This window comes from Perognathus longimembris, chromosome 17 (genome assembly GCF_023159225.1).
Source record: "Perognathus longimembris pacificus isolate PPM17 chromosome 17, ASM2315922v1, whole genome shotgun sequence".
NCBI classification, from domain to species: domain Eukaryota; kingdom Metazoa; phylum Chordata; class Mammalia; order Rodentia; family Heteromyidae; genus Perognathus; species Perognathus longimembris.
This window is the reverse complement of record NC_063177.1, coordinates 41445181-41585559: the sequence shown is the minus strand read 5'-3', so window position 1 is coordinate 41585559 and position 140379 is coordinate 41445181. Positions and strand designations below refer to the sequence as shown.

The following is a 140379-nucleotide window of genomic DNA, read 5'->3' as shown; positions in this document are numbered from 1 at the left end:
AGTTAGATGCCATCAGAGATCTCTTTCTTTTCTCAATTTGTCAGTTTACACTCCTGTGTCATAATAACTTACTGCTTCCCCACCTCCGTGACCCCAGAAGTGTCAAAGGCTAGAGTTTGGTGGTGGCTCACCTTTCTATACCAAGCGCCTAGCACAGTGTCTAGGGGGAGTCGGTAAATACATGCGGGTGAACCAGTACAGGCAAAAGCAAGAGGCAAGAGTCCAAGCCTCAACCCTGGCATTTCCTATGGAATGGGCAAGGCATTCACCTTGACACCCTCATCTGTAAGGATGGTCACACTCGCCTTAGGAATGTCTTATGATTGTGAAACGAGACACGTGTGGCCTTTGTGGCCCAGAAGCTCATGCAGGAACATTGGTGAAGTCTTCACTCCTCAAGTCCAAGAACAGTCCCAGTGCTGGGGTGAAGCAGCCTCTGAGGTGGTGTGGTAGTGTGGGGGGGGAGGGCGTCTGTGTGGGAGTCCAGCCTCCTGGTCCTCCAGATGCCTGCCTCCAACGGTAGCCCGGCATGTGGAGGGAGCTTGCTGGTTTCCTTGAGGGAGATAACTCTGCTCTGCAGGGAGAACCCACTTCATCCTGCACTACACACCAACGCCACTAGGTGGCGGCCACCCAGGGTAGCATATGGCCAGGCCTACTTATTCCCCTTTTATAAGTGTTTTAGTTTGAAAGAATCTTTGGCTCACAAGTTTCATAAATGGTAGAGAGGCTCCATGTACCGCTCACTCAGCTTTCCCCATGATAACATCTTACGTAACTGCAGTGCATGCTCAAACCTGGAGACGAAATGGGCCTGTGGAGTGTGCCTGAGGTCACCTTTGCACACCCTCATTTTTGTTTGTCTTCGGGGTGGATCCATGACATTTCATCACAGGTACAGCTTCACATAAACATCACTAAAGTACAAACCCAGAATAGTTCCATCACCATAAAAGAAATTCTTGGAGTGGGGATTTAGCTTAATGGCAGAGGGTTTGTTTACTATGTGCAATATACGCAAGACTCTGGCTTCAATTTCCAAGGAAAGAAGGGTGAGAAAGAGAGAGACAGAGAGAGAGAGAGAGAGACAGAAAGAAAAAAGAAAAAGAAAGAAAGGAGGGAGGTAGGGAAGGAAGGAAGGAAAAGGAAAGGAAAGGAAAGAAAAGAGATTGCTGGGAATGTGGCTTAGTAGTAGAGTGGTTGCCTAGCATGCATGAAGCCCTGGGTTCGATTCCTCAGCACCACATATATAGAAAAGGCTGGAAGTGGCACTGTGGCTCAAGTGGTATAGAGCTAGCATTGAGCAAAAGAAGCTCAAGGACAGTGCCCAGGCCCTGAGTTCAAGCCCCAGGACTGAGAGAAAAGAGAGGGGGGAAGGGGGGAGAGAGAGAGAGAGAGAGCGAGAGAGAGAGAGAGGAGACAGAGGAAAAAAGAAGAGAGTCTGATGGGAGGGAGGAAAGAAGAGAGGGAGAAAGAAGAGGAAGGAGGGAGGGAGAAAGGGGAGAAACCCCCTGTAACCTGGTGTTTTCTCATCTCTAATTTTCCCTCTGAGAATGTCACACAGGTGAAATCATGTAGTATGTTCAAGGTCGGCCTTCTGCCCTTAGCATGATGCCCTTCAGGTACACTCGGGTCAATAGTTCACTTTGCTGGTGTTTGTTTGTCGTTTGGGTGGTACTGGAGTTTGAACTCTGGGCCTCTACCACTTGAACCACATGCCCAGCTCTTGCAGATAGGTTTTGTTTTGTTTTGTTTTTTAATAAAAAGATTTAAGTCCCAACTAGGAGTAAAAGATGGAGAAAGATCAATTAACAGAAGCTTCTGGTGTCTCAGTGATTGCCACAAGCCGGACCTCCATCCTGGCGTGGGCCCACCTGCCTCAGGGCAGCCTGGAACTGGCCTGTTGTTTTCAGGTGACACTGGTCAGTGGCTGCGCTTGAAGCATAGCTGCCAGCAGAGGGCGCCAGAGGCCCTTTGCCCAAGGAGTGATGCCTAAAGGCTCTCCAGAGGATGGGGGACCAATGGCTTGGGGGTGGGAGGCCTGCCCCACTCTGCACCCCGGCCCACAGATTTCAGTCTGGCTCTGCGCTCCAAGGGAAGGACTGAGGCGAAGGACCTCACAGCTAACCAGACAAGGGAGGGTCTGGTCTGGGAGGAGGGGTGCTGGGGCCAGGTAGAGGGAGGACCTCAGTTATGTGTGCTCCCCTCTATCTCCATCCCATGCCTGCCTGCAGGGCTCATCTTGAGATGTGGGTCTGGCCTTTGTGCAGGACACCCGCTAACCCTGAGGACCTGGAAGGGGGAGTGGGGGGGGGGGTTCTGCAGCCCCTGCCATCAACACCCCAGCTGCTGCAATGTTGTACCCTGGCTCCTGTCCCTTTGGTGGCAGGCGCTCTCCTCAAAGCCTGCTGGATCTGCCCCGCATGGCACCCCCACCTCATCCCCTAGCTTGCTCTCCCCATTGTGCCTGCCTGGGTGCCTGTGGGACCGGTGCCAGCACAACCCAGCGCCAGCACTCTTCCGCGTCCGCTTCCGTGCCAGCTCCTCCAGGAAGGCCCCGAGTGCCCCCGCGGTGGGCATCGTGTGACTCTTAGAATAACCACCTCGCTCACGCAGCTTTTCTCATTCATCTCAGCTCCTTGTGTTTTCTTCTCCTTTACAGGGCTGGAGATCAACGCCAAGGCCTTGCGCATGCTAAACAAGCATCCCCGGGCTCCATTCCCAGCCCCATCTCGGCGGACCTAGAGCCTGGCCCAGGAAAGGGATAGGTTTAGTGACATAATGAATGAATGGTGTCAGTGGTCACCTGCAGTGCATTTCTCAGGGCACTGTGCCCTTCTCCCTGGGCAGGCTTGCCCACCCAGACAGCTTTAACTGCTGCCCAGATAATGCCAGGCCCGCAGCCCACCCTGCAGCCCAGAGCCGTAGCCTCTACACAGCACTTTGTGCCTTTGGCGTGCTCAGTTTCTTTCCCACAAACATCCAGTGTGGTCAGAGCAGGGGGCGTGTCCACAGACATGACTGACCACTGCTACCTAGTATCCAGGGTGTTTGGCCAGTATTTATGGAATGAATAAATCCGTGAATGAGTGAAATGAGTGCAATGGCAACTTCTTCTGAGGGCCTGTGAGCACCTCAAATTCAACATGTCTCAGGTTGATTTCATCATCCCCTTCCTCCCCTCCATGTTCTCCTCTCTTCTCTGAGGCACCTCAGAAGTTTCCGCTCTCTCTTTCTTGTTCTTGTTCTTAGTGTTTTCCAGTCCTAGGGCTTGAACTCAGGGTTTGAGCTCTGTCCCTGAGCTTGTATGCTCAAGGCTAGAGCTCTACCACCTGAGCCACAGCTCCACTTCTGGCTTTTTTTTTTTTATGGCTAACTGGAGATAATTGTCTCATGGGTTTTCCTGCCCAGACTGACTTTGAACCACCATCCTCAAACCTCAGCCTGTGGAGTAGCTAGGATTATAGGCGCGAGCCACCTGCACCTGGACATCTCTTTCCTGAACCAATCTCCATTGGAGGATCTGAGTAGACTCACCCAGATTCTACCTCCTACTTTTTTCCCCTCCCTTCCTCGCCCAACCTGGCTGCTAAGCTCTCTCCTCCTGCAGTTTGCTCCGTTCGTTTGCCACCTGGGCCAATCTCACTGCCACCCACTCCTGAAAACACTGTGTATCTGTGTGCTACTCAGTTGAATCACCCAAAGTTCCCACCCAAAGCGGGCAGCACAGAGCCCAATCATAGGAGGTGTGTGTTGAAGGAAGGTTACTGTGAGCCTGGAGTGGCAGGATAAGAAGCTGCTTCTTCCCAGGAGCTGGTGGCTCACACTTGTAATCCTAGTGACTCAAGAGACTGAGTTCTGAGAATCGAGGTTCAAAACCAGCCTGGGCAGAAAAGTTTGTGAAAAGGTTATCTTCAATTAACCAGATAAGAAGACTGGAAGTAGAGGTGTGGCTCAAGTGGTAGAGCACCAGCCTGGATCAAAAAAGCTAAGCAGGGTATTATAAGACCCTAACATTTAGCCTAGTATTGGCACAGGTGCAGGTACACACACACACACACACACACACACACACACACACACACACACACACAGAGTTTCTTTTCTCTATCCAGATTTCTGATTACATCAAGGGGAAAGTTCCCAGGTGACTATTTAGTGTCTATTTTTCACTGGCTAATCTCTCCCTTTATCTGGACTGGGTGGACTTCCAGCGATAGGTCCCCACTAGCAGAATAGCTAGCTAGAATTTAAAGATAATGTGGGCTTAACTTACAGTTACCTACTACCGTGTTGTTGGGTCTCTAGTTATAAGCATAATGTTCCACAAAGTGAAGTTTTCTTTGCAAAAAGACATCGCAAATTATCCCTCAGAGGATTAACACAATACCCAGAATATATAATAAACAGGAAGAAAAACCCATAGACATTTTTTAATGACAGAAAATGGGTGAAAGACTGCACAACAGGCACTGGGTGGCTCATGCCTGTAATCCTAGCTACTCAGGAGGCTGAGATCTGAGGATCATGGTTCAAAGCCAGCCCTGGAAGGAAAGTCCATGAGACTCTTATCTCCAATTAACCACCAGAAAACTGGAAGTGGTGCCGTGGCTCAAGTGGTAGAGTGCTAGCCTTGAGCTGACGAGCTCAGCAACAGTGCTCAGGCCCATAGTTCAAGCCCCATGACTGACCAAAAACAAACGAAAAAAAGACCTCATGAAAATACTGTACAAGAGGATATATACCAGTAGCTAATAATTGCAAGTGCTCCATTTCATTAGTCATCAGAGAGATGCAAATTAAAACCACAACATGATATTACTAACGCCCACTGGGGCTAATAGGAAAGACCGAAGCTTCAGATGTGGGTGGGGAGGTGGAGAAGCTGGAATTCTCGTTTGCTGGTTGGAGGATGGAACCTCTTCAGGAAACTCACCTGGTCTACAGAAGCTGGGCTATCCAGGAAGTCAGCACTGAGGTCCAGTAGAGTCCATGGTGCTCACCGAAAGTCATGTACAAGAATGGTCATAGCAGCTTTGATTGTAACAGCCCCAAACTGAAATGAGCCTGCATGGTCCCTCAGCAGCAGGATGAAGAGCTACACTGCGAGACACACATAAAGGAAATGCTCCAGGAGTGAATAGGAATGAGTTAAAGTGTGCACACACTGTGCAGAAAGAAACCAGACCCCCAAAACAACCAAAGTCACGGTCTTTGTACTTCGTTCCTATAAAATCCAGAAGCAAGTAAAGCAATGCTATGTGATTAAAGCTCAGGTGCCTGAGGCTCACGCCTGTAATGTTTGTTACTCAGGAGGATGAGATCTGAGGACTGAGGTTTGGAGCCGGCCTATGCAGCGAAAGTAAAGTAGAGGTGTGGCTAAACCCGAACCCTGAGTCCTGCACACATACACACACACACACACACACACACACACACACACACACACACATGAAACAACACAGAGGAAGAGGTTGCCTTGTGGACCAAAGGAGACTGCTGAAGGGGTCATAGGTCTTGGCCTTGGACCTAGGTGAAAAATGGCTGCTTTTCACATGGGTGAGTGGACTCGATTTGCGTACTTCTTTCTATGCTTGTTGAACACCAAGAAAAACACCAAGGAAAATGGTTGTGGATGCAGCTCAGGGGTGGGGAGCATTTCCCTGAACCCCTTCACAAAAGTAGGAAGGAAAAAAATACAATTTTTTAAGTCCAAGGCTCTCACTGAAAGTGGAGCTGTGGTTCAAGTGGTAGAGGGCTAGCCTTGAGCAAATAGAAAAAACAAAACTCAGGGTCAGTTTCTAGGCCCAGAGTTCAGGCCCCAGGACTGGCACAAAAATAAAATAAAATAAATTCCAAGGCTCTGACAGATGTCTTCCAGGCACAGAGCCCAAGGCAGGGGACCCTAATTCCCTAGGATCAAGTCCAGATGCTGTGCCTGCCTCTGAAGGCCAGTCAGCTTGACGGTTAGGAACACAGCTGGGGATGCTGATGAATTTGAACTTGAGTGAGACCTCTGCCCCTGGCTGTGATACGTCACCTGATCATCATAGAGGATGGCGGACTCCATCAGGGATGAAGTGGCCAGCCCTGAACCTACAGGCGATGGTGATGGTGAAGCTAAGGGCCCTACTCACCTTTTTACATCCCCAGGTGTCTGTTCCCTGAAATGCCTTCTCACGTGATCATCACACTGGCCATTCTTTTTTTTTTTTTTTTTCCCCAGTCCTGGGGCTTGAACTTCAGTGCCTGGACACTATCCCTGAGTTTCTTTTGCTCAAGGCTAGCACCCTATCACTTGAGCCACAGCGCCACTTCTGGCTTTTTCTGTGTGTGTGGCACTGAGGAATCAAACCTGGGGCTTCATGCATGCTAGGCAAGCACTCTACCACTAAGCCACATTTCCAGCCCATTCCACTGGCCATTCTTCAGAGATACCCTGCCCAGGCACCTGCACTGCACACCCCAAGGGAAACGAACCTCACCCCACCTATGGACCCCACACACCTAGTATTATGCCAACTATAATCTACACTTTGTTTCATTTGCTTCTTGCTTTGATGGTTATCACTGTCCTTGTCTCACAGAAGCAGAATGGTGACACTTAGCTGCTATTTTTGGCTTGGAAGAACAAATGGTTCTTCAGATGATTCTAATCATTAGTTTCAGAGGTGGGGCCAGTTCCTTTTGTGTGCTCCAGAGAAGGGCAGCCCTTCATGAGGGACCTCCTCCTTTTTAACTGAGAACTGGCACCACGAGATACACTGTGGGTGAGTGGTTGTCACCATGACGTCAGCCTCAAAGGTTAGGGATGTCCCCAAATCATCCCAGTTCCCTTTACCACATAAACGGATAGGTCACCCAGACAGCACCTCCAACTTCTACTCAACATCTTCGTAGCTGCACATACGGCCCTTGCTGCCTCTGTGTGCAAAGGGACACGGGGTTTCAAGCTGACATTAGCAGGAAAGAGGGAGGGGAGCGCTTGCTCTGATGTGATTTCATATGTGACCAAGCCCATTGTTCCCTTGGTGATTTGGTAAATTGATCCCTGTTGTCTCAGCAAGAATGCCACAGCCGGCTGGGAACATGGCCTAGTGGCAAGAGTGCTTGCCTCGCATACATGAAGCCCTGGGTTCGATTCCTCAGCACCACATATATAGAAAGTGACCAGAAGTGGCACTGTGGCTCAAGTGGCAGAGTGCTAGCCATGAGCAAAAAGAAGCTAGGGACAGTGCTCAGGCCCTGAGTTCAAGGCCCAGGACTGGCAAAAAAGAAAGACAGGTGTTGGGGATTCATGCCTGTTATCCTAACTACTCAGGAAGCTGAAAGCTGAGGCTCACAGTTTGAAGCCAGCCTAGGCAGAAAAATCCATGAGGCTCTTATCTCCAATGAACCATCAAAAAGCCAGAAGTAGGGCTGCGGCTCAAGCGGTAGAGTGCCAGTCTTGAGTGAAAAAGCCAAGTGAGAATTCAAGCGTCAGTACTGGCACAAAAGAAAAAAGAAAAAGAAAATCATAGCCGGGGTCCAGTGGCTCATGCCTGTAATCCTAGCAACTCAGAAGGCTGCTATCTGGGTATCTCAGTTTGAAGCCAGCCTGAGCAGGAAAGTCTATGAGACTGTTATCTCCAACTAACCACCTTAAAGCTGGAAATGGAGCGGTGGTGAAAAAGCTTAGGGACAGTACCCTGGTCCTGAGTTCAAGCCCCAGGACCGGCGCACACACACACACACACACACACACACACACACACACACACACACACAGAGTCATAGAAGTCCTTTGAAAACTTCTACTGTCCAAGATCTAGTATGGCAATGAGTGCCAAACTTTGCACAACTACCCTGTACCCCATGAAGGCTCTCACTAAATATGCACACATGTACACAGCACTAGCCTTGTCTTTCTGCCACACCTTTTCCACCTATAAGAGTTCAAGCCACAAGGGCCAGGATCATCACGTGCTGTTCTGATGCAGTTTAGAATAAGATGGGAAGGACAGAAATCCCAGGCCCTGCCACACAGAGATGGCCACAAACTGAAGTTCACACTAACAGGTGCGGGGGGTGCCGGGGGAGGAGCCAGGAGCCTGTGGGAGACTGGGGAGATTTGGAGCTGAGTAAGGGGAGGCCTGGTGTTCTGTTGCTGACCAGCCTGTGCTCTGACCCTGTAGAAGGGATCTCACCCTTGTCCTCCATTCTCTCCCCAGTGCCTGAATGCCCGGGCCCTGGAGGAACAGAAGGAGGATCACTGGTGTGGCTAGAAAACAGAAGTGTTCCATGAGAAGCAAAGTGGGAAGTGGAAGAAAAAGCCAGCAGCCAGCTTCGAAAGGCTTACAGACATTCAGGTTCATTCTATAGTGAGATATGAATCCTCCCAAAGGTTTCATGGAGAGCTAGGTACAAGTCACACATGCCTGTAATCCCAGCTGCTCAGAGGTAAGAGGCAGGTAAGAGGCAGGCTGGGCAGAGGTAAGAGGATCACAGGCTAAAGATGAGCCAGGAAAAAGCACGAAATCCTATCAGAAAAACCAACTGTAGCAATAAGATCAGTGTGGCTCAAGTACTAATGCACCTGGCTAGTAAGTGCAAGGCCCTAAATTCAAACACAAGTGCCGGCCTTCCAAAAACCAAAACTGGTTTCATGGTTTCAATGCATTCTGTTGATGTTTTTTGTTTGCCTCCTCCTCCTCCTCCTCCTCCTCCTCCTCCTCCTCCTCCTCCTCCTCCTCCTCCTCCTCCTCCTCTCCTCTCCTCCTCCCCCTCCTCCTCCCCTCCTCCTCCTCCTCCTCCTCCTCCTCCTCCTCCTCCTCCTCCTCCTCCTCCTCCTCCTCCTCCTCCTCCTCCTCCTCCTCCTCCTCCTCCTTCTTTTTGCCATACTGGGTCTCTAGCATGCTAAGTAAGGTGATCTACCTCTGAGCAAACATCCTCAGGCTCCTCTGACTGATGCTTCACTGAGGTCACTTGGCTGAGAGTCAGCAGAGATGGAAAGACCAGAGGAATTGCCCTAAGATCTGTCCTGATCTATTCAAGAAGTAAGGCTGTTGGAACCAGTGGCTAACAGCCTTGGTTTCTCTTCCAAACCATCTTTCCTTATTGTTCCAGCTAGAGATTGTTACATCCTTCCCACATCCCTTCTTCCTGTCACTGAGTTCTTCCAATCCACCATGTTGGTGTCCCCATTGGAATGCCAGAAGAGCTTCTGGGCAGTGTACTTGAGGTGCACTCAAGGTCAAGGCCAAGGTCGATGGCACTCAGACCACAACCACCATCTTGCTTTACAGTGCAGAAAGGGAGACAATGGACAGCTGGCTTCAGCCAATGACATTCTGCCTGGAAATAACATTCCTGGGGAACAGGGAATGAGGGATGGAATTGTTGCAAGAGCCAGCCCCCCTCCTCCATACATACACATAATAACAATAAGGGAAGAAAGGCTGAGCAATGACCAGTGAGAGAGTGGGCTCTCAAGAGACCTGCCTTTGGAGGCTGTGACCTTGGACCACTGGATGAAGTGGAGAAGGTCAAGGTCCTAGCAGGTGACAGAGTCATCAAGAATGAGGCTGGGACAGATGCCAGGCATGAGCCAGGAGCCCTGGGGGAGTGGATGGAGAACAGTGGGTGAACCAGCAGGGGCAGGGGCAGCTGGGGTGTGTGCAGAGGCTGAAGGAGGAAGAGGAGAGACAGCTTGAAGGCCCAGAGAAGATGGAGGAGGATGCCATGCTCAGATCCTGGCCTGGAGGCCCTTCCTCTGGGAAGGGCTGCCGAGAAGCCTTCATTCACCCCCAGGACAAGAGGTAGGAGATATCTCCCCCACACACACCCCAGACGCCCAAGGCTCTCAGAGAAGGCTGCAACAAAGACCAGAGGGAAGCTCGGTGAGAGAGGGAGGCTGAGCTGAGGCTGCCCTTGGCTAAAGTTCCCACCTGGCTGAGGCAGAACAGACAGTTGGGGTGAAAGCAGACGGAGGTAGGAGAAGGGTGTGGAGGCTCTGGGTTGAGGATGGAAGGGAACACTGTGGACAGAAGAGGATCTCAAGGAGGGTGATTCTTCAGCTAGCTCTTAACTAGCTTTTCTAGAAGTGACTGAAACCCTCAGACCCTCCCCCCCCCACAACACTGGCCTCCTGGCCCACTCCCATCTCCTCTCACTCTGAGGGAGGGGTCCCCCTGCTATCCTGGGGCCCCAGGCTGGGTTAACCCAGGCAGGAGGAAGCAGACCCCATCCCTAATCCCTATTCCTTGAGGATTATCTCCCTGGGTACCAGGGAGACACTGGCTCAGAAACTCTTCTTTAACAAGGAGGACAGGGCCTGGGGTACAGACTTAGCTGCCAGGCCCCTGTGGTCTTTCTGCAGCACTTGCTGGGCCTCCCAGATAACCACTGCTACCTTCTCTACATGAGCCTGTGGGAGCCATCAAGTGGGGTCCTCTTCCCTGCCCCTCCCCCACAGGCTGGGCAGGGGATTTAGGGAACTGAGAAGTGACCGGCTGTGTGGTCCACCATGGCTGCAGGACTGTATGTTTGCCCTTTGTCGTGTGATGGAGGTGGTGGTGTTTTGGGACAGGTCTGGGGGAGGGAAGAGTTACCGGGGAACCTCAGGGGAAGCTTTGGCCAGCTCAGTCCTCATCTTACAAATTCGGCACCACGGAAGAGGAGCAGAGCCTGACCCCGAGAAACCCAGGGGAGGACATGCTATCCTATTTCAAATGAGCAAGTGACCCGTGATCCAGGGCTGGGGTGGGTACACATGGGGATGGGGTCGGGAGCTGCAGGGAGGAGTCACATCTGCCTGGAGGTTGCAGTGCTCCTAGGTTAGGAGTCCTCATGACTCTGGGCTAAGGGGCATCAGGAAGCCTGAATTTGTTGGAGGACACTCTGGGGCCCTAAAGTAACCAATAAAGGTAACAACCCCAGATATCCACCTTTGAGCATTGATGATTAATGATATACTGGAGGTGGAGTCATCCTCAAGCCACCCTTAACACCCCTAGCAGCTCCTCCATCCCAGAGGAACAGCCGTCTCCAGTCTATGGTTGATCTAGACACATTCTCCACCCATCAATCTATTTGTTCATTCCGCAACTATTTATTGAACACCTACTAATTGCAAGGCACCACTGGAAGTGCTCAAGATGGGATGTAGTCAGTCATAGTGCAGATAAACACCCTTGCTTTCCATGGAGTTCAAGCTCTGTGATGGGGCGGGGGGCACTGCGGTAAATAATAAAAGAACTAAAAGAAATGAAAATTAGGTCGGAAAGTTTTCTCGATTTTAAAGCCGGCAGCATAGAAAAAGTTTACGGCCTGGGTAAGAACTCACAGGAAAGAAGGATTCTGGCTTAAAATATGGGGGCCCAGCCCTCGGGCCAAGGCTTCTCATATTGTGTTGAGTGAAGGTTGGTCCCTGAGCCCAACCCATCTCCAGAGGTCCTGACAAGATGGAGTTTCTGGGCCCGAAAGCTGGCTGAGGATCGCTGAGATTCCACCACTTGGCACATCCTCACCCCGGAGCTCCCAGCATCACTGGCAGCTGGCTCAGCCACTTCTCTATGTAAACACAGCTCCCTTCACGGTCTGTGGTTGATGCTAACTGTTGGCTGGACCCTCACACACAGTTGGTGCTTCCTCACAACATGGCGGCCTTGCCCTGTTAACAAGGCAGCTCAAGGATCCAATGGTGAGCAGCCTTGAAGACGCTGAAAGGAATTGTCCTTCAGATCTAGCCTTCAAAGTCACATAGCATGGCTTCTGCCATACTCTGTTGGCACCATCTTTCCTAAGCTTGGCTCAGCTTCAGGGAGAGAAGACAGAGATACCACCTCTCAAGGGAGGAGAGCCAAAACCACTTTGTAGGCAGAAGATGAACCTTGAATGTCTCAGGGCAGAGCCTGCACCTTGAGTCCTACAACCTCACATGATGCCAGGCTAGCAGGAAAGAGAGAGGAGGCCTTCTCTGAGATAGAAGATGGAAGGCCAGAGGAGAGGTGGGGAGGGAATGACTCTAGGAGGGAAAGTGCTGCCTTATTCGCCATGGACCTCCAAGCTGGGCATACATGGGGTTAGGGACCACTGGCTGGATTGGTGGTTCTGGAGTTTGGGGGTACCCGTGATCAGCGAACACATCTCCCCTGGCTGGGGGGCCATGAGAAGAAAGCAGGGGGGACCCTAACCTCTGTGAGCCTTGCTAGACAGACTTTTGCCAAGGAGCTGGTGAGGGAGCATTAGGGCCCACCACAGCCCATGGGAAGTGAAACTCTTTCAGGGCCAACTTTCTTATTTGTTGCTTGAGGTTGGCTATCAGGAGCTCCCTGCCTCAGAGGAGCGAAACTTGCCCAGGGGATGTGGGAGAGAAGGGGCAGTGGTCTCCCAAGTAACCCTTGCTGGGGATTCCCAGTTTGGGGGATGGGCCATGAACTCAAGCCCTTCACCTTTAGCCCTATACTGGGGTGGGGGGTAGGATGGAAACTTGGCGGGGAGGCAGCTTGGGGGTTGGTGGCAGCACCATCAGGAAAGATCTGCAGAAGTCACTTCCCTCTCTAGGGCTGTCTTCATCTATCAAATGTCAGGTCAAATGGTCTCCAAGGCCCTTTTGTCCCCTGACACTACCAGAGATCTGTTCACCCCAAATTCCTTCTCAAATCCCCCACCCAGGGCCTGCTGGCTGGACAAACGCCCAGTTGTTCCTAAAGATAGGGGGTGCAGATTCAGCCCAGATCTGCACGATAGCAGACTGAGTCTCTCCTCAGCTCCATCAGTCCCCACTCTGAAATCAGGCCCAAAGTCCAAGAGTCCCAAAGTTAGGTCTGGCCACTCCCCACCCTCCTCTCTCCACCATATGCCAAATAAAAAGCCACAATGAACAGCAGAGAAAAGAAGATTATTACCTAGTAGCTATGGGAAGACAGCACTTGAGTATATCTTCAGGGGTACACACACTGGCTTTAGGTTGAATATGAAGAAGTAGGGGTGAAGGGTAAGAAAGACCTGCATCACAGGAAGAGTCTCAAATCACAGGCATGGCCTGGTTTACTGTTAGCTTAGTTATTTTACTAGAAGAGAACAGAAACAGGTGGGCTCCTGAGTTTGGGGCTGTTGGCTTTAAGACAGCAACAGAGAACAGCTCAGCTAGAAGGGGGCAGATACAAAGATCTCTTCACCAGACACCGCACTGTAGAAGCATCGTATTAAGTTGCTTCTTAAACTTCCCACTTGCTACCTTTACGGGGGAAATAGGGAGAATGTGGACAGCTGGGGGTGGGCCCACCTCCCCACTGCTGGGATGCTGGGGCCCATCACCCCCTTTCTCAGGGTCCTCACTGCTCACCAGGCCCTTCCTCTTAGTATCGCTGTCCGGGAACCCCCCAGGTTAGGGGCCGCTGAAGGCAGGACTGCCTGCTGGGACAGCAAAAGTGTGGCCACTCCCACCCACGGGCCCCTATCAAAAACTCATCGCAGCCAAGGCTGGTTGCCATGACTAATAATCATTGTGAATATTAACATTCATTTTCCTCATCAGACTGGCAGTTGCACGAGGCGGGGTCAGGTCTGGTTCACCGGTGCATCCCTGAGCCTGGGAATGATGACTTGCATGTACAAGGCGTCAATCATTCATGGTTGAGGAAATACATGAATACATGCTCTCCAGGCATTTTTTAATCTAGTGGGGAAGGCTACCTACATGCAAATACTACATCACGAAACATTATTATTATTATTCAGTGCTAGGCATTGAACCCAGGGCCTCATGAATGCTAAGCACATGTTCTACCACCAGGCTATATGCACAGCCCTGTGAGATTTCTTATTAATATGCCAGCCAATGGGTACTGGGAATTAACTTCATGCCAGGCTCAAGTTGCCAGACTTAATAAAAATAGAGGATGCTCAGTTGAATTTGAATTTCAAACAACGAATAAGTTTTTAGCACAAGTCCATCCCGTGCAAAAGAAAGTGTCTTGTACTGAATTGAGAGTCTCTATGACAGGCTGCGTTTTTTAGCTCACTCTGCCAGAGTTGTATCATCATCATCATCATCATCATCATCATCATCATCATCATCATCATCATCATTATTAAACAAATGAGAGTTCTAGGGAACACAGAAGGGCTAATAACTTATCCAAGGTCACTCAATGGAAAAATTAGCTAATGAAGTTTAGGGCCTGTCTTTTTTCTTCTTTCTTTTTTGGTGCTGATCCTGGGGCTTGAACTCAGGTCCTGGATGCTGTCCCTGATCTTTTGTGCTCAAGGCTAGCAACTTATCACCTGAGCCACAGCTCCACTTCTGCCTTTTTTTTTTTTTTGGTGTTTAATTAGAGATAAGAGTTTCACAGACTTTCCTGCCCAGTCTGGCTTTGAACTGTGATCTTCAGTTCGCAACTTCCTGAGTAGCTAGGATGACAGGCATGAGCCTCCAGCACCCAGCATAGGTCCTGGGTAGTTGAATTCCAAGTCTGATCACCATGATACCTTACCTCCCAACAAGGGCACATAAAGGTGGGCACCAGGCTGGACTTAGGGACCCAACAGGGAAATGTGATTTGGCTAAGAAGGACAATAGCTTTGACTGTGGTGGGCCAGTGAAGGTTCCCAGAGGAAGCACAGGAGAGGAGGTGGACTCAGAGTGGGTACAACCTTGCAGCGGGTGGCATTATGAGGAAGGAACCCAAAGCCCATTAGCAAATATAGCTTGACCTTTGTTTTTTTTTTGGCCAGTCCTGGGCCTTGGACTCAGGGCCTGAGCACTGTCCCTGGCTTCTTCCCGCTCAAGGCTAGCACTCCGCCACTTGAGCCACAGCGCCGCTTCTGGCCGTTTTCTGTATATGTGGTGCTGGGGAATCGAACCTAGGGCCTCATGTATCCGAGGCAGGCACTCTTGCCACTAGGCTATCTATATCCCCAGCCCCTAGCTTGACCTTTGTGACCTTGACTCTGCTTTGTAAACGGATCTGCCAAGTCCACAATCTCTAATTTATCATCCTCTGGCCAGATGTGTTTTGGACCTCAGAACTTCTCAGGGTTTATACGAGAAATTTCCTACATGCAGTGTGTGCCGTATAGCATGCTCTGGGATCTGGCTGTCCTCCGGGGTCAGACATATGCATATTTCCTCAGTAAACCAACAAACATGTACATGGCAAGAAATCAAAGAGAACTAAAGGTTCCATCCAAGTGGGCACCTGCAATCCTAGCTACTCAGGAGGCTGAGATCTGAGGATAGCAGTTCAAATCCAGGGAGGAAAGAAGCAAGGAAGGGAGGGAGGGAGGAAGGGAGGGAAGAAGGGAAGAAGGGAGGGAGGGAGGGAGGGAGATTTCAGCTTTGATAAACTCATTTAGAATCTTGCAATCATAAAACCTAAATCTGTACTCTCAATTTTGGCACACATATTCATTTACAATAATAGCTTTTGGGCGAGAAAAGAGGCGATATTGCCCAGAATAGGAATGAACTCATTACCTGACTTATGTAACGGTAATCCCTCTGTATGTCACCTTTATAAGAACAACTTAAAAACATTAAACTGGAAAATATAATAACATTTGAATTGGAATGGCTTCTGTCACTTTAAGTGAAAAATCTCCAACCCCATGTTCTCTTGTCTGTTTCTACGATTAATGTCCTACATTACATGAGTTTATAGGACAGAAGCTTCCCGAAGGCAGGCGCTTTGACCTTCTTGCCCTTTGTGCTCCCAGAGTAGCAAGGATGCTTTGCCAAATTGCCCTGCACCTTCTCCCTGGCCTGGCCTGGCTCTCACGTGTTACCGGGGTTCATAGTAGGTGTTTCCTCGATTGCAGGTGGCTTTCCTCCACGCAGTTTTGAGGATCTCCTGTCCCCTGATCGAACTGTCCCCATCTGCACCAGCTACTGGCAGGGGAAGGAGACCTCCATGAAAGCCACTTCGCAGAAGCCTGGCCCAGAAGCGCCACAGGTTACTTCTGCTCGCGTGCCATCAGTAAGAAATAACCTGTCATGGGGCCAAGGAAGCCTGGGAAATGTCCTGGCTGGGCAGCTGCTCCCCGGTGACAAGGGAACACTGGAAAGCTGTCCCCACCAGGGGAACTTGTCGAGTTTGCACCCCTGTGGTGGCCTTGCTTCATAAACTAAAGGGGTTGGTGTGGACACAAAGGGTTGTCTAACCCTTCGTTCCCAATGTGGGTTCCCGCTCTCTTCTCCATCTCCTCATTCAGCCATCCAAGGCTCCTCCTCCTCCTCCTTCTAGATGCTTCCACAGATCTAACCTCCTCCAAGATGCTCTTCACAACCAAGTCATTCTTTTCTTTTCTTTAATGAGATTCTGTTTGCCATAAGCAGAACACGGGAGCAATGTCCGGGAGATTGTGTTCCCCTTCTCTTGTCTGCACACTTGACCTGTGGGATCCCTTCAGCTGAGACCAAGCCTGTCCTCTCCACACGCCACCAAAGCTCTGGAGGCAGGGTGGCTGGGGCAGAGATGATGTTTCCCCTTGGGAGAGCAGATGGCCCTGCCCATCCGCTGGGGAGGGGAGCGGAAGAGAGGATACCTGCTTGGGGGTTCTGGTGTTTTCTGTACTGGGGCTTGAACTCAAGGCCTTGTACTCTTGCTTTTTAGCTATCCTTGCCCAAAGCTGGTACTCTACCTACCACTTGAGCCACACCTCCATTTCGAGCATTTTGCTGGTTAATCGGAGAGAAGAGTCTGTTGAATTTGCCCAGGCCATCTTTGAATCTTGAGCCTTAGATCTCAGCCTCCTAAATAGCTAGGATTATAGGTATGAGCCATTAACTCCTGGAAATAGAAATAATTCCCTTCCTTCCTCCTTTCCTTCCTTCCTTCCTTCCTTCCTTCCTTCCTTCCTTCCTTCCTTCCTTCCTTTGTTCCTCCCTGCCTCCCTCCCTCCTCTCTCTCTCTCTCTCTCTCTCTCTCTCTCTCTCTCTCTCTCTCTCTCTCTCTCTTCCTTTTTTTCCACTAGTCTTGGGGCTTGAACTCAGGGCCTGGGCACTGTCTCTGAGCTTCTTTTTGCTCAAGACTAGCACTCTACCACTTGAGCCACAGTGCCACTTCTGGCTGTTTCTGTTTATGTAGTATTGAGGACTCGAACCCAACTCTGCATGCATACTTCTCCTTTCTTCTTCTTTTTCTTTTGGTTGGTCATGGGGCCTGAACTCAGGGCCTGTGCACTGTCCCAGAGCTCTTTTGCTCAAGGCTAGTGCTCTACCACTTTGAGCCACAGCGCCATTTCCAGTTTTCTGGTGGTTAATTGAAGATAAGAGTCTCATGGACTTTGCTTCTCAGGCTGGCTTTGAACCTTACTCCTCAGGTCTCAGACTCCTGAGTAGCTAGGATTACAGGTGTGAGCCACCAGCGCCTGGTTGTTCTTTTGTGATAGTACTGGGACTTGAACTTGGGGCCTAGGCACTGTCCCTTAAATTATAAACTCAAGGTTAGTGCTTTACCACTTCAGCCACTGCTCCACTTCTGGCTTTTTGCTAGTTAGAGATAAGAGTCTCATGGACTTTTCTGCCCAGGCTGGCTTTGAACTACAACCCCCAGGTCTCAGCCTCCTGAATAGCTAATATTACAGACACCCAGAGAAACACACCTTTGTCAAATGAAGACGACGCTGAGATTTGGGGGTAACCACAGCATCCTGCAGCCTTTTCATATCACCACACCAAAACAGAAAGCCATCTGGGCCCCACCCACTCAGCTATTCACAGCACTTTGTCCCTGAGACACTTCGTTTTTTTTCTTTTTGCCAGTCCTGGGGACTGGACTTGGGGCCTGAGCACTGTCCCTGGCTTCTTTTTGCTCAAGGCTAGAACTCTACCACTTGAGCCACAGCACCACTTCTGGCCTTTTCTATATACGTGGTGCTGGGGAATTGAACCCAGGGCTTCATGTATACAAGACACTAGGCCACATTCCTAGCCCCTGAGACACTTTGTTTTGTAAAATTCATAGTGTTCTGGAGTAAAGATGGGCCTGAGGATTGTCCAAGCACACACTTCATGACAGAAAGAAGGAAATGGAGGGTCTTTGTCAGCCTCCCCAGTTTCTCTACTGCCCTGCATTAATCTTGTCCCCACTGCTAGCTCCCAATGCTGTTCCTCTTAGGCACAGCCCCGTCTCTGTCATCTCATTACACAAACACACACAGCTTCCAGAACACAAAGAGCAGGTGCTGGGGGCCCCTCCCCAGGGGCTGGTCAGTGTCTTGAAAGCTCTCAATGCCTCATGCGGTCTTTCCATGTATCCCTAGGAACCCAGAGCTCTCACAGATTGAGTAGCCAGTGATGATGAGGGGAGGAGGGGCAGGCCATTTGCTGGCGGGCTTATTTGTTACAGCATCTAACATGATCTCAAGCAGGGTAGATCACCTTTCTTTGAAGGGATTTTGGAAGCACGCGAAGGTTCAGAGCGCTGGAAATTCCCTTAGCACTTCCTCCCCGATAGGCCTTTTGCCTAACAACAGGAAATTTCTCTTCATCCCCACCCACCACCTTCCCAGTGAGACAGAGCCAGGACCAAGGAGGGGTAGGATGTGGGCTAGTCCACTTTTCTGCTTCTTCAAAAGACACCATTAAGAAAGCTATAGCAAGCCTTAGAGCGAGAGAAAACGTTTGCAAAGCATCTGAGGACTTGCACACAGACTACGTAATGAATTCCCACAGCTTGATAAAATAAAAAAGATGGAGAAGTCAATGTTAAAAATAGGCAAAATATTTGAATAGATACTTCGCAAAGGAAGTTATACAGATGGCCAAGAAGTATTTGAAAAAGTGCTCAACAACCTTAGTCACTAGGGGGAATAGAAAATAAAACTGCAATGAGATACACCCCCCCCCCCACCCCGCCGCCAGGAATAGCTAAAAATAAAGGCTGATCTGAGATTCTGGCAAGGATGTGGAGCAATTGGAATACTCACACATTGTTGGTAAAGATTTGGTAGTGTCTTATGTAACCAAACCTCTTACATAAGTAAACGAGTCTCAGCAATTCCACTTTAAGGTATTTACCTAAAAGCAAGGAAAGCATATGTCAAAGGCTTATGAAAGAATGTTCATAGCTGTGCTATTCATAATCACTAGAAACTAGAGACAGTTCCAATGACTATCAACACAAGAATGAAAAACTCTGATATAATCATATGATGGAATATTACTCAGCAATAAAAATGGATGAATTGGGGCTGGGGATATAGCCTAGTGGCAAGAGTGCCTGCCTTGGATACACGAGGCCCTAGGTTCGATTCCCCAGCACCACATATACAGAAAACGGCCAGAAGCGGCGCTGTGGCTCAAGTGGCAGAGTGCTAGCCTTGAGCGGGAAGAAGCCAGGGACGGTGCTTGGGCCCTGAGTCCAAGGCCCAGGACTGGCCAAAAAAAAAAAAAAAAATGGATGAATTGCCAATACATGCAGCAACACGAATGAATCTTCTAGGTGAGTAGAAGAAACTACACACAAGAAAGTACTTTTAAAACATGATTCAAGTTGTATGAAGTCCTCAAAAAGTCAAAATAAATCTGTGATGAAAAAGCATTAGAATGACTTGGAATCGCATGAGATAACTCTGGTGTGGCAATGGTGTTCTGTATCTAAATTCCATGTGCACAGGCATGTGTCAAAATTCACCTACAGGCTAGGCGCTGGTGGCTCACACTTGTAATCCTAAGTACTCAGGAGGCTGAGATCTGAGGATCAAGGTGTAAAGCCAGCCAGGGCAGGAATCTACGATTAACCAGCAAAAAGCCAGAAGCAGGGCTTGGCTCAAGTGGTAGAGCAACAGGACCTTGAGCAAAAAAGCTAAGAGACAAAAAGGCTAAAGTCATTTGAATTTTTGGAAACTTTAGCTATGCTGTCAACTTTGGAAAAAGTATGCCAGTTTACCATTGTAAACATTGTACAGAAACTAATAGCCATATTGGTCCAGTAAACTTATTTTTTCCCATTTGTACAAGGGTAAATGCACTGTATTAAGTATGTAAGGTCTTATCTACGTGGGTTTGATTACAGAAACTAGTAACGTATTCTCCAAATAATGAAAAAAGCCAGGCGCCTATGGCTCACACCTGTAATCCTAGCTACTCCTGAGGCTGAGATCTGAGGATTGTGGTTTGAAGCCAGTTGGGGCAGAAAAGTCCCCAGGAGCTTCTTAATTCAAGCCACTCAAAAACTGGAAGTGGTGCTGGGTTCAAGTGGTAGAGCATTAGCCTTGAGCACAAAGAAGCTAAGGGACAGCACCCAGGCCCTGAGTGCAAGCCCCACAACAGACACACACACAGGAAGGAAAGAAGGAAGGAAGGAAGGAAGGGAGGGAGGGAGGGAGGGAGGGAGGGAGGGAGGGAGGAGCTAAAGTCCAGGCCCTGAGTTCAAGCCCCAGTCAGTGTTGGCGCGCACACACCCACGGAGATAAATAGGGTAAAATGGGAAAGAACAATGGAAGGAGTGACATTGATCAAGATGCATTGTACTTATAACCTGTCATAATAGAACTATAGCCTCTTTGTTTAACTTCTTTTTTTTTTTTTTGGCCAGTCCTGGGCCTTGGACTCCGGGCCTGAGCACTGTCCCTGGCTTCTTCCCGCTCAAGGCTAGCACTCCGCCACTTGAGCCACAGCGCCGCTTCTGGCCGTTTTCTGTATATGTGGTGCTGGGGAATCGAACCTAGGGCCTCGTGTATCCGAGGCAGGCACTCTTGCCACTAGGCTATATCCCCAGCCCCCCTGTTTAACTTCTTAATTTAAAAAAAATAAACAGCTGGAGCTGGGGGTGTGGCTCAATGATAAAAGTGCTTTCCTGGTCTGAGCCCTGGATTTAATTTCTAGCACAAAAGGGAGGGAGGGGCACAAACCAGTATTTAACTCCAGTTAATTATCTGTATCCTAGGGGTAAAATATACTGATATCTGTGGCTTTCTTTGAACTGCTTAATAAAAAATAAATAAGTAAATAAATAAATAAATAGATAGATAAATAAATAAAAAATAAATAAAGGTGCCTATAATCCCAGCCAGGAGGCTGAGATCTGAAGATCACAGTTCAAAGCCAGACAGAGCAGGAGAATCCATGAGACTCTTTTCTCCAATTAATCACAGGAAAAAAACAGAAGTGGAGCTGTGGCTCAAGTGGTGAGCACTACCTTGAGCTGATAAATAAAGCTCACAGACAGCACCCAGGCCCTGAGTTCAAGCCCCAGCACTGGGGCCAATAAACAAACAAACAGATAAATAAATGGAAGAAGGAATGGATGGATGGATAGATAAGTAATAAATCAAATGAAGCAAAATGTTCATGTAGCACCTAGGTGGTAGGTATATAAATGCTCACTGTGTAATTCTTTCCAAGTTTTTATATATTTGGATTTTTTTAAATAATAGAATGTATTGGATAAAACGTAAAACACTAAACCTTTGACAGCATAGTCTGGACCTTTTTTTCTTTCTCCTTAAGAGAACATTAGACCATCAGACCCTTGCATCTTCATTCATAGGAAGAATTCACTGTTGATCCACTGTCACCCAAATACTGGTCCCATCCTGCAAGAAGGAGGAGGAGGAGGATGGGCAGAAGGAGGACTCGCCAATGACTCCAGAGAAGTACAGACCTGCCTATCTACCTTCAGGCCTCTATCTTATGTAAGTTTCTTCTATTTTGAAGTAAGTTTGATATTGTTTAAGCCACTGTTATTTGGATTTTTTCCTCCCTCTTTTCTCAACAAATGAATCGATGAATCCTAGATGGTAGCGTAAAAACAGCTTGGGAGGAATGATGACATTTATTTTCTTTGAGTTTGGCAGGACACAGGTTCTACATAAATGCTTTGTGGGGAGGAACAAGAGCCTGAGCGTTAGCCACAAGTGTCCACATAGCACAGCAAGGATGCAGCTGAGTGGCAGCGGGTACCTAGCAGCTGGGGTTCCTTTGTCACACTGGTCAATGTGGTCAGGGGTAGGACGGTGAGACAAGGGAGAATATAAGGGGGAAGTAAGAGGAGGCAAGGGGTGGTGGGTAATGATTCAAGTTCGCCTTAATTCTGTTTCATAGGATGATCAGTTTTCATGGGAGTTTCATTCTGGGCTGCTTCTTTTCTCTTCTGTTGTAACACCTCTATTAATATAACGTGCATACCATACAGTTGCCCCAGGTGAATGGGTTTTGAAGCTATTCAGAGAGCTGTGCAACTATCCCTATCCTCAATCGTGGAACATTTTTCTTGCCTCACAAAGACACCCTATGCCCTTGAGTAGTCCATGCCTCCATTCTAGCCCTGAGAAGTCATCAGTGTATTTTGGTTTTGTTTTTGAGGTAGGGTCTCACTACGTAGCCCAGGTTGGCCTCAAACTTGTGATCCCCAGTCTCCCGAATGCTGGGATTATAGGCATATACTGACTGCCACATCTGGCTGTGCTTTTCATCTCTATAGACTACTTTGTCTGGACACTACAGCACCCAGCTAAAGTGTCTATTCAAATCCTTTATTTTGCCAGGAGCTAGTGTCTCACCCCTGTAATCCTAGCTACTCAGGAGGCTGAGATCTGAAGATTGCCCAGTCAGGAAAGTCTGTGAGACTCTTATCTCCAATTAACCACCAGAAAACTGGAAGTGGTGCTGTGGCTCAAAGTGATAGAATGCTAGCCTTGAACAAAAGAGCTCAGGGACAGCACCCAGGCTGTGAGTTCAAGCCCCACAACAGACAAAAACAATTCCTTTATTCATTTTAAACAGCATTGTTTGCCTTTTTAATGAGTTATAAGGGTGCTTTATATTTTCTGGATACTCAGCCCCTGTCATATGATTTGCAAATATTTTTCGTTTTTCTTGATGTACCAAAGTTTTTAATTTTGATGAAGCTAAACTTCTCTTTTTGCTGCTGTTGTTATTGGTCGTGGGGCCTGGGCATTGTCCCTGAGGTTCTTTTGCTCAAGGCTAGCACCCTATCACTTAAGCCACAGCCCTGCTTTTGGCATTTTTGGCAACTGGAGATACAAACCTCATAGACTTTCCTACCCAGGCTGCCTCCAAACCACGACTCTCAGATCTTACCCTACTCAGTAGCTAGCACTACAGGCATGAGCCCACCTCCCCATCCTCCAGTCCTGGGGCTTGAACTCAGGGCCTAGATGCTGTCCCTGAGCTTTTATGCTCAAGACTAGCACTACCACTTGAGCCACAGCTGCACTTCTGGCTTTTTGTGGTTAATTGAAGATGATAGTCTCATGGAATTTTCTGCCTGGGCAGGCTTTGAACCCTGATCTTCAAGTCCCATCCTCCTGAGTAGTTAAGATTACAGGCATGAGTCACCAGTGCCCAGCAATTTGTCTATTTTTTTTCCTCTTTTATTGGTTGTCATATCTAAGAAACTCTTCCCTAATGCGAGGTCTCAAAGAGTTTTACCTTTATGAGTTTTTCTTAAAAGACAGTTTCATCTGGGACATTTAGGAGGTCTGTGTCCGTTTCTCATTGACTTTAGAATTTAACATGAGGTAGGGACCTAACTCATTCTTTTATGTGTGGCTATTGTTTCCCAACAGCAGTTATTGAAATTTTTTTCCCATTGAATTGGTTTGGCATCCATGGCACAAATCTATTGACAGTGTGAGATTATTTTTGGTCTTCCAGTTCTATGTATTTGACCAACATGTTGATCCTTATGCTAACCACAGAATTTAGATTACTGGAACTTTGCATTAAGTTTTAAAATTGGGAAGTGTGAATGAGTTCTCTAACTTTTTTTGTTTTCAAAATTATGTTTAGAAATTATTTGGGATATTATGAATCCCTTGAGTTTCAATGTCAAATCAGCTTATTATTGATTTCTGGAAATATGCCAGCTGAGATTTTGATGGAGAGTACATTAAATCTGTAGTCAAATTGGGAGAGTATTATTAACAATATTAAATATTCCAATCCAGAAATATGAAATGCCTTTCCATTTACTTAGATCTCTTCATTTCAGTAATGTTTTGTAGTTTTCAATTTTTTGGTTTACACTTTTTCTATTATATTGACCCCTGTGTATTTTATTTTCCTTTTTGATTTTGGCAATATTGGGAACTGAATTGAGGGCCTTGTACTTGCTAAGCAAGCACTCTTCTAATGGTAGGTTTTTGTTTTTGTGCATGACCTTTATCAAAATGAAGAAGTTCATTACTATTCTGGTTTGCTGAGTATTTATGTAATAAAGGGATATTGGATTTTGTCAAATGCTTTTTCAATATGTATTAAGATGATCATATGCTGTTTATGTCTTATTCTGTTGAAATGATGTAAAACATTCATTGATTTTTGGATGCTAAACCCATTTTGCATTGCTAGGATAAACTTCATTCAGTCATGATCTATAATCCTATTCATATGTTAGGTTTGGTTACTAGTATCTGTTGAAGATTGTATATCTTATGATACATCACAGTCTGTTGTTTCTTTTCCTGTGAAGTATTGCCCTGGTTTTGGTATCAGGCTAACATTAGCCTTATAGAATGAATTGGGAAGTATCTTTGTTTCTTTTTCACTGACCTTTCGATCATATTTACTTCTTAACCTCAGTACTGTGGGAAAAAGGCGGAACTCAGGAGGGAAGTACAATCTGGAGTTTTCAACTTGAACAGGCAGGACAATCAACTGAGTGCTGTTCAAAGTCGAATTTCAGTTTCTGGACTTCAGAGATTGACTCAGCAAATCTACCACAGGGTTCAGACTCTACTTCTAACAAGCACCTCTAAGAGATTCTTCCACGAATATCCTCAGCTCCCTTTAACAAACACTGATCGTCTTAGCCAAGCTGACCCAGCTGAGTGAACAAAGACACTGGCCTAGAAAAGCAATGCTGCATCACAGAAACTCAGAGCCTGTATGTGTTTATCTAAGTGGGAGCTAGAAGTCTCAGTGTTTCTCAAACTTATTTTTCCACAATTTAAAAAAAAGTTGATTTTTAAATTTTGGAGAAGCGTCTCAAAAGATTGCTGTTCCACAGCACACTCTTTGAGAAACACTATCCCATAATTTCTCAACTTTCCCTCCAGCCCCACGGAGCCTTTTCCGGCAGCGATCATCCTCTGGCCTGTAGCTGATAGCGCTGTCTCCCCATCCATCAGGGATCAGTCAGGGTCCTGCATTTGGCTTAAATAAGTTAGACATTCACTTTGCAAGGCAAATTTCAGGAGGCACCAGGAACCCAATAATCACCCAGACAAATCACCTTTTGGAGACTTGGTTGACCAGATGGCACAGCCAGCAGCCATATGGAAGAGTGCGTAATGACTGGGCCCGAAGGTAGGGTTTCCTGAGTGGGCGCCAAGCCTACTACTTGTCTCCAAAGGAGAGGCAGGTCTTTCTTCCTTCCCTCTGAGCTCCTAGTCCTTGGCAGAATGGACTATTCAACTCCCTGCAGAGATCAGCGATGGGATGGAGCGCACCTGCCTCCCGCCTCCTCCTGGAGCCTCTGACAGAGGACTGGCCACAAGGAGACAGCGTGGATACAAATCGTGTCATCTCGAGAGCTTCCCTGAGGTCTTTGAGCAATCTCTTTGGTGTCTTGGTTTGGACTTGTTCCCAGATCTGAATGGGAAGAAGGAAGAAGAGCTGTGTGCCAAAGAGTTTTCTGGAAAAAGTTATGTCCTTTCCAGAATATCCTTCCTGTCCCCATCCAGTTTGTGCTTGACCTTAAATGAACAAGTTCTAACATTCAAAAACGTTGGATTTGGACATGATGAGGCTGGGACGACATGTTTGTGATTTGTGAAATCATCATAGCCTGATTAGGCTCAGCAGCTGGGAGGCCTTTGGCTGCGACTTTGGGAAAAATACTTGAAAACCAAGAGTTGTGACTCAGGAACAGCTTCCTGGACCTGCAACTCAGGCGGTAACCCACCCTCGCTCATCCCTACATCTCATTAAGCCCACTTTATAGCCTCCTGTCTCTTTCCTGGGATTTCCATTTCTTCTCTATTCAAAGCACTATAAAACTTCATCAAATTATCGGTTAGTCACCCTCAAATCATTTGTGTTCTTGTTGCTGTTTGCCAGTCCTGGGGCTTGAGCTCTGGGCCTGAGCACTGTCCCTGAGCTTCTTTTTGCTCAAGGCTAGGGCTCTACACTTGAGCCACAGCGTCACTTCCAGCTTTTTCTGAGTAGTTAATTGGATATGAAAATCCGTGGACTTTTCTCCTCCAGCTGGCTTTGAACCACAATCCTCAGATCTCAGCCTCTTGATTAGCTAAAATTATAGGCATGAGCCACTGGCACCTAGCTTTCAAATAACTTGTTTTAAAAAGTTATTCCTCTGTGCTTCTTATCATGTAAAATAATATTTATTAAAATGAATCCCAGGAAATAGAAGCCAAAAGGGTAGGGCTGGAAATGTGGCTTAGTGCCCGGGGTTTGGTTCCTTAGCACCACATAAACAGAAAAAGCTAAAAGTGGTGCTGTGTCTCAAGTGGTAGAGTGCTAGCTTGCAGCAAAAGAATTTCAGGGACAGTGCCCAGGCACTGAGTTAAAGCTCCAGGACTGGCAAAAAAGAAAAAAGAAAGAAACTAAGAGGGCAAGAGGGAGTATAGAAATGGAGGGACAAAAATTGAACAAATGCATCAGTGGTATTCTATGTTGAAAATAAACTATATAACTTGTGAGTAGGGATGGGAGGGGAAAAACTGGGAGCAAACAAAGGAAGGAGTGACATTATCCAAAAAGAAATGTACTCATGCATTACCTGAGTTATGAAACAGTAACCCCTCTGTACATCACCTTGATAATAGCAACTTAAAAGATTTAAATTTGTTTAAAAAGTTACCGCAGTGGTTCCATGTGAACTGCTCAGGAAAGGAAATGATTTGACTCTCCTGGGCCACATTTATCTATAGATAAGCCTGGGGCAGATCACAGAAGAGTCTTTGCAGTGAAACACTGGGCCCCCATGGCCTTAGCTTGTCAACACCTCATGAATTTTCTTTGAGTTGCTTCATCACATCCTAAGTACAGTGCTATCTCCTGGGAATTAAGCTTGGTAATCAGGCAGTTATGCTAAACAAATGAACATCAGGAAACAGGGCAAGCTAGACCCTGGGGAAGCTACATGGATGTGTAGCCTGGAAATTGCTGGAAAGCTGGCTCTTAGGGATTGTGTTCCTAGCTCTCAAGAGAATGCTGTTTTGTGGAGAGAGATCAGAGACTTGCGGGGGCGGGGGGGGGGAGAATGCAGAGAGAGAGAGAGAGGATTGCTTTATCAGTCTTAATACATGACAAAGCTGATATATACGAGGACATGGGTTGCTACACTTCAGATTTTTGTTATTGTTGTTTGTTTTTGCCAGTCCTGGGGCTTGAACGCTGGGCCTGGGCACTGTCCCTGAGCTTCTTTTTGCTCAAGGCTAGGGCTCTACCACTTGAGCCACAGTGCCACTTCCAGCTTTTTCTGAGTAGTTTATTGGAGATAAGAGTCTCATGGATGTCCTTGGATGTCCCAGATTTTATTTCCCTTTCCCCTTCTACTCCTTGGACAAGCCCTCTGCTCCCAGCTTCATGGGCTAGGAAGGCAGGAGGGAATGAACCAGCTGCAGGTAGAAGAGAGATTTAGCCAGTCTCCCTCCTCACCTCACTTCGGTATTGTAAGTCACTTCCCTTCACCCTGTCATGTAAAGCGCTGTGTTATGTCACATAAGTTTCAGACAGGTGGGGAGAAACTGGAAAGAAATTCGGAAGGTCCTCAAGCCAAGCCTGGAGTAAGGAGCTTAATACCATCACCACCACCCTCCCCCCACTCCACTTCAGAAACACCTGGAGTCATTAAAAAGTCCCCATGCTCAGGCCAAACCCCACACCAATGGCATCAGAGTTTCTCCTGGTGACAACTAGACCTCAGGACTTCTCAAAGTATCCCAGTGATTCCAGTCAGGTTCTGGAACCTGTAGAATAAAACCATTCTGGATCAAAAGAAGCCAACGAAAGGATGGATGAGCTTTGGTTATGGTGATGAATGTCAGTGGTGGCCATTATGCAGACAAAAAGCGTGAGTTCAAGCAGGTTACTTAATCTTTTAGATGCTTTGTTTTCGCAACTGAAAAGTGAAGATAATTTAATAACCTTTACAGAGTGATCATAAGGGTTGAATGATACAATGCTTATAAGGTCTTGGCTCAGTGCCTGGCACCTAGAAAATACTTTCAGCTATCATTATCATTCTATTACTTTAGCACCAACAATGATATTTTCTATGCAACTTATCTTACACTATGAGTTTCCTTGGTTTAAGAGATGCACACTTTTGGGGCTGGGAATATGGCCTAGTGGCAAGAGTGCTTGCCTCCTATACAAGAAGCCCTGGGTTAAATTCCCCAGCACCACATATACAGAAAATGGCCAGAAGTGGCGCTGTGGCTCAAGTGGCAGAGTGCTAGCCTTGAGCAAGAAGAAGCCAGGGACAGTGCCCAGGCCCTGAGTCCAAGGCCCAGGACTGGCAAAAAAAAAAAAAAAAAGAGAGAGATGCACACTTTTTTGTTTTGTTTTGTTTTCTTGCCAGTCCTGGGGCTTGAACGCAGGGCCTAAGCACTGTCTCTGGCTTCTTTTTGCTCAAGGCTAGCACTTTACCACTTGAGCCACAGTGCCACTTCTGGCTTTTTCTATATATATGATGCTGAGGAATCGAACCCAGGGCTTCATGTATACAAGGTGAGCACTTTACCACTAGGCCATATATTCCCAGCCCCGGGAGATGCATACTTTTTGCATGTCACATCTTCAAAAGCAAGATGCATCTTATCACTGGTAAGATATCAGTGACATCACTGATAAGAATGTATGGCATGCCAAGACAGACACAAGGTTTGTTTGCTTATTATGCTGATACTGGGGCTTGAACTCAGGGCCTGGGTGCTGTCTCTTAGCCATTTCATTCAAGGCTGTTGCTCTACCACTTGAGCCACAGTCCCACTTCTGAATTTTTCTGTTTCATTGGAAATAAATGTCTTACAGATTTTCCTGCCTGTGCTAGCTTCAAACCACAATCTCTAGATCTCAGCCTCCTGAGTTGCTAGGATTACAGAGGTGAGCCACTGGCACTTGGTGCAAGACTTCATGTTTATTACCTCCCTTAAGTCTCATTACTATGAGACTCCCTATGGGAGCTGCATTTTATATCCATCTCCACTTAACAGATTGGTAAACTGAAGCCCAGAGTTTATAAGTCTAGGCCAAGTTGCCACAGTCAGTGGAAAATGGGGATTGGAACCTTTGAATCTAACTTTATAGAGTCTGTATCCCAAACTTCTTTAGGAAAACGCTGAGTCCAGTGAACTAAGCAGAGTCACCTGGCTAGGGCCTGAATCCACGGCGACCAAATCCCTCATCCTTGCAGTGTTTCTACTTGGAGGCAGATCCCCGGCTCCAGCATGGAGTTTGAGGCTGTCCTGGATATCACCCTGGCCAATAGGAGCTGGGCCTGGGCTGGGCAGCCTGGCTGGTACCCCTCTTCCTCGTTCTTCTCTCCCTCTTGCTCAGCTGACCTATGACCCCTCATCCCCTTGGCCAACCCCTGGGATATCTTCTCCCATCCATTTGACATGGCTTGGCTCAGTGTCAACGGTCCTCCCCTCCCACCAGGCATGTCTGGTCTCCTGGTGGGGGTCTGCTCTACTCACCCTGTGCCGGCCTGTTCAGTGGCTCCTAGGCTCCCACTCACCTGTCCATCACCAGAGATACTGGCCTGGAAGCAGCTGCATTTGTTGAAGGCAGCTTTGGCCAAGGGCCTTGTGCACACTGTGTCGTTTTCCCCGCGACTTCCCAGTGAGCCAGGCAGAATTGCTGTAGCTTTATGAAGATACTGACCTGGGACTCAGGTTGAGCCACTTACTAAGATAAAATAAGAACCCAGAGCTTGGTGTCGGTGGCTCATGCCTGTCATCCTAACTACCCAGGAGGCTGAGATCTGGGGATTGCAGTTTGAAGTCAGCCTGGGCAGGAAAGTCCCTGCAACTCCTATCTCCAATTAAGCACAAAAAGCCAGAAGTGGAGCTGTGGCTCAAGTGGTAGAGAAAGCACTAGCCTTGAGCACAAAACAGAGGCATGGTGCGCAGGCCCAGAGTTCAAGCCCCAGGACTGACCAAAAACAATACAAAACACATGAGCATGACCACTCAGCCCCCACTTCCAGGAAATATTATTTGAATCCATTTGCTGGGTGCTTCCCCGGGGCCAGGCTCTGGGCGTGGAGTGACACAGCTGCTCAGAATAAGCTCATGCCCAGTGCGCATAGGGGCGCTAGCTACACTTCGGTAGACCTGCCTCCCAATGCTGGCAGCTGCAAAGGAAGCAACAGAGGCTAGATTGGGAGTAACTGCAGGGCCTGCTGAGCCATTGTGGCAGGGAGAGAGGAAAGAAGACCAGGAGAAAGGCCAGGACAGGGGGCAGGGCTGGCCCAGCTACCGTTCTCCTCAGGAAAGCCATCAGATGTCCCTGAAGTTGCAGGCTGGGCAATGACAGGATGGGATTTGTGTCCTTAAAGTCATTCATCCCTCAAGAGACAATTCAGTGTCAGCACCTATTAGCTGAGCCTGTGGGAGGGACCCTCCCACCCCACTCCCCAGCTCCCTGGGAAAGGAGAGCAGGCCTGTTGGCTCAAGGAGACCATGTGGCTTTCCAGCTCCTGCTCAGTCTCTTAGGAAATGAGGAAATACTGAGACAGCAAAGCACCCTAGCTCAGCCTTAGGCGCCGGAAGGTTTTAATCAGAAACCTCACCAAAATTAAAACCTTAGCCCAAACAATTCCTGCCAGATGGAAATTGGTCTCAACTGCAAGTTCTTTCACAAGGCTGTCCATGTGCTGCCACGCAGTCATTGGCTTCGGTGCTTAAGCATCAAGACTCAAGCCAGGCTCTAGTGACTGGCTCCTGTAACCCTGGCCACTTGGGAGGCTGAGATCCGAGGATTGAAGTTCAAAGCCAGCCAGGGCAGACAAATCCATGAGCCTTATTTCCACTTAATTAACAGAAATTCAGAAGTGGAGGTATGGCTCAAGTGTTCGAGTGCCAGTCATGAGTGAAAAAGCCAACCAAGAGTGCAAGAAACTGAGTTTAAGTCCCAGTCCTGGCACATACAACACACACACACACACACACACACACACACACACACACACACACACATCCTATGAATATTACAGCCATCTGAGGGCAAAGTTGACAGATCTAAACTGTATCAGCTCTGTCACCTGCAGATGCATGGCCTTGAATAGGGTACCCAACTTTTCCAGAACAATGGGGTAAATAATGTCTTGTGTGCTGCACATGCCTCGTGGATTGCTGCAAGGTCTGATGGAGTCATGGATTTCAGAAGAGGTTTATGAATCAAACCAAGACCATTTGTTAGATTCGCGGTTGCCTTGGGCCTGACTCTACCGCAGGGATCCCACAGGGGCTGACAGGAAAGGAGGCCGAAGTCAAAATGATGGGAATGCTGAGAAAGTCCACAAACCCCAAAGTTAAGGCGCTCTGCAGCTGCTGGGGTTCCCGGGCTGTGAGATGAGGTCATGCACTGTGTAAAGTGGGGGGAGGGGGTTCAGATGTCTCTCAGTGGCATAGTGCTTGTCCAGCTTGTGTGAGGATCCAGAACATTGCAGAAAGAGAGGGGAAGGGGGGAGGGGAAGGGAAAGAAAGGGGAGGGAGTAGGGGAAGAAGAAGGAAGGGGCAAGGGAGGGGGGAGAAGGAAAGAAGAGGGGGAAAGGAAGGAGGAGGGAGAAGTGGTAGGAGAAGGGGGAGGGAGAGAGAGAGACAAGGGGGAGGGAGAAGGAAGGGAAAGGGGGAGGGAAGAGGAGGAGAAGGGAAGAGGGAAAGGGGAGAGGGAGAGACAGGGAGGGAGAGGGAGAGAGAAGAGGAGAAGGTGGAGGGGAAAGAGGAAGGGGGACGGAGGATGAAAAAGAGAAAGAAGAAAGGGAGGAAAGGAGGAAAGGCCAGCCTCTGTGCAGGGTCATCTCATGAGAACACCTGCTCCTCCATTTTGTGATGGAGGGAACTGAGGCTCCGTGTGGTTCTGTTTAAGCTGAGCATCCTTTTCTTGTGCCATCTGACCACTAGTCTCCGGCAGAAATAAGAGGGAGGGTTCTTTGGTTGATTGGTAGGGTTTTCATTTATGCTAGGTAAGCAGGCTATCTACCACCATTTGAACCATACCCCAAGCCTGTGTGTGTGTGTGTGTGTGTGTGTGTGTGTGTGTGTGTGTTGTATTTGAGATAAGGTTTTACTATCTAGGATTGACTTCAAACTCATTGATCTCCTGCCTCCACTTCCTGAGTGGCTGGGATTATAGGTATGTGCTGCTATGCCTATAGCTCCAAGAAAACGTTTTAATTTTATTTCAAAATCAGAAGAAAATCTGAATAAAATAATAATATGTGGTTGTGAGTCTGTCTTAGATTATATTGATCTTGATATCAACTTGTTTATATAATACATTGTGTGTGTGTGTGTGTGTGTGTGTGTGTGTGTGTGTGTGTGTGTTGGTACTGAGGCTTGAACTCAGGGCCTGGATGCTGTTCCTGAGCTTTTGTGAAGAAGGTTAGTGCTCTACTACTTGACCCACAGCTCCACTTTCAGATTTTTTAGTGATTCATTGGAGAGAAGAGTCTCACGGACTTTCCTGCCCAGGCTGGCTTCAAACCTTGATCCTCAGATCTCAGCTTGCTGAGTAGCTAGGATTACAGGTGTGAGCCAGCTATATAATACATTTTTTAAAGGGCTTTTGTTTGTTTTTAGATCCTAGCCTTTTTTTTTTGCTCAAGGCTAGCACTCTGCCACTTGAGCCACAGCGCCACTTCTGGCTGTTTTCTATATATGTGGTGCTGGGGAATTGAACCCAGGGCTTCATGTATACGAGGCGAGCACTCTTGCCACTAGGCCATATTCCCAGCCCTTGTTTGTTTTTAGTATGGAGAAGGAACCATGAAGGCAAAAAGCAGGTGTGTTGCTGGTGCCCAAGGCTCTGTCCCTGGGAGTAACTTCTCCTCACCCCTACCTCATGCCTCCTCTTGGTCCCAAAGTGGCTCAGCAAGCCAGGCTGGAACAAGTCCACTGGTGGAGCCAATCAACTCCACTAGGCCCAGGCCATGCTGGCTTAGCCTGTGGTGTCCCCACCCTGCTCTACACTCCCCCACGATGCCATCCTCCTTGCAGCCCAGAGCAGGGGAAGGGCGGTTCCAATTCCTGGCAGAGCCTGGCTTCCTGAATTTTCTCCAAATGGACAAGGTCAAGCTGTACTGGAAAGGAACATGGGGACCTGCCATGCAGAAGTTGGGGATAGAAGCCACACTGGGTAATACACAGAACCTCTCCCCTCCCCCGCCCCCAACACCCCTGCAGATCCCCACAAGGCCTCCATGTCCTCTCTCGCCTCCTGGGCTTCAATTTGCCCATCTTCGAGATGGAGATGGGGAGAGAGTAGTTCTATGGAGGGCTTCCCGCCTGCCAAGAGGCTCCAGGTCAGTCAAGGTGGGAGCAGAGAGGGGTCCACCCAGCATTCAGACCCGGTGGCTGCAGCAATAACAGCACATACCGATGGCAGCCCTGTCCCATGTCAAACCCACCCTCCAACACCTCACCAGTACACACTTGTTATTCCTGTTGTGCAATGTGCAAAGTGGAGCTACATGCATGGGGGCCGCAAATAGTCCATGATAGGCTATGCCCACACCACCACCACCTTCTTTTTCACCCAGTGGCTGTGGGGAATGCTAGTCTAGACCCTGGGGAGACCAGATGTCCCTCCGGCAGTGGGCGGGGTGTCCTGATTTGGAAATGGCTGAGGGAGTTAGTTGTATGTGCAGTATGGGAGACAGCCCTGGCTTACACCTAATGTATAGCATGAGGAGAGCTGTGGTGTGGGGAACGCTGCCTGTAAAATGCCTTTGGCTGTCTGTCCTCCTCCTCCTCCTCCTCCTCCTCCTCCTCCTCCTCCTCCTCCTCCTCCTCCTCCTCCTCCTCCTCCTCCTCCTCCTCCTCCTCCTTGTGTACTTCCTAGTACTCTACCACGTAATCCATACCTCCCCATGCACAGTCCTTTCTGCTTTACTTATTTTTTCAGATAGGGTCTCAAGCTTTTTCCTGGCTGGCTTCAGACCGCTCCCTTCCACATCACTGGCACTCTAGGCACGAGCTGTCATGCTTAGCCTGCCCTTTCCTTTTCACAGGGCTCACTCCCCAAAGCCTTGTGAGTTGATCTCCATCTCAGGATCTTCTTTCCAGGGTATTCAACCTGCAATCATTACGTTTACTCTCAAAAACATGCCTTTATTATTTATGAATGTGTGACTGTTAATAAATACACAGTCACACTGTCACACTGGCTCTCCCAAGTCACAGTGCTTGTCACTACTCATTGCCATCACTTATTTAATGACTCTAGACTGACTGACAGCTCTGGGAGGCAGGAAATGTGCGGTTTCATTCCCAACCCTGGAGAAGCTAGTCACAGCAGGTACTCGATAAATATTTATTGAGTAGATGAATAAATTACCTTATCATATTACTAGAGACCAGAGCAGCTCCAGGAATAGGAGGAAGAGAGGGAGAAAGAGAGGAAGGAGGAGAAGGACCAGGAGGAGGAAGCAAGGAAGGAGAATAAAGGAAGGTCTCTGAGCAGCTAAAATATAAAAAGTAGCCACTGAACAAGTACATGATGTGCACAATTGGCTGCTTTTCTTTTAGCTCCCTTGGGCATCTTGCCTCTTCCCAACAACACCCCACCCCTGGCTGTGTTCCTCACCTTTGTACTTCATTCATTCATTCATTTGAGTTCCGGTTACACTAACTGAGCCTCCCGTGCATAGGGCACTGCACACAGAAGTGAGCCCAGCAGCTCTGCCCTTCCTCCAGGAGCTCGTAGGTTACCAAGAGACAGATGTGTACACCCCTACAGTGACACAGTGTGAGTAGTCAGTAGTCCACCTTGGCTGCTCTTGTTCTTTATTTTTAGCAAAATTTCCCTTGCACTAATGTTGGGTGGAAGGAGAAACAGATTCCCTGAATTTGCAACCTCAAGGACAGGCCTGATCCCCAATTGCCTCTGTTCATCTAAGAATCCTTCTCCTGGGGTACACACACACACACACACACACACACACACACACACACACACACACCTGAAATCCGTTATCCTGTGGCCATAGCCAGGCTCACAGTGCCTTCCAAGGCATAACTGCTGAATCAGAAACACCAGGTTCTAAGATGGCCTCCCAGAGGGAACATTTTTACTTTGATTGCTCACTTCAGACCAGAGAAGCAGAGAATTGAATCCCCTTGTTAGATTGGCTTAGCCGGGCACAGCAGGCAGCCACCCAACCACATGGTAAGTAGAGCCTTCCTGGAGCCCCAGATCAGCTCCTGGAGGAAACCTGGAGCCAGACAGGGGATCTGATGGTGCCCAAGAGAGCCAGCTGTCCACCTACCCTCCTCACTTCCCATCCTCATCTCCTGTTTGTCAGGCGAGGGTCCTGGGCTGCCCCAGGAAGCTCAGCTGCAAAGCAGAATTCCAGGAACTCTCCTGGCCATGCCAACTCCAGGCTACAGTTCCTTTTTGCTTCTAAAGGTCTTGGTGTCAGGGTTCAGCCTCACAGATTTCCAGGCAGGAGCCTGGCTGCTGTTTCTACAGGCTGCCCTCCCCACAATCACACTTCTTACTTCTGAGACCTTCTGAGAATCCTAGAAGGTCACTGCTAGCATTATAGGCAGGTGTGAGCCAGTAGGCCCAGCTGGACAAGCATATCTTGAAGAAACACATTTAGGGGGTAAAAAGAGGAAATTAGTAAAATGACTGCTTTGAGCATGGAAATGCTTGTAAAAGAAAATTACTTCTCTTAAGAAAGGCCATCTGGCTGGGCACCCCGTGACTCAAATCTGTAATCCTAGCTACTCAGAAGGCTGAGATCTAAGGATCTCAGTTCAAAGCCAAGTCTGGGCAGAAAAGCTGTCAAAACTATATCTAGTTAACCAGCAAAACACCAGACTGGAAGCATGGATCAAATAATAGAGCACTAGCCTTGAGCACAAAAGCTCAGGGACAGCGCCTGGGTTCAAGCCCCAAGAATGGTACACATAGTAAAAGGACATCTGCCTTGAAAGGAGGAAACGCATCCTTTGTTTAAAGGGTTGCTCAAGGAGACTAGCTATCTGGCTGGAAATATGGCCTAGTGGCAAGAGTGCTTGCTTCATATACATGAAACCCTGGGTTCAATTCTCCAGCACCACATACATAGAAAAACAGCCAGAAGTGGCGCTGTGGCTCAAGTGGTAGAGTGCTAGCCTTGAGCAAAAAGTAGCCAGGGACAGTGCTCAGGCCCTGAGTCCAAGTCCCAGGACTGGCCAAAAAAGGAGACAACTAGACATCTAGTTATAATGATCCAAATTTTATAAAGTGATCATACTTTTTAATCTCTGGGCCCAATAATGACAAACATTGTTAGAAAAAAAAAAAAAGGATTGAATCCATCAGATGCTCAACACAAACAAGACACTCATCTAAAAGAATGTTTTTGCTAGATCTCAGACTCCACTTTCCCAGCCTACATAACTATAAATGTTAGAACACCCATGTCCAGGTATAAACTGTCCTTTCCTTTCCTTTGCCTTATGAACAAACTTTCCCAGTCTCTATTTCAGCATATCTGAATTTCTTTCCTCTGATAATGTCAATAAGCATTTCACTTCATCATTGTTCTGGAGTCAGTTTGCACCTACTTGGGCAAGTTGCACCTGTCTCTTCCCACTTTACATTCAGTAACATCAGGTTGGTATCTTGAATGTGGCCTTCAGTAGAAGTATTTGCTCCATGGAAAATGGCAAATCAAGACTTTCTACCAGAGAACCAATTGTGTAAACATTTACCCTCATAACACAAAACATAATCTAGATCAACAAAAGCTGTTTCGATCCTCAATGGTTTTATGGGCAAGCAAAAAGGTTAGTGAGAGAGACACAGGGTAAAAAAAAAAAAGACAAACAACTACAAAAGCAATACTTGCAGAACTGTTTGGTGTAAGTGAACTGAACACCTCAGGGGGGAAAAGGGAAAGGGAGAGGAGGAAGGGGAGTATGAGGGACAAGGTAACAAATAGTACAAGAAATGTATCCAATGCCTAACGTATGAAACTGTAACCTCTCTGTACATCAGTTTGATAATAAAAATTTGAAAAAAAAAAAAAGGTTAGTGAGCTAGTGAAGAACATTTAGGAATTAACTGTGAGCTGTTAACCACATGATTTCCAAGCTCAAGAAGGAATGGTCTTACTCTGTGTTGTTCCTTTGTTTTCTCAGCTTCCAGAAGCTCCTTCCAACTCCTTGGATCCCTGCTTACTCCTCATCCCACCATCCAACCCTGGCTTCCCTTTCAGAAAACGTCTTCTGCCCCTGGGCTTTGAGGGACCACCCTTCCTGGGTGCCCCCAGAGAAAGCCAACAACCACTGCTAGAGTCTCATTCATACCTACTTAGCACAGAGCTGACATTTGAGAAATGTCCCTATTTACATTTCCAACCAGAAGCTAATTGTTTGTGTCTTTAGCTAACAAGCTGTGGTGTGTGTGGGCATTGTAGAACCTCTGAGTGTTGCATCATGTTATATTTTGAGAGAATTATTGGACAAGCCTCAGCCAGATGATGCAAATCTGACTAAGGGTGCTGGAGAAAGGCCCTTGGCAGACACAACTGCAAGTATCTCCAGAGCAGGAATGCCAGAGAGCCTGGGGCAGCTGGGAGGAGTCAGTGAAGGAGACTTCCTGAAGAATGCAAATTTCTTTTTTTTTTTGGCCAGTCCTGGGCCTTGGACTCAGGGCCTGAGCACTGTCCCTGGCTTCTTCCCGCTCAAGGCTAGCACTCTGCCACTTGAGCCACAGCGCCGCTTCTGGCCTTTTTCTGTATATGTGGTGCTGGGGAATCGAACCTAGGGCCTCGTGTATCCGAGGCAGGCACTCTTGCCACTAGGCTATATCCCCAGCCCATGCGAATTTCTTAAACAGGACAAAAACACAAACTGCAAAAACCCTTTCATGACCAGGAGGCTCAGTGAAGCCAAGGTGCCGGTGGTTGGCATTGGGACTGGTACTAGGAAAAGCATACTGTTCTGAAATTTGTGCAAAGACACTTATCAAATATTCAAGAATGAGTGGGCTGGGAATATGGCCTCGTGGTAGAATGCTTGCCTCGTATACATGAAGCTCTGGGTTCAATTCCTCAGCACCACATATCTAGAAAATGCCAGAAGTGGCGCTGTGGCTCGAGTGGTAGAGAGCCAGCCTTGAGCAAAAAGAAGCCAAGGACAGTGCTCAGGCCCTAAGTTCAAGGCCCAGGACTGGCAAAAAAAAAAAAAAAAAAAAGGATGGGGCACATGGAAACAAATATTCAAGAATAAAACAGGAATTGAAAAGGGAACAAGTTCAACCTGAGTTCCAATGTGACTTGGAGCTGTGGCCTACCACATACCATCTAGGGCACTCTTGGGGGACCCTACACTCTCCTCTGGGGAGCCCAGGTTTGTGAGCTAGCCTTAATGCATAGCATAGGAGCCCGGAAGCCATCTTGTATCCACAGACTCAGCTATCAGCGCCAATCTCCAAATCTTAACAGCAGGGTTTTCCCTCCACCTAATTTGAGCATCCTTTATCTTACTTGAGTAAAACATATCTTGCTCCCGATCAGCCCATTCGCAAGGAGGAGTCACACACAATCTTTGACTGACACTCCTGGCATGTGTTCCCAGCCCATGAAGTCAGTCATCCTGTCCACAGCTTTCACAGGGGAGGCTCCTTTCTCAGAAAATAGGAGTGGCTGCAGACCTGGCTTTTCTTTCCTGTCTCCATGTTACCCAACCCTAAGAAGCATACACTCTAGACACTTTTACCTTAAAATGTCAGTGACAATTCATCTGAGGGTTACTTTTCATCCTTGGGAAATCTCACTATCAGCCAGGATTGCCCAGTTATGTCACTAGAAGCTGAGGTGAGGGTGGACATTCTCATGACAACTCTCTGTGACTACAGGAGACTCAAGGACCATAGAGCTTTCTGCTTTACCATCATAGATGAAGGTTTTCATTTTTTTATTTTTGTCTGTCTTGGGGCTTGAACTCAGGGCCTGGGCACTGTCCCAGAGCTTTTTCACTCAACGCTAGTGCTCTACTACTTTAAGCTACAGTGCTACTTTTGGTATTCTGATGGTTAATTGGAGATAAGAAGATAAGAGTCTCATGGACTTTCCTGCCTGGGCTGGATTTGAACCATACTCCTCAGATCTCAGCTTCCTAAGTAGCTAGGATTAGCATGAGCCACAAGCGCCCAGCAAGGTTTCCATTCTTTTTTTTTTTTTTTTTTGGCCAGTCTTGGTTCTTGGACTCAGGGCCTGAACACTGTCCCTGGCTTCTTTTTGCTCAAGGCTAGCACTCTGCCACTTGAGCCACAGCGCCACTTCTGGCCGTTTTCTGTATATGTGGTGCTGGGGAATCGAACCCAGGGCCTCATGTATACAAGGCAAGCACTCTTGCCACTAGGCCATATCCCCAGCCCAAGGTTTCCATTCTTATACTCAGATGCTGACTGCTTTACCTCCAGATTCTTGTCCACATAGAGGAAGAAGAAAGGGCATAGAGAAAAAGATAAAAGACAAAAAGGCATGTATCAACTAAATTGGCTCCTACAGCTAGCCCAAAGACGTCCCTTTCCATCTGTTTAACTGACCAGAAGTCAGTAACCTGTTCATTCTAACTGCAAGGGAAACATTTCATACCAAGCAGGCCACCACTATGAATGAAATCGGGTTTGATCAGAAAGGAAACACTGGGGACCTCCATGAGCAAAAGATAATGTTTCGGGGGAGGGGGGAGGGGGGAATGAGGAAGGAGGTAACAAACAGTACAAGAAATGTATCCAATGCCTAACGTATGAAACTGTAACCTCTCTGTACATCAGTTTGACAATAAAAATTTTTAAAAAGATAATGTTTCAAGCTAATCCTATACTATTCACTACTATATGCTTATCTAATTCACTTTGTGAATTGGCAGGGGCAATGTAGTGTGTTTATACTTCTTAAATGGGGCTAAAATTGAACATGAGTTATATTGGGCAAGAGAGGAGATAATTAGATACCTAAGATGGAACCTAGGAAGCCAGCAGAGGCTTTTGAAGTGGCTGATACAAGAAAGAAGAGTTTCCCAACCAATTCAATTCAACACAGGTTTATTAAATATCAAATGGGCTAGATGGTGATGATAAGCTGCCATCAAGATGTGCCCAGCACATTAAGAGAGGTAAGACAAGTAAGTAAACAGATGGGAAAAGTAACTCTTGGGAAGGAAGAATTTCAATGGGAACCTGACACACAGGTGTGATTTGACAGGCAGAGGTAGAGGGGTGCCTTTCAGTTTAAAAGACAGCCTTTGTCAGGGGTATATAAACAAATGGTAAATGGCACAGCCCAAGGGGGGGAACCATGAACAATAAAAACAAAAGAAGTGAGGACCAGATAAGAAGCTTGAACTTCACCAGGGGACACTGGAAAGGTGCCATTGAAAGTCTTGAGCAAGGGAGTAATAAGGAAGGATTGGCATGGAAAGGACAAGAAGCAAGAAGAAAAGGGGATGTTGTTGTTATTTTAATGTACTATGTAAAATTATTTCTTTTTTCTTTCCTATGGTTTATTCCCTGTTGTCACTGTATTTTATTTTGGTACCGTGGGTATTGTATATATGTTTATCTGAATTAGGGAAGGGGAACATCAAAATGGTGAGACAAAGGACAAAGGGCAAGCCAATGCAACAGCGATATACATAAGACAATATGTTGGAAATTAACTGAACAACTTGGGGGGTTGAAGGGGAGGGAAAGTGGGAGAAAATGAGGGAGGGGGGTAACAAGTTTGACAAGAAATGTACTCACTACCTTATGTACGTAACTGTAACCCCTCTGTACATCACCTTGACAATAAAATTAAATTTTAAAAAAAGAAGAAGAAAAGGCAAGCTATCATGGGTATCAAATCAACATGACTTGACACAAGAAGAGGCACTAGGGACTGAGTTGGTAGTACTGTCATTTACATCCAGAGACCCTGCTGGGCCCCGGTGGCTCACGCCTATAATCCCAGCTACTCAGGAGGCGGAGATACCAGGATCACAGTTCAAAGCCCACACTAGAAGAACAGTCCATGAGACTCTTATCTCCAATTAACCATCAAAAGAGCCAGAAGTGGAACTGTGACTCAAATAGTAGAGTGCCAGCCTTGAATGAAAAAGGCGTAAGGACAGCACACCCAGGCCTTGTGTTCAAGCCCCAGAACTGGCACCAAGTAAAGTGTGGGGGGAGGGGGAATCAATAAGATCAAGGAACATTTGGGAGACAATGTGGAGTTGGAGACGGCAGGTGGTTAAAGGGTGGAAATGCTCTATGGGCCAATAGAACTTCTAATTTAGAGGTTAGGCTGAAGGGCAGAACGAAAGTATTAACTTGGAAGCTAACAGCTAAGAAAAACAATGTGAGGGTGAGAGGAAGCTCCAGTGTACAATGTCCAGAGCCAACACTCTACTCTTCCTCCCCAGCCTAGACTCCTCTGTCCTCCTGTGGCTTATGACCTCAGCATCCCAGACACACCTTCTTCCATCTCAGCCCCACTGGCCATTCTACGCAACTGCGTAGTAATACACAGTTGCTCCCTGGTTTGCTGATCTGTCCCAGCTCATGCCACTAGTCCAGCTTCATCATGTCTCATGGCAAAACCCTCCATTCACCTACTGGTCTTTGCTAGGAACTCCCACACACATAACAGGCAGAGATTCATTGTAAGATGCCATTCTGTCAGTGTGACTGGTCTTTTCTCCAACCCATCCCACTAACTATAGCCTACAGGGCCCTTCGCAGGCCAGGCTATAGACTGCAAGGCCAGTTGCATCTTTTACTTTATCACATGCATCTGACACCAAGTAAATGTGTCTTAACTGGTTCTTGTCTCCAGGGCTTCATGAGCTACTGTTTCTGCCTGAATGTCTTTCTACCTTATTCACCTGTTAGTATACCTGGCAGCAATCAGTTCAAGCATCACCTCCTGCAGGAAGCTTTCTCTAATTTCTTCTATGTATTCTTACTCACCCAGTGGTTCCTTCTGTCCTTCCCATGGTACTGCAACCTTGCCTGTGGAGGGCAGGTATCATGACTCCTTCTCTCTCAGTTGCCAGGGCCTAGACAAGTAATACATAGTAGTTGCTTAATTTTTGTCTGATACTTCAGTGAAGTCAGGAATGGATCCAAGTTCCAAGGAAAAGAGGGTAGAGAAGTGAGAGGCTCAGGACTGAAACTTGGGAAGTATTTCAAATGTTTTGTTCTTTGTGTGCCATATTGAGGCTTGAACTCAAGGCCAGGATATTGCACCTTAGTTTTTTGTTGTTTTGTTTTGTTTTTTCTCAAGGCTGGCACTCTACCCCTTGAAACACACCTCCACTTGTAGCTTTCCGCTGGTTAATTGGATATGAGTCTTACTGGCTTTTCTGCCATGGCAGGCTTTGAACTATGATCCTCAATTCTTAGCTTCTTATGTAGTTAGGATTACAGGCAGGAGCCACTGGTACCTGGCTCAGTGCATTAAAATTTAAGAATAAGAGAAGGAAATCAATGGCACAGTAGCTCAGAAGCCTCAGCAAAAGGCCACAGATGCCAGTGATTGCTGGGGAATCCTTGCCCTCTTAAATTTCCCTTCTTCAAGGGCACTGCTTAGTTCTTCCAGGACACCCTCCCTGAGTCCCCACGATGAAGTTAGTCCCCTTTCACCTCTCCCACCCCACACCTGCACTGGCACTGGGCTCTGTAGCTCTCCCCTTCTCTGCTCTGCCCTTCACTGTGGATGACTGACAGGCTTCTGGGCCAGTGAGAGGCTCTGGAAGGCAACTAGAAGGTGGAGTTTTGGTCTTGAGTGGGAACTGTGGAAGTGGGTGTGGTTCTAGTTCCTTTCAAGTGACCCTGGTCCCAGTCCCTCCCACCAGGGGGCAGTAGTGGACTCCTGGTCACTTCATCTTCTGGTCTTTCCCCCATTCTTCTATTTCCTGTGTCACCTAGTCCCTGATTAAAAGCTGTGTTTTGAAAATTCAGTGTGTTCTGTTTCCCTGGCTGGATCCTGCCCAATACAGTACACACATCTATTCCCTCGTGGGATACCCTTCCTGCCGTGGGATGACCTCATGAAGGGACTAAGGGGTGGGGGGGACGTGTTGGAGGGAAAGAGATGCTTGCGCATTCGGATGAGAGTAACATGACCCTAATGATCTCTTAGGAGAATTAAACCTACCAGGAGGACTGAGGATGGTGTGACAAGGAGACTTAGGGCTAGGGAGATGAATTAGGAGGAGAAAAAAACAACCAGGAAGCAAGAATTTGAGCCAAAACAGGAGTCCCTCTAAAGAGGCTGCAAAGTTGGGGAAGGAAGGATCAAGGAAGGTGTGTCTAGGACTTACTCTTAGTAAGGCCATCTCTGCTCAATGCCCCACAAAGACCCAGAGAGTGGAGCTCTACTCTGGCAAGACTGGCATCTCATCTCCCCCAACCTGCATTGCAATGGCTCCTTTTCTCTCCCATGGCTCTGTGGTTCACGGCCCCCTTCTATCTGCCTATGTGGGGTAAGTTGGACAATTGGCAGAAGCCAGGACCAGCAGGCTGGTGAATATTTAAAATCAGCTTGTGCAGTAAGTAGGCCTGATTTCTACTGTATGCCAATTTCCCTGGTGTAAATATTCTTACTAAGCCCAATTTTAGCTACTAAGATGAGGATGAACAACAGCTCCATCACATCACTGCCTTCGTCCAGCCACCCATTGTCTCTCCAACTCTAGACTGAAATAACAGGACAGGTCCAGATTGGAGGCCAGCAATGGTACCACGGCTGCAGCCTTGGGTAGGCCCCTGGTGGAAAAAATAAAGCTGCTCCTTCCCCACCTCTACCCATGTGTCATCTCAGCCTCAAGTGAGAGTTCTTCTCAAGTGTAACTCAGGATCCCACAGGAATTTGGGGCCTGAGATCCATAGACATTCAGATGATTCACCAACCACTTTCTCACTGGATATGGCTAGACACTGTACTTTATGCTGACTAAAAGCCAGGAGAGATGTCTTTCATCCAAGGCAAACAGCAAAGGAAAAATAATCTAAGAATAGCATTCTCTTACTGATGCAACCCCCTTACTCACTCTTCACCACTCTTCCACAGAAATGATGGGTAGTTGGCTCTGCAAAGTCCAAACTCACTTAGTGAAGTCCTGCATGCAGGAGAACAGGGTGTCTGAAGTCAGATCTTGGTTGGGTCCTGGATCTTTTTGTATTTTGGCCAGTCGTGGGGCTTGAACTGAAGGCCTGAGCACTGTCCCTGGCTTCTTTTTGCTCAAGGCTAGCACTCTACCACTTGAACCACAGTGCCACTTCTGGCTTTTTCTATATATGTGGTGCTGAGGAATCGAACCCAGGGCTTGGTGTATACAAGGCAAGCTCTCTACCACTAGGCCATATTCCCAGCCCTTGAGTCCTGGGTCTTTTGTTATAGCAAAATGACATTGGGAAAGTTACTTCTATCCAAGCCTGGTTTGCTAATCTATGAGCCGGGAAGAAAACTGCCTACTCTATGGAGCTAAACTTCAACAGTTCTCAACGGAGACACGTACTTCCTTGGGGACACTTGGCAACAACTAGAGACATTTGTGTTGTCACCGAGGGTGAGTGGAGGAGGGCTACTGTAACCCAGTGGAATGAAGAAACGTTCTCTTAAACATACTACAGGGGACAGGTCAGCTCTCCCATAGCCACAGCAAACAGCCCATCTTCAGGGTACAAAGAACTTGAGGTAGGGGACAAAAGGTATGTGTAATGAAATGGCCCAAGTCACAAGCATGTCCTGGTGCTCAGGTGATCAGAGGTGCCTTCAGAGGGGTGTCAGAGGTGGTCTGACAGCCCACTGTCTCTGGATTGGTCAGGTGGGGCCTTGTTACAATGTGATTCATTGACCTCCCCCTGGATAATCCCAACATCCCTGGAGTTCAAGATGGCTACCAAGTGACTGCAGAAGAGAAAGGCTCGGGACAAAAAACATAGATTAAAAAAAAATGGAGGCAGAGATGCCTAGCTTTTATTCTGCTGTTAGTTAATGGATGGGCTCCAGTAGTAACTTGGTTGCTTTTGAAGTAAAAGCAGCTTCTGTGCACCTGTGACAATGAATTATCCAACCCAAAATGTCAATCCTGCCAGGTTGAGCAAGTGCTCAGTGAGATGAAGCACAGGGTAAATATCCAGCTTACATTCTTAAGTTCTCAGAAACCAGAAACTGCTTTTCTCTGGTGCAGTCTCACCCTGTATTTCCAGACCTGAAATAGATGGGATGTGAAACTCCCTGAGTACTGAGAATTTAGCTCTTTGCTCCAGGTGAGTCACCCTGTAAATGTCAATTCTTTTATTTAAAGCAGAGCCGAGGTTGCACCAGTGACTCAGGGCTAGCAGCCTTCCCAGGCTAGCATGATTTAGGCTAGTAGGAAGTAATTTTTCCCAAAAGCTCTTATTATAAGGGGTGTATAAGCAATCCAGGATTCAGACACCCCAGTGTTCACTAGGGCTGTGTCACCTCAAATACAGCAGGGCACCTGAGAAAAATAGCTGAAATGGAAAAGTTGACTAGTCTTAAATACCTTTCTTGTTTTTTTTTTTTTTTGTTTTTTGTTTTGTTTTTTTTGGCCAGTCCTGGGCCTTGGACTCAGGGCCTGAGCACTCTGTCCCTGGCTTCTTCCCGCTCAAGGCTAGCACTCTGCCACTTGAGCCACAGCGCCGCTTCTGGCCGTTTTCTGTATATGTGGTGCTGGGGAATTGAACCTAGGGCCTCCTGTATCCGAGGCAGGCACTCTTGCCACTAGGCTATATCCCCAGCCCCTTAAATACCTTTCTTACTAGTGTATATAGTGGTTTGTTCTTCCCCTGCAACCTGAACTGAAATTTCTGCACCAGAGCTTTGGTCTACAGATTTCACACACACTCTCTCTCTCTCTCACTAACACATTAATATCAGTGCACAGGTTTAAAGACAGATCACATTTTTGGTGTGTGTGTGTCAGTACTGGAGCTTGAACTCAGGGCTTCACAACACTCTCATTTGGTTCCCCCCTCCCCCCCCCCCCCCCGAAGCTGGCACTCTACCACTTGAGCTCCACTTGTGGCTAACTGTGGTTAACTGGAGATAAGAATTTCACAGATTTGTCTGCTTGGGCTAGCATCCAACCTCAAGTCTTAGATCTCAGTCTCCTGATTAGCTAGGATTACAGGTGAGAGCCACTAGCATCCAAGACAGATCACTTTTGGGGGGGGGGGTTGTGGGGCTTGAACTCAATGACTGGGTACTGTCCCTGAACTTTTTCACTCAAGGCTAGTGATCTACCACTTTGAGCCACAGTTCCACTTCCAGTTTTCTGGTGGTTAATTGGAGATAAGTGTCTCATAGACTTTTTCTTGCCTGGGCTGGCTTGGAAACACAATTCTCAAATCTCAGCCTCCTGAGTTGCTAGGATTACAAGCATGAGCCACCAGCACCCAGCTGATAGATCACTTTTGATAGGTAAGTAGAAAGAGACTGCAGGAAATCCAGGACCAGAGAAATGTGAAGGGAAGCTGGATAAATCACTTGGGCTTGAATACCCTGAAGAAGAAAGAGTGAGGGCTGGGAATATGGCTTAGTGGTAGAGTGCTTGCCTAGCCTGCATGAAGCCGTGGGTTTGATTCCTTAGCACCACATACACAGGAAAAGCCAGAAGTGGCACTGTGGCTCAGGTGGTAGAGTGCTAGTCTTGTGCAAAAAGAAGCCAGGGACAGTGCTCAGGCCCTGAGTTTAAGCCCCAGGACTGGCAAAAAAAAAAAAAAAGGAAGAGGAGGAGGAAGAGGAAGAGGAAGAGGAAGAGGAAGAGGAAGAGGAAGAGGAAGAAGAAGAAGAAGAAGAAGAAGAAGAAGAAGAAGAAGAAGAAGAAGAAGAAGAAGAAGAAGAAGAAGAAGAAAGAGATAAGGGTGAGCTAAGAAACCTGTACAGAATCTGGCCCTGTGCCGATGTCTTTCCTGAGAAGTGGTATGCCCAGAGGCAAACAGGTGGTGGGAAGGAAAAGACAGGCACCCAGATGCCTAAACATCTGACTCAACTACTGTTCTTCCAGAGATTATTAGGCTGCAAAAACATAGGCTCTCTGGAAGCCACACAGCCAGAAATGCGGTGGTTGGGATAGGGATTATTAGGCTCAGTTCAAATTCAAAGAAACATATGGTCAGGCCAACAAAGCATACTTCTGGCCTGGGGGTGTGGGTGAGGCTTTCAGTTTGGGGTTTTCATCCAGTGCTTAAATAAATGGTTTTCCCAAGTCCCCAACAACAGATGTCTGTTGGGTACAGATCTCCATCCAGGAAGAGGCTATGAACACACCTAGGTCTCCATTCAAACTTCAGGTCATCCATTCACCGTAGAGATCTTTGGCACCGCTCAGGCACCATGTTACTTTTCCAGGGCTGGCGACCCCCTCTGCACGTCAAGCTGGCTGTCAAGATCTTCAAAAACACCTGCATGTCAAGGCACGTGACCCGCTCCGGGTAGGCCCTGGGCTCCCCAAGTTTCTCTCATTCATTCTCCAGTACTCTACAACTCCACGGCACATCCTGCCCCCCACCCGCGGCCTCAGCAGCCACGCCCTGACAGCAGACCCCGGGAGGGACAGCGCCTGGCAGTCGCTAAGGTAACCGAAGTCAGGGCCGGGAGCGCCCACGCATGCGCCCCAGTCGCCCTTCCTTCCCGTAACCTTCAGAAGAATGCGACTGTAACGTGTGCCAGAAGTCCAGCGCGCATGTGTAACTCCACCAACACCCCGACGGTCCCCGCCTTCGGCCCACCAGTCCGCCCAGAAAGCTCGCTAAACCTTGGCCGGAAATAATACCCATTTCGGGTAGCTAGGCCTCATTAGCCAATCGTTGCTAGAGAAAGGGATGACGGGCAGGCGGGGATTCGCTTCTTCATTGGCTAGTTTGCGAGGGCGGGTGGGCCCAAGGGTCGCGGCGGGGCCAAAGACAGGAGGCGGGAATCCAAGCAAAGTCTCAGCCGCGGGGAGAGGCGTGGCCCCGGAGGCGGCAGGGAAGGCGGTGACGGGGGCGGGGCTCGGGGCCGGGGCGGGGCCGGGGCGGGGCGACCGTGGGCCGGGAGCTCAGCGGCCGGTGGCCGGCGGCGGGAGAGCGCTGGACAGCCAACGCGCCGCAGTCGCTAGCTTGGGGAGATCGGCGCTCGGCCGGTAGGTGACTGGACAGGACCCCGGGACCTGAGGTGGGGCGCTGGAGGGTGCGGCGGGGATGGGTAGTTTCTCAGCCCGGAGCCGGGCTGCGGCCTGCCCGTAGCGCGGGAACGGTGGGGATCGGAGCCCCGGCGTCCACGACCGGATTGTCTAGCGGCTGGCCCTGTCGGCCAGCCGGGGCCGAGCGGTCCCTCGCACCCTCGCTGCAAGCGCCAGGGTCGCACGCCGTGCTCGCGCCGAGCCTCCAGGCCGCGCGCCCTCGCAGGCCGCGCTCTCGCTCCTAGCGTGCGCCGGGACGCGCTTGCTTCCCCTTCCCCAGCACCCCAGCCACTGAGCTCCGCCGCCAGTTCGGCGTCCCTCCGGCTCCGAGCCCCGTGTGCCCCCCAGACACACACATACGCACAACCACAGAAGAGCCCACTCCCACCTGTCCTGTTTGTGGAACCCTCCAGTGCTCCCAGAGAAGAACTCTTTGAAGACTCTCACCCCACGGCCGGGAGGAGCGATCTGTCCAAGCGAAGTGGTATGGGCCACCCGCAGCATCTTTCCTCCTGGCCTCGACCATTCTGTACAGATTTTTCCATGTGCTCCACTCTTTGAGATTTCTGCTGTCGGTTTCCATGTAATATTCCCATCTTGGAAGCCCACCAGGGTCCTGGCAACTTGCAGCCACCAGGCACTAGAAAGTGTAAGACAGTCTCACCTGCCCAGGAGTCTCATTGTTGCTCAGTAACTTTGGTGGGGGTGGGGGGGAGTCTTCCCTTCCACCTTGTTTAAGTGTTGCTCTCAGCCCAAATGGACTGGAGCTTGAATGCGTGTGGAGAGGAGGATGAATGGAGAAAAAGTCTGGAAATCAAAGTTGTCAATGACAAAATTATGTTTGTTAACCAGAGACCATGAATACTAATGACTTGAAAAAGAACTCGAAAAACGAATGAAATTAAATAAGATAGAACCATGGTCAGTGAACTTTAGCAGACTAGAGTTTATACTGGGGGAAAAATGTTGAAAACCCTGACTAGAACCATGGTCTGTCTGAAAGATTAGAGGAAGATTGTATCTTGACATTAATGATAAGTTTGTTTTGTTTTTTAGTAGCTTCATAACCATGATCACTTTTATTTTTCCTTCCCCTTTATCCCTCTGTGTGGTGAGATAGACAGTATTGTTCCATTTTAAGGGCCTTATCCCTCACCTGAGACAGGTGTGTGAGGGGCTTGTGTATTGCCTGATGCCTCAGAGCTAGAACTGGTAGGTTCCTTAGGCCCCTGAATCAGGGGCCTAATGAAGAAAGGAGAGAAAAATGTTCGGTGTGATATTTATGCCCTTAATGTCAGAGGCTGTTTACAAAATGCTTGTCTTGCTTAGGATGTGTTTAGATTTTTCTCTTGATGGTTTAAAAGTGATGTCAAAGTCAGTTCCATTGGAGCCATGCCAGACTCTCGAATTTTGGTTGTTGTTTTTTTCAAATACCTCTAAGACATCCTGACTTATATGGAAGAGTACGATGAACTTCTCAGAAGATCTCAAAATAAAAGTTAAGTGTTTGACTTTAATTTTAGAAATCAGTTACCAAGGTAGATATACCTAGAAATATGTACTAGCAGTTGATTAAATCAGCGGTAGGCTGCCAAGCTTTAAGTCATCTTCTGATTGTTTTCTGACTATCTGGAGCAGTTCTGAAGGGGGTTTTCTGCCCCTGGTGTCTGGTAGGAGTTTGTGGGAGCGGCACCACAGACAGAAATCCTGCCAAAGGAGCCTTCATCTATTAAACAAAGACGTCTGGTTGGGCCATTTCGCCTCAGCAGATGGAGGTTTGGTTCCTCATTTTGGTTCTCCTGATGAACACTGACTCCTTTGTGATCTGCTTGGAGTGTTTGTGTGTCATTTATTGCTGAGAAGAGGACTCGCCCTGATTGATTGTCCAACCCTAAGCAAACTCTTGTGAGTTTTTGAGTGAGTGATAAGAGTTCATCTCCAGCTAGGACCTGTTGAGAGACCTGTAGAGATATGAAAGAGATTGATGCTTCCTCGATGGTTGTTTGCTTTGTCCTCTCTTAGTGTTGTGTCACTTTGGCCTGTGAAGTCACTTTTAGTTTCCTATTTTTTTTCCTGTTTCAGTGGACAACACATGGACTTTCCTAACAAGCCTGCCTTGTGAAAAGCTGACAAATTCATCCTGGTTGGGTTGACAGATGGCCTTTCTGGGATAAAAAACTGAAATCTTAGCACCAAATTCAGTCCTAAATACAAAGTCAGGCAGGCAGGATACTTCTACCCATGACTTTCATCATCTCAACATTGTTGTGTTTTTTTTTTTCCTGGCAAAAGGTTAAAATGCAACTAAAATTCTGCTTTCGTGATTAATAAGTCTCTACCACAGTTGTGTCTGATGCTTCCTGTTTGCCCCATTTTAGTATTTCAGTTAAACTGGAAGCAGCATCTGAGCATTTTTGATGGCACCAGGGTTAAATGAGTGGCTAATGGGGACAGTTTAGGGAGTTGGTTTGCGGAGCTCTAAAGATAAGTCAGCGCTCTGGGTTCTGCACACTAAGATCTCGAATAGGGGAAAGGTGTAGGGCTGAACATCTTAAAGATGAACATTCCAAGTGTGAAGGCTCTGTGTTTACCTAATGGATGCTGACTGAACACAGGTAAGAGCAGAATAGAAAGGGCCAGGCAGAGGGCAAATTGTAGAGGAAAGCATCTTAGCTGCTTGGAGCAGAGCACTGTGGTACGAGGACCTTAGCTCTGGGCTTATCTGAGTGATAGTACAGAAAAAGTAAGTTTTCCTCTCTGTCCTATGTGTTTTTTATTCTAGTTTAAAGGGCTCTCTGTCCTTGTCTTATATTCTTTAATCCTTTCACTGCCTGATATAAATACCTTGAATTATGTGCATCAGGAATAATTGGTAGCTAGGAAGAAAGACAGGGACAAGGAACAGAAATGTGAAGTCTAGTGAGAAATAGACAAGATCCCTTAGGAATTCGTTGTCTAACCCAGAATCTAAACCCACTTTCTTTTTTTTTTTTTTGGCCAGTCCTGGACCTTGAACTCAGGGCCTGAGCACTGTCCCTGGCTTCTTTTTGCTCAAGGCTAGCACTCTGCCACTTGAGCCACAGCGCCACTTCTGGCCGTTTTCTGTATATGTGGTGCTGAGGAATCGAACCCAGGGCCTCATGTATAGAAGGCAAGCACTCTTGCCACTAGGCCATATCCCCAGCCCGTAAACCCACTTTCTTGACATTTACTTGACTTCATTTTCTACTAACTTGTTCAAGAAAAGATAAGGGTTTTTTTTTTTGTTTTTGCCAGTCCTAGGGCTTGAACTCAAAGCTTGGGCACTGTCCCTGAGCTTCTTTTTTTTTTTTTTTTCTCAAATTTTTATTATCAAACTGATGTACAGAGAGGTTACAGTATCATACGTTGGGCATTGGATACATTTCTTGTACTGTTTGTTGCCTTGTCCCTCATGCCCCCCTCCCTCTCCCCCTTTCCCTCCCCCCCCCCAGGTGTTCAGTTCACTTACACCAAACAGTTTTGCAAGTATTGCTTTTGTAGTTATTTCTCTTTTTTTACCCTGTGTCTCTCAAATTTGGTATTCCCTTTGAATTTCCTACTTCCAATACCAGTAAACACGGTTTCCAATATACTCAGATAAGATTACAGAGATAGTGTAGGTACAACCATAGGAAGGTGATACAAGAACATCATCAATAATAGAAACTACACATACACATAGGACGTTGAAAGTAGTTACAACTGTGATATATCACTTTTTTCCATAACATGGAGTTCATTTCACTTAGCATTTATACTAAGTGAAGTGAGCCAGACCCAAAGAAACATGGACTCTATGGCCTCCCTTATTGGGAATAATTAGTACAGGTTTAGGCAAGCCATAGCAGAGCATCACAAGGCCCAATAGCTATACCCTTAGGAACACATAAGATGATGCTAAGTGAAATGAACTCCTGAGCTTCTTTTGCTCAAGGCTAGCATTCTACCTCTTGGGCCACAGCGCCACTTCCAGCTTTTTCTGTGTGTGTGGTACTGAGGAATCAAACCCAGGGCTTCATGCATGCTAGGCAAGCACACTACCAGTAAGCCACATTCCCAGCCCCTGTTTTTGAATTTTTTTGGTTTTGGTTTTCCCCCAAATTATGTCAATTTTGAGCCTAATTAAGCCAGAGAAGCATCTTTGTCTACTCTCAGTAATAATGGATTATCAATTGATATCAGTAATCAAGTAATTATGGATTGTTGCTAGTTATTAATAAAAGCCTAAAAGATGCATAGCCCATCATTGAGATGGGTCTGCCTCTGCCCATTTTCCAGATGTAGAAACTAAGGCAGAGAAGCCAAGTAATCTGTCCAGAAGAAGAGAGTCTATCTGCAATATCACCATGTTCCATACAGTGATTTAGTGGTTTTAGGCTGTCTGCTTAAACAAACCAGGCAAATCACTTTACTTCTGTAAACCTGGCATCTTGAAATAGGGCCTGAAGTCTGTCATGGGGCTACTTTGAGTAGAAGATAACGAGAGACTCTATGTCCAGTGCTAAGCATGGTGGTATCACTATTGTTGTTTTGTTGTTGTTGTTGTTGTTAATAGTTGTAGTAGTAATATGTAGCATTTATCCATTACTACACTGTGACCAGACCTGTTTTCTATAAGATGATTTCAAGAAGAGTCAGATTGCCTGACAAGATGGAGTCATTGTCTCAACAGGATCTCTAAGAGGATATTTCTCTAGCCTGGAGTTTTGGGGCTGCCACAACCTCCCAGCCTTACATTAAGTTCTGCCCTCGCCTTATCCTATAAAAGACCTAGGATGTTCCCGGTGAGAGCTGGCAGTCCTAAAGAGGGGGAATCCCTGGGTCTCCCAGACACAGCCAGGCCTGTCTAGGGGCTCCCCAGTATCTTGTGCATAGTTAAATAGGTCCCAACACTAACTCGGGGGTTGAGAAAAAGAAGAACACTGTAGAACGTAAGTCAATAAGACTTGTTCTTTGAGAGGCAGGAGGCAATGCCAGGAGGCAATGTTTGGTGTTCTGCTGTACAGTTCCCACCAGCACATAGGACCTCATCTCACCCCACTTTTTCTCTTTGAAAATATTTCTTGTACGCTTTTCTTTACACCTAGATCTGAGTGCTCTGAATCTACAAGGGGCAAGAGAGTAGAACAAAAATAAAAAACACTTCATGTTAGATTTTAAACTCCCTTTTTTTTCTTCCTTAATACAAAACAAAACTTAGAGGCTCCCAATCAGGTTGCTGTTCCCTTTAAATAACATTTTGTTTTCTCTTGGGGACGCTGTCTTGATGGCTGAAGAGTCATTTCTAAAGTGAAGCTAGTGTTTAGAAAAAGTAGATCACCGGATGTGGAGCCTCATGTGGAGCTGGGTTCAGATGAAAATGAAAGCAGGTGGCAGGAGCCCTAAGCCTTCAGGCTTAGGTGAGAGCAGATCGCGTGGACCCTGCTCAGCCTCTGGCTGGCCCCAAAGCCTGCATTTGATAGGTGTCTTAGTCATTTTCCAAGCAGCTTTGCTTAGGTGAGCAGGGCACTTTCTCTGGAAGGTGAGTCACCCAGCAGTTGACAGATTGATCTCCCACCCCCACCCCCACCCCCACCCCACACACAGTTGCACAGGAAGTCCTGAGCAGGCCTGGTTGAGCACCCCTTTGCCCAAGATCACCCTCATTCCAGCCCGATAGCTTGCAGGTAGGGAAAGAATAGGAGGTTGCTGGGGTTGGATCCAGTGGACAGGGCACAGAGCCCAAGTCAGCAGTGTCACTGCACTCCTGAGCCCAGCCACCTTGAGGGTGGAAAAATGGCCCACATCCAATGACAGTCAGCAAAGCTGCAGGAGGGGAGCTTTGGCCCCAGGGAGCTGGGAAATCCCTTGGCAGAGAGGAGAGAAATACAAACTATAGTTTGATATGAAAGACCTTCTGGGGAACCCTTTTTACCCCCTCTACTCACTTGAGTTGAAAGCTTGCAAGAGCTCCAGTGACTGGAAAGGCTCAGTTACACCCTGGATTTCAGCAAGTTTATGGCACTCCAAGCCCACCACTCTGTTGTCTACATTCCCAAGGCCAGTGTTTGGATTCGGAAGCAGCTGCGGGACACCTGAGCCATCTTTGCCTCCCAGTTTCTGGTGATTACAGCTTCTCATGACCCTCTTCCCACTAAAGCTACCATCAGGTACCCATTTCAAGGCTAGTACTCTACCAATCAGGGCTGCTAACTAGCAGTCAACTTTCAGCCAACTTTCAGGCTGGCATGGCTAAATAACCCAAGGCTTTAGCCACTCTGACAAGAACGAGTTATTAGAATTCTAGATTGGAAATGATCAGTAGAATTTTTAACTTCCTGTATTTTGCAGAAGATAGACTGGTGGCCCAAGAAAGTCAAGCAAGTTGCCTAAGGCCACTCAACTAGTTAATGGCTAAAAGCCAGGCTCTTCGCTCTGTGCCCTTCCACCACAGGACAAAGGAACTACTCCAGTTCCTGCCCTTATTCCCCCATGCTGACCCCATCGCCCAGAACCTTCCTGCAAGTTCTGCCTTGCCTGGGAAGGGTGAAACCTGAGCAGCTGCAGCTCTGTGTCTAAGAAAAAGTAAACAGAAAGCTGTTTATTTGACGCTTTCTTGTACCATGAAGGTCATGTGATCAAAAAGAGGACAAGGTTGATAAGACTATATGATTCTGGGCAGGGTGAGCCAGAAGTCTCAAAGGTTACTTGTATTTCAGGGCACTAGGTCCCCAAACAGCGTCTCACCCAGAGTAGGCATTGAGTGACAATTGATTGTGGTTTCAAACTAAGCACCAAAAAGTTCTTTTGCATCTTTCTTCTCTGAAGAACTGGCCCGTTGCCCATAGCTTGCAGGTGGCCAGAGGAACCCAAGCAGTCAGGCATCATCCCAGCTGGATCTGTTGGGCTCCTGTCAGTGAGAAACTCTTTCTTGAGGGCAAAATATAATGTCATTTCTGGATGGTGACCTCCATTGTAGCTGAGATCTACCACACTCTTCCTGCCAATGTTCACCTTTGCTTTTACTGGGTTAGAATTGGTGTTCTGGTGGATACTGAGGGATAGCTGGCAGGTTTGAGAGGAAGCAGGGAGGGCTTTGCCAGCCTCAAATGATGGTACAATTGCCGATTAAGATCACACCTGCAAGCCAGGTGCTGGTGGCTCACACCTGTATTCCTAGCTACTCAAAAAGCTAAGATCTGGGGCTGGGGATATAGCCTAGTGGCAAGAGTGCCTGCCTCGGATACACGAGGCCCTAGGTTCGATTCCCCAGCACCACATATACAGAAAACGGCCAGAAGCGGCGCTGTGGCTCAAGTGGCAGAGTGCTAGCCTTGAGCGGGAAGAAGCCAGGGACAGTGCTCAGGCCCTGAGTCCAAGGCCCAGGACTGGCCAAAAAAAAAAAAAAAAAAAAAAAAAAAAAAAAAAAAGCTAAGATCTAAGGATCGAGGTTCAAAGCTAGCCCTGGCAGGAAAGCCAATGAGACTCTTTTTTTTTTCTATTCTTTTTTTTTCTTTTTTTCTTTTTTTTGGCCAGTCCTGGGGCTTGGACTCAGGGTCTGAGCACTGTCCCTGGCTTCTTTTTTGCTCAAGGCTAGCACTCTGCCACTTGAGCCACAGCGCCACTGCTGGCCGTTTTCTGTATATGTGGTGCTGGGGAATTGAACCCAGGGCCTCATGTACACGAGGCAAGCACTCTTGCCACTAGGCCATATCCCCAGCCCCCCAATGAGCCTCTTATCTCCAGTTAATCACCAGAAAACCAGAAGTGGCGCTGTGGTTCAAAGCAGTAGAGCAAAAGAGCTCAGAGACAAAGCCCAGGCCCTGAGTTCAAGTCCTACAACCGATGACCATAAAAAAAAAAAGGTCACACCTGCAGTCCTTGGCCCCAGGGGAATTAGTTGGGTGAGTCTGGCTGGCAGGACCACCTAGTAAATGCTTTGCTTTGAGAGGCAGGAATAGTTCTACAGAGACTAATGTAAAAGACAGAAAACCATGTACCATGGTACCAACCACTTCCCACATGCACCATATCCACCTGAGCCCAGGGGTATATTGTACAGGTAGGTAGGGGTTCATATTCTCACACCATTAAAGATGTGAGTTTCCAGGTCAGAATTTAGGAAATGAACCAGCTAGGGGGCTCGTAGGCCATCTTGCAGAGCACTGTCTTCCTGGAGTACAGCCACCATAATGTAACCACTTCAGGGATCTTGGTCCCTCTCTTGAGTATGTCAGGTGATTGGAAACAGGCCCTACATGTCCCACTCAGCCCATTGGGCCTTCCGTCTGGGACTCTCATTTGTCCCTCAGGACTGTTAGCAGTTATTCTTTGATCCTGAGAATTCTTGCTGAAGATAAACAGCCAAGCTCAGCCATGCTCAGCTGGGTGCTAGAAGACACAGATACACTCAACTGGTGATGGTTCAACTTACAGTTTTTTGAAGAAATGATGATGTGGCATTTGGAGAGAATTTTGAATCGAGTCTTTTCCTAGGTTAGCAGTAATGATTCAAGACTTGCTAGGCATGCTGAGCAGAAGCAGTGAGCTACAGCCCCCAGTCAGCCAACCATCACAGGGCACTTAATGGTCCTTGTAATGTGGGCTGTGTTGTTAAACTATGACATTTGATGAGTTAAAAGTATTGGTTTCGAACATTTTCAGCTTATGATGGGATTCTTGGGACATAAAATCATCATAAGTCAGGAGGCACCTGTAAAACCCAGTAACTTGTCATACAGTTCCTTCAAGGAGCTCCCTATGGGGGATGATGAACATGGAAGGAGACGTCATACCACACAGATCCTGCCAGATACCCCATCCCCAACGTGACCACTGCTAACCACCATGTGCAGACCTCCCTGGCAGGAAGAGCCCCCTTTTCATTTTCTGTGGGTGTCTAAATGGGAGCACCCCAGCATTTCCCTCAGCCCTGGGCCTGTTCTACTTGTCAGCTTGGATCAGGAGCATGATAACAGTCTGGAAACTAGCACTTCAGGAGAAAGCAATATGTGTTGGCACTGGGGCAGGGAGTGTGGCTTGAGTAGTGGACTACCTGCCTAGAAAGTACAAGGCCCTGAGTTCAAACCCCAGGACTGCAAGTAAATAAATATAAAGTGAATCATTGCCAGTGGGAATGTGTTCAGAAGCAGCTAGTGAGTGGCCAGCTATTAGAGACAGGCTGGGTCAGATTACAGGGACTACACTGGCAAATCCTATGCTCTGAGCCCCTCAGTCTGACTTGTAATTAAAAGGTGCAAAGTCTGAGCCATGACTTCCTTTTTTGTGTGTGCCAGTGGTGGGACTTGAACTCATGGCCTCATGCTCTCATTCAACTTGCTTGCTCATGGCTGGTACTCTACCACTTGAGCCATGCCTCCAGTCCAGCCTTTTGTTCATCAGTTGGACATGGAGTCTCTTAGACTTTGCTGTCTACGCTGGCTTCCAACTGAGTTTCTCCATTACTTAGCCTTTTAAGTAGCTAGGATTACAGGTATGAGCCACCAGTGCCCAGGGAGCCCATCGTTTCTTGACAGCTAGGGTCAGCATTCCAAGAAGGCCTTTCAGGGTCACAACAGGGAAAGCTCCCGTACCTGTCTTGGTCATTATCATATTCCCAGTGGCCAGCCCAGCTCTTGGAATATGATAGCTACTGGATAAGTCTTTGTTGTTGAGTAAAAGTGCAAGCTCCTCTGTGAGATCCTCCCAAACTGAGGGAGAGACATGAGAAAGCTGTGGCTGTTTCCCAGTTTTCTGCCTTTCAGCAGAGAATCCATCTGAGATCTTTTGAGAACATTTCCCTTCAGATCTTGTGTCCCAAGCCCTTTCCTCCCCTCCTGGAGAGAATAGGAGAATAGGACCCCTTATAGTAAAGGAACATATCAGATGCCCTCCTGCTGCTCATTACTCAAGCTGGTCACTCTGGCTAGTTGTTCAAAGTATATATATAGAGAGAGAGCAAGGTCTGAAACTAGGCCATGGTCTGTTTCTACCGTCTAAGGTCAGAATAGACCATGTGTTTTCTTCCATTTCCCCCCATGCATTGGAAGTCTTCTGTGGAAAGCCAAGCTATTTGGGCTTCTTGTTTATTCTGAACTTCCTCAAACTAGTTCCTCAATTTTAGAACTGGTCACCAGTGACTACAATGAACTCAAATTCTCCTCCCTTATAGGGAGCTGAGCTTGTCTTTCATCCTCTCTCCTTCTCCCCCTCCTTCCCTCTCACCTTCTCCTCCTCTTCCTCCTTCTCTCTCCCTCTCTTCCTCCCTCCTCCTCCCCATCTTTTTCCCCACTCCCTCTCCTTTTCCTTTTCCCTCTCTTTCCCTCCTTCCCTCCCTCCCCCCTTTCCTCCCTCACTTTTTCTCTTGTATGCTGGTCCCGGAGTTTGGACTGAAGGCCTCAGTGCTACCTCTAAGCTTTCGTGTTCAAGGCTAGTGCTCTACTACTTGAGCCACATCTCCATTTGACTTTTTTGATGGTTAATTGGAGATAAGAGTCTCATAGACTTTCCTGCCCAGGCTGGCTTCAAACCATGATCCTCAGATTTAGCCTTTTGAGGAGCTAAGATTACAAGTATGAGCCACCAGTGCCCAGCTCACCCTCTCTTAATACAGTCAGACTCACCTATGAAAACTACATTTACATGTCCAGAAAGGAGGGCACAGAGTATGACTCCAGCAGAATTCACTGTGGTCTAGGGAACTAGACAGTTGTTTCATATAGCCAGAATGTTCCTTATAATGATGACCTGTAAAGCTTTTATTGTTTGATTTTCATTTCTTGGGTTGGAACGTAGGGCCTTGCACATGCTAGGCAAGTGCGCTACTGCTGAACAACATCCCTACCCCCATGAAGAAAGTACATTTTCACTTATCAAAGAAGTTGGAAAACCATGCGGAGTGGCACATGCTTATCATCCCAGTACACAGATAGATGGCTGAGGCTAGGGGATTGTGAGTTCAGGGCCAACCTGGACTATACAGTGAGATCCTGTTCCCCCAAAAAAGATAAAAAGAAGGACAGAAAGAAAAGAACTAGTTAGGTTTGTAATGGCTAGTGTTGAAGGCAGCTTGTGGCTCTATAATCACTAAAAACTGGTCATTGTTGGATAGTGTATATATATATGCTGCAGTCCAACCCACTGCATGAGAATATCCAGTTACAGAAAAAGTACCCTAACTTGCAGATTTCAACAACTTGTGAAATTGTTTTTCATTAAAAAGGTTTTGCTGGGCTCCAGTGGCTCATGTCTATAATCCTAACTACTCAAGAGTGTGAGATCTGAGGATCTCAGTTCTATGTCAGCCTGGGCAAGAAAGTCTATGAGCCTCTTATCTTCAATTAACCAGCAAAAAGCCAAAAGTATAGTTGTGGCTCATATGATGGAGTAGCAGCCTTGAGCAAAAAAAAGCTAAGGGACAGTGCCTAGGCTCTTGAGTTCAAGCCTCAGTACTGGCACTTAAAAACAAAAACAAAAATTATATTTATTTGTATAGAATGAAGTATGTGGGGCTGGGAATGCGTCTTAGTGGTCGAGTGCTTGCCCAGTATGCATGAAGCCCTGTGTTTGATTCCTCAGCACCACATAAACAGAAAAGGCCAGAAGTGGCACGGTAGCTCAAGTAGAGTGCTAGCCTTGAGCAAAAAGGAGCCCAGGGACAGTGCCCAGGCCCAGAGTTCAAGCCCTAGAACTGACTGGCAAAAAAAAGTAAAAGAACAAAATATGTGTAGTTGGTTTTTCCTAGATGCTACTTTCACCTCCACTCCAATTCCATATTGATCTTTGGATTAATGGTGCTCCCTATGGTGTCCTTTCTGTTTGCTGTTGGCTCTCCTACAGAAAGAAAGTTGAATGGAAAGTGTCATCCTATTCTTTGAAATAGAGCAAATGCTCAGTGTCAAGGGCCTGGAGACAAAGTTCTTATCTGGCAGCTGATGTCCAAGGCTTTGTTACAAAAGAACAATAACATAGACTGCAAATGCTCAGAGCCTGACTTTATAAAATGAATGGCAAATTTGATCAAGAAAAATCAAATCATGTCATTTGCAGGAAAATGGATGCAATTAGAGGACATCATATTGAGCAAGATACCTCAAGCTCAAAAAGCCAACTGGGGTTTGTTTTCATTCATATATGGAAGCTAGACCTAAAAGAAATACATATTCATGGACATATACATTTGTATATGTATACCTATATACACAAATGTTATATGCATATACATAGAACATCATTCAAACTTTGGGTCTGCTTAGGAAGATGAAGGAAAGAGAGGGAAAGGAAGGATAGAACATAAATAATTTGGAAACACAGTGCAACTATGTTGGAAAGCTGTTTATCAGTAGGGGACTGGGGTGGAGAGAATGTACAGATCTAGACTAAAGACTAGCCCCACCACAAGTCCAGATCAGAGTCTTTGCTTTCTACTGGGTTTTTTTGGTCTAAGACTGGGACTTAATTTGGTATCTCATTTGCTGGTGCTCTACCACCTGAGCCACACCTCCAATGTCTCTCTCCTCCTTTCTCCAGAACATGGACAGTTATTCATGCTTCCTGATTCAAGATGCTTCCTCCTGGGTCAGTCCCTGGGTTTCTCACTAACAGATCTTTGCCCTGTGACAGCTTCTGCATTTGGGTCCCAATTTTTGATGCTTATGTCATTAGCAAGGAGATTCAGTGCCAGGGCTAAGAGTATGGCTTTGAATAAAAGTCCCACGTGGGGTTAGGAATATGGCCTAGTGGCAAGAGTGCTTGCCTTGTATACATGAAGCCCTGGGTGCGATTCCTCAGCACCACACATATAGAAAACGGCCAGAAGTGGCGCTGTGGCTCAAGTGGCAGAGTACTAGCCTTGAGAGAGAGAGAGAAAAAAAAAAAAGAGAGAGAAAAGAAAAAAAAGAAGCCAGGGACAGTGCTCAGGCCCTGAGTCTAAGGCCTAGTACTGGCAAAAAAAAAAAAAATCCCACGTGCAGATCTTCCTGTGGTCACTTCCCTGTCATGTCGTCTTGGGCAAATTACTTGGCCTACTGATCTTCAGTTTCTTCCTCCATTTAAAGGCCATAATATTAGTACCCTGCTCACAGAGGCTCACAGAGTTGGGAGGATTTAAGAAATAATGCATAATACATAGCTAACGATATAGCTGCCAGTGTTAGTGTTGACAGCCAGCCTGTAATTCAGTGCGCACAAATGGCAGCAGATGATGAAAACACCCAAAGATGACCACAGGATGACCAAGAGTAACTCTGCCAAGAAGTGGTGGGTTCCAGCTCATTGTGCACCACTGGATTGCTGCCAAGTCACTTTTTGCTGTAGAAACAGAGGCCAGATGAGGGTACAGAATGTTCTCCAAAGACATCCATAGGGATTACTGATCCCTCTGCCCCCTGTGCCCTTAGGATTCGATTCTCTTCCTCCTCCTCTGGCAGAATCTGTTCCACTGTTCAGTCTGACACTTGAACTGCTAGTTAGAAATATGCAGAGGGATTTCAGCTCTGCATAAGCAAGGTCACTCAGTTAAAAAAATAATAGCAATAATAATAATAAAGACTGCTCATTTTGTGTGTGTGTCTGTGTGTGGGTATTTATGTCCATTCTGGATCTTGAACTCAGTGTCTCATGCTCATCCTTACCTTCTTTTGCTCAAGGCTAGTGTTTTACCACTTGAACCACATCTGCCTTCTAGATTTTTGCTGGTTGATTGAAGATAAGAGTCTCTCAGACTTGTCTGTTCAGGTCAGCTTTGAACCTCAGTCCTCAGATCTCAGTGTCCTAAGTACCTAGGATTATAAGTGTGAGCCACTGGCTCCTAAATAAAGAAAGACCGCCCATCTTGAAATAGATTCTATCTCACTGGAGGTTCTATTAACATTTATGAAGTGTCACCATATGCACAGCAAGGTATTGTATGATTTAAAGGTTTCTTGCAGTGATTCATCTTGTAAAATTCTATTATGTAGGTTTAAGGATACCTGTTTCACAAATCAAATGACCTTCCCATGGCAACACACTAGTGTTGAGGGACTACCATTTGTGTCTTTCTTCCTGTTACACAGCTGGAAGGCCATCCTTTCAGCATTAGTAAATGCTATTGTGGAATAAATCACCTCCAAAGGCTCTTCTGTTCCTATGACCAGTGTGAGATTCCTTTAGCTAGGGTTCAAGTCCATCTATAGGAGAATAGATGGAGAGAAGATGGTATATGTGTGCCATGGAATCTCATGGCGTCATTAAAAGAGTGAAATAGATCTCTATAGGCTGAAGTGAGACTGTATTCGTAACAAGTAAAAGATGTAACCCGTGTGTTAGGTATGTATAATTGCATGTTTATCTGAATACCTAGCTATTTATGAATCATGGTAATGGAGCTGATGATATATACCAAATTTAAGTCTCGAGTTTTGAGGTGGAAGAAATGCTGCAGAGACTCTCGTGGTATCAAACTTTTTTTTTTTTTTTTTTGCTTAAGGTTAGCAATCTGCTACTTGAGCCACAGCGCCACTTCTGGCTGTTTTCTGTATACGTGGTGCTGGGGAATCGAACCCAGGGCTTCATGTATATGAGGCAAGCACTCTTGCCACTAGGCCATATCCCCAGCCCCGGTATCAAGCTTTCTAATAAACAAGCATTTTGTTTTTGAAGTTGTCTTTTTTAAAGCAAAGCAGAGCCCCAGGCTGGAGGCTTGTCTCAAGTGGTAGAGTGGGAGCCTGGCAAGCTCAAGACCCAGAGGTCAAACCCCAGTACCACCAAAAACAAAAGAAAGAAAGGGAGGGAGGGCCATTGATTAAATATGAGAAAGGTAGGGCTGGCTGGCCAGAAAAACTTGTCCCCTTGATTTTCTATCTAGGACCAGCCCTCCAATATCACCCTTCATGTAAACAGTGAGGCAGCCAGCGGTACCCGCTGTGGTCCAGTCCTGTGATCTTTCTGGAGCTGCTTAAGCTGAGAACATCCTTATAGCCCAAAGGAGTACAAACCTCTAATCACTGCACATACTCATCACTGATGAGCATGGGTAAAAGCAGGGAAGCAGTGGCCACCAAGGCTGAGGGCAGCTAATGGAGCAGTTTCTGAGCATCTTCTTAGTTCTGAGTCACCACTGATCCAACTCAACAGTCCCCAGGGAGAACAAGAGTAGAGAGAAATGAAAAACAAAACCAGGAGGGGCAAGCTTGCTGGCTGCTGCCTCTTGTGTTAGTGGCCCAGCTGCCAAGATTCACTGGCTGTGTTAGAAGTTCTGGTGAGACAGAGAAACGGTGGGTGGGGGGTGGAGGGAGTTTACCAGTACCAGGGCTTGAACTCAGGGTTTATGTTCTCACTCGGCTTTCTTGCTCATAGCTGGTCCTCTGTCACTTGAGCCACACTTCCAGTCTGGCATTTTGCTGGTTAGTTGGAAAGCCAGAACTGGTTTTGAACTGTAGATCTCAGCCTCCTGAGTAACTTAGAAATTTTTGTTCCCATTTTTTATTATAGTGGGGGTACTTTAAACATCTTTGATTATGCATCTTTTTCTGCATTTCTATTTGTTTCATGAGTTTTGAGCATAAACAGTGGCTATTGTCTCTTGGTATAAAGCTTTACTGTTTTTAGGGGCCTTTTAGCTACATTGTTTCATTTGATAAATAAAAGGGGAAGAGGCCATGATTAAGGGCGGAGAGGGGGTGGATGTAGAGAGGTCACCAGGTGCTATTGGCCAGTCGGAAAAGGAGGCTGAGCCATTGGGAGGGACTTCCTAAAGGTGGGAGGCCTGAGAGTCTCTGTGAAGGACAAGTGGAAGTGTCAGGTGACCCACCCAAGAACAGGGCCCACCAAGCAAAACTGTAGAGTTGAGTAGCTGGGGGCTTATAGAGAAATCAAACTACCAGAGCCAAGCCCTGTTTAGGGAAACCGTGGTCAGATAGATTATAGACCGCAGACTTGGGGCTGGGCCCATAAGCAGTGCAGAGCCAACAGATGTCATTGAACGAGAGGTTGCCTCAGGGGTGTGGTGTTTTAGGATAAGCTTGGCACAGTGGGGATGGGCAGAGGTCAGGAAGAGGCGAAGTGGGTAAGGCATTTGCTTGCAGAATAGAGGCAAATTGACTGTCCTAAACCTCAGAAAAAGGGGCCTTGTAAGCAACAGTGTTTCTAGCAGTGTTCTGTTATTGTTGCCAGGTATGTGGTAGGGATTGGCAGAGACTGTTAAAAGTTTTATTCCAGAGATTTTATTTACCCTGCAGTTGGACCTGTGAAATTAGCAGTAAGGCTGAGTGGTTGTGGGCATGTTGGGTTTCTTATTTGATAATTGATCGGTAAGATTTTAATGATTAATGAGCGTTCACATTTTATATCCTTCTTAATGGGAAATTCATATGCAGAAATGACTCTCCTGGGAAGCAGGCTTCAAGCTGGCCAGGGAGGCAGTTTTCAATTCCTCTAACTGATTTTCCCCCAGGAGTGCCCAAATGTGGGGTGCAGGACTGTCCCTTTTTCTCCCTTCCCCATCATCACTGGCCACATTGTCTCCCTATCCAAGGGAAAGAATTCAGCAAGGTTCACAGAGCCTTGAAACTTGTCTTACTGTCCGGTCATTGACTTTGAGACTCTTTGTTGGGCACCTATAGATGATGGCTATGCCCATGTCCTGAGCATTCTTTCTGGGTAGGAGTATTATGTGTTTCTGGTTAGTCTGCACCTAGTGTGGTCTGTTCCTCCAAGTGTCATTGCCATGACAAAATACTTGACATACATAATCTAAAGGCAAGAAATCTTTTATTTTGGCTCACACTTTAAGCCCACAGTCAGTAGCTTCAGTGTCTCTGGGTCTTGGGGAGCAGCACATCATGGTGGTAGGAACATGCTGCAGAGGCTGCTTAAGCTCATGGTGGGCAGGAAACCGAAGGAGGAAGGGACCATGACCCCGCAGGACACAGCCTACCTTGACCTGCTTCCTCCAGCTAAGTCCTAAAGTTTCTAGCACCTCTCGAAACAGTGCCAGCATGGAGGAAGCACGGCTTCAATACATGAGCCTACAAAGGACATCTCAAGCCATAACCATGTCTCTTCCTGCCCCTTCACTTTCAACTCTTTGTGTAACTGTGTTGTGTTTCTTTTAGTCAGCATCTAATTGTATTTCTTTAAATACATGATCAGTGATATTAAGCATGATCAGTGATATTAATATGGGACTGACTTTTGCCACTTTAAATTGCATTTTTTGTTTTTTATTATCTCTTCTTTCTACCTACTTGTGTGGCATTCTCCTCCCTCTCCTCCCCTCCCGCTTTCTGCTAGAGTAACTAGCACACCAAAGTATTCATGAGTGCTAATGGTGAGGACATCTCCCCACCCTCACCCCTGGCACTAACACACTCCGTGAACACTTGCTAAGTGCATGTGGGTGGCTGCCATAAAAACGCTTCCCCGAGGAGACGGGTCTGAAAGGATAGAGGAGATCGGGGCAGGTGTAATAACGGAGGAGGAAAGGAGGCTTTCCCCATAAAAGAGGAATACAATGAGCAAAGGGAGAGACTCAGAGGCTTGCCCTGCCCGTGGCTGCCCTGTTGAGGACCTCGGGGTGCACCTGGCCGGATGGCTGTTTTGCCAAGCCTGCTCTTTCTGTCTGGCACTTCCCTAGGTTCCTGCTTTTACACAGCCCCTCATTTCTGATGGCCAGGCAGACTGAAGGCTGAAAAGAGGAAGCATTAACATGACATTGGTTTTTCAACCAATATCTTATTAAGGAAGTTGAGTCATTTTGCTTCTGCTGCTTATCCCTGTGGGCATTCAGAGAAAGACAAGTTTTACTTCCAGATGAAACAGTCAAGAGAAAGATTTGTTCTGGTCTCTTACAGGTGATCCTGAAAGACAGAGATTTTTATTTTCCATATATATATGGAGAGCCAAGATTCCCAAGAATGGAAAGCTTTCAGTGAGGCTAAGAAGTCCCAGTGGCTTTGTCAGCCTGGTCAAGGGCAAGGGAATGAACATTTGTTTTCTGTCCTCTATTGGCCAGGCCACCTGGTTGGCTGTTCATTTGTTCTCCTTCCCTCAGCTCTCGGCACATCCCTGTAGAAACTAAAAGAAGTTAGGAGCTCTGTTCAGGGTTAATATGTAGGTCTAGGAGATAACAGCCAAGTTCAACCCCACCTCCTGTAGCCATGTAAACTCTTTGGCATGTAATTGAACTTCTCTTTATGCCATACTTTCACATCTGAAAATAAGATGAATATTGATAGGTGCTTAGTAAATATTGACTGTTATTCTGGATTGGAGACATCTGGCCCTCACATTATCCTGACCAATCTGGAAATAGAAGAAACCTCAGGTTTTCAAGACCACTGGTTTCCAAATCCATTTCTTGGAGACCTGGACCCTTGGTGGGAGAGGCAAGGTGAGCAGGTGCTCTCACTCAGAGCAGCTATTTCTAATGCGAGTTGCATGTTTTTTCATATGTCAAGAATAAAATATTGTTTTAAATAGGAGTTCACCTGAGAAAAAATGGCCCTTCTGCCCTTTTTTAAAAGTTGGAAAGGGGGCTGGGAATGTGGCTTACCGGTAGAGTGCTCACCTAGCATGCACAAAACCCTGGTTCAGATCCTCAACACCACATATGCAGAAAAAGCCAGAAGTGGCACTATGGCTTAAGAGATAGAGTGCTAGCCTTGAGCAAAAAGAAGTCAGTGACAGTGCTCAGACCCTGAGTCCAAGCCCCAGGACTGGTTAAAAAAAATTGGGGGGCTGGGAATATGACCTAGTGGTAAAGTGCTCACCTCGTATACATGAAGCCCTGGGTTTGATTCCTCAGCACCATATATATAGAAAAAGCCAGAAGTGGTACTGTGGCTCAAGTGGTAGAGTGCTAGCCTTGAGCAAAAAGAAGCCAGGGACAGTGCTCAGGCCCTGAGTTCAAGTCCCAGGACTGGCAAAAAACAAAACAGAATTTTGGCAGGGCTAAAACTATGCTAGCATTTTCATAGTACTGCACTTCCAAAACAAGGAAGTGAAGTGTGATATATTTTAGAAAGGTAATCTTTGCTGGATACTGATGGTTCCTAGTTATAATCCTAACTACTCAGGAGGCTGAGATCTAAGGATCAAGATTGTAATCCAGCCCAGGCAGACAAATCCAGGAAACTCTATCTCCAATTAACCAGCAAAAATCTAGAGGTGGAGGTATGGCTCAAGAGGTGGTGTATCCACCTTGAGTGGAAAAGACAAGCCAGAGTGCAAAGGAGGCCCTAAGTAATAGTACAAGTCCTAGTAAAAAAGGAAACAGAAAGGTAATCTTTAAAGACCAGTGTTTAAAATGCAAAATAAATGTTGTAACCTCATTTAATCTCAACCACATTCTAATCCCAGAATCCTAGAAACAGAAATTTCACTGTCAGAAAAAAACATAGCCTTAGACCAGCATTGCCCAACAGGACTTTCTGCCCTAGTGGAAATGTGTTCCATCTGTACTATCCTTTATGGTAGCTGTTGCCACAAAGGAACTGGTTGTTAAATTTGATTTAATTGTAATTAAATTTAAATAGTCACACATTGCTGGCAGCTACCATTTTGGACAGTGCCTTAGGGTATAGAGAGGAGTCAAATGGCCCTTTACCATCAGAATCATCAATGAATTTGTCAAAAGAACAGATTCTAGGCCTAATGCCCAATCATATGGTTCAGCAGGTCTAGGAAGGATGTCCCTTCCCCTCCAGTCCCTCCACATCCCTACGCCCTCACCACACCCACACACACATCCCACCCCCCCCTACCCCGATCATGGGGCTTGAACTTAGGGCCAAGGCGCTGTCCCTGAGCCTTTTTGCTCATGGCTGGTGCTCTGCCACTTTGAGTCACAGCTCCTCTTCCAGTTTTCTGCTGGTTAATTGGAGACAAGAGTCTCATGGATTTTCCTGCTTGGGGCTGGCTTTGAACCTTGATCCTCAGATCTCAGCCACAAGCACCCAGTGGATGAGTGCATTTTAAGAATCCATCTGGTTATTCTAACTTGCACCCAGGTTGGAGACCACTACAGAGGCAGAATTGGGAATGGGTCCTTGGCCATAACTTACTAGGGAGACCAGAGCAACCTGCTCCGGAACAACACACTTTTGGTAAATTCAGTGAACTCTGTGAATCCCTTTCCTGGAACAATACAAACAACATGTCATTTCTGTAGCACACAAGTCTTGAACATAGACTATGAATTACTTTTACAGATATTGGGCTGGTAGCACCCCAGTTACTCCCACCCCTAGATTTCTGCAGGATCATCAGCCCACAGAAGATTAGGCAGTAAGTGTATATCGGGCCCAAAAGAGTGCTGAGAGAATTAAGCTTCTTTCCTTTCCTCCCTTTTTTCCCCTGGGCTTGTGGGAGTGGCCCTTGCCATTGCTCCAATCTCAGCTCCTATGTGACAGACAGCAGGGGGCTGAATGTACCAGAGATAGAGGGAGTTAGGGACAGGGTCCAGGCTGAGTAATGGATCAAGATCTTGACCTCTCTTCAAAGGCAGAGGCATAACTGGCCCTCAATTAGTCACCACTCCCCCACATGTTGCAGGAGCTGGGAAGCTGGCCAGCAAAGCCCAGGCTGGGAAGGCCACCTGGCCAGCCCTCCAGAGTTAATGTAGAACCCTGAGTTTTGTGGATCAGACCCAATGAGAAGTGAGGTGAGCCAAGAAGGAGGGAGGGAGCAAGCCTGTGTGTACATGTAGGAATGCTGCCACCAGGGCAGAATGTCCGGGGATCAGCCTTTTGAACTTGGAGGTTGTTAGTGAAGGTCTGAGTCATGGTCATGTGGCACAGGAAAGCCAGCCATGGGAGAAGCTTTGCTGCTCCAGGGCTGTGATTTTCTACCCCTGAGAGGTAAGGGTCAGCCTGTTTTCCCTATGCCCTTCACAGGTCCCCAACTGCCATCTGCGAGGTCAGCTTCTCAGTAGCCTCCTTGTCAGTCTGCCTGCCAGGCTGGGGATGAGTCACTGGGCAGTGCACAAGAGGCCTTGACCTCAACTTCTCTCCGGAGAGAGAGAGAGCCTGGTATGTACATGGAAAAGGATCAGGGTTCCTGGGCCACCCACTGCCCAACTAGCCACCAAGATGAAGAATGGCTCCTGGGGTGAGGGAGAGTGTCCCACAGCCTCTCTGGAGGAACTTGAGCTCCAGATGAACTTCCCAGAACACTTAATGAAGCCATGCTGGGCAGAGAAAGGCTGTCTGAGCCCGAGGACTAGGTCTCTGAACAGCAGGGCACGCCCCTCGGCCTCATCTTCCTCATCTGTCAACCCTTCATCCTTGGTGCTTAGGATTACTGTTTCTGAAGGTCATGGAAAATTACTCCATCCTTTGATTTTTCTCATTCAGCCAATATGGATCTCTTCTCCTTTGTGCCCTACTTCAGGAGCCTTCTGCTGGGAGGACCATCAGTTTCCTGTCCTTGTGTTTGCCTGTGACCTAGGAGACCTGGGGATGGGTACCCAGCCTGAAGACCCTAGGGTCTGGGCCTTGCCCTACTCTGCCACACATGGGCTGGGTAACCTTGGGCAGGTTCCCACTTAGTGAAGCCTCAGGTTTGTCACATGGGAATAAAGAGGATGGAGCAACTGGGAGCACCCTGTAAGCACATATCTACTACTGTTACCTTTAGAGGGCTGTTGTTGTTGTTGCTCTTGCTTTGTTTTTAGGTCACACTTCCCCTGGCAGAAAGGCTTGAAGCCTTAACTTAGTTCTTCTGGGAGGATGGAGGGGCTAGGGAGATAAGAAATCATTGCAAGAAAACCAGTCTACCTTATCAGCCTTTCACCAAATTGGAAGTCAGAACAACATCAGCTCAACACTATTCTCTTTCATGACAAATCCAGTCTACAGGCTGTTCACACAGACTGTGAGCCGCACACAGGGTTGCACAGGGCTGCCATCTTGTGCAGCTTCCTAGGGAAAGCACAGACTGGTCAAGATGGAAGCCAGAGAAAGGTGGAGTCTCATGCTTCATCCTCAGATCTCTGGGAGTACAGGTTGGTGTGAGAGCCTCCAGTAGTAATGTCACTACTAACATTGCCTGAAAGAAAAATATCTACAAGTGTTCAACAAATAGGCTTGGACATTAGAGGAAACAGCATGGCAGCTCCTTCTGGGGAGCCACAAACAGATGCATTTTGGGAAAGGAGCCAAATGCTGACTGCCATTTATTTTTCAGGCTATGTATTATAGACTCTGTGAGATGTATACATATGTATATGTTTATTTACAGTCATGCACTGCATGATCAGTAATGGGATGCATAGATGACTGTATAATGTAAGATTGTATCATGAAGTGATGGTTTGGTTTGTATGGGTACATTTTATCATGTTCATACAACGATGAAATCACCTCATGACACATTTCTCAGAATATGTCCCCATCATTAAGCAGTGCTTGACTGTCCATATATCCATGTCCTGCTAGATTCTCTCCCTGGGAGAAAAGCCACTATAGATAGTATAGATATGTCCATGAAGGCAAAGCGAATGTGATGGCTGAAATGATAGCTTTGGAGGATGGGATTCATCATTCTGCCCTGGGGGAGGGAGCAATGCTTGTTTAACAGTAAGAGAGGCTCAGCCATTGGAAAGGAAGGAAAGCAGTAGCTCACTTGTTTGGGTCATGGTTGTCCTAGAGGCAGCAGGCTGGATTCTTCATGTTGCCCAGTGGGTTGCCTGTAGGACTGAGGGTGCCACATAGAGAACATGTGTAAATGTTATGAGGTTGGCCCCTTGACTGCTCAGGGTGTTTGGAAGATAAATGCATATAAAGCATAAAAGGCAGAGACCCTTTGCCCACTGTGTTTCTCCTCCAGCCCAAGCCTGACCCGTGCTGCACCATGGAATGATCTGCTCTGTTTGTCTCCCCTCAGGGCGAGTGTGAGCCTAGGAGATGGCAGTAATGGAAGTGGCCTGCCCAGGCGCCCCTGGCTCTGCAGTTGGGCATCAGAAGGACCTCACCAAAGCCAAGGAGAAGACACAGTCCCTGGAGAATACACAGAGCTGTGTCTACAAGCTTGAAGCTGTGGAGAAGAGCTCCGTGTTCTGTGGGAAGTGGGAGATCTTGAATGATGTGATTACCAAAGGCACAGCCAAAGAAGGCTCTGAGAGCGGGCCATCCGCCATCTCCATCATCGCCCAGGCTGAATGTAAGAGCCTAGGGTTGCTGTGAGCAGGGGAGCAAGTGGGTAGATCTACAGGTGTGTGGATAGGCACAGAGTAAGAACTCTTGAGATTCTCATGAAGTACAATGTACATCAAGAGCTGTAAAGGTATCAGGGCAGAGCATGGCAAATAGAGGCTGTGTACACTGTCGGCAGTGCAGGGGAAAGAGCTGACATGTAAGACTACTGAGGGCTTTGTGCAGGATCATCAAGTAGCCATTAACCTTCCCTGGGACCTTAAACAACCCCTGCATCTGGAGAGGCCCAGACAAGAAAGGCAAGGTCTCATGGAAAGCCCCATTGGGGCCTGTAGGTCCTTCACTACCTTCTACTTGCAATGGCCGCACCCTGAAGAATAAATGCCCTGCTCTTGGGCCTGCTGGGCCGGTCTAGAGGTACCAGCCTCCACAAGGTGAGGCCAAGGCTGGCCTTCCCCTTCTCCTAAGAATTAGTGGCTTGCCAAGAATTGGTGTTCGCCCCCAAGCAGGCCAGAAAGGAGCAGCAGTGTTCTTCTCTTAACACCCACCCCTCCAGCCTGGGAAGTCTCCAGCTGAAGGCTGACAGCTCATGGTGGAATTTTCCACATGTATATATCCCTTTGCTTGTCTTCCACTGCCTTCTGGTTAGTTTTTGAGGAGAGAACAGATTTAAATGGTATGAGTGCACCCATAAACATAGTAGCATACATTTATTGAGTGTTCACTGTGTAGCAGGTGCTCTGTGGAATGTCCTGGGTAGCCTGTCCCACTTAAGCTTCACAATAGGTGGCTTCCAGACAGCCCCTCTTCTCTTGAGCTGTATGCTGAAGGGAGGGTGACCCCAGTGATAGACGATGGTGATGATAGAAGGTGGGAGTCAAGCCTTCTGACAGAGGTGGTCTGAGAAGTGGGTGTAAGTTACCTATTCGTTTGGTTAAGCTAATTCAACTCCTTTTTCTTGACTTAAAGGTGAGAATAGCCAGGAGTTCAGTCCCACCCTTTCAGAACGCATCTTCATTGCGGGGTCGCAGCAGTTCAGGTAAGGAAGGCAGATTGGAGTAGGAAAGAGTGAACACTCCCCACACCTCCCCCGGCCGCTTGCCCTGGCTGCTTCTACTCAGCTCATGGCTCTGTCTCAGCACCTGGGCTCTGTTCCTGGCCACTGCCCAGCTGTTCTGGCCCAGCCACTCTCTCAGCCAGATCAGCCTTTCAGAAGCTGTTGCCAGCTCGTGGATGACTGATCCTGGCTCCCATCAACTTGATGCTTTATTTTTATTCGCCTCCAAGTCCTTGATGCACCCTATTTCCCATAATCAGGGAGAATGTCAAGAACAGCAGCTCCTTCCTGCTGGGGTGGGGCCATGAGCACAGGCGCAGGGGGTGGCTTTCCCTGTCCTCTCAGGAGATAACCATAGTGTCTTATGCCTGTGACACCTACCAGGCAGGCATGAAGTCTGTGGAAACAGAAGGGTCATGGATTCAGCTACTTAGTGACCAAGCCTGGCTTGTTGCCCGAAAGCTAACTTTTGGCAAGTGAGAGTTCAACGCAGAAATAGTTCCCTTCCTTACCCTAAGCCAGTTTCCTTATTTGTATTTACAAAGTAAATGCCAGGGTCTGAGGTGGGGGATGAGAGGCTGCTGCCCTGAGCCCAAGAACTAGTCCAGTGTTCGGTCAATTCTTTACATTGCTTCAAGGTGCCTTTGGCTCAGAGAGGAGGGTTTCTTCCATCTGTCTGCGAGAAGCCTGAAGGCCTGGGGCATCTCCCTAAGATTCAAGCAGTCTGCCTCCTTTATGGAGGCAGAAAGGGAGGTCAAGGGAGGTTTGCTGACATTCTGGGCTGCTCCATGGCTATTTGTAGCTGCTCTTTCTAAAACTCCACTGTAGCCAGTTTCTTTCACATCTGGCAAAGGCAGGAGCTGGCAGAGCCTCTGTGGTGCTTCCAGAGAAGAGCAGGCACCCTGGTAGCTGAACACCAGCCATACAAGGACTCTGTTTGGCAACTTTCCCAGCCTTCCTATGGCAGCTAGCTAGCCCCAGGAACTGGTGAGGGTAGAGATAATAAAAATAACTACTCTCCTCCATCAGAGCTGAGTGACTGCCTTGAGTAATGAGCCTTTTCTGGGGCAGCCTACCTGGGGAGCAAAAAGAAGCTGAGTGTACCCCCTATACCCACTAATGGTAACAGATTGTGGGCATCCTGCCCTTGGGGCCAAGTATTGAACTAAATTGTTGTTCGGTGGTTTGTTTTTGCCGTACTAGGGATTGAAGTTGGGGCCTTATGCTTGCAAGGCAGGTGCTCTACCACTTGAGCTATCAGTCCAGCCCATTTTTGCCTTGGTTATTTTCAAGGTTGAGCATCACTTTATGCCCAAGCTGGCATGAACTACCATCCTCTCACTTGTGCTTCCCTGCATTCCTGGGGATGACAGGTGTGCTCCATGGTGCCTGGCCATTGCGCTTTCCCTATAGCTTGGAGAGCGGGTACACCCACTGCACCCAGCTGGTGGCTGAGATGGAGTCTCAGTAACTTTTATGCCTAGACTGGCCTCAACCTATAGTTCCCAATCTCCATCTTCCAAATGGCTGGAATTACAGGCTTGCGCCACCACACCTAGCTGAGCCAAGCTTTTTAAGTGAAGTATTTTCATTTAACTGTGTCTCTACCCCGCCTGGAAGAAAATACATTCATAAATGAGAGATCTGAAATCCCCTGGGGTTTAGGAACTTACCCACACTCCCACAAGTACAGCTGTGTACTGCATAATGGCATTCTGGTCAGCAAGGGACCACATCCATGAACGTGGACCCATAGTGACATCGCAGCTGCCTTCAGTTTGGGTGAATGCACCCAATGCACTCACCAACTGCTTCTCAGGATGTGTTCCTCTTAAGCTGCGCTTGACAATTCTAACAGAGCTGGAGTTTGCATTGCAGTCTGTCTGATTCCAAATCCAGTTCTCTGAATCATTCCTTCTTCCTGCTTCCTTGTATTGAAAATGCAGATCTGTCTCTTTTCTGACAGCCAGTCTGAGAGTCTTGATCAAATCCCTAACAATGTGGCCCATGCAACGGAGGGCAAAATGGCCCGTGGGTGCTGGAAGGGAAAGCGTCGCAGCAAAGCCCGAAAGAGACGGAAGAAGAGTTCCAAGTGCCCAGCCAAGGCGGGTGTGGCCTTGGCCAAGTCTCTGCCCAGAACCCCTGAGCAGGAGAGCTGCACAATCCCAGTGCAGGTGAGACCCAGTACCTGTGGCCATGCCTCAACTATTGGGCCTTCAGAACAGGGCCTCTGCCTTGGCCCTGTTGCTGTGGTCCTGTCACTCTGTCCTGACACCTGTGTTTCCCCCACAGGAAGATGATTCTCCACGAAGCCCTTTGTATGTCAGAAATGCTCCCCAGTTCACAAAGCCTCTGAAAGAACCAGGCCTTAGCCACCTCTCCTTTAAGAAACTCAGTGAGGGCCTACAGCCAGCACAGCCTCGACCAGAACTCCACAAACTGATCAGCCCCTTGCAATGTCTAAACCACGTATGGAAACTCCACCATCCCCAGGACATGCGCCCCCTACCCCGTTCCACTCACCCCTTCCCCTACAGCAGACTGCCCCACCCCTTCCCATTCCACCCTCTCCAGCCCTGGAAACCTCACCCCCTGGAGTCCTTCCTGGACAAACTAGCAGATGTAGACAGCCAGAAGGCCCTACCTAGCCCACACTTGAGAAAACTGGCCTGTGTAGACCATCAGAAACTTCTACCTGGCCCGCACTTGGAGCCCAGCTTCCCGTCCCATGGCAACCCTGAGAAATTTTCTGTGGAGGAATACCTGGTGCATGCTCTGCAAGGAAGTGTGAGCTCAGGCCAGCCCCACAGCCTGACCAGCCTGGCCAAGACTTGGTCAGCGGGAAACTCCAGGCCCCAGAGGCTCAGCCCTGAAACAGAGGACAACGAGGGAGTTCTGCTTACTGAGGTAACTAATCCCCAACTCTTATGCACAAGCCTCCACAACCAGCTCTCAGGTCAGGAGCCACAGCGAGAGGCAGGGCCTGCTGTGGAGGTGGAGTATCACTCACTAAATAAGCGGACCTTGGGGGATGGTTCCTTCCCTGTCAAGATCCCTTGGCAGCAAAGTACTTGTTTGGAATTGCATGTATTAGCTTTCCATTACTGTGATAAAACAGCTAAAATAATTAACCAAAGAAGAAAGGTTTAGCTAGGCAGTGGTTCACTTCTATAATCCTAGCTGCTCAGGAGGCTGAGATCTGAGAATCATGGTTCATAGCTAGCCTGAACAGGAAACTCCATGAGACTCTTATCTCCAATTAACCATCAGAAAACTGGAAGTGGTGCTATAGCTCAAAGTGGTAAAATGCTTGAGCAAAAGAGCTTAGGGACAATGCCCAGGCCCAGAATTCAAGCCCCACAACAACCAATTAAAAAAAAAAATCCGGGCTGGGAATATGGCCTAGTGGCAAGAGTGCTTGCCTCGTATACATGAGGCCCTGGGTTCGATCCTCAGCACCACATATATAGAAAAAGGCCAGAAGTGGCGCTGTGGCTCAAGTGGCAGAGTGCTAGCCTTGAGCAAAAAGAGGCCAGAGACAGTGCTCAGGCCCTGAGTTCAAGTCCCAGGACTGGCAAAAAGAAAAAAAAAAACCTCAGATAAAGATTGTAGGCATAGGGGCTGGGGATATAGCCTAGTGGCAAGAGTGCCTGCCTCGGATACACGAGGCCCTAGGTTCGATTCCCCAGCACCACATATACAGAAAACGGCCAGAAGCGGCGCTGTGGCTCAAGTGGCAGAGTGCTAGCCTTGAGCGGGAAGAAGCCAGGGATGGTGCTCGGGCCCTGAGTCCAAGGCCCAGGACTGGCAAAAAAAAAAAAAAAAGATTGTAGGCATAAACCACCAAGGCCAAGCTTTCATTCACTTTTAACATACAGTCCCTTGACACCTGTACCTCTTAATTGCTCCTCTCTTCCTTCTAGCTCCTAAGTTATATATTTTCACTGTCAAGGTTGTTGGCAGTTCTGTTTTGGTCTCACAATTATAAGGTTCAAGTGGTCCCCCAGGAAGTCTATAAATTCTCTTTATCTTCTTAATCCTCTAAGCACCCTTGGGCCTGCACCCTTCCACACCATTCCTTAGGCCGTGCAGTATCTTTGGTTGGGACCATTCTGCCACTGTAGCCCTCCATCTCTCTGCCACGCTTATCACTGGAACTGGTCTCTTTTTCCTGTCAACCCCAGAAACTCAAGCCAATAGATTACGAGTACCGAGAAGAAGTCCACTGGGCCACACACCAGCCCCGCCTGGGCAGAGGCTCCTTTGGAGAGGTCTACAGGATGAAGGACAAACAGACAGGTTTCCAGTGTGCTGTCAAAAAGGTAGGCCAATGTGAAGGTACTCCAGGAAAGCCAGACAAGGGCCGCTGTGATCCTCTGCCTTCTTTCAGCTACAGTCACAGGATGGCCCGGCAATGACTTGATAACAGAGGCTAGCTGTGACTAGCTGCCCTGGGTCAGTGGAATTGGCATACCCGTCTGTTATGTGGCTTGGCCTGGTTGTTGCCCCCAGTACAGGTGTCTATGAGAGGCAGTGCACAAGCATACTAGCCTCATGTCTGAATGCAGCCTAGGCCACTCCTGATGCCAGGGCCTGTAATGGGCAAGTCCGGATGTAGAAGATGGCCAAGCCCTCAAGAAATGCATGTTGAACTAAAACCCTAAGCCACACATTAGAGCCACCATACCCCTGGACCAGAAGGGGATTAGAGAAGTAACTTTTACCTGTCCCATGCCTCCCAGGAGGAAGTAGACCCCAGGAGTTCGATCTGTACCACATTGGAGCCCAGCCTCCTGTTGGCCAGGTGTAGGACAGTCCAGTGAGGCAGATACCACAAGGAAGCATCACTCCACAAGAGCCTAAGGAGCTTGCCCGGTGGGAGAACCATGGTTCAGACCCAGGTGTTGAGCCCTTCTGCAGAAGAGGGGGTGGGGGGAGAAAGTCGTGGCTCACATCACCTGCCCCACTCCTCAGCTCTTCAGTGACCAGAGCTGAGGCACACCACACCACCCAGAAGCCACAAGTCCACAGCCCTCAGGGTTGTCAGCCCTGCCCCATTCAGCACCTGCTGTCCCACCACAACTAGGAGTCCCCAACTCAAACTCAGAACCTGCATTGCTTACGGTAGCCCATTTTCTTAGCCCATAGGACAGGATGAAAGAAGTCAGAGCCTGACAGTGTTTCATGTGGCTTATGTTAAAGACACTCAGATCCTCAAAAGCAGGGGTGGGGAATCTTTTTTTTTCTGCCAAGAGCTATTTGGGATATTTATAACATCACTTGTGGGCCTAGATTTATTGAATTTCACTTTGAAAACAGTTCCTAGATTTATTGAATTCTGGTCCCGCCTGCAGTTGGCAGCCAACCACAGACCAAATGGTTTTGTAGGACTTCTGGCTGAATGCTTGCCCCTTTACCCCCCCCCCCAGCCCAAAAGGAAAGGGACAAAGTAGCCAGACCAGACAGTGCCAGCACACTCAGGGCCCATGCCAAGTGGACTCTGCCGCTGCCATCATGGCTGCCTGTGGCTTTGAGAGTGAGGCCTCAACTGGGCTGTGAATAGGCCTGATTTCCTGTCTCCCATTTTGAATATCAGAGTAGTGGGATGAGAGAAGGAGCAATCTATCAATTCTACCCTAAGCTTCATAGACCATCAAATGAGCTGGTTCTGCCCTCCCTGCTCCCACCCCTTGCAGAAATGTGTTGAGTTTTTTTTGCCAACACGGATCATCTTCTTCCACTTGGATGCCAGGGCCACGTGCCTGACCTCCTCTGCTGCATTTCTCCTCCCCAAGGCCACCAGAGAAGGCTCAGCTGTCCCCCCTGAGAGGCAGAGGGAGGAGGGTGAGAGAGTGTGAAGTGTCCTAGAGACAGTGCCCAATGCTGGAGCTTAGTCACGGGCTCCTCAGCTGTTCCTCCGCTGAGGTCCTCTGAGTCCCGGGTGATGAGGTAAACAACTCGAATACAGTGGAAGAGGACAAGTGCTCCATTTCTCATACCCTCTACTCAGGGAGGTTGAGAAAGCTCTAAATTCAAGACACCACCCATGGCTGTGCTCAGAACTCCATCTTCTTCCTAACAGGAGCACCTGGTGGGAATAGCTTGTTGGCAGGCCACACAAGCTATCATCGGTGGGGCAGGCAGACTGTCCCTTCTCAAGAGTTAGGGAAGGCAATTATGTCTTGTAGAGTTTTTAACTGGAAGGCCACATGTGAAATAGTTCCCTGAGCCGGGGGTCTATCTCAGTGTGCTTTCCTCACAAGCATGAGACCCTGAGTTTGATTCCAGTGTCACCAAAGCAATCAGTCAATAAAGTTCCCTGGTAAGGAGAAAGCAAGTCAGGGATGAGAGGTCAGGATGGACATGGAGTCAGAATATAGTCATGTCCCCAGAGTAGTCCCAGGAAGGATCTGGACCATGTTATGTCCCATAGTGATACCAGCATTCCCTATGGCTTCCTTCTACAACATCCTTCACCTTGAGTGACATGCTGGTGGGCCAGTATGTTTGTTTGTTTTTTTAAGTTTCTCAGCTATTTGGGAGGCAGAGGCAGGATTCCAAGTTCCAGGCCAGATCCTAGCTCCAAAACAAAATGTAAATAAAAGCAAAAGGGTTAGGGGTGTGGTTTAAATGCTAGAGTGGTTGCCTAACAAGTATCAGGGCTAGATTCAACTATCAGTACTAAGAAAACAACAACAGGTGTTTGTTTTTTGATGTTTTAATTGCAAACAAATACTGGCTCACTATAAAAAGAACTGAAATCACACGCACACACACGCAAAAGTTTCTCTATTACCCTCCTTTCTCAGGAATAAATATCATTTGACATGTCTTTTTAGACTTTTTATGTACAAGCAATTGTTGTTGTTTTTTTAAATAAGATGGTATCCTAAGGTAGGCGCTGATGGTTCGTGCATGCAAGCCTACTTATGAAACTGAGATCTGGGGACTGAAGTTTGAAGACAACCTGAGACTTAATCTCCAGTAGCCACCAAAAAACTGGGCCGGATGTATGGCTCAAGTAGTAGAGAGCCAGCCTAGTAAGCAAGTGCCAAGTGAGTTTGAGGCCCCTGTGATCGGGCCCCGGTATTGGCCAACTTTGAGGGTCTGTGTCATTTATGACATTCTCAAAGGGGTCTGTGGCCAAGGCAGGCTAAGAACTGTTCATTTTAGAACATCTGGTGCAAGCATGGCATTCTGGGAGCCTCCCTTTGGCTCTGCCACTGATCTGGATGTAGTGTGGCCTTGGCCGAGTCAAACCAGCTGTCACCATGCACCTGTTTTATCCCAGACACTGCAGGGGCTGGGACAGAGATGTGGAATCCACAGGCTTGACCTGAAAGAACTCAAGTTGTAGCCAGGGATAAGCTTTTGCATAGTGTGAGGGCCAAGCAGCCATCATCCCCGGACACTTGTTTAGAATGAAATCAGGACAAGAATCAAGGGGAGACTGTCTGAATAAGGATGAGGATTTGGGGGGACTATCAAGTATCTTTCTCAGACATTTGTGCCCAAGCCTGTGTTCCTCACTTTCTCATAAATTCCTGGAATCTTCAAAATGACATGTAAGATTGCTTATATCACTTTTTAGTGATGGACTATAAGTATAAATGTCAAACAAAACAGGAGAGTTTTAAGTTTTGGTTTTTTTTGCCAGTCCTCCGGCTTGAACTCTGGGCCTAGGCTCTGTTGTCCCTGAGCTTTTTGCTCAAGGCTAGCACTCTGCCACTTGAGCCACAGCGCCACTTCCATCTTTTTCTGTGTATGTGGTACTGAGGAATAGAACCCAGGGCTTCATGCATGCTGGACAAGCACTCTACCACTAAGCCACATTCCCAGCCCAGGGAGCCCACAATCATGAAGTAGAGGGAAGGGACTTCCCACTTGGCCTAGGGCTAAATGCTGTCACGCTTCCCTCCTGAACTTATTTGTAGATGGCCAGGAGTAAAGGCTAAATCTGGGAAGTTCTTCCAGAAGTACAACAGCTGGCAGCTCCCAGGCCAGGCTTCCTTGATCAAAATCCTGGCTGTGCTGAGCACTGGTGGCTCATACCCGTAATCTTAGCCACTCAGGAGGCTGAGATCTGAGGATCACAGTTTGAAGCCAGCCTGGGCAGAAAAGTCCATGAGACTACTATCTTCAATTAACCATCAGAAAACCAGAAGTGGAACTGTGGCTCAAAGTGGAAGAGTGCTAGCTTAGAGCAGAAAAAGCTCAGGGACAGTGCTCAGGCCCTGAGTTCAAGCCCCATGACCAAAAAAAACCACAAAAAAACAAAGAACTATTTATCAATACCAATTCTAGGAAATGGAAACATAGGTTTTTTTATTGATGAAGGTGGTGTTTGTTTTTGCTCTTTTAGACACTATATGGAAAATGAACTATGCAAATCGTGCAAGACAGGGACCAGAAGGGGGAAGCAAGGGAAGGGATGACAAAAAGAAATGTACTCATTACCTGACTTACGAAACGGTAACCCGTCTGTACCACACCTTAATCATAATAATGTTAAAAAAAAAAAAAAAGTCCAAGAGCCCCACAGTCTGAGCTTCCAAGTCAGGAAGTTTCCATCCAAATAAAACTGGGTGAGCCCTTCTGCACCCTGACAGGCTGGACTGTTGCCACTGGCGCCCCCTAGTGACGCCACTCCAGACTTACTCAAGAACTGGCAGTGGCCAGCAAGGACAACTCCAAGGAGTTTTATTTTATTTATTTATTTATTCATTCATTCATACATCTATTTATGGTTAGTTGTGGAGCTTTAACTGGAGGCATGGGCATGTCCCTGGGCTCTTTTTGCTCAAGGCTAGTATTCTACTACTTTGAGCCACAGCACCACTTCCAGTTTCCTGTGGTTAGTTGGAGATGAGTCCCACAGACTTTCCTGTCTGGGCTGGCTTTGAACTGTGATCCTCAGATTTCAGCCTCCTAAGTATCTAGAATTACAGATGTGAGCCACCAGCTCCTAGCTTAGGGAGGTTTTTAACAAGCTGTTCTCTGAGATGGCAATAGGAAGTGGAGAACAGGACACAGGCATGGAACTGGCGAGTGTCCTTCCAAATTTCCATGCTGCTCTGAAACAGGCACCACTGTCCCCGAATTCAGTGCTGCCAGGCTGCCAGTCCACGGTGGACATGGCCCCTGGTCAAACCCCAGCAGCTTCGTATGTGCCCAGATGCTGGAGGGAAAGCTGCAGAATATACCTAAATATGGGCTGTCTACGGTTTGTCTCTTTTCCTCTGGGAAAGAAACAAATAATTATAAGAAAAAATTCAAAGTACTGCAAAAGGGTATTCTGGATCCAGAGGCACCTGACGGAGCCAGGAGTGCTGGCACGCACCTGCAATCCCAGCAGGAGGAGTGTGAGTTGGAGACTGGCTTGAACTTAATGGTGAGACCTGTCTCTACATAAACAGGCACCTGACAGAGTCGGTCAGAGGTGGGAGAATGGCCCCACCTAGCCAGGGTGACGCCATGGGAGCATCAGCACACATGTGTAAAGTGCCAAGGGTCCTGATGGTGTGTCAGGCACCCGGCCCACCCCTGTGATCCTGGTTCAAGCTACCTCTGGGCCTTTCAGGTGCGAGTTGAGGTGTTCCGGGCGGAAGAGCTGATGGCATGTGCAGGGCTGACCTCACCCAGAATTGTCCCTCTCTATGGTGCTGTGAGAGAAGGTCCTTGGGTCAACATCTTTATGGAACTTCTAGAAGGTAAGGAGCCAGGTCCGCCCCCCCCCCCTTTTTTTCCTCTCAAGTCCAAGGGCATCTGGACTCTTGCCAAGATTGTCCTTGTTGTCCACATTTAACCTCTTGACCTCATGGCATCAGCAGGAAGGACCTGCCTCCCTTTCCCCACCCCCTCCCCCTTCCCCACTCCTGCCTTTGGTTTGCATGGAGGCCTTGGAAAACTTTTAAAGGCAGCCATTGATCTCCTAGGTGGCTCACTGGGCCAGCTCATAAAGCAGAAAGGCTGTCTGCCAGAGGACCGGGCCCTCTACTACCTGGGCCAGGCTCTAGAGGGGCTGGAATACCTCCACACACAAAGGATTCTGCATGGAGACGTCAAAGGTGAGGCTCCACCCCACCCCCCAGGCCCTCTCTTCCCCTGCTCAGTGCTGGTTCCATCAGCTCTTTCCTGCTTTCCTCCCAGTTCTTGATCTGCCTGATCATCACTATGAGGCTAAGCTGCCAGGGCTGTGCCCAGTAGGAAGGGATAATGCTCTACAAGCCCTCAGCCCAGCACTGCTGTTTCCAGTGGGTGGTGCCAACCGAGAGCTGAGCTCCTACCTCATCTTCCAGAAATCCTTTCTGCTGCCTGTCCTCGCCTAAACTGATATTTCCTCCCTACTTCTATGACTAATGAAACGAATCAGAAGCAGCAGCTGCCATGCAGGGGTAGCCAGAAAAATCACATCACTAGAGGCCAAGCCAAACCAGGGTGGGCTAGGGGCAGCGTGATTCACCTGTTTCCCTTCCTCCCCTGTGCTGATGCGGGCCCCTAGCTGACAACGTGCTGCTGTCCAGCGACGGGAGCCGAGCTGCCCTCTGTGACTTTGGTCATGCTGTGTGCCTGCAACCAGATGGCCTGGGGAAGGCCTTGCTCACAGGTAAGGCCCCCAGATTGTCCCTTCCCACCCTACCATAGCCGGTGGGCATTAGCTTTGTGCCTGCTCCACTTCTGTAATGGGAATAAGTGATGTGAGCACTTACGTCCCGCAGTAGATCTCAGCCACACAACAACCCTGAGTTAGGCATAACTATAGTAATGGATGGCAGGTGCTCATGTCAGATGCTCCCTTACCCAGTGAAAACAGAAAGGCCCAAGGGCCTTGCCCAGACTCTGTAGCTGGTGAGATAACGATTTTTTTAACATCCATTTTTTGTGTGATTTTTGTTGTTGGTGGTAATGGTTTCTCATTCTGTAGCCCAGGCTGACCTTGAGTTCAATCATCCTACATGAGTACTGGGATTATAGTTGTGAGCCTTCTGGCTTTCTGACTATTGAAATAATCCATGCTCATTGTAAATTGACAAGCACAGGTTTAAGTGGTATAAAAGAGGGGGGGGGGAAGATTTCTCACCATTGCTCTTGCCCAGAGATAATAATGAGTCATTTACCTAATTCCATGTTTCTGTCCCCTCTGCCTAGTTAAAGCTATTATAAATCTATTTGTACCCTGCCTTTTTCATTATAGCTGTAAGCACAGAATGGTTCTGTTTTGACCAAAGGAAAGGCAATCTTTTAGAAATACAGGTTGAATATTTCTAGCTTAAAAATGCTCCAAAATCTGTAATTCTTTGAGCTCAGTTACAATTCAAACCCTCTGGAAATATTGTATAAATTACCTTCAGGTTACACATACAAGGTCTGTATAACACATAAATGAACATCTTGTGTAGACTTGGGTCCCATCCCCAAGATATCTCATTGCGTATGTGGAAATATTTCACAATAAAAATTGCAATCCAGAGTGTTCCTGGTCCCAAGCATTTTGCGTCCCTGACGTTGAGTGATATGCTGCTAAAGGACTGTGTGTGTGATTCTGAAGGGGTGCCTGGAGCTTGGACTCCTGAGTGGCCTTAAAATAACTTTAGCGGTTCTTTTGATAGTTTATTATAAAAAGAATACTTTTTCTAATACCTTTTGAAGATCTATAAATCCAAGCACAGTGTCAAAGTACAAATCACCAGGAAGTATAAAACCACAGTTAACATCTGCTATCACTCATAGTCCTTTGCATACATAATTTTTATTTTTGGTGGTACTAGGGTTTTGAACTCAGGCCTATTTGCTAAGCAGGCATTCTACCACTCCATCCATGCCCTCAGATCTCAAGTTTCTGTTATCTGTTTTTCTTTGACATGTAGTAGTTGAGGAATGACATAGCAATGCATTCCTTTTACCTTCCTTCTACAATATATCATTATGATCTACAATCAAATTTCTTTTTTTTTTCTATTTTTTCGTTGGTCTTAAGGCTTGAACTTGAGGCCTGGGTATTCTCCCTGAGCTCTTTTGCTCAAGGCTAACATTCTACCACTTTGAGCCACAGCACCACTTCTGGTTTTCTGGTGGTTAATTAGAGATTAATTAGAGGTTAATTAGAAAGGCTCATAGTCTTTCCTGCTAGCTGGTTTTGAACTGTGATCCTCAGGTCTCAGCCTCCTCAGTAGCTAGGATTACAGGCCTGAGCCACCAGCACCTAGTGTCTAGACTCCTCCCCACTTTAGGACTTCCCTCAAAGAGCGGTACCTACCTGTGAATAAAGTATTGTTCTGCACCAGCAATGGCCCTGGCTGGTCGCATCATCAGCGAGTTTGACTTAGAAGCTTTACCTCCTTTTTTTCACATACACTGCAGAAGTTTCAGTTTGGGAACTATTATTGATAGTTGACTCTGAACAACTTATACATGTTTTCAAGTTCATCTGTTTATTTCTGTGGGGTAAATACCTAGGGGTAAAAGTTCCACGTCATAGATGGCACATGAATTCATGTATATAACACATTGTCGCACATAGTTCTAGGGGAGTGTACTTATCTTCACACTCACTAGAAGTGCACATAGAGGCTTTACTACTGCTTTAAAGAGCTTCAACTGAAGTTAATTCACAGTACCCCAAGAATGAAATTAGAGTAGGCCTTGCCCAGGCTCTTGTCCACTTGAATCCTCCAGTGATGTTTCTGTCTCACTCTGGCCTTCTCAGGGGACTACATCCATGGCACAGAGACACACATGGCCCCCGAGGTGGTGATGGGGAAGCCCTGTGATGCCAAGGTGGACATCTGGAGCAGCTGTTGCATGATGCTGCATATGCTCAATGGCTGCCACCCTTGGACTCAGTACTTCCGAGGTCCGCTCTGCCTCAAGGTCAGCAGAGTACCCACGGTGGCTGGGAGGGAGGCCAGCAGGGCCACTGGGCTCATGAGGGCTTCTCGTTTTGGCTGCTCTTCTGCCTCTTCATAAATGTGGGCTCCTGATTAAAATACCAGCCACACTGATGTGTAGATATCAGGGGAGATCCAAGTTTAGGGGACTTCTAGTTCGCAGCGAGTTAGAGCTCTCCTGCCTATGCCCCGGGCCACCTCCACCTGTCTCCTGACAATCAAGGCCTAGAAGACCTGGGTATCTTGCTTACCAGACTCTGGCGGGCCCAACTGGCTCCTTACTTCTCATTTCTCCGGAGAGTCAAGCCCAGCATGATGGCAGGCAGCCAAAACAGAAACCTGGCTACTGAAAATGAGGCGGAAGCAGGCCTCTCATGTTGTCTTCTGGCCCCCAGATTGCCAACGAGCCCCCACCTGTAAGAGAGATCCCACCCTCCTGCACCCCACTCACAGCCCAGGCCATCCAAGAGGGGCTGAGGAAAGAGCCTAGCCACCGAGCATCCGCTGAGGAGCTCCGGGGCAAGGTCAGCTGGGCACTGCAGCAAGGTAAGAGCCTTCAGTGGTGACTAAGAGGACAGGGCAGGGATGGAAGAAAATGAGTTACCAGCCTCATAGAGCCTCATTCTTCTCATCTGAAGTATAGGGATGGTTGAGATGATGTGAGTAGCCGTGCGTAGGGCAGAGGCTGTGTTTGAGAGGTGGTGAGAAGGGCCTACAACATGGGGGGACGCTCTTATGGATAGAATCAGGCATTACTTGACAGCCATTCAGCTGGGGAAAAATCACAAAGCACTGGTGGAGCTTTGGGGGCTGTAGGACTTCTGGACACGGAGGGAGGGGGCGTGGTCTAGGCTGCAGCCACTCTGGAGAATGCCTGAGGGAGGGGGCGTGGTCTAGGCTGCAGCCACTCTGGAGAATGCCTGGCCCAAGTCCCATCCATACTCAGTCCCCTTCACTCCTGGTGCAGTGATCCACCAGCTCCTTAAGTGCGTCTGGATCAGACTTCCCCTACTAGGAGAGTGGAGAGCACTTAGAGCCACTCAGTGCTTACAGAGCAACCACGACTGATCTGAAGGCCACAGTGTAGTGCTGAGAGAAAACAGGGACCTACAGGGGGAGACCTGGCACATTTCCACCTCCCCTGGTGTGCTCTCTTGTCTTTCAGTGGGAGGTCTGAAAAGCCCTTGGAGGGGAGAATATAAAGAACCAAGACATCCACCTCCAAACCCAGCTAACCATCACCAGTTCCTGCATGCCCAGCAAACGGAATGTCTGCCGGTGGAGGACCCTGCAGGCTGGGCCCCCAAGCCGCAGCCTCCTCAACCCCCAGAGCCTCCAGAGCGGAACAAGTCCCCAGTCCTAAACTTGAGCAAGGAGGAGTCTGGCATGTGGGAACCCTTGCCTCTGTCCTCCCTAGACCCGGCCCCTGCCAAGGGCCTCAGCCCATCAGAGCGGAGAGCGACCTGCTCTGAGCTGGAGCTGCAGCAGCTGGAAACAGGTACAGCAACAAGGCTGGGCTTCTCCTCGAGACCTCAGCCTGGCTTTGCTTCCAGCCCCTTCCCTGGCAGGTCAGCTCCTGCAGTCTGTGCTGGAAGACTCCCTGACAGCAGGGTGCCTCCTCCCAGCCCTTCACAGCTGTCTTCTGCTTTTCCCTGCAGAATTATTTCTGAACAGTCTGTCCCAGCCTTTCTCTCTGGAAGAACAGGAGCAAATCCTCTCATGTCTCAGCATTGACAGCCTTTCCCTATCAGAGGACAGTGAGAAGGTGAGTCAGCCAGAGGCCGGAAGCCCTGACAGAGCAGATGGTTTTGTATCCAGCTGAGGAACAGAGCTGTGTGGAGTAGGAGGGGGAGGGGGAGGGAGGAGGAAAGGGAGCACAAGCCTCATTGGAGCACAAGCCATGCTTTTTTGAAGAACAAGTCCAGCTCCATCACACCTAGGAATCAGGAAAGGATTAAGCCACTAGGAGTGGTGAAGGGTAGGTTTTGGTCTCCATAGACATATACTCACCGTCCTCCAGCCTAGGACTTGAGCAGTGTTTCACCTCTGCAGGGTGCAGGGAACACCCCTTTGGCCCAAGGGAAACCAAGCCCTGAGCACCAGGGGACTGAATTTGTGTCTGCTCTTGTGTTCAGAACCCATCTAAGGCCTCTCAGAGTTCTCAGGACACCTTGAGTTCCGGCGTGCACTCATGGAACAGCCAGGCGGAGGCTCGAAGCTCCAGCTGTAGCATGGTGCTGGCCCGGGGGCGGCCCACTGACACCCCGAGCTACTTTAATGGTATGGCAAACTTCCTCCCTGCCCTCCAAGGACCCACACATACCAGATGGGCTGCCCAGGACTGGTGCAGGGCAGAGTTCAAGGCCTGCCCTGGCACTGAGGGAGAGGGAAGAAGGCGCCTAGCACCCAGAACATGAGGTTTGTGGTTCACAAGCCCTGGTGGGCCAGTAGAGAGCTGTTGTCTCCTCACTGGCTACTGAGGGGGTTTAGAAAGTCCCCAGCTTGAGGAGGAGAGCAGCCACTTCCTAGAGTTGAGAAGGAAGCTGAATGTCTTCTGAGGAGAAAGAAAGGAATACAACTCACGAGCATTGATTTTGTGTGTGACTGGGGCTTAAACTCAAGGCCTGGGTACTGCCCCAGGTTCAGGACTAGTACTCTACCACTTGAGCCACAGATCCACTTCTGGCTTTTTTGCTACTTAACTGGAAATGGAAGTCTCACAGACTTTCCTGCCCAGGCTGGCTTTGAACCACGATTCTCAGATCTCAGCCTCCTGAGTAGCTAGGATCATAGGCATGAACCACTGGTACCCAACAAGTTTGGGCAACAAGTTTGTTGCTATCCTTTTCTGGAATTTGAGAATAGATGATGAGAAAGATGACATGTAAAATTCTTCATGTTCAAGCTTGGATGCATGGTTTATATTGTGACTTTACCAGAATGAGGGTGTTGTTAGCTTAAAGCCCCCATGGCCCAAGCCAAAGGCCACTTCAGCTCAGGGAGCCAACAGCTCTTTTGCTCTCCTGCCACCTTGCCTACCTTCTAGGTGTCAAAGTCCAGATACAGTCTCTCAATGGGGAACACCTGCACATCCGGGAATTCCACCGGGCCAAAGTGGGAGACATCGCCACTGGCATCAGCAGCCAGGTAAGTGGATAAATACATACTTAGAGGCAGAGTCCTTGCCCCCAGGGGAAAAGCTTTCAAATAAGTAACTAGACAGGGCCTCAAATGTTCCCTGAGGTGTATCAGAGCAAGATGGGCACTGGTGGTTGGTTCCTCGGGACCCACACTAGGCTGGGATGGAAAGGAAGACAGTGCCTCAGGGTTGCCTGTTTGGCTGGATGGAAACATATGCCAACATGCTTGGAGACTGCATCAGCTTTATGCTTCTAAGTAGCTTCTGAATCCCATGTCATCATCTCAGCCCACTGGTGTGCTCAACCCTCAGATTCCTGCCACAGCCTTCAGCTTGGTGACCAAAGATGGACAGCCTGTTTGCTATGACATGGAGGTACCAGACTCGGGCATCGACCTGCAGTGCACCCTGGCCCCTGACTGCAGCTTTGCCTGGAGCTGGAGGATCAAACATGGCCAGCTGGAGAACAGACCGTAGCCCTGCCTTCCACAATTGGCTCCACTCTGCCCAGAGCAGCCTTCCTTCTTGGTGCTCAACACTGCCCTAAGACGCAGAGAATCTGCTATCCCTGGGCTCAATGGTGAAAAACAGAGCTGATGTGGGGGGCCGTGAATCGTCTCCCAGGACTTCCACCTGAGTCCTGCAAGCTCTTGCCAAGAGAATGTTTCACCCACGTGAGGAGATAGAGAAAGCAGGAGGACACTTCTCCCAGAAGCCCTGGGAGCAGAGAGGGTGTTCTTCAAGCTGCTCCAAACAAGTTGAATCAGTGGTCACTTGCATGCAGCTGGGAGAGTTGCTTCCAGCCTGGGTTTGCAGGGAGTGGATAAGCCCCTAGGCCTCTCAGCGCCCAGGCAAGTAGGAGAGTCTTAAAGGCTCACACCCAGGTGGTATAGCTGCAAGGAGGCAGGTGTGCTCACTCTGGGGTTAGTGGGTCCTCCCTGGCCATCGACCTCCAGTGGATGGCACAGGAAGGAATGGCTAACCCTGAGTAGGCTCCTTGGTAGAGGGCACTCCCCCTTTAGGCTGTCATAGCACAGGTCCTGAGTTGAACTCTAGTTTAGCCAAGGACCAGAGAAGGTACTGAAGTCAACTGGTTCGCAGCCCCCAAACATGTGTCCCCTTGCTGCTGGCCACCACATTTCTCCTGGGTCTAGTGGACCTAGCATCCAGCCCAACTAGCTGGCACTCAGTTCCCTCATCCATGAAAAGCCATGGGGGAGCCACCTGACAGGATGGCCTGCAGATGAGACGAGATAAATGCTGAAGAAGGCAGATGTCAGTGCTGCGCTCCCAGGCTGTGCTGTCAATCCCAGCATGCCAGCTTCCTGGACACAGGGCACTGCCAGCAACACTTTGCACTCTGATAACCTCTAAGCACTTTCCTGGTGGCCCTCTGGGAGGGCACAAGCAGGCCAGGAGATGGGTGAAGGGATACAGTCCTGACCCATCCCCATGTACCCGACTCCTGAAGCCCCATGGATTTAGTACAAGCCTCATCTTACCCCTCCTCTACGGTCCCAGGCCAGCCTGTTCTCTTTGGGGAGCTGCTTAGAACTCATGTAGCATTAAATCAACTGTGAATTCTTGGGGGAGGGATGTTAGCACCCAATGTCTAGCCAAAGTGGCCTCTATTCAGTTTTTCCCATGGATCCAGGCTGCCTCCAGGAAAAGACCCTGGCCCCAACACACAAAACCACAGCCTTGGTGCTGCAGCTTTCAACTGTACAGAGCTCTTCAGCAATAAAATCTGCAGCCATGACCGGTGTTTCTGGGCCTCTTTACATGTCTCCTCTCTTGCCTGTCTGCTTACTGGACCCCGACAGCTGCTTTCATTAGCCTTCTGAGTGGATCTCTGCAGGTCGTGTTTGGAGCAAGAACTGTCTTAACATGGCTCCTCCTCCCCATATTTCCAGTCCATCACCCAGTGGCAATAGGGAAGTCTCTAGCTAAACTGTTGGGGGTGGGGGGAATACCAAGACTGCACACTTTACTAAGGCAGACAACCCAAGACCATTAGGAGGGAAATCAGATGGCCTGGGCACTGGCCAGATGCCAAGGTGAGTACATGCCACAATCCTCCAGTCACCCCCACACACACCCTGCTTCCTCCCCTCACCCAAGGCTTGACTAAAAAGAACTGACACCTGTACCTAGCTACTGAGGAGACAGAACTGAAGATCGTGGCTCAGAGCCAGCCAGGGCAGGAAAATCCATGACATTCATCTCTCCAATTAGCCACCAAAAAGCCAGGAGTGAAGCTATGGCTCAAGTGGTAGAATGGCGAAACAAAACCCTCACAACTGTGTGGGGCTGCCGGGCTGCACCTATGCTTGTCTGCTTGGGGTTGGGGCTCTGCAGTGAGCTCCTCAGGCATGGAGCAGAGGCTGGAGGAGGGCAGGTGCCATTGCACAGGATTTGTCTCTTCTCATCTGACTCCTTTTGAAAGCTATGCACGAGTGTGTGCGCGCTGTGCGCGTGCACAGCGTGGGTTGACCCAGCCTGCTCTACACCCACAGAAGAGCAGGGGCCCTGTGCCCGGAGTGTGCGCCCCGTTACACACCGGGGACTCAGGCTTTTACCTGTGCTCACCCTCCTCCAGATCTGCCGGCTGCAGAAGCCCCCCCCCCCCAGCTGCCCAGGGCCTCCGGGCAGGCGGGTGGACGCGAGGGGCCCCCGGCCGCCCGCCCCCCCCGCCCGCCGCAGCAGCAGCAGCCGCGGGAACTGCCGCCCTGGGCCGCCTCCACCCACCGGGAAAAACGCGCCGTTTTCAGCCTGCGGTCTCGGGAACGTCACAGAGATGGCGACATCACAGGCGCCCGCCCGGGGTATCTTCTCGGTCCCCTGCCCCTTCCGGCAAAAAGCGCACTGGAGGTGGAGGGGGAGCAGCCACCAGCCCACTCCCGGCTTCCCAGACACACAGCCTCCCCCCGGCAGCATGGGGGTAACAGGTGGGCGCGGCCCGAGGGCCAGGGGGCCACTTGGGGCGGGGGGAGATGGGGCGAGGAAGGTGACCCCAAGCCGAGTCCCTGCCACTTCCGCTGGCGAGTGTAAGCCCCAGGACTGACAGACAGCACAATAACTAGCGACCTGCTTTCGGGTGGAGTGGGCGCCCTTGTCGGTGGCTGTGTGGCCTCGTATGTGTTTCCCGCCCCGAGAGGAAAGCTGGGGCCACTTGCATAGGGAGCGGCCAGAGCACTCAGCGTCCAGCGTCAGCCGGCCATAAGACAGACATTTGTGTTGGCTCTGGTACCCAGGAGAGGAGGGGAAAAGAAATGGGAGTAAAGAGGGATGCATCCAAGGTCAACCTCAGAAGTGGATGGTAGGGAGCTGCAGAAAGTCTTAGGTGACTCAGGTTTCTATTTCAGATGATAGAATGTAGGATGAACCAAGCTGTGTGAAGGAGGCTACCAAGAGACAAAAGACTGGCTAGGCATGGTGATGCAAGCTATAATCTCAGCGGTAGGGAGGAGTGGATAGAAAGATCAAGAGCATGGCTCAAATGGTAGAGTACTAGCCTAGCAAGTTCAAAGCCCTGAGTCCAAGCCCCTAATATTACTATAAAGATAATGATGATAATAAAAAGACTAGAAAGGAAGACCAAAGGTCAGGCATGCAGAATCCTATTGGCCACATTAGTCTGGATGCACAGGGTGTACACATGAGGTAAAAAATGTGGACTAAAGCCAGACACTGGTGACTCGTTCCTGTAATTCTAGCTACTGAGGAGGCTGAGATCTGAGGATCAGGGTTCAAAGCCAGCCCAGGCAGGAAAATCTCTGAGACACTTATCTCCAATTAAACACCAAAAAGTCAGAAGTGGAGCTGTGGCTCAAGTGACTGAGCACTACTAGCCTTGAGCAACAAAGCTCAGAGATAGCACCCAGGCCCTGAGCTCAAGCCCCAGTACCAGCACAAGAAAAGAAGAGGAAAGAAAGAAAAAGAAATTGCATTTATTTGCAAAGACATTTATTTACTAAGCATGTGTGTCAAAGAGTCAAAGTAAACAACCCACAGCTGGATATAAAACCTGGTTTGGAGGCGGGGGGTATGAGGGATAGGGTAACAAACAGTACAAGAAATGTATCCAATGCCTAACATATGAAACTGTAACCTCTCTGTATATCAGTTTGATAATAAAAATTTGAAAAAAAAAAAAGAATTAAAAGTAATGAGCAGGGAAACATAAAAAAAAAAATCCTGGTTTGGTTCTTTTTTTTTTTTTTTTAGGGCAATAGCTGAAGTTTTGAACTCCAGGCCTTGTGCTTGCTAAGCGAGCACTCTACTGCTAAGCCATGTATCCAACCCTTGTTTGTGCTGCTTGATTTTGAGATAGGGTCTTGCTTTCTGCCGACATGCACACCTATTTTAGGTTGCCCACTATAGCTGGGATAACATTTGTGTGCTATCGTGTTTAGCTTCTCTTACTGCAATGGAGACTCAATGCCCAGTCTGACCTAGAAACTCAGTCCTCCCAATCTCAGCCTCCCATGTCACTAGGATAAGAGATGTATACCACCACATACAGCTACTTGTTGAAATGGAATCTGAATATTTGTTTTTGTCCTGGCTGGTCTTAAACTGCAATCTTCCCAATCTTCTGAGCAGCTCAGATTACAAGTGTTAGCTACTGTACCTGACAATTGTCTGTCTCTTGATCCCTTAGGCTTTTTCCTAGTGCTAGTTTTCTTCTTCAACTCTGCATCTAGTCAATTATTCTATCAGGCCTTCTTATTTTCAGCCCTATTGCCCAACATACACCGTCTTTCTACAAGATGAACTGGTCGTAGACCTCTGTTGTATGCCTCCATCTTGCTCCAGCACATCAAATACCTTCCTAAAAAAAAGAGAAAGTAGATTTTATGAGTCTTTCCATGTCTGAAATGAAAGTTGGGCTGGATGTAAAATTCCACATTAAAAGCCATCTCCTTCAGAATTTTAAAGACAATCATTGCTAACTCTGTAGCCAGTGTGATTTTCCTACCTTTGTTGGTTACTAGGTCTTACCTTTCAGAAGCATTTGGAGCTAGTTATTCCTGATTTAATAAATTTTCACAGGCAGTAACTTTCAACATCTGTGCTACTGGCCATTGAGTAAACATCTTTCAACGTACAGAAATTTTTCTTTCTGTCCTCTATTCCTTTTTTACCTCTTTTCTAGAATTTAAAACCAAATGTTCAAGTGTTGATTCTTTGTTGTCACTTTTCATCTTTTTTTTTTTTTTGCCAGTCATGGGTCTTAAACTCAGGGCCTGCACCCTATCCCTGAGCTTTTTTTGCTCAAAGTTAGTGTTCTACAATTTTGAGCTACAGCACCACTTCTGGTTTTGATTGGAGATAAAAGTCTCACGGATTTCCCTGCCTGGGTTGGCTTTGAATCATGATCCTTAGATCTCAGCCTCCTAAAGCTACAATTACAGCAGTGAGCCACCAGCACCCAGCTGCATCTTCTTCTAATTCTACTTTCTAGCACTATTCTGTTTGATTTTCACGAAGTCTACTTGCCAAAGCTGTTTCCTTCAACCAGGCATACTGATCCCAGCATTTTAGAAGCACAGACAGGAGAATCAAGAGTTCAAAGGCAACCTGGGCTCCATAGTGAAACCCCAAAACAACAAAGTAGGGGGTCTGGAAATGTAGTTCAGTAAGAACAATCCTTGCTTAGTAAGAACAGTACTCAGCTGGGAGTGTGGCTTACTGGTAGAGTGCTTGCCTAGCATGGGTTTGATTCCTCAGTAACATATAAACAGAAAAAAAAGCCAGACGTGGTAGAGCCCTAGCCTTGAGCACAGAGAGACCAGTGCCCAGGCCCTGAGATCAAGTCCTAGGACTAGAAAAGAAAAAGAACAGTCTTCATTATGGAGGAGGGGCTTTCCTTTTATTATTCTGTTTTCATAATATCCCAGAGGGAGGGTGCTTTGATTTTGGTTTGATTTGGGGATTTGTGTTTGTTTTTCATTATGACGAACTACATTCAAAGCCTTATGCTTACTAGGCATAAGTACCCTTTTTGTTTTACTTTTTTAATAGGATCTCATTATTTATTTATTTATTTATTTTTGCCTGGGAGCCTGGACTATGAACCTGTATTTACTCTGTAACTGGGATAACAGACAGGAGCCACTGTGCCCAATTTCATGGTTGGTTTTGTGGGTTGTTGTTTTTTTTAATTTTTTTGTGTGTAGGGGGAGGGAAGTACTGAGATTTGAATAACTTATAGTTGCAAACCTTTTTTTCTGGATATTTTTGAAATAGGCTCTCACTTTTTCCTTGCTTGTATCACAGTCTTCCTATTTACATTTCCTGCTAAAGTTGGAATGCCATGCACATGCCGCCGTACCCAACTAGTTCTGCAGAAAGGGGAGTCTGGTGAAATTTTTTTGCCTGAGCTCGCTCTGTGTGTGTGTGTGTGTGTGTGTGTGTGTGCACTTCTCTATTTTTGGTTATTTGGGGATAGAATTTCAGAGAATTTTCCATCCAGGCTGACCTCAAACTTCCATCTTCCAGAACTCAGCCTCCTGAGTAGCTAAGATTACAAGTGTAAGATGCTCATGCCTGGCAGGAATTGGGTTTCTTAAAGCTAGGTTCAAGTCCTCATTTCAGCAGCCATCTGCTCTGCTGTGCTGGGCAAATGAGCCTCCTCTTTTTTTGTGTAGTCGATGAAGCACATAAAATCTTTAGGCTGTGGTAGCCGGAGGGAGGCAGGGAATCCTGTCAACCCTAACCCTAGTGGAGGGAGGTGATAGATCCCAGAGTTGAGGAATGGGTAGAATGTTGAGTGGAGAGGAGTCGATGGGACTGAGGGCATTGGCAGGAGGGCAAGGAGAGGATGAAGAGCAGGGTGGGAAAGATGGCGTACAGGCTGCGTAGAGCAGGAGTGGAGAGGGAGAAGGTGATGGGCAGCACCACTGACCTTGGGACTGTCCCCCCACCCTGAAACTCCCTCCCTCACCTCCTTCTCCCCAACAGGTATCAATGCATTTCCCTGCTGTGGCAAGAGCTCAGTGGATATCGTGGAGAAACAGTGAGAGCCCCCCATCAGTCTAGGACCTCCCCTGCCAGCAACTCTCTAGCGCTTTCCCCTTGACACCATGTACCTCATACACACCTATAGGATCTCCCTCCATGTTGCCCCTTTCTAAAATCTCCCCAGGGGGCTGGGGATATGGTCTAGTGGCAAGAGTGCCTGCCTCATATACATGAGGCCCTGGGTTCAATTCCCCAGCACCACATATACAGAAAATGGCCAGAAGTGGCGCTGTGGCTCAAGTGGCAGAGTGCTAGCCTTGACCAAAAAGAAGCCAGGGACAGTGCTCAGGCCCTGAGTCCAAGCCCCAGGACTGGCCAAAAAAAAAATAAAAATTAAAATAAATAAAATAAAATCTCCCCAGGGCAGTGTCCAGCCCCTAACACTGCAGGTGTCAGCAGGGCCATGGAGGGGGCCTGGCAATTCAGAATCTGCTGCCTGGTTAATAAGAGAGCTGTGGGGGTGAGGGTAGCTGTAGAAGGAGCAGGGATCACAATAGCTGAACACTCAGGGGAAGGGCTGAGAAGACCACACACACACACACACACACACACACACACACACACACACACCACCTCCAGCTTCCCACCTCTGTGGGCACGTGGGTAGATGGATAGGTGGGCATTGCCTTGGACTTCGCCTCCATAGGGAGCCTCTTTCTGGTCATTGTTTCACCAACTGAGCCACACTGGCTCATCTACAATGTATGATATGCATGAGAATTCCCAGGGGCTGGGAATATGGCCTAGTGGAAGAGTGCTTGCCTCGTATACATGAAGCCCTGGGTTCGATTCCTCGGCCCCACATATATAGAAAAAGCCAGAAGTGGTGTTGTGGCTCAAGTGGCAGAGTGCTAGCCTTCAGCAAAAAGAAGCTCAGGGACAGTGCTCAGGCCCTGAGTTCAAGCCCCAAGACTGGCAAAAAAAAGAATGAAGATTCCCAGGCCTCACTGCTTTGGGGGTGGGGGTAGATTGGCAAGCTCTCCAGCTTTTGAAACTCAGCGGAGGAATACTTACCCCAGTGGGTATGGTGGGAATGGCAGGCAGTAAAGCTGGGCTGACGCATCTTGCCAGTCCCATGGGGGACTTGAGGGCTTCAGAGACATCCCCCCTTCTCCCTAAAGTTACCCTCTTCACCCTTTCACCCACCTATCGCCCACCCTGATTTTTTCTGTCTTAGGAATGACCACAGCCACCCCCATGAAACAGCAGCAGTGAAAGAAGTGAGTGTCCCCCAGTATGGGAAGGTATAGCCAAGAGCCAGGGCTGTTAGAAGCTCTTTTTCTCCAAACCCCTGACCATTTGTGTGTGTGTGTGTGTGTGTGTGTGTGTGTGTGTGTGTGTGTGTGTGTGTGTGTGTGTGTGTGTACTGGGTATTGAACTCAGGGCCTAGGCAGTGTCTCTTAGCTTTATTGCTCAAGGTTGGTGTTCTACCACTTAAGCCACAGCTCCACTTCTGGGTTTTGGGGGTTCATTGGAGATAAGTCACACCAACTTTCCTGCCCGGTCTGGTTTTGAGCTGTAATTCTCAGACAAACATGAGCCACTACAGCCCAAGGCCCATTCTCCCACATCCTTACCCTCATCACCAGCCTTTCTGTCCCACACCAGCCTCCAAAAAGGGACAAATGAGGGTGGACAGGGATTCAGCAGAATGTGAGTGAGATGGGGGGGGGGCGGGCGGCGTGTTGCTAGGGGAGTCCTGGAGTGGCGGGTGGGGGATACCCAGCTCTTACCTCAGCTTTTAGTTGCAATCTTTCAGGTAGATCATAAACCTCCATTCCAAGACCCCATCCCAGAGCAGGAAGATAACTTTGGCCTGGATATGGACATGGAGACCAGCCTGGATTCTTGCAGTGAAAACTCTAAGAAGCCAGACTATACCATCGAGACCTTCCATCCCAACCCAGAGGAGCTGGAGGAGATGCACAACTTCAACCAGTGGAGCATCACCTCCATCTGCAGCAACTCAGAGGAGGACCAGGCACTTACCCAGCATCGCTCCATCCACGCGCAGACCTCCAGGCACCTCTTCTGGTCGGACAAGATTGTCCAGGCCTCAGAGACCAACCTGCAGAAGGTGATTGAAATCCAGAACAAAGAGAGAAGCACAAAGATCACCAGTATTTGCGTGGAGCAGAAATCCATCCCCTCTGCCAAGCCAACTCTCCCAGCCACAAGCTCCAAGCCACCTCCTGTCAGCTCCTCTCCTGTCTCCCACCTTCCATCGCCCATCGCCCTATCGGATCTGATCAACTTTGCATCTTCCCTGGCTGTAGCCTCTACTAGCAACATGGACTTGCCCAGGTTGGAGAAAATGCTCAAACCTGTACTACAGAAGACTCCAGAACCTTCTAGAGAGTCCTCCCAGCCTGCTGAAAAGAAGCAAGGGATGAAAGAGACAATAAAAACCCTAGAGTTCCAGAAAACTTGGACACAACAAAGCACGAACTTCTCTCACCCTTTCTTAGATTTCAGCAAGCCAGGGATCACGAGAGCCACCCTCGAAGGGGAAGTGAAGTTTGTCCAGACATCGGCCATCAGCTCGCAAATGGAGGACTCCCAGGACAGGTGAGTGACACAAGGCTGCAGCTCCTCCCCTGGGGGCTGCCCCGGTCTGTGTGGGTGGGGACCCTGAGATGGAAGCCTGACACAACCCGGTGGGATGTCCAACCGTGGAACAGGGGCCCGGGAGAAGCTCAGTGAAGCTCCAACCTCAGTGACCTCATAAAGGATGCTGGAAATAAGGTTCCAGTGGACTGAGGCGCAGTGCCAAGGCCAGGGCCAGAGAAGGCCTGGGGACCATGGAGGGTGAGCTTCCCAGGACTGGGATGGGGACCTGGATTCGAGGCAGGAAGGGTCACGTGGCGTTAGAAAGCCAGCTTGACAACCACAGCCCTGGGGTCCAGGACACTTCCATGAGAGAGAGTGAAGGAGCAGGGCTCTAGTGTTCCTGGCTTCTGGTGACACATAGACCCAGCAGAGAGTGCCAGGTGCCCAGCAAGGAGGAGATTCCCTCATGAGAATAGCCTCCTCCAAACCGCAAGGCCTTCTCCATCTCCCCTTCCCCATCTTCTCCCAGGGACTGCAGTGACACTGTCTCTCTTGTGTTACAGCTCCGTGCCACCAGGAACCAAGAAAGAGAGTCCATTATTGCTGAAAATCCATTTTAAGCTGTTATCCCCTGAACTCCAGAGAAATGACTAGACAAAACCATTAAAGCCTCCAGTGCTGGCCCCAGACTTTTTGTGTAAATCTTTCTGAACCGATGAGTTCACCTGGTTATTTCATCCTGGTCTCAATTTTTTTCTTTCCTTTTTTTTTGTGTGTGTGTATGTGTGAGAAAGATACTAGGATTTAAACTTAGGGCCTCACAATTTACTGGTCATGTGCTCTACTGTTGAGCCACACCTCCAGTCCTTTTTAGCACTGGTTATTTGCCTGGGCCAATGCTGATACCCCAATGCTTCCCATTGCAGCTAGGGTGACAGGGGCATACTACCATACCCAGTTTCTTTAGTTGAGATGGTCTCTCCAACTATTCTACTCAGGCTAGCCAGGAACTGTGATCCTTCTGATCTCAGATTTCCCAAGTAGCTAGAATTACATGAGCCACTGAGCTTGGCTCTGTCCTCAATGTGTGTGTGTGTGTGTGTGTGTGTGTGTGTGTGTGTGTGTGTGTGTGTGTGTGTGTGTGTGTGTGGGTTCTGGGGCTTGCTTGAATTCAGAGCTTGGGTGCTGCCCTGAGCTTTTTTTGTTCCAGTGATCTACCACTTGAGCCACAGCCCCACTTCCAGATGTTTTTGGTGCTTAGTTAGAGATAACAGTCTTATAGGCTTTCCTACCTGGTCTCACTTCAAACCCAGATTCTCAGATCTCAGCCTCCTGAGTAGCTAGGATTACAGGTGTAAGATACCAGTACCCAGCTGCTCCTAATTTTTTTAAGGGGTGACACCTCTATGTTTTAGTAGTCCCAACCCTACCTGTCCTGGAGGTTTCTAGCACACTGTTCCTAGCTTTCTGTCTCCATGTTTACTCTCCCTGGGTAGTGCCACTCCATTTCTACCTACTAGCCCCCTGGAAAAGACCCTTGAGAAACCTCAGAGACTTGTCCAAGAGTTCAGTTACTTAAGCCTGAAGCCAGGGACAAGTTGGGATTGTCTACTGAAGTGTTCCCCTCGGGGGTGGGCGGTGGCAGACAAGAAAAAATCTGAGGGGAGTGGTACCAGATCGCGAGGGGGGTGGTATGGGGAAGGGATGGTGTCAGGAGCTTGAAGGTGGGCAAGCTGAGGCTCATTGGAGCAGGTACAGGTACAATGCATGCACACAAGTGCCCCCAGGTCTGAGGTTAGGTCTCATGGCGATGGCTGCAAAGGAGGAAAAGGAATTCGGAGTGTGTGAGATGGATATGCGCATGGAGAAGGAAGCCTTGGAGAAAGAGAACAGGCTAGCCTGGGACCTTGTGGGTCTAGGGGTTTTTTTTGTGTGTATGTTGGTCCTGAGGTTTGTACTCAGGGCCTAGTCGCTGAGTAGTTTATTGGAGATGAGTCTCGAGGACTTTCCTGCTCTGACTGGCTTTGAACCATGATCCTTAGAACTCAGCCTTCTGGAGTAGCTAGGATTACAGGGGTGAGCCACAAGCTTTTGTTTTGTTTTTTGAGACAAGGTCTCACTATCTAGTCCAGGGTGGCCTATAACTTGCCATCTTCCTGGCCTCACCCTTCCAAATGCTGGGATTACAAGTATATGTTACGATGCCAAATCCTAGTCAAATTCTTGACCAGCTCTGGGCTGCAGGCTCCTTGCCCAGGTTCAAGACCTAGGGAGAGGGGCTGGGGATATGGCCTAGTGGCAAGAGTGCTTGCCTCCTATACATGAGGCCCTGGGTTCGATTCCCCAGCACCACATATATAGAAAATGGCCAGAAGTGGTGCTGTGGCTCAAGTGGCAGAGTGCTAGCCTTGAGCAAAAAGAAGCCAGGGACAGTGCTCAGGCCCTGAGTCCAAGCCCCATGACTGGCCAAAAAAATAAAAAATAAAAATAAAAAAGACCTAGGGAGAGGTTTGAAGAGGGAGGAGCCCAGAATCAGAAGAATGGATTAGGCAGGGGGAAAAGAAGCAACTGAACAAGGGCATGACCAGAATGAGAAGGGAGCCAGAATGGAAACACAGAAGAAATGTGTAATGAGGTTGGAAAAGGGGCTGGGTTGGAAGTGTCATTAGGCTCTCAGAACTCCTCTGGAGTTTTTGTTTGGGGATTTAAAAAATATATTTACTCTTTTCTATTGGTCCTGGGGTTTGAACTCAGGGCCTAGGTACTGTCCCTTAGCTCTTTTTTGCTCCAAGTCAGCACTCTACCACTTTGAGCCACAGCAACACTTCTGGTTTTCTGGTGGGTAACTGGAGCTAAGTCTCACAGACTTTTTTCCCTGGTTGGCTTTGAGCCGTGATCCTCAGATCTCAGCCTCCTGAGTTGCTAGGATTATTGGCACTCAGCTAGGGATTTAAAAAATTTTGTGTTTTAAGTGCATAGCAAAATTGAGCTGAAAGCACAGAAAATTCTTAGAGTCCCTGACTCTTTCCATACAACCTCCCTCACAACTGAACCACCATGAACCTCCATTGACACACTGTCATCACCTAAACCCCTAGTCTAGGGTTCATTCTTGGTGATGTACTTTCTATAGGCTTTGTGAAATACATAACATACCAACGTGGTAGTATATCAAAGAATAGTTTCACTGCTCTAAAAAGCTCCTTATCCCTCCTTCCTCCACTTCCTGGTACCCTCTGATCCTTTTACTGTCTCCTTTTGCTTGTGCTAGAAAGAGATGGAAATGAAAGAGTAGCCTTTTCACATTGGCTTCTCAGTTATATGCATTTAAGTTTCTGCCATTCTTTCCATGATCTGACAGATCAGTTATTCGTTTTTTAGCACTGAATAATATTCCACTGCCCAAATGTCCCACCGTTTATCCATTTATCTACTGAAGAGCATCTTGGTTGCTTCCAAGTTTGGGCTGTTAGGAATAAAGGTGTTATAAAAATACCTTTGTGGGACTGGGAATGTGGCTTAGCGGTAGAGTGCTTGCCATGCATGCATGAAGCCCTGGGATCGATTCCTCAACACCACCTAAACAGAAAAGGCCGGAAGTGGCGCTGTGGCTCAAGTGGCAGAGTGCTAGCCTTGAGCAGAAAGAAGCCAGGGACAGTGCCCAGACCCAGAGTTCAAGCCCCAGGACTGGCAAAAAAAAACCCCAAAACTTTGTGCAGGTTTTTGTGTAGACTTAAGCTTTTGGCCCATTCATTTAAGGAAGTTCTCTATTCTTAGCATTTTAAAATATTTTTTTAAATGAATGAGCTTATTTTACTGAAGGTTTTTTTTATAATATGATCATTTTTTTTCTTTTTTTTTTTTTTTTTTTGTTTTTGTTTTTGTTTTTTTTGGCCAGTCCTGGGCCTTGGACTCCGGGCCTGAGCACTGTCCCTGGCTTCTTCCCGCTCAAGGCTAGCACTCTGCCGCTTGAGCCACAGCGCCGCTTCTGGCCGTTTTCTGTATATGTGGTGCTGGGGAATCGAACCTAGGGCCTCGTGTATCCGAGGCAGGCACTCTTGCCACTAGGCTATATCCCCAGCCCCATTTTTTTTCTTTAACCTATGTGATGGATTGCATTGATTCCCAAATGTTGAAGCATTCTTGCATTCCTGGAATAAATCCCACTTGATTGTGATGGTGTGTGTGTGTGTGTGTGTGTGTGTGTGTGTGTGTGTGTGTGTGTGTGTTTGAACTCAGGGTCTGGCAACTATCCCTGAGCTTTTTTTTTTTTTTTTTTTTTTTTCCTCAAGGATAGCACTGTACCACTTTGAGCCACAGCTCCACTTCCAGTTTTCAGGTGGTTAATTGGAGATAAGAATCTCATGGACTTTCCTTCTTGGGCTGGCTTTGAACTGTGATCCTCAAATCTCAGCCTCCTGAATAGTTAGGATTACAAGTGTGAGCCACTGGCACCCAGCTCCTTTTCTAAGACAGACAGAGATACATAGATTTAAAATGCTATATATTTTCCTCTAAACACTAAGCAGTCTACAAATTTTGAATGTGCTATATTTTTATTTATTTTTGCTGGTCCTGGGGCTTGAACTCTGGGCCTAGAGGTCCTCCCTGAGCTTTCATGCTCTAAGCTAGTGCTCTACCACTTGAGCCACCGTTTCACTTCAGGCTTAACTGGGTTAATTGGAGATAAGAGTCTCATGGACTTTCCTGCCTGGGCTGGCTTGGAAAGCTGCATGTCAGTGGCTCATGCTGTAATCCTAGCTACTCAGGAGGCTGAGATCTCAGGATGGCAGTTCTAAGGATAGCAGTAGAGCAATAAAAGCTCAGGGATAGCGTTCAGACCCTGAGCTCAAGCCCCAGGATCAGCATAAAAATTTTTAAATAAACATTTTTAAATTCTCTTAAGATTTTTTTCTTTGATCCATGTATGGGGTTTGTCTTGATCTTGAGATAGTATCTCTCTTTGTCACCCAGACTGGCCTGGAACAACCCTGCCTCCACTCTGGAATGCTGGGATTATAGGCATGTACCATCCCTGCCTGAGCCCATGTGTTATTTAGAAGACTACTGTTTAATCCCCAGTACTTGAAGATTTTCCAGCTATCTTTCTGTTATTAATTTCTAATTTAACTCCATTTTGATGTGAAGAGTGGACATTGTATGAGTTCTATTCTATTGGATTTGTTAAGGTTGCGGGGAATTTCTCTTTTTAGTGTGGCAGGTGGGTTTACATGGGGTTTGACTCCGTAATCTCGGCCCTGGCTTTGGGACTGCATGGCCTGCTTCTCTTTCTGGCTTCTACCACGTTGAGTGGCATCCAGAGTTTGCATCTGCAAATTCAGAGGTCTTTAAAAGGGAGGCAGAAACTCAGAAGAATAAAAAACAGCAGGTGAAGCTAGTCTATGGTGAAGGAGAGGGTACACCTCCTGGCCCCCCCACCCCCAAAAAAATCTACCCCAAAGGCAGCCTAGGTCTGTGGGTTTGGGGCACTGGAGCAGCCTCGGAGCTTGTGACTCTGCCTTTCAGGCAGCAGAGGGCAGAAGACCAAGCGATCTCCACCTACACAGAGAAGGTACAGGTGACCAAGGCGGTGTGGAGTAGGGGGTGGGGGGGGGGAATCATACCCTACTCCCAGAATCCCCTGGGTGGAGGACTGTGGGTACAGCCTCAGCCTCATGTGGAATATGCTGGAAGGATGCTGTGCACCCCCACGCTTGGTCCCAGGCCTCCTGGAATCTGTGTCTTCTTCCTGCCTCTAAGGTCTCCACAGAAGCCTCGAAAGTTATTCACCCGCGATGCCTGGGAGGGAGCCGCCGGCAGCGTGCAGAAAGGGAGGACGCAGCTTCGTCCTGTCCAGAAGACACACTTGGAGCAAGCCACGGCCATAGCCACAAAGGATGAGGGAACCACACGGAAGGCAAAAGAATTCAAGGATCCTGCAGCTACCCACCGGGCTCAGTCAGATCCAGACACCAGGTCTCAGAGGTGAGGTTAGGGCTGTAGGCCCAGCCAGGAGTACTGGGTTTGGGGTGAGGCCTTCCTGGTCCTGGCATTCTTTTATAGCAGATGCGAAGTCCTGTTTCCATCTCTTCTCCCTGAGGCAGCTTGACAGAGGAGAACCCGCTGCCCCTGACACCTCGGCAGCTGGCAGGTAAGGGCCTTAGGGAACAGACAGGATGGAGAGGGGGAACTCAAGGCAGGATGACAAGGGTTACCTGCCCTGAGATGATGATCTTGTATTTGTCATTTTTAATCATGATAATTTTGTGATATGTATTTGTAATGCTTGCAAAAGCCAGTATTTGTAGCCTTCTTTCCATGCCAATCTAACTCATTCATCTCTACAACCCAAGGACACACTGATTTTGCCTGGCCCCCAGAATCTCGTGTGTGTGTGTGTGTGTGTGTGAGAGAGAGAGAGAGAGAGAGAGAGAGAGAGAGAGAGAGAGAGAGAGAGAGAGAGAGAGAGCGTATAAAGGAAGGAAGGTGGATTAGTGGATATTGGATAGATGAAGGAGACAAGATGAAAAGGGAGAAAGGAAGGCAGAGAGGGAGAAAAGTTGCAAAAAAGCATACGTTTCTCCACTTCCCAAGGGCTGGCCTGTAGGATGAGGGGGTAGAGGCTGGGGTAGAAGGAACCCGATGCTCTCTACAGATCCCATCCTGATGTTGGCAGGGACCTCTTGATGCAAGAATCACTTTTTCTATATCAACATTTTCAGCATAGCTGCTACAAGCCAGGCACTGACAATGCTTCAGAGTAATGTAGCTCCAGAGGCAGACTGCCTAGTGGGACCTTGGACATGAATTTTAAATGCTTTTTATACAAGCATCCAAACATGAGTTTTGGAAACGGATTGAATGTGCACTTAAATGTCAACGCCCCATAGCCACAGTCTGTATTGAAAGCTATAATAATGCTCAGGGTAGGCTTAGTGCAAATGGACGGTCCAGTCTCTGCTGGTTCCCCTGTGTGCTACTCACCTGGCTGTTTGCCCAACTCTCTACCTTCAGCCTTCCAGGACATCTTCAAACTGTTCAGCTGCAGCCCAACAGGCACCGTGGACATGCGCAGCATGAAAGTTGCCCTGCGCAATGTAGGTATCCAACTGGGCCCCCAGGAGATGTGTGAGGCTCTTCGCCTGGCAGACTTGGATGGTGAGTGTGCCATCCCTCCCTCTCCCCTCCAGACACTCTCCTGAAGAGTGCCATCTGCCCATAAAATCCCTAGCTTGAGCAGAGAGCACCGAGTGGTCCATGCCTGTGGTCCTAATCAGGTCCAAAATCAGCTCAGGCAGGAAAGCCTGTAAGACTCTTCGCTACAATCGACTGCCAAAAAGCTGGGAGTGGAGCTGTGGCTCATGTGGTAGAGCACCAACCTTTAGAGAAAAAGCTCAGGGACAGCACCTGGGCCATGAGTTCAAACCTCAGCACCAGCACATACACGCACACAGAGTTACTGGCCTGGTCTTTACATTGTAAAGTTCTCTCTCCCAGGAAGCTGGCCCTGATCATCACTCCTGTCCATGGCCCTTACACATTGCTGAGTTCACTCTCATCTTGACTGGGTCTCCTTTTCACCTTCCCTAACACTTGGCTACCAAACCAGCCTGTGCCAAGCAGGCTTTGCACGGGGGCAGACACCCTGGCACTTACTGTCTCATCTCAGGTGATGGAATCGTGAGCTTCAAGGACTTTCTAGGTGTTCTCACCGACAACCACCGCCTGGCTCAGTGCATGGGTGAGGAGCAGGGCAGGGGCATAGGGGTGAGCCAGGCGTCAGGGGAGGGGGACCCCTCCTCACCTTCTCCCCTTTTGCCCCCAGGTCAAGTGAAGAGCAACCGAGTATCTGACCCCCAGGGCCTGCAGACACTGTTTTTAGAGGTGCTGTTCAAGCTGCTGCGCCAGGGCTTTCTGCCCTCCAAGTCTGGGCAGGAGGTGACAAGGTGGGTACAACTCTCCCTACCCAGCTCCTGGGCCCAAGATGTGGAGGGCAAAGCCTATGTATCCCTTGAACAAGAGAGCCTCTGATGGCCCTGCCTCAAGATGGGATCCCCGAATGCTGGGCTCATTTCCTGTGCTCCAAATCAACCCCAGGCCAAAGACAAGTAGCTCCCGGTGCTGCCTGGACTTCCTCACCTGAGCAGTGGAGAGGTGTCTGAGCTGACTGCTGCTCCTTTCTCCCCTAAGCTACTACTACAAGAAGCAGCGGGCTCTGCGGCTGACCCCAGGCTGGAGGATGCGGACCAACAGCCAGGGCCGGCCCTTGCGCTCCCACGCCGGCCTCAATTTTTTCTGCCAGGCAGCTCGTGTCAGTGGCCTCTCCAGCTCTGAGCTGGCGCTCTCGCTCCACAAGCTGCACAAAGCGGGTGCGCCCCCAGCAGGCTGTGGTGAGGGGTTTGGGGGAATGGAAATGCCACGCCGGGCCAGCCTGTGGAAGATGGACCCTCCCATGTCACACACACACACACACACACACACACACACTCTCATAGCACTGTCTCCTCCTTCCCAATGCCACCCTCCCCCACCCACCAGGTTCACGCAGTCCCTACTCTCAGATACCCAACCTGACCAGGCGGATGCAGCCAGATTATAGGATACGGAGTGCAATCCCCGTGGTGCCCGAAGTCCGACTTCCCAAGCCCCATCAACCCAGCCGTCCCAAAATCTCACTCAACCTGAGGCCACTATGCAAAGGTGGGAGCCAGAGCACCAGCTGTGTAGCTTCCTTGCAGTCAGAAGGATGGGAGAATCTGTCCTGGGCAGATGGGACGGGGGTGGGACAGCAGATGGGGTGTGATGATGGGCAGGAGGGCGGGGAGGGGGGGCGCAGGCGGAGAGTGGGAGCAGAGCCGGAAGAAATGGGACGCAGCGAGCACAGAGGGAGGCTTGATGACGCTAAGGAAGAGTGGGCAAGAATAAGGGAAAGGTACCCAGGTAAGAGGGTGGGGCAAGCGGAAGTGGGCTGGCAGCAGAAAGGCGGGATAAGGGAGTATATAGATCCTGCCTCTGGATCTGCAATGCTCCTCGGCCTGCCCTCCCTCTCTCTCTCCCTCTCTCCCGCAGCTTTAGTGAGCCAGCCATCAGAGCAAATGCGTCCCTTGAAGCTGGCTCCCTCCCCGCCAACTTTAGTGCAGAAGCAGCCCTTCTCCCCTTCGCCAGGCTGTTCCCAGAGATCGGCTGTGAAGAGCTCTTACAAGTAAAGCGTTTGCTGAGCAAAATAAGCTGGGTGTGGCGGACGCAGGCACCGAGCGGACGAAGATCTTTTGTAAACATCTTTATTAATCTTGTATAAAAATAAGGTCCAAGGAGTGTTCGGGGCAGGGCGTATTGGACGGTGGGGTGGGGGCGAAGGTACACTTCATAAGTTAGAGGCCAGGCTCCTGCTCAGGCTAAGTATGGCTATGGGGAGATGTGATGCTGCAAGCAGCTGTTGGGAGGAGGTGGCCGATACTGCCCTCTGTGCAAGGAGAATGTGCCTGCCGGTGGGCACGCCTGGCCCAGGCCAGCTGAGGCCCACCTGTCCGGAGCCCCAAGCCTGCCCACAGCCACGACAGAATCCACCTGCACATACAGCGGCTACAGTGAGAGGTCAGCGGTGACCTGCACGGGCGGGACCGGGGGGCGCCGGCGCACACTGCGGCGGCCTGTGTCTGAGCGGATGTAAGGCTGGTTCCGCAGATCTGGCAAGCAGAGGAAAACACATGGGCCCTTCAGGAGTCTGTCCAGAGCAGGATCGGACCCCAGGGCACAGGCTTACCCTTCTAAGGATGGAGGATGGGTTCGTGTGGAGGGGGCTCTGTTTATGGCTTCTCTGATTCCCCCCTTTCCTCACCCCCAAACATCTGAGCCATGTGCTGGGCTGATCCGCAAGAGGAAAGCATGACTTTGCCCCCACGGTCCCCAGATTGGAAACCAGGCCATGCAGGTACCTGCAGGGAGCTTAGAGGGGCATCTCCTCTCCCAGGCTGGCCTCACAGAGGAGCCGGGATGTCCTCTTGCCGGTACGAGCAGTGAAGGGCACAGTCTTGAGCACTGGGGTTTGGTGGATGAGGGGAGGTAGGTAGAGAAAGGAAAAATACAGAAACAGAAGAAGGAAGAAGCAGTAAGGCAGTCAGATCCCCTAGTGGGGGAGAAACAGAACCGAGGACAGGAAGAAGCCTGGCCAAGCCCTCACCTGTGATGATGTCTTCAATGGCCCCATCTCGGTCACTCTCATAGATGAGTGGCTCCTTCTGCTGCCTCCGTTTCAACTCAGAAATGAGGTCCATCTGTGGCCTCCGGGCCTTGGGCGGAGACTAGGAGAACACACAGCACCAGCTGCAGAATTTTGGGTCCCCACCCGCCCCTAGAGTATCTGCCTGGGCCCGCATGGCTAGGACAGTGGCTAGTGCAGAAGGAGCCCACTTCCTTCCGGGCCTCTGGGACACTGTCTTTGTCTGTGGGCAGTATCTGTACCCACAATAATGGGGGGGGGTAACGTCAGAGGATGATGAAGGGTACCACACACTCCTACACCCCTGTACAGGGCTCCTAGACAGCAACCTACCTTGGGTGCCTGGGCCTCTCTCCTGCCTGGGGTGTCAGCGCCTGCCTCTTGAGCAGCCGCTTCTTTCTTCCACTGTTCCACCTCTTGCTCAGCTTTCTGAGGGGCCAAGGTGAGTCGTCGTGAGGGCAGCCCTCCCTCTTCCTTATAGGAGGCCCCCACCCCTCCCACTGCCCATGTGGAAGGCATAGGGCCTCCCGCCCCATCGCCAGACCCATGTACCTTGTAGGCCTTGGTGAAGCGACTGAAGAGAGAGAAGAACATGGAGGGGGATGTGGTCTTGGGGTTCTCTCCGAAGTACTCCACCACAGACTCATAGGCTTCCTGCAGGCACAGCCATCAGCCCCACCAACGCTGACCCAGACGCTCAGGATACTAGCTGCCACATCTCTCATCTCCACCCCTCCAGGCGGGGTGGTCCCTCTCTTCCACCCTCCCAGGGAGGGTCCCACCTGTAGCCACACCCCTGCAGGCCTTATCTTACACACCCTCTTCTTTGCTTCAATGCCAAGTTTTCCTTCATCCCCCAGCCCAGCCTCCCACCCCCAGGCTGAGCCAACCCAGCCACAGCCCACCTGAGCCGTCTTGCTATCGGCCAGCAGCTTGTCCATGGTGGGTGAGCTGGCCTTCAGGAACTCCTTGAGAACCATGCAGTCATCTTGCCGCACAAACTCCCGCTGTGTCAACTCTAGGCCTCGATGCAAGGAGCGCACGTCACCCAGGACGCTGTCTAAGGACACTGTGGGGACAGAATGGAGTCAGGAAATCAGATAGCACTCCCATCAAGTCGTACCCTATAGTTCCCCCCAACCCTAGTGGCCCCAGGACTGAGCCCCTGCCTCCAATCCAAGTCCCCTTTACCCCATACCTGAGCCCGCCTTGTCCAGGAAGTGCAGCTCACTATGGAAGCCTGTGAGTTGTGGGTACTTCTCAGCAATGACCTTCACCAGGTAGTGCAGTAGTGTCTGCTTGCGGTCTGTCGACTTCATCTCCAACAACTGCACAAGGATGCCTCGTAAGCCACAGGCTCCTAGCCAACCCCCATGCCCCGGGCCAGGTGCCCCCTCCTCACCGCATCCAGACTCTGGAGCCGGAAACCATAGGCCGCCCCTCGCTTGCTGCTGTTCATGTAGTTGCCAAAGGCCAGGACGATCTGGGAGAGATGGGAGAAATTCAACATGGTGCCTGGACTGAGAAAGTTCCTTTAAGCATATATTGTACAAGGAGAGGAAAAGGTGGCAAGAAGTGAGCCTGCACACCCATCCCACTGCAATTCTGACTGGACTCGAGTCCCATGGCACATGCACTTCCGGGTATACGTATCGCACGTGTATGCACTGTCAACACCACACCCAACTGTTCCCTTTACTAGTCCTACCCAAAACTGAGCTGCCAACATCTCCTAGGCCGCCATCTAACAGCCATCATTCTTGGGGGGATACAGTGTGGTTGCTCTGCAACATACACTATCATGCTGAGAGGGTCTCAGCCTTCTGCGGATCTCAGATGCATGGCACGGATGCCATCACCAATCTCTATCCTCACCTTAGCTTCTTTCCAAACATACATGTGAGAAGTGGGGGCATTGTCTTTTATATCCCAGGTAGGTAGGGCATACGTCTCCTCCATACTCTCCCAAACAGGCAAGGGTGAGCCCAATCTACGAGCCCCCTTTCCCTGGGCTCTCACCTCTAGGATCTGGCGGAGTTTGTCAGAAGACTTGATGGACATGGAGGCTGCGATGATGGCATTCAGTTGCTGGGGATGGGATGGGAAAGGTGAGGAGGAAGGCTGGAGCCTGGAGCTCCCACCAGGAGCCTCAAGTCCTCCCAGGTGCCCTCTTTGGAGCCCAAGCTGGAAGATGTCTCCTCCCCACCCCACCCCCCAGCCCAGGCCATGCCACCCATCCGCACCGGCATGAGCAGCTGAGCAGTGTCTGGAAAATTGCCCAAGAAGGTAAGTGTGGCCATGCGCTCAGGCAGGCGTGGGATTCGACTGAATCGCAGCATGAAGCGGTCTTCCTCTGACAGCTCCTCCATTGGCCGCTGCTCACGCTCAAAACGGTCCATGAGAGTTCGCTCATACTCTGTAGGCAGGAAGCGGGTCAACAGCTCCAAGAAGTCCAGGCCAAGAGCCTGCAAGTCATACCTATGGGGTGGAGGAGAGGAGAGAGTGGGACTCACTCCATACCCGCCAGTTCCTTAGACCAAGATGGTACCTCTTCTTGAATAAATGGACTTTAATATGTGCTATTTGCTGACAGCTTCAGAAAACAAGAGGTAGGGGTGGAGGAAAAGTGGACATTTGGGATCACATCATACAGAGGCACAGCTCTACCTCCCTCGGCCTGAGTGCCCACCCTGGGCAGCAGGAGGAAGAGAGTGAAGGTGTTTCAAGCTGGGTATAGGTTTACAAAATGGCCTCAGTCTTCCTAGCCTAGAAATAGGACAAAGTTCCCTGACCGGGATGATTGTGGGCTCTGTACTGGAATTTGCTTGGCCTTGGCCTAGCAGAAGAGCTGAGCTGTCAAGTGTAGAGACGCAGGTACTCACGTCTCGATGGCCTGGCAGATGCGATCAGCACCCAGGTTGCCCTTGCGTAGGGTGATGGCCAGGTTCTTAGCCCTATTGGCCTCAATGAGTGTTGACTTGGTGGGGGCCTTCTGGGCTGCCTTGCCCTTGATGGCACTGAGATCCAGACTGGGACCTTGGGACTTTGTCTTAAAATGTTCCTCAAAATCACTCATGTCCAGCTCCTGAAGATGCAGGGAGAAAAGGGATGGGGTGAAGTTCTCTCCTACTCCTAGTTGAGACCTATGCTTGGTTCTGGAGACCCATAGCCTGGCTCTGACAAGCCACCAGCAGAGAGATACCACTGAGTCAGCTTAGCCACAGGCTCTGATGGTAGGTAGATACAGGAGGGAGCACAAGAAATGTGGGAGGACCACCCAACCCAGGGGACCCAGACAAAGGTCATCAGAGCCCAGGGAAAGGCAGAGAGAACAGTATGTGCATTAACAGTACACCCACCTCTTCTGGAAAACAACCATACCAACTAGGAGGGCCCAGGCCTTGCTTGTGGGAAAGGGGCTCAAAAAGAGAGGCCAGACTGAGGGGGGTGGGGGAAGGGGGTTGGGATGTGCCCCTCAGGAGGAAGAAGAAAGCCTTTAGGGAATCCTTCCTCCTGGATGCAATCTGGTCTGCCTTAATGCCCATCCCCAAGGCCTCCCCACGTATAAAACGGGAGATGGAGGAGATGACCACCCCAGTGCCCCAGCATTGATCTACACGAGGCCCCTCCTCTGGCGTCCACACTGGGAACGAAGGAGGCAACTCACCCGCAACACCTTCTCATCGTTGAGCTCTGTGAAGACCGTGCCCGAGATCTGGTTGGGCTTCAGGGCTACCCAGTTCAGGAGCGGCATCCGAAACTTGGTCTGGATGGGTTTCTTGGCTTTCACCCCTGCGATGGGAAAGGGAGTGATGAGCCCAGGGGTGCTAGGAGTGTGTGTGGGTGGGGGGGGGGGGGAACCAGCCAGGCGCAGAGGGTCCTGGAGGATGCCAAGGCTGGGGTTCTACGCCCTCCTGCCCTCCCGGCCGGGTCCATCCCACTCACCTGAGCCGACCTCTGGGCTGGGCTCCCCGAGTGCCTGTGGGGGCCCTCCTGGAGGCGGAGGCGGTGGGGGCGGTGGCACGGGCCCATCGGTGCCCAGGGGCGGCGGCGGCGGCGGCGGGGGTGGGGGGGGCCGGTCTCCGGGCAGGGGCGGCGCGGGCGGGGGCTCCGAGCTGCCCGGGAGGGGAGGAGCCAGCGGGGGCGCTGAAGGCGGGGCGGCTTCCTGCGGGGGCTGCAGGCTGGGCAGTGGGGGCGGCGGCGGCGGCGGCGGGGGTGGCCCGGCCCCCGGAAGCGAGTCCGACCCGGTGGCAGGTGGGGCACCTGAGCACCGCAGGGGGAGGCGGGACAGGGAGGGGCGGGACGTGGGGAGGGGCGTGTCAATCTCCGGGCGCGGGTGAGGGGTGGTCTCCCCCACCTCCTTGCCCCACGCATGCGCACCTGGGGGCGTTTCCACCCACCTGCCCCTACCTGGGCCACGCCCACAGTCCCAGCCTCCCGGGGCTGCTCTCCCCACGCGACCGGAGCCGGGGCTCGCCTCCCCAGACCCCGGTCCCCCCACCCCACCCCCGGCTGAGGCTTCCTGCGCACCTGGGGTCGGGGAGCCGGTGGGCACCCGCGGCGCAGGAGCCTCGTCGCCGCCCCCGCTCGGGGTGGCCCCGGAGCCCGGGAGGATCTCGATGGAGACGTCGTCGTCCCCCCCGGGGCCTCGCAGGACGCGGATTAACCCCTTCTCCTCCAGCTCCTCCACCTTCAGCTCTATGGCCGACGGCCGCCGCCGCCCCAGGTCGGGGGCCGGGGCCGGGTCCTTCTCGGGCTCTGGAGGGCGTCTGGAGGCGCCCATGGGGGTCGAGTCGCTGAAGCGCTCCTGCGAGCCCCGAGGGAGGGGTCAGCGCCCACCGGCAGGGCACCGGACACTCCCCTCCCCCCACCCCCCACCCCACCCCACCCCGCGCGCTGCTTCCCGGGGCGGAGACCCTGGCTGGCCCCGTGCGACCCCGGCCCAGCCCGCACCCCCGCCCGCCCCGGGCGCCCCGGGCCTCACCCGCAGGGTCTCCAGTTCCTTCCGAGCCAGGCTAAGTTGCTTTTCCAGTTCCGCGATCTTGGCCATGGATTCGTTCTCCGCGTCCCGAAGCCGCTCTGTCAGCTGTGGCACCGGCACATAGTGAGCTACCACCCTCGGCCCGGCACTGGCACCGCCGGCGAGGGGGCGGCATCAGGCAAGCCTGCCTGGAGGGCTGGGGGAGGCTCCCACATCCGCTGAGCCCAGCCTGGCTCGGACCCACGTGAACGAGGAGGGGAAACTAAGGCACCACAGGAGGGTTGGAGGGTGGTGTATGGGGAGGAGGAGACTGAGCCGGGAGGAGGCCCCAGGACCCTGAGTCAGGGATTGGGGGGTCCACGCATCCGTGGAGGAGGTGCCTGGCTTCCGCACCGGACCCACGCAGCGTGGGAGCACGCTGAATCCTCATTGAGAAAGAAGACCAATTTGGGACTTGGATTTAGGGCAAACTCTGGTGCCAGGCAGACAGCCACATCCAACTCATTCCCAGAACAGTGCCACCCGGTTCAGAGCCCGCAACAGACACAGCCTGTGGGCCCACTGTGTGCTGGGCTGGGATGGGAACCTGCGCTCACCAGGGCCACCTGTTCCTGTAGCTCCTCCATGTGCTCCAGCACAGCATTCTTGGTCTCTGTGTCCTCCAACAGCGCCCCGACATCAAAAACATTGTCCAGGTACGCCTGGATCTGCACCTGCAGCTTGTCGCTCTCAGTGAGCCGGAGCCTCTGTCCCCAGATGGAAGGAAGGAGGTGAGGCCTGGGGTGGGTGGAGGTCTTTCCTGACAACCCCCACCACTACTGGGGTAGCTCTAGCCTGCTGTTTTTCTTTCATTTGTATTAAAATAGAATCCACATACTATAAAATTCACCATTTTAGGCCAAGCGGGGCTCATGCCCGCAATCCTAACTGCTCAGGAGGCTGGGATCTGAGGATCCTAGTTCGCGGAGCCAGCTGGGACAGAAAAGTCCCCATGAGACTCTTATCTCCAACTAACCACTCAAAAACTGGAAGTGGGGCTGTGAGGCTCCAGCTGTAGAGTGCTAGCCTCCGGCACAGAGAGTACTGTTCCTGAGTACTCAGGCCCTGAGTTCAAGCTCTATAACGGATCAAAGCCAAAAACAAAACAAAAAACCCAGAGGTGGTTCTGTGGCTCAAAGTGGTAGAGTGCTATAGCCTTGACAAAAAGGGCTCAGGAGCTGCACCCAGGACCCAAGTTCAAGTCCCACACTGGAAAAAAAAATCGCTATTTTAAAGTACTAAGTCAGTATTTCTTAGTATATTCACAAGATTGTGTAACAATCACCACTAATTCCAGAGCTCACACTTTCTAGGTAGAGGCTGTACCACATAAAACACACTCCCAACTTTTTTTCGCTTTTTCCCGAATAGGGTTTCTTTACCAGCCTTGGATCCTCTGCCTTGCAAGCCAGAATTACAGGCATGCACCAACAAACCCAGCTTTCTTTTCTTTCTTTCTTTTTTTTTTTTTTGTCGGTTGTAGGGATTGAACTTGGGGCCTGGGTGCTGTCCCTGAGCCCCTCCGTGCTCAAGGCTAGTGCTCTATCACTTGAGCCACAGCACCAATTTCAGCTTTTCCTGAGCAAGTTTAGAGGTAAAGAGTATCATAGACTTTTTTTTTGCTGGGGCTGGCTTCAAACCACAATCCTCAGATCTTAGCCTCCTGAGTAGGTAGGATTACAAGCAAGCCAGCATATGTGTGTACGTGTTTGTTTTTTTAAATAGGGTCTCACATTTTCTCCAGTCTAGTCTTGAACCCTGATCTTCCATTCTGTGCCTTCAAAGTAGCTGGGATTATAGGTGTGAGCCACCAACTACACAAGGCCTCCAGAACACTTTCATTAGCCCAGAAAGAAACTCTGTACCCATTAGTGGCCACTCCTATTCTTTCCTTCCCATCTCTGGCCACCACTAATCTACTTTCTGTCTCTATGGATTTATCCACTCTGGACATCTGATAGACAGAAATCACATAACATGAGGGCTTTTGCATCTGGCTTCTTTCACTGTCAAAGTTTCCAAGGCTCATATATTCTGTAGCATGTCAGTGCTTCCATCCTAGTAGTGCCAGGACTGGAGCCCAGATTTGCAGTAGGTGAGTTGGAGACTGTAATATGGAGGTCAGATCTGGCTAGCACCATCATTGGCTGTTGAGGGGTATCAGACTGACTCCATCTCAGATTAGTTAAAGGGAGCAGAAGCCAACTCCATCTTCACTAACATCTCCCCCACCCTATCCAGGGAAGTCCCCCTTCGCTGTGATATGATTGTGTAAACTGCTTGACTACCTGAAGCATGGAAGGTTCAAGGAACGTTCAAGGTTAAACCTGTGCCCTCTCATGAGGTGTATCCACCTGCATCAGGTGAGCCCCGCCAAATCCATGCATCAATTCTAACTAGAATGATAGGTTGGTTCAAACAGATACTGTGAGACAGACTGTAACTCCATTGGCCACCTGCGTGTGGCCTGGCATGCTCTGTAAGTGTTGTAACCTCATTGGCTACCTGCATGTGGCAGGCTTGACCATGTGGTGTTTGCCTTTATAACCCGACCCTGAGCGTGGCCCTAAGCACACAGTCCCAGCTCCTGAATCTGGGCTGTTGTCCTGGCCAGCTCCCGAGTCTGGGCCGTGATCCTGGCCAGTCAGTATACTTTTTACTTCCACAATAAATTCTTTTTTTTTTTTTTTTTTTTTTTTTTTTTTTTGCCAGTCCTGGGCCTTGGACTCATGACCTGAGTACTGTCCCTGACTTCTTTTTGCTCAAGACTAGCACTCTGCCACTTGAGCCACAGCACCACTTCTGGCCATTTTCTATATATGTGGTGCTGGGGAATTGAACTGAGAGCTTCATGTATAGGAGGCAAGCTCTCTTGCCACTAGGCCATATTCCCAGCCTAAATTCATCTTTTTACTTGAGACTGTCTCTGAGTGGTGGACTTTTGGAGGGATGGGAGATCCCCCACCCTCGGACCCCATTACATTGTGGTCCCCTCCCTTGGGGGGACCCCATTACAGGGACCACTGCAAGGCTCACCTCCAAGTACAGGTCCAGACCCAGATGAGTGAACTCGTATTGCAAGAAGACACGGAAGTTCATGTTCTCCACCGAGTGGACCACGATGTTGATGAATTGCATGCAGGCCACCTGGGAACCAGCGACAGCAGCAAGTCTTGATCAGTGACTTCTAGCCCTCATCATCGATCCCCAAGTCTCCCTCCCTCTTCACGGTTCCCACTCTATTAACCCAGGTCTGTCACCTCCATGGTCCCCCTCTTCCAACACTAGCCTTCCCCTACTGGCCAATCAGTTCTCGCACTTGGCTAGGACAGAGCCCAGCCCCCACAGCCACTTCCTGCACCCAACAGGCCTCAGCCCCTGTGCTGTCAAGCTTACCATGAAGTCAATGTTGCTGTCCTCATTCCAGAAATATTCCATCAGCTTTTCAAAGCGGTGCTGCTCCCCACACACCTGGGGGGGTCAGGGAAATGACACTCATTGACCCAGTGACTCAACCTCCATTTTGGGGTCCCCTCTCTTGTGCCTCTCTCTACAGGCTTCTCTCCAGTTCCGTCTGAGTCAAGTGACATCACTCTTCTGGTCTCAACCCCACTCCCCTCTCACTTTCCTCATACACAATGGCACACTCCCACCTCAGGGCCTTTGCACTTGCTGTCTGAACTGTGTGGTGTGCCCTCCCATGACGTAGGCACTATACTCAGGCCCTTACTCCCTTCCAGCTTTGCTCAAATCTCACCTTGCCAATGAGGTCTTCCTTGACTACCCTGAAAAATGTTCCCCTGCCTCCTCAACATCTCTTCACCCCAAACATTGATTTTTCTCGTGTGTGTGTATATGTGTGTGTATGTACACGTGCATGCACACACATACTAGTACTAAGGCTTGAACTCAGGGCCTGAGCACTGTCTCAGCTTTTTCTTTTTTTTTTTTTTTTTTTTTTTTTTTTGGCCAGTCCTGGGCCTTGGACTCAGGGCCTGAGCACCGTCCCTGGCTTCTTCCCGCTCAAGGCTAGCACTCTGCCACTTGAGCCACAGCGCCGCTTCTGGCCGTTTTCTGTATATGTGGTGCTGGGGAATCGAACCTAGGGCCTCGTGTATCCGAGGCAGGCACTCTTGCCACTAGGCTATATCCCCAGCCCTGTCTCAGCTTTTTCATTGAAGGCTGGTGCTCCACTATTTGAAACACAGCTTCACTTCTAGCTTTTTGGTGGTTAAAGTCTCACCAGGCACCAGTGGCTCACACTTGTAACCCTAGCTACTCGGAGGCTGAGATCTGAGGATCACAGTTCAAAGCCAGCTGAGGCAGGAAAGTCCATGACACTCCGATTTCTAATAAACTACTCAGAAAAGGCCAGAAGCAGCACTGTGGTTCAAGTGGTAAAGCACTAGCCTTGAGCACAAAGAGGCTCAGGGATAGCACCCAGGCCCCAAGTTCAAGCACCAAGACTAGCAAAAAAAAAAAAAAAGATAAGTCTCATAGATTTTCCTGTCCTGGCTGGCTTCAAACCCCTATCATCAGAACTCAGCCTTGAGTCACTATGTTTACAGATGTGAGCCACTGGTGCTTGGCTCCAGAACACTTACTTTGTAATGTGCTGTGTTATGCTCGTCTTTACTTCATAGTTTGTTATCTGTCATCCCCTCCCTTTTTGTTTCTTTTGTTCACTGACATATGGAGAAGATCCACTCCTTGCCCCATACAGAGTAGACCCTCAGTAAATATTCACTAAAGGAATGGCTGCACGAACCAGCCTTATGCGCTACAGTTCCATGCATCTGCCTCTCCCAAACCTGTTAAACAGAGTTGGCAACCCCAGGATGTCTTGATCGAGTCCAGTTTGGATCTGGTGAGGCTGGGAGAAGGCTGTCCTTGTCCTAGTCACCCTTACCTGACTCTGACCTGCCTTTCAGAACTTCCCTGTCCCCCAGATTATCCTCTGGATTCCCCAGACGCCCATCCTGCCTCCTCAGCTACCCCGTCAGAAGCTCCAACTGCCAGCAAGAGAGCGCTGAGCAACACCGGAGGGCCGGGTATATCGAGGGGCATTCCAGTACCTCCTTGAAGTTGTCAAAGGCTGCAAGAATGATGTCATGTCCTCCCCGCACCAGGCACACAGCTGCCAGCAGCTCCAGCACCAGAGCCTTGGTTCTGAGGAGAGACCAGAACAAGCAGTCCCTACAGTAAAGGTGGGCCTGTCCCAGCGAGGGGAGGATGGGGCACTGAGGGTGGGCTGGGATGAGTCTGGGAGGCGATCCTGAGAACTCAGCAGGAGCAGAGTAGGCCAGGGTGGAGACAGGGTAGGAGACAGGTTCTGAGTGTGGACCTCACCTAGGGTTCTTGTTGTTGAGGCTCAGAGCAATCTCGTTGACACAGGCTGGATGGTTCATAACAAGGCTGAAACCAGACTAGGAAAAGAGGAGTGGTCAGCACCTATAGGAAGCCCCTGGGGACTGGCAGCTCCTCCAACATAATTGGAGCTGTGACAATCCTCGTCTCTAATGCTCTCAAGCTTAACAAATCTTTATATTCAGCTGTAACCTCCTCTGTAGCAGGCAAACCTTAGCACTACCCCCCATTTAAATCCACATTTTTCAGAAGCCAGGGTTGGGCACCCTGGCAGAGTAAAAACACATGGGCTAGAGATGGAGAGAGAGAAGGTCCACTCTGGGTCCTGCAAATACTCACTGTGGCCCAGATCTCGCTCCCATCCCCTGTGACACCCAAGCACACCCCAGCCATGCCCAAGACCACTCAAGGGGACCGGACAGGTAGACGACAAAAACATGGGCGTCATCTCAAGACTCATCAGCCTCAAGACTCTCTGCCAAGCCACCCAGGTCCCCAAGGTTCTCTGGTGGGGGATGGGCTAGAAGGACAATTGAACTCAGAACCTCAAGCCCCAGACCACTTAGTTCCCCAGGCCGCCAGCCCCAGGCCCCCAACTGACCTGATAGTTCATGATGGCACGCAGACACATGATACAGACGTGGACGTCGTCCTTCTGGCTGACAATGCGGGAATTCCGTAGGGCCTTCCTGCTGTGGGCGGGGGTCATCCTGGGCAGGTATGGGAGAGGCAGCAGGGGTCAGCCCCAAGCTTTCATTCACTTCCTGCTCCTTCCACCAGCAAGTAAGAGAGAAGGGACCCCGAGAACCTCAGGTCACGGCTTCCTATCTACCCAACCAAAAAGGCCAGTTCAGGGCAAGGTAGGTATCCTCAGGCCTCAAACCTGGGATCTCACATGCTATTGGGGGGCAAAGGGGGGGCGGTGAGGAAGCCTTTACAGGCCTTGGTGTGAAGAAGGGGGCTGCTGTGTGGTGAGGGTAGAAAACTGATGGGGAAAAGCCCCAGCCAGCTCTTGGAAATGGCCATGGGAAAGCTCTCCACAAGGTGGCGCTCGCCGCTCCTTGGGCTCCGCTTCCATCTTGAGAGGCAGATTATGAATGCAGACTGTTGTGGTCCAAGAACTTTCCAGCTCACCACTAACTAGACAAGTTACTTTATCTCCCCGAGCCTCATTTTCCTCATGGTTAAGAAGGAATCACAGCAATAGGACCTTCTTGGCAAGGCTGTTAGAACTATGAGATGAGCTCACAAAAGCACATGGCACCTAGTAAGTTCTATCAAGAAGTACGCTCAATTACTTTGGGCCCATAGTGTGATGTTTTCATTTTTGCAGAACTGCCAACCGTGACTTCCACATGTCCATCGACCTTGACGATTCTATCACATTCCCAACTATTCTGGAGCCCCTTACCTCCACCTAGCCCAATCCTCCCCTCTGTCCTCTCCCATGATTGCTGAACTATGTCTCAGTCTTTGCCTATTCTGTTCCTTCTTCCAGGGATGCCCTTTCTTGCCCTCATGCTGCCTGGAAAGGCCCCTTCCACCTGGGTAGTCCCGGTGTTACCTCTTCTGGGAAGCCTTCTCAATTCCTCCATGCAGTTTTCCAGTCACAACTCTGTGACCACCTGTCACTGAGCCCTGAGCCGACTCCCTCACCCACTAAACTGTGAGCCCCCAGAAAGGCAGGACGATCTGTCTTGGGGGTAATCTGCCATGTAACTAGCATAGGAAATGCCAGCCAAAGTGGCTACCTTGACAAACATACTGTGAGTGTTTGGGATTTGACATACAATTGGTCCTTAGATCCAAAGTTGAGAGCTGAGTCCCCATGATGCTCCAGGGTCACATTTGTCCCCCTCCCTGCCTCCTGCAGGATACCTAGGCTAGGGTGACAGCTGCCAAGCCCAATGGTATCCGCTGAATGCTTCATCCACCCCACCCCACCCCCAGGAAGTCAGCCAGGCATGCACCTGCCACCAGGTGGCTACGTACCGGGGAGAAGGGGGGCACCTGGAGGCCGCATGGGAGAAAACAAGGGATTAGAGGTATACAAGCAGGGTTCCACCAACCCAGAAACCCCCTCCTTCTCCCAGACCCCGTCAGAATCCAGCCTCTGAAGGCTTCTTAGCATATCGCCATCCCAAGCCTGGCATGAGGCTGATTCTGAACCCTCCTATGCTGGGCTGTCCCTTCCCCAGCCCCCCTGGGTGGGGCCTGCCTAGAGGAAGCCTTGTAGGGTTGACTCCATTTTCCCACCACCTTGTCTTAGAGACCCATACTTGATGGTCAAGTGACGATTTCTGGGCGCAGATGAGGGTGGCCCCTTGCTGAGATCTTCCACCGACTGCTCTAGCGGCTTGCTTTTCTCCACACTGGAGGCCCCATTGTCTGTGCTGTCCATGTCGTACCTGGAGCGGAGAGGCAGGCACTTCAGGGATCACTGAAGGAGAGGGTGAGGCATCTTCAGGAAAGGCTGGAGTAGGAAGGAGAGGCTGTATGCCGAGCACAACAGAGGGAGAGAGAATGCCCCTTCTTGATCATGGCAGGCCTTGGGAAGGGATCCGAGCAAGGCCAAGGGCAGGGTTCCCCAGGGGCTGCATGGAACTGGCAGGAAGGCACAAGGCCAAGGAACGCCAGGATGGAGGGTTTGAGGAGCACCATCAGGGGCAGGGGGCTTACGTGACAGAGCACTGGGCAAAGGCCAGGTACTCGAGGAGCACATCCAGGCCACAGTTCTCCTCGTTGAGGAACTCCTGCACCCACCTGCAAGGCACAGGACTCCCTCAGTTCCAGCCAGGAAGCAGGCCTGCCTGAGTGGGCACCAAGCAGGCACAGCAAGAGCATTCGAGTGCCCTTGCTCCCGAAGACCCCTCGCCACCCCCAACCTCAAGAGACCTTGTGACACTAGAGACGGAGCCATGCGCCCAGGTGCGGAGGTGGTCCACAGGCCCAACCCTGTGCCAGGGGAGTTGGAAGGGGAAGAAGCCTCGAGGCCTTGGGAGGCCCAGAGGGGGAGACCTGGGTTCTGGCTCACCCAATGTGATTGGTCCTCAGGGAGGTCTCCAGCTCCCGCAGCACCTGCGTGGACTCCTGAACTCGCCTCTTAAACTGGGGGCCAAGAACAAGGAGTCTGGTGGGTGGAGCCCCACCTCCCACAGGCCCACTAAGTCCTGAGACAGCAGCCAGCCGTACCCACCCCCGCCCTCCACACAAGGCCTTTCACGCAAAACCGGCCTCCCACGCCACCTCCACACGCCTGCCCTGCACCGTGAGCGCTCAGCGGCTCTGCGTTCCTCACCCACGCACACGCTTCCACGCTAGGTATATACATATACGTACCTCCACATGGACATCCAGCTTCCGTGCACACATCCCAACAGACGTTCAAACACGTGTTCAAACAGCCAACACAGGGGCTGGGGATATGGCCTAGTGGCAAGAGTGCCTGCCTCGGATACACGAGGCCCTAGGTTCGATTCCCCAGCACCACATATACAGAAAACCGCCAGAAGCGGTGCTGTGGCTCAAGCGGCAGAGTGCTAGCCTTGAGCGAGAAGAAGCCAGGGACAGTGCTCAGGCCCTGAGTCCAAGGCCCAGGACTGGCAAAAAAAAAACAGCCAACACAGCACCGTGAATACACACACGAGGTTTCCCACACATAGACGCATGGGTATGTCCCCCCCCCCCCCCCTTGCTCTTACTCTCTCCTCTATTCATGGGCTCAGGAGTATACAGTCACACATACATTAAAAAATACACCCATCACACACACACACACACACACACCTATGCAGGGCAGTACATACACGCACATACAAGGGTACCTATGTAAATGTATACAGAATACACAAAGGAACCTATAAAATTGCCCACCTAAAGCACTCTGAGTCTCCTATAAATGCGTGTGCACACACGCACACACACACACACACACACATGTACTCAGCTAATCCAGCTGCCCAAAGCTTGGAAGGTCTGAGGGTGGGGGTGGAGGAGAAGGCGCAGAATAAAAGGGGAGATGTGTACCCCCAGGTTGGACATCCAGTCAGCGGCTACTTTCCGGCTGACCCCGCCAGTGTCCAGGTAGCTCTTCAGCTTCTGGATGTAGGCTGCAGGGGGGTTCTTGACTTGGAACCGTTCCTGGAGAGACAGATGGGGTGTACAGGGGCTGGCCAGAGCGACTGCAGAGCCACCGACCAGCTCTCCTACCGGTGTTCCCTTTTTTGCTCTCTCCTGGGTTATCAGGATTTTTTTTTATTTTTTTTTGCCAGTCTTAGGGCTTGAAATCAGGGCCTGGGAACTGTCCCTGGGCTTCTTCACTCAAGGCTAGCACTCTACCATTAAGCCACGTTCCCAGCCCAGTCAGGATGTCTTAAGTTACATCAGAACTACCTGGGGCACAAACCCAAAAGCCCTGGCCTCAGGTATCCCAGAGCACTGTCTGGAGGTGAATACAGAAGACCCATCCTGTCACCTGTCCGCCCTAGGGGATTGTCAGGCCCATAGGTGTCACTGGACTAGAGCAGGAAGCACCAGCAGGACCAGCTCCTGGCGCAGGCTCAGGCCCAGGTCCCTCCTGTTGACCTCCGACGGTAGGGACCTGTGTGTGTGCATCTTCCCCAGGGCGTCACAAAGCAACTCAGAATCCTCGTGCCTCAGCTCTGATAGCCTCCCCACGTGCCAGTCAGGGACCGTGGCAGGTGACCACCCCCCCACCCCCCACCCCCAGGGAGCTCCCAACCAGCCCAACCCACAGCCTCCAGCTGTGCCCGGCCACCGGCTCCCACCCTCTGCTCTCCAGCCTCTAAGATGCCAGGCTGAGCCCCTTAGGAGCCCCAGGGCCTCTGCGGCACGCGCCACTTCTGACCTCAGCTCAGTCTGACCCCAGCTAGAGAGCTGCCCAGCCAGCCCATTCCATTAGCAGGAGGCTTCACCAGCAGCCCCCCCCCCCCGGCCCGGGCAGGGAACATCTCTGGTGCTCGTCAGCTCCCGCACTCATCTCCTCCCTTTTCCGTATCCCAAAGGGGTCAGGCCCTACCTACCCCACCCCCAGTACTGGGAGAGGGCCACCCAGCATCTGGAGGGGCAGCAGCTGCCCAGCTGTGAGCCCAGAGGCAAGATGGAGTTCTAAGGGGCCAGCAGTCTGAACTGTCTGGCCTTCGAGGCTGCTGCTTTACACTCTCTCCTCCAACCCACAGGGAAAGGCGGGGGGGGGGGGGGGGGGCAGGGGTCCCTGCCCTCTCCTCCCTTACAGTACGCAACCCAGCCCAGGGCAGGAGGGTAAAGAGAGGCCCAACCCCTCCCTGCCAGCTCACATCTCTCATGGTCTCTGGGGAGGCCCCTCTCCAAAGGAAGGGGGTACAGAGTCCCCCAGGGTTCCCCCGCCATCAGCAGGATCTCAGCCCCATGGGCATCAAGGCAGAGGGGAGGGTGGCCCAGGTATCTGGCACCCACCTGGTCACAGATCAGCTCCCATTTCTTCTCGTTGTCATACTGGCTCAGCAGCTGGACCTTGTCTGGGGGCAAGTTCATGCAGTTCTGGGGGGAGGAGAGAAAGGAGAGATGTCTGAGCCTGGGACCCCAAAATGCTGAGAATGTTAGGGCATCGTCAGGAAACTCACCACGTTCCCTGGAAATCCTGTGTCATCCTTTCACCCCAGGAGATAAGAGCTGTTATCCATTGAGGCCCAGGGAGGCAGAGCACCGCATTCCCCCATAACCCAGAATCTAGACAGGGACACGGCGTTTGTTTTTGCCAGTACTGGGGCTTGAACTCAGCCTCAGCCAGAGCACTGTCCCTTAGCTTTTTCACTCCAGGCTGGATGGAGCTCCAGCCACTCCTCTAGAGCCACTCCTCTGCTTCTGGCTTTGTGTGTGTGTGTGGTTAATTGGAGATAAGAGTCTCACAGACTTTCCGGCCTAGGCTGGCTTCAAACCTCAATCCTCAGATCTCCACTTCCGGTGTAGCTAAGATTACAGGCAGGCGGGAGCCACTGGCTCCCTGCCTGGACTCGGGGTTTTACATGTGCTTGTGACAGGGTCTCAGTTTGTACACTTGGCTGTCCTGGAGCTCCCTAGATAGCCCAAGGTGGCCTCAAATGTGTGCTCCTCCAGCCTCTGCCTCTCAAGTGATACAATCGTGTGTGTCCTACTACACCTGGCTCTCCTGGACTCAGGATCTGAATGCAAATCTAACTGGGCTCTGTCACACACATACACACTACCCCCCTGGCACACCTGGCATGAGGCAGGCACATGCCTGCCCTGGGCTCCAGTTTCCCCAAGCTGTGTGAGCTTCCTCTATCCCGGCAGGAAGCTACTGGCAGAGGAGCATTTGCCAGCCAGGTCCAGCTGCAGCCATCAGGCAATGACTCCTTCCCACATGCCACCAAGACACCCCCTTCCCACGTGCACAGACCCAGTCCAGACTGCCAGTGCCACTAAGGTGAGAGGAAGCCTCCTTCCCCAACCCTCTCCAGTGCCTCCCACCAGGTCCCTTCAGGGAGGGAGGGAGGGAGAGAGACAGGCCGCAAGGGGCAGAGGGCAGCACGTCAGGCCGTATCGTGGCTGAAGGTGAGTTAGACTAGAAGCAGGCCACTCCGCCATGGCACAGCTAGAACACTAGGCAGTGGCGCTGGTGGCCCAGAATGGAACTCCCCTCCGAAGCTAAGAAAGTACAGCCTTGGTCCTTTCCTGGTCATGCTCAGAGCTGCAGAACTAGCCAAGTATTGCCAGAATTTGGGGCTCCTTGGGCCCCAACACTTGGCCAATCTCCCTAACAAACTCAGGAGACAAAGCCAGTTCATTCCAATTCAGGAAACTCCAGGTTTATTAACTCTACATCAAGCCCCTAAAGACCGTTATTGCCTTCATGGTGTTCTCAGTCTAGCTGGGACGATGTGGGGCACCCCCTTCCTGGGGAGTTCAAACCCAGTATTGGGCTGTCACCAGCCCTGGTGGTCAGGAACATACACCCTCCCTCACATGGCTCTAGGGAAAGGTCACACGTGGCTGGAGTAGGCGGGGAGCACACCCACCCGAGGCTCCTCAGCCAGCTTCCTCTCTTGCTTGCTAAGCCTTGGTCCAGGGCTCTGGCTAGACTTCACCCCCAAATCACTGCCTTGAGTCACCCTCACAGAACAGGAAACTGGGTATTCTCATCTCCCATTGCCTAACTTTCCGGCTGGGGCCCTACTTGAGAGGTGAAATGGTCTACCCACCAGACTCCTGGGTCAGCTGGGGGTAGGGGTACGTCATCCCTGCCCTCCCCCCATGGTGAAAGACAGCCTGGACTGAGAAAACTGCTGCCACACCACCACCACCCCCGCCCCAGATACCCGGGGCCAGACCACGTCCTGCTGCCCGAGAGGGACTGCCCAGGAAGAGGCCTCCACGCTGTAGGTTGGAGGGACTTTGCTAGGGGTCCTGGAGGCTATCATCCCTCTCTTTCTGATTCACCCCCAAAGTACAGAGACAAAGGGAAGCGGGGGCACTGAGGTGCTTCCTGGGCCTGGGGAAACAAGGAAGTAGATGCCAGGCAACAGGAAGACACAGAGCCCTACCATCTGAGCCTTAGAAGGGTCGGCCACCTACTGAACCTACTGACATGGAACTTGCTAGGTCCTCACCTGCTGTGGGTACTGGAATGGCCCTCAAGTCAGAATCATCATCAATGGCAGCCAGCTTTCCCTGAATGTGTGCCACGCCCAGCACAGCTCCAAGCTCTGCATGGGGCTGGCAGGCCTCCCCCCACCCCCCTGCCCTGCATCTTCCTTGGCACCGTTACTATGCCCATCTCACAGGTGCACAGGTCATTTCCCGACCTGCCCAAGGTCACCTATGAAGCCAGTGAGAAAGAAGCTGGCTGGCTTTGAGCCACAGCCCTGGTCCGCTCCCTCCGAGCAGTCCCAGGGCATGTGCTGGGAAGGAAAGGAGAAGCCTCTCTGGGGTCTTGGAGCATCCATCCCAATGGTGGTGGAGGACAAGGTGCCCCTTCCCCACCTGGGCCTCCTCAGGCCCCAGGCCCATGTGCCAGCCTGCTAGACGTGCTAAATTTAGGCTCTGAAATCAGAAATAGCTCTGACAGCGTTGAGCACTCATTAGCAGCTGCTCCCCGGCTGTGGCTGTGCCCACCAAGGAGATGGGCACCCAGGGAGCGGGAGAGGGGCCAGCAAATGCCACTCGCTCGGGGTGACATGAGGCCATTCTGAAAACAGGAGCAGGGCCTAACCAGGACCCTCAGCAGAGGGATGACATGGGGGGGGGGGGCCCGGCGGGGGGAGGGTTGAAGCAAACCACTCAGCTAGTAAAGGAAGGGCCAAGCAGTCTAGGTGTGTGGAAGGCCACATCTGTGAGCGAAGGAGCCAGAGTGGGACTCAGAACACCCAGGCTCCAGGCCCACCCTGCCCTATAGATTCTTGGCTTCCTTGAGCCTCAGCTTCCTGCTCCATAAAATGGGCACACTCCTGCCTGTCCCTGTGCGAGTAACTCTTGTGAGAAGATAGTTTGTTATTGTTGTTGTTATTTTAGCTTGGGTTTTTGTTGTTGTATTGTTGTTGTTGTTGTTTGTGCCTGTCCTGGAGCTTGAACTCTACCACTAAGCCACATTACAAGCCCACCTTCCCCGCACCCCTCAAAGCCAGTGTTCTACCACTTGAGCCACATCTCTACTTCTGGCTTCTTGTTTTGTTTTGTTTTTTTGCCAGTCCTGGGACAGGGCCTGAGCACTGTCCCTGGCTTCTTTTTGCTCAAGGCTAGCACTCTGCCACTTGAGCCACAGTGCCACTTCTGGCTTTTTCTATATATGTGGTGCTGAGGAATCGAACCCAGGGCTTCATGTATGCAAGGCGAGCGCTCTACCACTAGGCCATATTCCCAGCCCTACTTCTGGCTTTATGAAGATTAGTTGGAGATAAGAGTTTCAAGGAGGGTGCGAATGTGGCTTAGTGGTAGAGTGCTTGCCTGCCATGCATGAAGCCCTGGGTTCGATTCCTCAGTACCATATAAACAGAAAAGGCTGGAAGTGGTGCTGTGGCTCAAGTGGTAGAGTGCTAGCCTTAAGCAAAAAAAAAAAAAAAAAAAAGCCCAGGGACAGTGCCCAGGCCCTGAGTACAAGCCCTAGGACTGGCAAAAAAAAAAAAAAGAAAAGAAAAGAAAAGTGTTCATGGACTTTCTGCCCTGGCTGGCTTCTGACCACAATCACTGTCAGATCTCAGCCTCCTGAGTAACTAGGAGTACAGGCATGAGTTGCCAATCCTCATGAAGCTGTGGTTTAATGTGAGAATAGTCTTCAAGAGCTCCACACTAAAAAGAAATATCTCATAGATGGGGATCACAGGGATGGGAGGAAATACACAGAAGACCCCAAGGTAGGGCATGGTGGGGTGAGCAGAAGTTTGTGAAAACATCCAGAAAAGACAGATCTGTCTCCAAGGCTTGGTCACACTTGAACTGACTCTCAGCTCCTTTCCCAGCTGCCCCAGTGCTTTGGGTCAGATGAGGAGGGATATGGGGTGTGGCCCAGGAAAGGCGCTCATTCCCTACCATTTCTATTAGAGTGTGTGTGGTGACCACGTCCTCCCTGCCAGTGGCTCCGTGGCTCCTGGGGTCAGAGAGAGCGAGAGAGAGGCTGCATACCCAAGCCCAGCCCCTGAAGGCGCAGACTAGGAGTCCTCCTTCCCCCCCTCCCCTCCGTGTTGACTTCGGCAGGCGCAGTCCCAGGGCGCTGTCCCAAGGAGCTGTCCCAGGAGGCTGAGCGCTCCAGCCACATCTGGACAGGGCCATGCCCTGCAGTTTCACTTTCCATTTGAGCATCTAGGCCCCAACCTTTCCCCATAGCCCTTTCCCCTCACACACGGTGAGCCCCAAAGTGCCCCCAAATGTAGACACCAAGCCCACTGTTAGGCCAGAAGCCAGACAAACCCCCCAGCCTCTACTCTATATCCCCCTACACCTCGGTGTGACCTCAGTCTTGGCTTTTAAGCTCTCAGCACATCTGCAGAAACAATCAATTGCATCCACTCCTTAAACTCTCCGGATACGGACACTCTTCTGGTGCTCTTACAGGCTTAGAGGAAGCTATGAGGGTGACCCACCCTTTACCAGGTACTGAGAACTCATAAGGCTAACAGCTCCTCCCATCTGAGCCCCATACTCCCCCCCCCCCCGCCCCGCAGATCTGGGTCCCCCCACAGCAAAGACAGGACAAGAAGAATAGGAGCCAGGACACTAGGCCCTACCCAAATCATGGAGGCTGCAGGAAATCAACAACCACAAAACAAATGCTTCCAAAACATTTCCTCTGGGCTAATGCCTACCTAAGGACTGCACATCTATTAACTCAGTTAAATCTCAAACGATCAAGCCTGCAAGGAAGATACTATGATGAGCTTTATAGCAGGAAAAGGGAAATTGAGGCACAGAGCGGTTAAGCTGACTGCCCAAGGATAGCTTCAAACTGTTGAAGTCCTGTTCAAACTGTTGAACAGGACTCAGTCTCCTCAGAAGAAAAACCAATGGAGTCCTGACCTCCTCCTCCCAGAGGTCTCCTGCGGATGGCCTGGCCCCAGTCCCCTCATCTCTGAAGAACCTATAACAGCCAGAGAGAGCCTCTTCCTGCCACCCAGCACCCTACACTTCCTGTTGTTGCCCATACTGAGCTCTTACTCACTGGGGAACACCCCCACCAACACCCCCTCGGTGTGGGGAAGTGGAGGCCTGCCTGCCACCCCTCCTGGTGTGCACACAGCTAGCTGCCGTTGACCCCACCGCAGCCCCACCCTCCAGGCGAGGTGGGCCCTCCCTCTCGTGGTTTCCGGCCACCAGACGGTTTTCAGTCTAGGCCTTGCTGCTGCAGACCTGCATAAGGGCGGAGGGATGGCCTCGCTAATCAGAACTGAAGACCTGCGTGGCAACCCAGGGTGTTCTTGAGGAGAGAAGGGCTCCCGAGATGAAGAGAACCGGAGATCAGCACCCCCTTGCTCACTGTGAAGCACCTCTTTGAGCATTTCCTCAAGACCAGGCATTGTGCGGAGCCCTCTATTGAATCTCCTTTATAACAAGAAAGGTGTAATTTGCTTGTAAAGAAAATCATTTTCATACTGTGGTGGTCATGATGTTCCCCTCTCATGTAAGCAATACTGACATTCAGAGAGGTTGAGTAACTTGCCCTAGGTCACACAGGTAGTAAGTGGCGAAGATAAATTCAGTCCTCAAACTCGATGATTCCCCCCACTCCCCACCCCCTAAACTCAGGAAACTGTCCTTGCCTTTCTCTGGAGTGACCTCTGCTCCTTCCAAGACCCAAGCCAACCTTCCAGAACTCTGTATTCCCAGGAAAAGTACCAAGATGGCTGGTCCCTAAGAGCAACCCCACCTGCTCCTGCCAATCTTCCCCAGCTCCTTGCCAACAGGCCCCAGATGCCACTGTGAATCATGGCCACCACATCCCTGCATTGCCAGGCCAGGAGGTGCCAGGCCTGCCTGCTGAGAATGTCACCCACAGCCTCTGCCCAGCCCAGCATCTGACCACAGGATGACTCCCCAGGGAGCTAGTCTTTGGGAGACAGAAGGAAGGAAGCATGGGGTCTGAGCCACCCCACTCCCACCCCTAGCTTCAGGCCCCAAAATGCAGGAGCTCTACCCCAGAGGAGCTGCTGGCCTGGGAGACACACCTCCATCACAGGCCGGCAGAACGGAAACACCCAGCCTGCTCTAACGGGCCTGGCTGGAGTCAGGTCTTCCAGGGCCCAGGCCCTGCTGGGAACCATCCTGACTGCCACACCTAGCCTGGTCAAGTGCTCAAGTCCCTAGACATGGGGAAGATCACCCTAGGGGCTAGGTCCTCGTCATACGATGTGCCCTCCTGTGTGCCAACACCACCCTCAGCCCTACCTCCACCTATCCCTGAGCCCCAAGGATACAGGCTGCTCGCTGCCTGGGTAGATCAGGGGTACCCTGTGCCCAGTTATACACATGATGCTCCTGGCAAACCACCCCACACCCTCACCCCAAATGCCTCCTCCCAAGGAAGGCAGGAAGATGCTGGAAGACACCCAGCCCTGGGCAGGGCGTAGGAGAGGCGCGCTTGGAGCCTGGCTGGCTGGCATTCCCATCATCCCAGCAGGCCCGTGGAGCTGAGCAGCCATGCTCCTCACTCCTCAGCGTTGCTAAGGCAGCAGCCCGGAAACCCTGGCTCAACCTGCTCTTCCTCCCCACCCCCACGGCAAGTAGGATGCCCCTCTTTCAGCCTTGCACACAGAAAGGGGCTCTCTGCACCTCCTGCCCAGATGGGGAGACTTGGCTGGAGATACCCCAAACCCAGGAGAGGGCTCCCATGTCTAGGGAAGGGAACAGTTCGGGGTGTGGGGAACCCATTCCCCATCAGGGATAGAAAGGCCATGTTGAAATGACAGGAAGAGGATCTCTGAGACCATGATGACCAGGACTATAGGTGGTGCCCCTTCCTCCCTCCCCAAATCTAGATTCTTCTCTTAAGACAAACCCTAAGAAGGAGACTCAGCTCTGAGTCCCCCTAAAATGAGGGTCCAATGAAGCTACCCTGTGAAATACTCATGCCAGACTTAGGGGTTCAGCCAGATCTTTTGCCCTAGGCAGCTACAAGTACAGGTCAAGGCTGTCACCCTGGCGGGGGCGGGGGGCTCATGTCCCTGCTAGCGGAAGGTTTTTAGACAAGATTGGTCTTGGTCACAATGGGACAAAAGATGAGCTGGACCTTCCCCAGGAAGAGGGTGTAAACACAATGGGGTTCCTGGGAACCTAGGGGGAGGAGGCTCGGTGGGTGCTGCTGCCCCACCACCAAAACACCCTCTAAGATCCCTCTCTAGACCTCCTCTCCAGCCTTGCTACCTTGTGCTCCGCCCCAAGCCAGAGCACAGAGTAACCAACCCACACTAACCAGTCCATGGGGAGGGGGGGCTGAGCACTGGGCTTTGAACATGCACTCAGGACCTGAGCTCTGACCCTTAGCTTTTTCACTCACAATTGGCACCCTACCTCTTGAGCCACAGACAGTTCCATTTCTTTTTTTTTTTTTAATTGGGGATACGCGTCTCATAGACTTTCTTGCCCAGGTGGGCTTCAAATTACAATCCTCAGATCTCAACCTCCCCTAGGTTACAGGCATGAACCACCAGCACTCAGCTTAGGAGGGGTTGCCAAAGACGAGGGCCACAGAGACCCACTCCCAGGCAAAAATGGGGTAAGTGACACGGACAGCCCATCTGGACTACCAACGCCAGGGGTATTTTGTGTGACTTAGCCAGTGACAACCATAAATTGCCTGGGACAGTAAGACTCCACACTTGCATGGGAATGTCCACAGTAGACTTTTGGATTTTCCCCAGATGGGAATTAGTCACCTGGCTCCTCCCCATTAGCATGCATAACAGAGAACAGCCTGGAACCTAGACCTCACCCCTCACCTCCAAAGCCTGCTCTACCCCTCTTACAGACACACAGGGAGCTGAGACAGCCACAAACCCATGGCTCCCCCATGAAGTTGTTGTGGGGTTCTAGGGACCATCACCAACTCAGGGTCCCCTCAGAGAGTCCCCAAAGCTTGTATCTCGTGTCCCCTTCCCCCATCTAGTCAGCTCAGCTTAGCCTGGCTGGGGTCTGGATCTGAGATAGAAGGAGTCAGGGCAGGTGAAGAGATGGGTAAGTCAGCTGGCCTGAGTCCCTTCTCATCCCCACCCAAGCAAGGTGCCTTCACAAGGTCAGACCACACACACCCCCACACACACACATGCATTCCTCGGGGACCCCCTCTGAACTTTCCCTTGGAGTGGGCAGCTGGCAGGATTCGCGGGAACTGATGGAAGATGACTTGTTGGGACCCTGCAGAGGATCAAGCAAGTAGGGCTGGCATGATGGGCTGAAGGTGGGGGAGGAACAGTAGAGAGAGGCAAAGGGGCCAGAGATGGAGCCAACACCACTTTGTTGCCTGTGCCCCCCTCCCCCCCAGGGGCCTCCACCCTCCGTCCTGCAGTGCCAGCCTGCTCAGACTGGAGAGTACTCTGGGAAACAGCCCAGCCTTACTGCCTGTCACCAGTGTCCAGCCAGGGGCAGCGGACAGGGCAATTAGTCAAGAGAAAGGAGCAGGGAGGAGGGCTGAGGTAGAGAGAGGGAAGTGAGAATGGGTGGCCCTTCCTCTTCCTTGCCTTTCCTGCCTCACATCTGTCTCTCGGGGACCCCTAACTGCGCTGGCATGTGCACCCCAGTCATATTTTGACTGCTCTGAACTCAGCCTGAGTTGATGGCCCTCGTTCTCAGTGGCGTAGACTCCAGCAAGGCCCCCTCCCCCCCCCCAAAAAAAAATTCCCAGGCAGGTGACAAGAGGAAGAGATGGGAGCTTCTAGACTTTTAGTCCACCCCAAGTCAGAGTGACCAGCCGGGGCGGACCCCACCCTTCCGAACCTTACTCTCCCTTCAGTGGTCAGGAAGAGATGCCCAAGATGGGGTGGGGGGGGGGCGGGGAGGGACGCCCAGGACGAGGGGCACAGGCCTCCCGGGCAGATGTACCGACCCAACCGCCTCCGGGCCGCCCCGACACCAGAACCAACCAGGACCAACCACGTCCCCCGGGGTCCCGGGCTTGTCGGGGGCTGTGGTGACCCCTTCCATCTTTGACCCTGAGCCACAGAAGGGCGGATGCTCGGGCCCCGCGGGCAGCCGGGCCTGCGCGGCGTGGAGAGCGCCCCGCGCGGGTGCTCCGCTCCCCCCCTAGACCTGTGGACCCAAGAGCGTGCGGGGGGCTGAGGGGGGGGGGCAGCCTGGGCCACGGCAGAAGAAAGTTTTTTTTGGGGGGGAGGGAAGGGGTGGGGAGTGCTAAGTCACTCTGAGGGAAGCCGCTGTCCCTCCCACCCTCCCGGAGGGGGGCAGCCGCCGGGCTGGGGATCTCCAAGCGGCACCTGAGCCCCCGGGGGCGGGGACGCGCGCGGAGCCCCCGCCGCCCCTCGCCCGGTGGCTCGGGCACGGGCGCCCGGCGCACTCACCAGGACGCGGTTGAACCGCTCCTCCAGCTCCCCGGCGGCGGGCATCGGCTGCTTGGGGGCGGCCGGCTGCTTGGGGGGCGACGCGGTGGGGCCCGCGGGCTGCTCGGCGCTGCCGGCCGCGTTGCCCATGGTGGTCCCCACCCAGCCGGCCAGGCGCCTCCAGCCTCGGAGATCCAGGGTGTCGGCGGGGACGGGGGGCGAGGATGCCGGCGCGGGCGGCGGGCGGCGGGCGGCTCAGCGGCGCGCAGGGGCCGGGGCGCGGCGTCCCATCCGGGCGGCCCGGTCCGGTCCGGTCCGCTGGGAGCGGGCGGTGAGCTCGGGGCGCCGGGGGAGGAAGTCAGGCTGCCGGCCGCCGGGGCCCGAGGACTGGGCGGGGGGCAGGAAGCTGCGGCGCGCGCTCCCCCCTCGGCGATTTTCGAACTTCTGCTGCCGCTCCCGGTGCGCGCAAACCGCAGCTCCCCGTCGCCGCCGCCGCCGCCGCCGCCGCCGCGCGCCCGGCCCCAGGGGGGCGGGCTGCAGGGAAGGGGCGGGCGCCGGGCGCCGGCCCGGGTCCTCCGCGGCCATCGCGCGCCCGGAGGGAGGGGTCCGCCGGCCGCCGCACCTGCCCGGGGAGGCCCCGCGCGCCGCTCCACCTGCCCGAGCCCGCGGCGATCCAGGCGAGGCGGCCGCGGCGGCCGGCGCGCGCCCCAGCGCCTCCGGGTCCTAGAACCGCGACTCTCTCGGCTCGGGAGGAGCTCGGGAGGGATAGGCGGCGGATGGGGGAAAAGGGGGTCGGGGCTTGGGGGCGCTGGGAGATCGCGCACAAATGCGGACGCGGCTTGGAGACCCCAAGTGGGAGACAGGAGGGGCGCGACGGCTGCGTCCCCCTCTTGGGGGCCCCGACTGAGAAGGTGGGGAGCCCCCTTCCAGGTCCCCCACCTCTTGTGTCTCTCCTCCGCTTAGCACCGAGATGAGCTAAGGACCAGAGAGAACCATCTGCAGACATGAGCCCCCCCCCCAACCTATTGGGGGGAGGGCAAGGATCCACACCTGCCCCACTTCAACCAGCCGTGCCTGGGTCCGCATCCCCAGTGGCTTTAGAATGGGGGCATCTGTGGAACAGGGCAGGCTGGAAAAGCTGCAGACTGCAGGGGCGGTGGGGGGCAGGAGAATCTCCTTGGCACTGTTACCGCCAGGGACGTAGGGTGACCTCTGTCCTTCAAGAGGAGTAATCTGTGATGTCTGCTAATTGCAGAAAGGCTTGCAAGCTTTTCCTTCCTTCATCCTGACAATGACCGGCAGAGGTAGGTACAGATGTTCTCGTTTGTTGGTTTTTTTTTTTTTAGAAATGGGGAAAGTCAGCTCAGAGTAGTTAAGTGACTTGTCCAAGGCCCATGGCCAATATATGGCAGACATAGGCCTCCAATCTGCCCACCTCCAAAATGCTGTCCTGGCCCCCCACTTCTCCTTTTATCCAGTGGGGAGGAGGTAGGCCCTCAGAGCTGGGGCTGAAGCTACAGCCCCAATCTGAGACTCTTTCAGCTGCCCTTTCCCCACTTAAGTGGGGAATCCCATCAAATTGACCCATCCCTACTCTACCTACTGAGTGCACCAAGCTCCTTCCCCAGGCCAGGCCAGACTAGAGGCTGGCCCCAACAGATCCCTTCTCTGATAGTTCCCTCCTTCCACTCTCCTGGATGTCACCACCCTGACCAGCGGCACTGCAGTTGGAACGCGGAAATTCCTATCTCATTTCGAGGAAGACCCTGTGGTGAGCCAGCCCCCCCCCCCCAGGCTGACCCGATTTATGCCTTTCCTCAGCCAAGGTCACTAGCACCCCCAGGCAATGAGTGATGAAACGTCTCTATTTTTCATCTCAGCCTGGGATTTCCCAGGTAGGTCAAGGTGGGATTCTCCTTGAGCCTGCTGGGAAGGGGATTGAGTTCTTTTGCCGTACCCCCATTCAGAAAAGACCAGAGCTTTGTCCTTGGATCCTTGTCCTTGAAATAGGCTGGGACCTCTTTTTCCTTTCTTTTCTTTTCCTTTTATTTCTTAGCCTTTTTAAAAAAAAATACAACTCCTGACCAGGCATCAGTGGTTCATACCTATAATCCTAGCTGCACTGGAGGCTAAGAATTGAGGTTCAAAGCCAGTCTAAGCAGGACTCTGATCTCCAATTAACTACCATAAAGTCAGAAGTGGAGCTGTGGCTCCAGTAGTAGAGTATAAGCCTTGAGGGGAAAAAAATCTCAGGGACACCACCCTGGCCCAGATTACAAACTCAAGGATTGGCACGCGCGTGCACGCGCGCGCACACACACACACACACACACATCTAGTTCCTGATTTCCCAATGGCTATCCCTTTCAACAATCCTTTAATTAGCATCAACTGTGTGCCGCAACACTGCGCTTAGTCCCAGGAACTGTGTGAACCCATTAGAAGAGTTCTGTGCTTGGGCAGCTCATGGCCTAGCAAATGACAGTCTAGACACGTTTGAGAGAGAGTCTACTTCCAGGCAGCCTGGGTGGTCACATTTCTTTTTGCCCAGAACTACCTCTTAGGGGGCTAAGAGTGTGTGTGGGGGGGGTGCCTTTCAGTCAAAATCTGAGCCCCTAGGGAGACTAATTCAGTCACTGCCAGCCTGTGTCCTCAAACTCTGGGTCCTCAGGCCATTGCCCCCCCCCCACACACACACAGCCTAGCAGAAATAAAGCTAGACTAGACTAGACTAAGTAGGAATTCTTATATGCAAGATTACCATTTCAGCAAGGCAACATCATCTCTGCTTGGTGCTGACCAGAGCCTGAGTTACAAAAAAAGAAAGAAAGGAGAAAATGTAATCAATTATTGTCTATTAAATTTGGTTGGCTTGGCAGGAAGGACCTTTCCAAGAACAGTCCACAGAGGAGGAAATTCTTGGAGGGAGGCTTGGTGGTTTAGCCTAAGAACCAGGCTTTAATGAGTCTGTGCTGCCCCCTTCTGAGAAAAGTTGGTATGACAACCAAGACGGGGGTGTCTTCCTGTGGTGATAAATAGAGCCACAGCAGGGGTGACATTTCCAGCCTGTTGTCACTTTGTCACTTCTGATGGAAGGAGTGTGCAGTCACGGGACACTTGGAGCTCTAGTGACTGAGCATCTTTCTCCTTCCTCCAGATAGGCCTGCCTGCACATTCTTCTACCTTATGTGTATGTTACTACTTATCCCATCCTCCTCCTTCTCCAGAGTATTTAAGTTTTGTCAGCCTTTTGTCAAGCTGGTGCTCTACCACTTGAGCCACACCTCCACTCCCAGCTTTATAAAGCTGGTTCATTGGAAATAAGAGTCATACAGACTTTTCTGCCCTGGATACCTTTAGACCCCATTCTAGTTAAAAGCCAGCCCACGCAAGAAAGCCCATAGGACTCTTCTCTCCAATTAACCGCCAAAAAACACAGAAGTGGATCTGTGGCTCAAGTGGTACAGCACCAGCCTTGAATAAATAGTGCCCAGGCCCTGAGTTCAAGCCCCAGTAAGTACGTGTGCATGCGTGCACACACAGTAGGGTTGAGCAGGAGACCCAGCCTCTCTTCCAGGCCTGATCAAGACTCTACCCCAAACCCAAAAGCCATCTTCAGGTAGGAACCACCTGGTTAGCAAGATCTGAGGCAAAAGATCAAGAATTCACAGTAGAGCTTCAAGCATCTTTCCTGTATCCCAAGGATGGGCCTCATTCTCTCTGAACTGCCTGAAGACTGGAAACAAACCACATGTCCACATGTAGGTGATCAGTTAAACTCATAATGTCTGACAGAACTTTCTGTGAGGATGGACATATTCCCTACTACTCATGCTGTCTAATATGGACAATAGCCACTGGTCAAACACAGCTACCAAGCATTCCAAATGTCAAAAAGTGAAAAAGTCAATATGAACTAGGCGCAAGTGGCTCATGTCTGTAACCCTGGCTATTCAGGAGGCTGAGCTCTGGGGATTGCAGTTTAAAGCCAGCCTGGGCAGAAAAGTCCATGAGACTCTTATTTCCAGTTAACCATCAAAAGCCAGAAGTGGAGCTGAGGCTCAAGTGGTAGATTGCTAGCCTTGAGCAGAAAAAGATCAGGGACAGTACACAAGCCCTGAGTTAAAGCTCTAGGACTGGCACTACCACCCCACCCCACCCCCCAAAAAAGAAAGAAATAACCAATGAGTGAGCATTTGGTCCTGCATTCCAGCCCCAGTACTCTACAAAGTAAAATAAAATAACTAGCTAGAAGTATGTCTCAGTGGTGGTCACCTCCCTCTAGTAGGTGAGAGTTCGAACTCCAGTATCAAAAACACACTAATAATAATTTGACCTAATTGTGAGTTCAATTTAGGAACTAGGAAGGAGTATGAAGAAAGCTTCCCAGTGAATTTATTTATCACTTGATTAATGAACCATCTGTTACCTATTCAAAAACTAAAACAGTGACTGGGCCCAGGTGGCTCACACCTGTAATCCTAGCTACTTATGAGGCTGAGATCTGAGGGTCATGGTTTGCAAACAGCCCAGGGAAGGAAAGTCTGTGAGACTCTTACCTCCACTAAACTACCAAAAAAGCCAGAAGTGGAGCTGTGGTTGGTTCAAATGGTAGAGCACTAGCCTTCAGCAAAAACAAAAATTCAGGGACAGCACCTAGGCCCTGAGTTCAAGCCCCAGGACAAGCACACACACACACACACACACACACACACACACACAGTTTAAAAAATTGCAAGGGCTGGGAATGTGGCTTAGTGGTAGAGTGCTTGCATGAAGCATGCATGAAGCACTAGGTTCAATTCCTCAGTACCACATAAACAGAAAAAGTGAAAGCGGTGCTGTGGCTTAAGTGGTAGAGTGCTAGCCTTGAGCAAAAGAAGCTCAGGGATGGCGCCAGGCCCTGAGTTTAAATCCCAGGGCTGGCCAAAAAAAAAAAAAATGCTGTCCAATCAAGGAATGTGTTTGTTTCTTCTTGCTTTTGTTGCTGTTTATTTTTGCTGGTCCAGCTAGGAATGTGGTCTTCACAGAGCAACCTGAGAGTCACTGTACTGTCTTTTTGTTTTAATTTGTTTGTTGTTTGGCTTTGGGTTTTTTTGTTTTGTTTTTTGCCAGTCCTGGGGCTTGGACTCGGAGCCTGAGCACTGTCCCTGGCTTCTTTTTGCTCAAGGCTAGCACTCTGCCACTTAAGCTACAGCACCACTTCTGGCTTTTTCTGTTTAAGTGGTGCTGGGGAATCGAATCCAGGGCTTCATGCATGCAAGGCAAGCACTCTACTGCTAAGCCACATTCCCAGCCTTGGCTTTGTTTTTTGAGACAGTTATTTGGTGGCCCAACCTGACATAACTTATAACTTATAACTCATGATTGGGCTGGGATCTTCACAAGAGGCTGAGGTCTGAGGTTCAATGCTAATTTTGGCAGACAAAGCCATAAGCCTCATCTCCAATTAACTTCAGAAAGCCAGAAGTAGAGTTTGAGTGGTAGGGCACCAGCTTTGAGTGGAAAAAGCCATGCAAGATCTAGAGGCTCCGAGTTCAAGCCCCAGTGCTAGCATAAAACAAACAAAATCCCAGACATATGACCATCCTGCCTCAGTTTCCTAAATACTGGGATTACAGGTATATATCTGGCTTGATTGTATTTTTCTTTTTGGCCAGTCCTGGGGCTTGGACTCAGGGCCTGAGCACTGTCCCTGGCTTCTTTTTGCTCAAGGCTAGCACTCTGCCACTTGAGCCACAGCGCCACTTCTGGCCATTTTCTGTATATGTGGTGCTGGGGAATCGAACCTAGGGTCTCATGTATCCGAGGCAGGCACTCTTGCCACTAGGCTATATCCCCAGCCCGATTCTATTTTTCATTCTCTCTGTGTGATAGCCAGGTTTGAACTCAGGGCCTCACAGTCCCTAGGCAGATGCTCTACTGCTAAGCCACACTTCCAGCCCCTTGGCTGGCCTGTCCTTCCTTCCCATGTGACTCTCCTGAGGCCAGCCCTGAGGAATAGGATAGACTCAGGAGCCACACCCAAGTAACACAGGTGTCCTAACTCAGCCATTCTTAAAAGGGGTGGTGTCAGGGCTGGGGATATGGCCTAGTGGCAAGAGTGCCTGCCTCGGATACACGAGGCCCTAGGTTCGATTCCTCAGCACCACATATACAGAAAAACGGCCAGAAGCTGCGCTGTGGCTCAAGTGGCAGAGTGCTAGCCTTGAGCAGGAAGAAGCCAGGGACAGTGCTCAGGCCCTGAGTCCAAGGCCCAGGACTGGCCAAAAAAAAAAAAAAAAAAAAAAGGGGGTGGTGTCAGAAACATGTACCTTTCATGTCACCCAGTAACTGTCCTTTCTTATGTCCCAATGAGAAGACCAGTTCCCTATACCAGGCGCGTATCTGCTTCCTTCAGACAGTAATGGCCACTGCCCCATTTTAAGCCTCAGTATATTACACTAAGCCAGACAGCCACTCTGCCATCCTCTTGAGTGACTGGCTTACGCCTGGTCACACAACCAGTACATGTTAGAGCAAGAATCCAGTCATAAACCCCCTGAGCCTGAAAAAAATTGCCAAAGGATTTCACAGATTTTTAAAAAATACAATGAATTTTATGTAGAAGACTGAGCACAGGATTTTATTTCCAGCAATAAGGTAGGCTGTATATCCAGGAAAACTACTAG

The 140379-nt window shown here is 50.0% G+C and overlaps 4 protein-coding genes across 7 annotated transcripts; 3 read left to right on the top strand and 1 right to left on the bottom strand.

Moving 5' to 3' along the window:
- Positions 1–48159: 48159 nt before the first annotated feature.
- On the top strand, positions 48160–91460 carry Map3k14 (mitogen-activated protein kinase kinase kinase 14). Of its 2 annotated transcripts, none has more exons than XM_048365639.1 (16): positions 48160–48279; positions 71182–71457; positions 72420–72489; positions 74474–74681; positions 74800–75414; positions 76692–76829; positions 82088–82217; positions 82443–82574; positions 83009–83113; positions 85214–85377; positions 85790–85940; positions 86560–86892; positions 87053–87159; positions 87530–87674; positions 88441–88541; positions 88846–90292. In XM_048365639.1, exons 2-16 carry the CDS (start codon positions 71202–71204, stop codon positions 89008–89010), a joined length of 2820 nt encoding a protein of 939 aa, XP_048221596.1. In that variant the 5' UTR covers positions 48160–48279; positions 71182–71201; the 3' UTR covers positions 89011–90292. The 2 variants fall into 2 exon arrangements, 1 of the variants encoding a protein (XP_048221596.1); XR_007213712.1 differs by lacking the exon at positions 48160–48279 and adding an exon at positions 91446–91460 and having other exon boundaries at positions 71068–71457; positions 88846–90017.
- Positions 91461–91468: 8 nt separating this feature from the next.
- Positions 91469–98763, top strand: Spata32 (spermatogenesis associated 32). Its single transcript, XM_048366866.1, has 5 exons — positions 91469–91481; positions 95500–95554; positions 96737–96803; positions 97319–98127; positions 98673–98763. The coding sequence occupies exons 1-5, from the start codon at positions 91469–91471 to the stop codon at positions 98761–98763; spliced, it is 1035 nt and encodes a 344-aa protein (XP_048222823.1).
- A 4865-nt stretch (positions 98764–103628) lies between these two features.
- LOC125366276 (EF-hand calcium-binding domain-containing protein 3) lies at positions 103629–107315 on the top strand (the record flags this gene model as incomplete). The annotated part of the gene is made up of 9 exons (XM_048366865.1): positions 103629–103681; positions 103870–104094; positions 104214–104260; positions 105124–105267; positions 105779–105850; positions 105935–106055; positions 106300–106478; positions 106648–106830; positions 107179–107315. Coding segments are annotated over 9 exons (1161 nt in total), but the record flags the coding sequence as incomplete, so codon positions are not given.
- Positions 107316–107376: 61 nt separating this feature from the next.
- Positions 107377–134128, bottom strand: Fmnl1 (formin like 1). 3 transcript variants are annotated; one of them, XM_048365966.1, is made up of 27 exons: positions 133730–134125; positions 124170–124253; positions 122742–122855; positions 121750–121823; positions 121395–121478; positions 120995–121123; positions 120708–120725; positions 119317–119425; positions 118698–118774; positions 118424–118517; positions 116745–116819; positions 116385–116495; positions 113906–114055; positions 113313–113414; positions 112859–113135; positions 112274–112591; positions 111996–112120; positions 111211–111413; positions 110572–110806; positions 110348–110416; positions 109731–109811; positions 109527–109656; positions 109234–109397; positions 108881–108982; positions 108662–108757; positions 108290–108410; positions 107377–107795 (listed from the first exon to the last, which is right to left on the bottom strand). In XM_048365966.1, exons 1-27 carry the CDS (start codon positions 133856–133858, stop codon positions 107692–107694), a joined length of 3375 nt encoding a protein of 1124 aa, XP_048221923.1. In that variant the 5' UTR covers positions 133859–134125; the 3' UTR covers positions 107377–107691. The 3 variants fall into 3 exon arrangements, with proteins under 3 accessions (XP_048221923.1, XP_048221924.1, XP_048221925.1); XM_048365967.1 differs by lacking the exon at positions 120708–120725; XM_048365968.1 differs by lacking the exons at positions 107377–107795; positions 120708–120725 and adding an exon at positions 107979–108147 and having other exon boundaries at positions 133730–134128.
- Positions 134129–140379: the final 6251 nt, after the last annotated feature.

What these genes read in the sequence shown, in the direction of transcription:
- Map3k14 (XM_048365639.1), top strand. Translation starts at nt 71,202, where the DNA reads ATGGCAGTAATGGAAGTGGCCTGCCCAGGCGCCCCTGGCTCTGCAGTT. An exon ending in CATCATCGCCCAGGCTGAAT is followed by an intron (nt 71,458 to 72,419) that starts GTAAGAGCCTAG and finishes CTTGACTTAAAG; the next exon opens with GTGAGAATAGCCAGGAGTTC. An exon ending in AGGGAGTTCTGCTTACTGAG is followed by an intron (nt 75,415 to 76,691) that starts GTAACTAATCCC and finishes TGTCAACCCCAG; the next exon opens with AAACTCAAGCCAATAGATTA.
- Spata32 (XM_048366866.1), top strand. An exon ending in GTGGATATCGTGGAGAAACA is followed by an intron (nt 95,555 to 96,736) that starts GTGAGAGCCCCC and finishes TTTCTGTCTTAG; the next exon opens with GAATGACCACAGCCACCCCC. An exon ending in ATGGAGGACTCCCAGGACAG is followed by an intron (nt 98,128 to 98,672) that starts GTGAGTGACACA and finishes CTTGTGTTACAG; the next exon opens with CTCCGTGCCACCAGGAACCA.
- Fmnl1 (XM_048365966.1), bottom strand. Translation starts at nt 133,858, where the DNA reads ATGGGCAACGCGGCCGGCAGCGCCGAGCAGCCCGCGGGCCCCACCGCG. An exon ending in GCTTCACCAAGGCCTACAAG is followed by an intron (nt 108,758 to 108,880) that starts GTACATGGGTCT and finishes TTGGCCCCTCAG; the next exon opens with AAAGCTGAGCAAGAGGTGGA. An exon ending in CATTGAAGACATCATCACAG is followed by an intron (nt 107,796 to 108,289) that starts GTGAGGGCTTGG and finishes TCTGCTTGCCAG; the next exon opens with ATCTGCGGAACCAGCCTTAC.